Source organism: Felis catus, chromosome D1 (genome assembly GCF_018350175.1).
Source record: "Felis catus isolate Fca126 chromosome D1, F.catus_Fca126_mat1.0, whole genome shotgun sequence".
Taxonomy (NCBI): Eukaryota; Metazoa; Chordata; class Mammalia; order Carnivora; family Felidae; genus Felis; species Felis catus.
The window spans coordinates 101,169,115-101,313,293 of record NC_058377.1 but is presented as its reverse complement, the minus strand read 5'-3'; the positions used below and the strand labels follow the sequence as shown (position 1 = coordinate 101,313,293).

The 144,179-nt window shown below is 36.7% G+C and overlaps 12 protein-coding genes and 1 pseudogene across 13 annotated transcripts in view; 3 read left to right on the top strand and 10 right to left on the bottom strand.

The window, feature by feature from the left end:
* The window catches only part of LOC101084480 (olfactory receptor 5M9), an 8,489-nt gene extending 7,666 nt beyond the window's left edge, over positions 1-823 (top strand). Inside the window, exon 2 of the mRNA XM_003993347.3 lies at positions 1-823. This exon is cut by the window's left edge and continues 113 nt beyond it. Within this exon, the coding sequence (XP_003993396.3) occupies positions 1-823 (823 nt within the window).
* Positions 824-7,842: 7,019 nt separating this feature from the next.
* LOC101084226 (olfactory receptor 1038-like) lies at positions 7,843-8,799 on the bottom strand. Its single transcript, XM_003993346.2, has one exon. The coding sequence runs from the start codon at positions 8,797-8,799 to the stop codon at positions 7,843-7,845; it is 957 nt and encodes a 318-aa protein (XP_003993395.2).
* Positions 8,800-27,543: 18,744 nt separating this feature from the next.
* LOC101083543 (olfactory receptor 1038) lies at positions 27,544-28,503 on the top strand. Its single transcript, XM_003993278.2, has one exon. The coding sequence runs from the start codon at positions 27,544-27,546 to the stop codon at positions 28,501-28,503; it is 960 nt and encodes a 319-aa protein (XP_003993327.2).
* A 2,441-nt stretch (positions 28,504-30,944) lies between these two features.
* Positions 30,945-31,925, bottom strand: LOC111556662 (olfactory receptor 5AL1-like). Its single transcript, XM_023239739.2, has one exon. The coding sequence runs from the start codon at positions 31,884-31,886 to the stop codon at positions 30,945-30,947; it is 942 nt and encodes a 313-aa protein (XP_023095507.2). The 5' UTR covers positions 31,887-31,925.
* Positions 31,926-38,092: 6,167 nt separating this feature from the next.
* Positions 38,093-39,048, bottom strand: LOC101083707 (annotated as a pseudogene).
* Positions 39,049-44,216: 5,168 nt separating this feature from the next.
* On the bottom strand, positions 44,217-45,176 carry LOC101083292 (olfactory receptor 1044). Its single transcript, XM_003993277.2, has one exon. The coding sequence runs from the start codon at positions 45,174-45,176 to the stop codon at positions 44,217-44,219; it is 960 nt and encodes a 319-aa protein (XP_003993326.2).
* A 10,382-nt stretch (positions 45,177-55,558) lies between these two features.
* Positions 55,559-56,506, bottom strand: LOC101083031 (olfactory receptor 8J3). Its single transcript, XM_003993276.2, has one exon. The coding sequence runs from the start codon at positions 56,504-56,506 to the stop codon at positions 55,559-55,561; it is 948 nt and encodes a 315-aa protein (XP_003993325.1).
* Positions 56,507-71,421: 14,915 nt separating this feature from the next.
* Positions 71,422-123,940, bottom strand: LOC101083451 (olfactory receptor 8K1). 2 transcript variants are annotated; one of them, XM_023239839.2, is made up of 2 exons: positions 123,823-123,940; positions 71,422-73,149 (listed from the first exon to the last, which is right to left on the bottom strand). In XM_023239839.2, the coding sequence occupies exon 2, from the start codon at positions 73,138-73,140 to the stop codon at positions 72,181-72,183; it is 960 nt and encodes a 319-aa protein (XP_023095607.2). In that variant the 5' UTR covers positions 73,141-73,149; positions 123,823-123,940; the 3' UTR covers positions 71,422-72,180. The 2 variants fall into 2 exon arrangements, with proteins under 2 accessions (XP_023095607.2, XP_023095608.2); XM_023239840.2 differs by lacking the exon at positions 123,823-123,940 and adding an exon at positions 88,156-88,260.
* LOC111556222 (olfactory receptor 8K5) lies at positions 77,174-78,355 on the bottom strand. The gene has a single exon (XM_023239841.2). It carries the CDS (start codon positions 78,350-78,352, stop codon positions 77,411-77,413), a length of 942 nt encoding a protein of 313 aa, XP_023095609.1. The 5' UTR covers positions 78,353-78,355; the 3' UTR covers positions 77,174-77,410.
* LOC101083205 (olfactory receptor 1052) lies at positions 93,185-94,129 on the top strand. Its single transcript, XM_003993344.2, has one exon. The coding sequence runs from the start codon at positions 93,191-93,193 to the stop codon at positions 94,127-94,129; it is 939 nt and encodes a 312-aa protein (XP_003993393.1). The 5' UTR covers positions 93,185-93,190.
* Positions 104,436-123,954, bottom strand: LOC101082516 (olfactory receptor 8K3-like). The gene is made up of 3 exons (XM_023239738.2): positions 123,823-123,954; positions 108,111-108,246; positions 104,436-105,403 (listed from the first exon to the last, which is right to left on the bottom strand). The coding sequence occupies exon 3, from the start codon at positions 105,378-105,380 to the stop codon at positions 104,439-104,441; it is 942 nt and encodes a 313-aa protein (XP_023095506.2). The 5' UTR covers positions 105,381-105,403; positions 108,111-108,246; positions 123,823-123,954; the 3' UTR covers positions 104,436-104,438.
* Positions 118,494-121,837, bottom strand: LOC101082945 (olfactory receptor 8K3-like). Its single transcript, XM_045039296.1, has one exon. It carries the CDS (start codon positions 121,399-121,401, stop codon positions 120,460-120,462), a length of 942 nt encoding a protein of 313 aa, XP_044895231.1. The 5' UTR covers positions 121,402-121,837; the 3' UTR covers positions 118,494-120,459.
* A 4,510-nt stretch (positions 123,955-128,464) lies between the features above and the next one.
* On the bottom strand, positions 128,465-129,391 carry LOC101082692 (olfactory receptor 8K3-like). The gene has a single exon (XM_011286831.2). It carries the CDS (start codon positions 129,389-129,391, stop codon positions 128,465-128,467), a length of 927 nt encoding a protein of 308 aa, XP_011285133.2.
* Positions 129,392-144,179: the final 14,788 nt, after the last annotated feature.

Below are 144,179 nucleotides of genomic sequence, written 5' to 3'. Positions count from 1 at the left end.
TTTAGGGAACGTTGGTATGATCATTCTGATCAGCATCAGTCCTCAGCTTCAGAGCCCTATGTACTTTTTCTTGAGCCATTTGTCTTTTGTCGATGTGTGGTTCTCTTCCAATGTCACCCCCAAAATGCTGGAAAATTTATTGTCAGAGACAAAAACTATTTCCTATGTGGGGTGTTTGGTGCAGTGCTACTTTTTCATTGCCCTTGTCCACGTGGAGGTCTATATCTTGGCAGTGATGGCCTTTGATCGCTACATGGCCATCTGCAAGCCGTTGCTTTATGGCAGTAGAATGTCCAGGATTGTCTGTGTTCGACTTATCTCTGTGCCTTACGTCTATGGATTCTCTGTTAGCTTAATATGTACCCTCTGGACATATGGATTGTACTTCTGTGGAAACTTTGAAATCAACCACTTCTATTGTGCAGACCCTCCTCTCATCAAGATTGCCTGTGGGGGGGTCCACATCAAAGAATACACGATGATTGTTATTGCTGGAATAAACTTCACATATTCTCTCTCTGTGGTCCTCACATCCTACACCCTCATTGTAGTCACCGTGCTACGGATGCGCTCTGCTGAGGGCAGGAAGAAGGCGTTCTCCACCTGTGGGTCCCACTTGACAGCTGTGACCCTGTTTTATGGGACTCTCATATTCATGTACCTCAGGCGTCCCACTGAAGAGTCCGTGGAGCAGGGGAAAATGGTGGCCGTGTTCTATACCACAGTGATCCCCATGCTGAATCCCATGATCTACAGTCTGAGGAACAAGGATGTGAGAGAGGCAGTCAACAAAGCAATTGCCAAGGCAAATGTGGGGCAGTGAAACTGGCAAAAAATATTTGTTGTGGTATGTTGCTACCTGTTATAAATGTCCAGGCATAAAAGTCCCAATGCAACAAGGATTTTCTAAAGGTGACTCTTATATACAAGAAAAGGTCCAATCTAACATGGTGATGTTTTACTCCATGAATGGACTCTAACTGCTAAACCTGCTTTATTTTGTGTTTACAACCATCTGACAAAGTGACATATTGGTGTAATTCATTCACAGTGTATATAAAATTGGGATAAGTGTAGTCATTCGAGGAACTTGTAAATAAGTTGATAAGTTAATTATAAGTTAATTTGTATGTGCCTTTATTAGAGTCAAACGATTTCCTAGGGTTTTTTCTCCATACACATGCTTCTCTACCTACGTTTCATATGAAATTTATAATTTCATAAGAAAAAGAGTAAGAATTCATGTCTTTTTCATGACCTTCAGGATGTTAGTGGTCCCTGATTTACCAAAAAAAAAAAAAAAGTGTTCTACAATGTTTATGGATACATGGGCTTTTTTTTTTTTTTTTGAGACAGAGAGAGACAGAGCATGAACAGGGGAGGGTCAGAGAGAGAGGGAGACACAGAATCTGAAAAAGGCTCCAGGCTCTGAGCTGTCAGCACAGAGCCCGACATGGGGCTCAAACTCATGGACCACGAGCTCATGACCTGAGCTGAAGTCGGCCGCTTAACCGACTGAGCCACCCAGGCACCCCATACATGGACTTTTGCAAATGGAGTTGCATTCACGATCTTCAACCCGTGTCTCAGTACAATCATAAGGTCTGTCCTCAGGTATGGGTTGTTTGATAGCTAACAATGTTCCTGCTTCCATAAGCTGTTTCAATTACTCTAACTCTACTCCTTAGTTTGGGATCTGATATAAATATCCTGATATGAAAAGGGGGAATACTTATAACAAAGGAGTTTTGTGTCCCTAATCATAATGGAAAAAAGAGACAGTGTGAATATTCTGACATATACAATCTGACTTTTGGCCTCCAGACTTTGTCCTATTAAATCTTTGGTTGCTATGATTTGGAATTATTGTTGGATCCTAGTTTCTTGCCACTAATATTACACTCTTTGGCTCTGTATTTAGCAGCTTAAGTCAAGGTTTCAGTGCCTAGATGGATCAGTCATACCAAAGCACTGTTTAACCAAATGCTATTGCACGAAGCGTGCATTCAAACTTGATCAATAGCATTCAAAATGGTACCCCATTGGACCTGGTTAAACATCCTCAAAAGCTCACTATTCAATTTATCTTGATTGATGCACCTATATAGCCTACTTAGTCTATATTCCATTCTGGCTGCAGGTAGAATAGATTCTGTCTACCTTTGACAACTTTGCTGATTTACCAGCGTAGAGGAAAATGGGAAATATAAACGATTCCTGGTGAGTGAGATTCTTCTTGTGTAAGTGCTAATCCAATTAAAAGGTGTGCACAATTGAACGTGCACAGGTGGACTCGCAGAATGAGCAATAACGTATAGCTGTGGTAATACCACCACCAACATGGACTAATTCAAGCACAGAAGAGAGTATTATTACTTGGGCTAACTTACTAATCAACCATGGGCCACTGTCCTTCAGAATGGATTGGAGGAAAGGGAGATGGCAGGGGTCGTGGAGTTCTCTTTGGTAACATTAGATTCTGAACAGGAGGAAAGAGTTCCATTGGTTGGCACCAGAAACCATGTCAATAAAGGGTTTTTGTTTCTTTGTTTTTGGCTTTATATTTTAGACCACCCGGTTTTGCTTCTAAAAGGAATTTGTGTCAAGTATAAAAATGAGGGCTGCTCAAGGAACAACTTTCACAGATGTTGACAATATTCTAAGACCATATTTTCTGTGATCTTTATGACAGACATATCCCTACTGTTTTATTCTGTGTTGTAGGAATAAAACTCTTGGCATCTAGAAAATTCTTGACCACAGTTTCCATCTTTCCTTATTAGCCAGGTATGCCACCGTGTTATCAATTTTACCAATGAGCCGTCAGTAGAAATTTATGTGCAAAACCTAAGGGTCATCTTTTCAAGGTCAAAGCCACCAGACCTGAATTTTTTCCTCTCCCTTCGCACTCAAAAACGTTGCCACTGAAATGGTTGCTCCACAGCCAGACATAGAAGCCCTATATTCAGGGAATAATTGCCTTACTCAAACCCCTGATTCACACAATTGCCAGAGAAAAGACTAAAATCCTCTTGTTATTTTGAGGGTTCACTAGTTATACGACTTAGTCAGTATCCTAAGCCTCTCTCCAAGTGTTCCAAAAATACTTTCCAGAAACATGATCTTTAGTGTCTCATCTCTGCCTATTACTACTTCCTAGGGAAATTTTTCCTTTGAAGATAGTTGAGTCTCCTAAGATTCTTGCATATTCTGGTATTGGGTGAAGCGCATCTGGTCCTCTATCCTAACCAGAAAAAAGCAAAAACTTAACCCCGCTGTCTTAGATATTAGGTTGTATCCTCTTCCCCTCACTGCTTGATGAGTCCTTGGACTTGTCACGGCCTCCAATGGTCACATTAGTTGATTATAAATCCATTTTGTTCCAACTTCTAGGCCACTTTTCTCCCCTGGCATTTTCATATACAAGTTTCTTTCTTGGGCCCAGGAATTCTCAGCTGTTTCATCTGCTCTGTGTTTGTAGATATAGACTGAGTGATCTTCCATCAGTCATTTTAGCCAACACATACTGTTACTTACTGTGGATTGAATTGTGTTCCCCCAAAATATATGTTGCTGTCCTAATCCTAGGTACCTCAGAATAACATTTGCAGATAGGGTCACTGCATATATAATTAGCTAAGATACAGTCACCTTGGAGTAGGGTGGACCCTTAATCCGGTATGACTGGTATCCTTATAAGAAGGAAATACGGACACAGGCATAGACAGAAGATGGCCATATGAAGAGAGGCAGAGATTGGAGTGATGCAGCCACAAGTCAAGAAACACTGGGTCTACTAGAAGAAGCAAGAGGCAAGAACAGATCCTCCCTCAGAACTTCCTGGGAGCAAGGCCCTGCCGATTCCTTGATTTCAGACTTTAGACTCCAGAACGGTAAGAAATAAATTTTTATTGTTTTAAGCCACGTAGGTTGTGGTACTTTGTTACGGCGGACTGAAAAAACTCTATGTTTTGTTGCTGCCGTGTTGGAACTCTGGTTTTTCTATGAGGCTTTTTTTAGTCTCCCAGGCTCTACCCTGGGAAGGTAAGCTATCATACTTTCTGCTCTGGGAGCGCTTCAAACTCACTGAACTTAGCCTCAGTAGCTGTGTGTTTTTGTAGCAACCTCACCCGAATCTGGTATGCTACCCAGAGGATGGGGCAGCTTCTTTGCAATGATTCACTCACCTTTAAATTCTCCTCATATTGCCAGTCTCAGGTTGAGCTCTTACTGCTTGTGGAAAAAAAAAAAAAAAGACTCTTTAGTTGTTACAAGTTCTCTCCCACTCTCCAGTTCACTGTACAAGATTTTAGCTATTTAATATTATAACAACCAAAACGAAACCAACAACAAAGATATCTCCCTCCGTTGAGTTCTTGCCCTTGACAATTGAGAGTCATAATTCCCAAGATTAATTTCTCGGCTGTCGCATCCTCCCTCCAAAAGTTTAAGAGTTTGAAAGTCATAATTCTAATTTATTGCTTTCTCTCCAGAATCTGTACCATTTACAGTCACTTAGAACACATTATGGCCATTTTAATAATGGTGTTGGGTTGTATGAGGCAAATATAAAAATAATTTTAAAAACATGTACCTTAATATGACAGTATTGATATTTTCACATAAATCTCAAGTCTAAACTTAACTATGAAATCTGTACTAAGATAACTTGGGATAACTTAAGTTAATCTTGTTATCACCAATTTCTTTTTTTTTTAAGTTGTTCAAATAAGACAAAATCCAGTAAATCTGTAGTTATACCATTCTTTAATTTTAGTCATCTAATATCCAAACAGCACTGGAAAGAACTCGGGTATCCAGTACGCTTCCCACATTGTTCAATGAACAATGCCTTAGGACATCTGCCTTAGGACAAAACCAGCTCTGAGTTTCTGAGTTTCATAAGCACCGTGAAGTCAGAACTTAAAAATGTTAAAGCAACTTTTCATCTTAAGGTTCTGAGAAGCCCGTTTGATAGAAGTCAGAGATATTATCTAATGTCACTTAGTTACAAATGGTAAAACAGGTTTGAAGCCCATAATATTCCAGGAAGTAACTATTGTTTTACTAAGATTCTATAGCTTGAAGGCTGACAGATTTTGATTTCTGGTCATGCCTTGGTTTGAATCGCAAGGCTCTTGAGATGAAAACAGAGATGACAGAGAATAAAAAGGGGAATCAGCTCATGGAAGGTAAGCACTTATATGTTACCTTGGCTTTATTTTGTTCATTTGATAACGAACTTCATTTTGTTTGTTGTTTGTTCACTTTATTCACCGTTAATTGTTCCTAACTTCATTATTGAATGAACAAAATATATTGCCTGGGCCATTAGATCCATTCTAACACATGCTACAGTACATAGGTCAGAAAGGTACAGTCTTATAATTCAGCAGACTGATTTATTTAGAATAAATGGGGGAGGTCATTGAGAGGACACGACTGCCAGTTGATCATTGAGCTGGACCTGGGCAATGGGAGGCTCCTCACTCCTTCTCCTGTCCTTGGAATGTTCTCCCACAGTAGGAATCATTTTCAACAATACAGACTGGAAAGAGCAAGTTGTTGTTGAAGACCATCTCAACATATACATGACTGAAACCCATTAAGGCCTCCACATAAACTTTTAAGATTCTGGCAGGTGACAGTGGACATTTACTTGTCTTATGGCCACCCAAGACAAGCCTCACATGTAAGTTTCTTTGTATAAAACTGACACTTACCAATCTGAGGTGCTCTGCCTCTTTCTTTGGTCTCTTTTTGCCCTTGTGTAATGGGGCCAGTTCCAGGTTTCACCAAGGAAACTCCCAAGGTTAGGAATTAACATTTATAAAAAAAAATTGTTTCAGTTTAAAGCCACAGAAACCACCCAAAGTATCTTAATAAAAATAAATAACAAGGAAGTGTGTTTTGTTTTTAAGTAAAATCACCATGGTATTTTATGAAACTCAAGAGCAGAGAATGTAACCAGGTTTCACAAAAAACAAGTACTTGGGCCTTGAAAGATAAGAACAAAGATTTGTCTTGTTTGGATTTCTTATTTTTCTTTCTCTACAGACCAGTTTTCTGTTTCTCAGTGCATGGGGAAGTCACACTGGCAACCCCAGCTCCAGAATTCACTTAACCTAAGATTAAGTGATCAGTTGACTCTCACTGGAATTACAGAATTATGTCAAAGTCCCTTGAAAGACATCTGATTGGCTTATTCTCAGTCATGTGATCACTCCCAGGTACTGTGCTTATGGGGTAGGTCTACTAGTGCAACGACCGTTGTCACATTCCACCTCTGTGAAGGAGATTTTCAGAGGGGACAGGGCTTTTGTAGGTAGGAAAGCAGTCTATACTGCGCTTCTTTTGTTTATTCATTCATTCATTCACTCCACTCCCCCCCCACCCCCTGCCGCCACCACCATTCAGAGTAGTTATGGGGGTTGTATCGGACGAGAGCGATACATTGTAGAAGATAAATTCATCCCACCAAATCCTGGGTATCGAGCATGCCAGAATGAAAGCCTAAACTATATGTCTGAGCCAGACCCAAACATGTCATAACATACTGGCAGACGAGCAAAGTGGAAGGGATTTTTGTATTGGAGTCTGGTGGGCTTCACCAAAAACAATCAGGACTGATCATTTGTCCTTTATTTCTTTTTAACAGGCTTAGAATACTTGTTTTCCCTACTGGGACCTTCTTATCCTACATGTGCCCTTATTTTCCAAGGAGAACATGAATACAATGCTCCCACACTCAACAGACCTCTCAAGGCACTTATGGCTAGTTGCTCATGCTGCTGGAATTTTGCCTTGGTTGCCCATTAATGGACTTAATCACCTTTTTTTTCTGATCCTTTGACTCCCTCTGAGCCGAACTCATATCAAAAGTAAACATTTGTTTTTGTAGTTATTTGATTGACGTTTGTCTTCTGTACCAGACTGTTCAGCCCTATCAGGCAGGGAATGTGTTTGTTTTAGCTCACAATATGAAGCAGACAGTAGACATTATACATTTGAATTTTTGAGTGAAAAAAAAAACACAAATCTATGACATTACAGTTGACAGTTTAAGTGGTTTTGGATTATTTTGCTTTATACATAATTAACCCAACATAGAGCTATATTCTTGAAATGTGACAACAACCATAATTATCATGTTGTTTTAAGCTACCCCTGCCTGTCCCCCAGCACTTTGTAAAGTCCCCATATCCCCACAACTTCAGAGAAACTTTGGAAAGTACAGCTTTGCTTAGGGAATTTTGGGATAGATCTACATTTTTGCTTTGATAGGGTTACCAAGGGGAGTATAGCTTTCTAAAGGGTACTCTTGATCCACAGATTTACATAGCCAAAAATGGCATCTTTTCAAAGGGCAAGATAATTGGGTCATACCAGAGAATGGCCAGTAGTGAACCAGTGGTAGTCAGAGGCAGAGTGAGGAGTGATGGTTAGCAGACCAGATACAGTTGGGGACAGGCTTTTGCACAAAATGACATGGGGATGGACAAAAAATTTACTTCACCCCCTTCCTTGCCCCTTTCTCGGTCCTCCACCAGCATACAAAGCAGAAACACTTTTGAAAGAAACTGTTGATTCTTACTATCAGTGGAACAGGAAGGGCTCTCAGTGTCCTACACCTAAACAGTTGGAATTTACTAGAAGTCTAAATCCTACTCCTTTAAATATTTCAACTTAGTGAAGACGGTATTAAAAACGGAATTCATGTACAAAATAATTTCACTCCCATAAAGGATGATAAAACTGAACTTACTCCATCAAAAGACTGAAAAGATTATAAAAACAATATATCTACATGTGGCAGTACCCCAAGTCAGACACTGCCCCGACTCATTTTTTAAAGTTTGTTAGAAGCAGGATATAACATTTGTCAATTGATTTCCTCAAGGCATTTTTCACCTCTTTGTTCCTCAAGCTATAGATCATTGGGTTCAGCATAGGAATTACAATTGTGTAGAACACAGAGGCCATTTTGTCTGTGTCAAGGGAATGGTTTGATTTGGGCTGCAGATACATGAAGATCAGAGTCCCATAGAATATAGTCACAGCAGTCAGATGAGACGCGCAGGTTGAGAAAGCTCTGAACCTTCCTTCTGTAGATTGGATTTTCAAGATGGCAGCCACGAAGTATAAGTAAGAAATAAGAACAGTGCTCAAAGAGCTGATCATGTTGAAACCCGCAAAGATGAAAATCAAGATTTCTTTGAGACTGGTGTCTGAGCAGGCGAGGGCCATCAAAGGGACATCATCGCAATAAAAGTGATTGATGATATTTGGGCCACAATAAATCAGTTGGAAAGTAACGGCTGTGTGGAGCAAAGCAACAGAAAAGCTGTATAAGTAGGGGCCTGTTACTAGTTGCATACACACTTTTGGGGACATGCTCACCATGTAGAGAAGAGGATTGCAGATGGCCACATAGCGGTCATAAGCCATCACTGCAAGAAGGAGCATCTCTGAAATCAAGAAGTTCAGGAAAAAGCCCAACTGTGTTGCACATGCATAGAAAGATAGAGACTTGTGCTTGGTCAGGAGGGTCTGCAGGAACTTGGGGGCTATTGATGAAGAGTAACAGAGGTCTACAAAGGCCAGATTGCTGAGAAAAAAGTACATGGGTGTGTGAAGTCGAGAATCCAATCGTATTAATGAAATCATCCCAAGGTTCCCTACCAAAGTTAGAGTATATACTACTGAAATGAGAAAAAAGAGAGTGATTTCAATCTCTCTATGGACAGAAAAGCCCAAAAGAATGAATTCTGTCACCCTGGTGTTATTCCTTCCAACCATTTATTCCAGTCTCTTGGCTGCTGAAAAAAGACAAAATAGAGTCAGAGACAAGTTATTAGGTCAAGGAATTGTCACCAGATGCCAACTCTTATGTTTTAGCTTCAGAAATTACAGTTCATTGAGGTGGAATATGAGAACAAGTAAACACATCCCATTTCAAACTCTCCTTTCTAGCTATCATAATTTTATGAAGCCAAAGAATGAAGGCCAATAAAAAAAATCAATTGATGGCTATGTAGTAAAAATAACAAAGAAAAAATTATATGTATGTATGTATGTATGTATGTAGGTAGGTAGGGATGTATTTAATATGGTGAGAATTTTTTATCTTTCATTTTCCTCCCAAAATTAAAGTTAGCATTCACAGTCTCAGAGGTGGAAAGAGGCATATAACTCCCAATAGCCACACCACATAGGTTATGATAACCATAGATGAGTCACATACAAAGAAATAAGATTAATTCTTTAATTCTAATGGGCCTTCAATTTTTGTTCTCATAAAATTATGAGAGCTAGAAAGGAGATTTGAAATGGGATGTGTTTATTTCTTCTCATATTTCACCTCAATGAACTGTACATTCTGAAGCTAAACACACAAAAGTGTGGGAAATAGAATAATCTCCTTTCCTCCCCAAACACATTAACCCAAGAGAAGCTTTTTTTTTTTTAACAGTTTTGTATGAGTGGTCAGAAAAATAGCCTTTCAAATTTTATCTTCTTCATTTATTAATTCAACTTAATACTGTTAATGATACCTAATACATTCTCCAAATTAAATGTATATGTATGCATACACGCATATATATACACACAAATACATATATGCATTCATACAGACATATATGTAATGTGTACAGATGTAGATAAACACATATATACGTATGCCTACAAACACACACAACACATACATGCCTGCATACATAAAATCTGACATGAAAACAGTTTTCTGTCTCATCCATTTACTTTCTCCTCCATAGAAGCAAAACTCACCTTGTGAGAGGTGTTTTTGGATAGAATTTTTGAATTGGCTTGCCTTTCTGAGCTGGCGTCTTACCACAGCTGTTAGTGCTAGAGTTCCCTGTTCTAGATGTGGAACAAAAGGAAAAGTGGAAAGGGCACCTGGGTGGCTCAGTCGATTAGTGTCCAACTCTTGATTTTGGCTCAGGACATGATCTCATGGCTCATGAGATTGAGCCCGCATTGCGGGGCCTGCTTGGGATTCTCTCTCTCCCTTTCTCCTTGCACATCCCCTCCCTCTCCATAAACAAACAAGCAAACAAACAAACAAATTTTAAAAAAAGGAAAAGAGAAAGTACAGATGTGGACAGATATGGTCAGCATTCCCCACTTGGAGACATGGGATGCCTTTGATGTTTGAGAGGTGTAAGTTTTGGTATTGGGTTACTTTTCTTTGCACACACATACTGGAATCAGGCTGATTTTCTTTCCTTGTACATCCATTAAAAAAAAAGGGGGGGCCTTCAAAACCCACGCTTCCATCAATTTCAAATTTTGAAAAGGTCCACTCCCGTTTTTATGTATTACCTTCACTTATGAATTTCTTTTTGATACACATTTTTTTTTTCTCCTAAGAGAAAGGCAACTCTCACTCACAAATGCTTGTCTTCTACAGGCACTGGCTTCTGACATTTTATCAGCAGATAAAACATGTTTTCTTTTAAAGGAAGCCTGAGTCTCAGGGAGCTATTGAGGGGAATAAGTAAATAAATAAATTTATTTTGGGAGTGGTAGGAGGGTTATTTCACTCATTCTTGTGTATAAATGCCAGCTTCATCCAGTTGGAGCAGAAGTAGATAGGGTCATCCACTTTCTTTTTAGTGGGGAAAACTGGATGACTTGGGGAAGGAAGTCTGTGCAAATGACCAACTGTACCTATTTAACCTACCTAGTTGTAGAAAAAAATCTTCCCCTGAAGGTTTTCGCAGAAGCCTCCTTTCAATGATGCTCAGATAGGAAGGGTATGTGAATGTGTGATATAGGCCTTTAGACAACAGTCTTTATTCCCTAGAGAGTTAATTCCCAGTTTTCCCCAGACATGACTGCCCTAGGGTCACTGACCCTCCAGGGGACAACTACGATTAGAAAGTTCTAATTAGAAAAAGATTAGTCCATAAAAACAAAGTTAGCATTAGTTGATATTCAAACTAGAATGATCTCACCATGAAATCACTAGTCTTTGGTTACCTATGTCCAATCTAATTTGTATAAACAAAACAAAGAAAATCAAAACCAAATGGCAAGCAGTTGAAAGCTCACCACCATTTCCGAAATGTTTTCATCATTTATTTATAATTGTCCTTTCCTGTCCGTGTGACCTTAGAGGGATTCTGATTTAATCATTTGTCTTATCTAACTGAATGTGTTTTACACCCAGATGTTTTAAGTGTTTAAGCAAACAATTCTGTTTATTTTTTCTTTGCTGAGCATAGGCATTGAAATAATAACAAACCCTCTTTATTTATATTTTGGGGAGTTGACATTTAATTTTTTAAGGTCATGTAGCATTAATTAGTTGATGACCTGAGGCAAGAACTTGAGCTAATAGGTTGTCCAAATAGCTAATTGCCCTGATGTTATTTAATTGAATAATCCATGTCTTTCTTATTAATTTACAATTTGAAAATATCATTTTATTTACTAAAACAATGAAATAAAATCAACCAGCTTCTGATTATAGTAAAGACCTTAGAGTTTTAGAAACCTATCAAAAATATTTCATATATACTTTCTTTGAAAAAAAAAAGAAAAAAGAAAATCTTTTGCATAATATAAAGTACATGCGTATATATGCTGATTGTGAAATTTTATATGTAGGAAGATATACATACAAATACAAAAAAAAAACACATGTCGGGTGTCTGGGTGGCTCAGTTGGTTAAGGGGCTGACTTTGGCTCAGGTCATGATCTAATGGTTCGTGGGTTCAAGCTCCGCATGGGGTTCTGCACCAACAGCTCAGAGCCTGGAGACTGCTTCGGATTCTGTCTCCCTCTCTCTCTGCTCCTCCCCCACTCATGCTCGCTCTCTCTCTCTCTTTCTCTCTCAAAAATAAATAAGCATTAAAAATGTTTTTTAGTAAAAGAAAATGTCACATATAAATATATATCATCTACCAGAGGTAACTGTTCTTCAAGTTTAGGGAGACTTTTGCTTTACTTTTTTCTTTATATTTTTATGTATTTTACTAAATTGGACTCATAGAGTGCATGACAATTTACTACATATAATTACCATTTTTTACCAGCAGTGCATCAGGATTTTACATACTTTCAAATTTCTTCCCAAAGCATGTTTTCTGCTATACATATATAACACTTCCTATTTATACAGTTTATGATTTTTAATTAGTAAAATAATAATTCTTTTATTCAAAATTTGTTTAGAAAGATCCAGTATTTTAGGGTAGAATGATAAAAAATAGAAATGCTGAATAACAGGATATGTCTAGTTTACAACTTTTTGCTTATTGCTGTTTTTTTTTTTCTTTTTCCTGGCAGTGTTCCTTAGAAAGCGGTTTGTGTTTACACATTGCCTGCAATTTATATCCTCCCACTTCTCTCCAAATCATTCCAGTAGACTTTAACCCCGTTATTCTTTCCAAAATCCCCTTAACAAGAGTATATTATGTAGTTAACAACTTTTATCAACAATATTTGCCAAATTGATGATTCCTGGATTAGCTTTCTTCACTTGGTTTCCCATATCCTCTGATATTCCTCCTGGATGTTCTTTCTCTGGCTGGCTGGTTCCTCCTTGTCACCTTCACCTCTCTGTGTTGGCAAGTCACAAGTTCAGTTCTTTGCCATTTTGTCTGTTTATATCTATACATTTTCCTTTACTTGCCAATTTCACTCAGCCTTATTCCATCTAAGAGTGTCCGTATGTCAGTGACTCCCAGTGTGAGTCTTCACCCCAGTACACTCCTCTGATTTCTAGATTCAAACATTCAGCAGCCTACTTGACATCTTTACTTGGATGTGTACAAGCATCTTGGGTTTATTGTCCAAAACTGAGTTCCACCACAAGACTTCTCCTCTATAGCTCTTCTTATTTCAACTCTCTCTCTCTCTCTCTCAATCTCTCTCTCTCTCTCTCTCTCGCTGCTCCAGGCAAAAATCCTTGGAGTGACCCTTGACTCCTCTTGCTCCTATCCTACTCCAATCTGATAGGAATTCTGGTTGCTGTTACATTCACTGTATCCAGCATCTTTTTACCAACCACTGTGTTACTCTGCCCTTCCATCATCTCATCCATCTCCCTTTCCCTCTACAGTTGTATTTCAACACAGTAATTATTCTAAATAGTATCCCAAGCGCTTTCACTCCCTGGCACATAATCCCGCAATGGTTGCCCATTTCACCTGGAGTAAAACCCAAAATTCTTACACGGGTGTGCAAGACTAGGAATGATCTGGCCGTTGTTGGCTTTCTGAACCTCAGCTATGTTAATCCCTATATCCCCTTTCCATCTTTCTGTCCACACTGGCTTGGAATACCCCAGGTCACACCAGCCTTAGGAATTTGTTTTTATTCCAGTATTACAGTGCTTTTAGATGCCTTACTCCTCCACTCCTTCACAGCGGTAAAGTGTGAGAACACTGGAACCAGATTATCTGGGTCTTAAACTCTTCAATCTGTCATTATAGTACTTGGTCATGTAACATTCTGGGTCTTGTTTTCATCATCTTCAAAACAAAAACAGTGGGATGCCTGGGTAATTCAGTTGGTTAAGCGTCTGACTCTTAATTTTGGCTCGGATCATGGTCTTATGGTTCCTGAGTTTGAGCCCTGTGTAGGGCTCTGAACTGACAGTGTGGAGCCTGCTTGGGATTCTCTCTCTCCCCAAACAAATAAATAAATGTAATGGTAATAGTAGTTGCCTCAACTGCTGCTTGAGAATTAAATGAATAAAAGTGTGAAAAGACTTAGAATCGTGTTTGGATTAGCATATGTGCTTTATAAACATTGACACGACTACTGCTGCCTTTCCTCAATTTACTTTATTTTTCTCAATATCATGTACAATATTTTTGCTTGGTTAGTTTGTCATCTCTTTGTTATTTATTGTGTGGGCAGATTCGGGTCTCTTTATCTGTAGTTCCTGATACTAAGTAGAGACTCAACAAATTTGATTCACAACACTGCTGTATTGTTTCTGCACTAACATTAATAATTACATATATATAGATATATATATAGATAGATATCTATCGCTCTCTCTCTCTCTCTATATATATATCACTTTGCCTGATTCACTCCTTAAAAATGGTGTTTCTCTTTTATGATTAAATAAATATGGATTAAAACCTTGAATTGCACCTGCAAGTATTCTGCAGGACAAGCAAACGTTTCTAATAAATTTTAATTTGATAAATAAGCGATGTCATGTGATACAAGTAGTACGTGATGCCGAAGGTCACATGATCACAACTGAGCCAATGGTTCTCGAAATTCTCTTTGATATACAAGTGCTTTGGATTATAAGCTCATTTCTGGAACAAATTGTGCTCACAAATCGAGGTTTTACTCTATATTTATTTATTTATTTATTTATTTAATCATTGGTAAAATGTAAATTAGTCATTTATATTTTAAATATTTAATAATATTTAAATATTAGAAATTTATATCTTACCAGAGTAAAATCCAATTACTTACCAATAAGATCCATTATTTAATCTAATGATTAAATAAATATAATAAAAGAGGAAACACCATTTTAAAATTATAAGCTTGCCACTTCTGGAGTCAAGTTGCCAAAAACTTTCCAAGAGATTTATTTATATTGTTCAATAATACTTTATTAGGTCCCCATTTTTGTCAGGAACTACAGAAAAGAAAAAACAGCTAAAACAAGACTTCTGTTTTGTTCTTTTTTTCCTTGTATTTTTAATCACTAACTCAATTTACATAAGGCTTTTTTTTTTCTTTACCCAGTTTGGCACTTAATAAATAATCTTCCACATGTCTTTCATTTTTTTTTTTTCAGTTTTTATTTAAATACACACACTTATGCTGTTTTTCCCCTGATACTTGTATTTTTTATTATTTTTTTTATTTTTTAGAGAGAGAGAGCATGCGTGCGTGCAAGAGGGGAGAGAGGAGCAAAGAGATTGAGAGAGAGAGAGAGAGAGAGAGGGTCTTAAGCAGCCTCCACCCTCAGTGCCCTCGGGCTCAATCCCATGACCCTGGGATCATGACCTGAGCCAAATTCAAGAGTCAGATACTTAACCAACTGAACCACCCAGGTCAGGTGCCCCTTGCCCGATACTTTTAAAGCTCAAATTTGATTTATTCCTGCAAGCACATTTATTTGTTTTTCATGGAGTGACTGTTTGATACCTTTTAATATAATGTTTGCATTGTGATGAGGTTTTTGCGTCCTGTTCTGTTTCTAGAAAATGATCAGACATAGCCCTGAGTATCTTCTCATAGCTCAGCCTATAATGCACATTCAGAAGGTTTGCAGAAACCAAGGCTTCACCTAATTATTGCAGCTCAGAGACGGTCACTTGCATCCCAAGTGTGCACGTGTCTCATATCCCACACTTCACCGCTAGTATGCATGTTTTCTATTTCATATTTCTATCTTCTCTTCTTTTGAGTAGGCTTTTGCCTCGCGGACTCTTTTGGCTTTCTTCGTTCACTGAAGGATTTAATAGCCATTATTTTCCTTCAGTGCATTCTAGCAGGACTCTCTGGTCACAGCACATGTCAAAATGGGAATTGTGAAAAAAGTAATAGCTTGACACGGAACTTGAACGCTTTCCATTACTGATCATGTTTCCAAGTTATGTGTTCCTGGTGACTATGCAGTATCTTGACAGGATCGAGAAGTTCCAGAGGGCCTATTGCCCTCCCTACTACAGAATATGAAAGCGATTAGTTAGCATTTCCATTTTTACTCAGGCCACAAAGGTTCTGCATATCTGAGAAGTCAAGAAAAATGTCAGCTTCTGTCACCACCATTGTTCATCTGGTGATTTTAATTCAATAATTGGTGGTCATTAAGAAAAAAAACCAAGTCAGAGTTTGCTTCAGCGTTGATGATGAAACTGTCTCTCTGTGTCTTATTATAAAACTCTTCGTTGCAATCAATTCCCTACGGGCATTGCTTCAAGTAGACTACTTGCTAATCAGTTTCAAGGGGCCTTATTAAAATGACTAGGTTTTCAGCTTTTTCATGAGGACGTTTTAATTGAAACCCACCTCAGCAAACTTAAAGTTTCAGCTTAGGATGAATGAATCTACAGTTTAGTGTGAGTGTGTGAAGTTAATCATCTGATTCCTCAGGGATGGCCATTTCCTCTATCTTAAACCACCCTCCTCTGGGAGACGAAGTAGTGTAGGGGGAAGAAAAGGGGATGTGAAGCCAGATCTAGGTTTGCACACAGGCCCTTCTACTACCTACTTGTGTGCTCTTGGGAAGGAAATAAATTCTCAGCCTAAATTAAGAAATGAAAATACTAACTTGTCGCACAGGGCTACTTTGGGGCGTTAACTCATAATGGCTATTAAATTGCTTTGCAAACTGCAAGTTGGTGATGTTGCAATGGTTATGAGTAGCATGATAATGATCATAATAATAACAGTGACGAGAATTTGTTGGTGCTTATTATGTGCCTGGCAAGGTACTAAAAAGGTCCACATACATAGTGATCAAAAAGAAATTCTTATTCTCCCCCAAGCAAGAATCTCACTCAAACAATGGATTTTGCATCACTCCCAGGGAATAGTAAACTATCAATCACACTCCTAAATTCTCTCATTTTTCAAGGTATACACATCAGCTGCAACATGTCATTTTCTTTTTTATTTATTTCAAATTCCACAAGCTTTAATGTTTCTACATATCAGTCTCTTTCAAATTCATTGCATGTAATTCCATAATGTTAAGCCATTATGTTTTTTTTTTTTTGAGGGAGCTTTTGAAATGCATCTGATATATCAATCTTGTATAGAAGGCATTTCTATCGTTTCTATTATGAGGTTTAGGCAAAACTGTTTAGTATGATCTACATTGTTCTGTGTTCATGGCCCTGGCTGTCTTTTCTAATTTCTCCTGCTTTTTCTCTCTCACTGTCCACTATAAAATGCCTCTCCTTCGACTGTGGCTGCACATCTCGTCTCTGCATATCCTGCGTCACTGAAATACTTTCCCACGGCTTTTCCTGTCTGTAATGGCTAATGCCTTCTCACCTTCCTAGTACAACGTCACAGTTAACGTCTCGGTAAAATTTTCAGGCAATTCACAATTTTCTCTTTACCTGATTCTCCCCAAAGGGGGAAGAATGTTGAATGATCATTTTGCAGGATACTCCGTTTCTTCTTTATGTCACTATTGTATTTTTCATGCTACATTATAATATAGATTTTCCATGTCTGTCTCTCTCATTGGACTCTAAGCTACTTGGAAAATAATATAAAAAATAAATAATTTTAATAATTTTTAGTAAATAATGGAACTATTAGAATAAGTGATCTAAGAGAAAAGAAACATTGGAGATTATTATTATTTCTAAGGCAAAAATTGTATTTCCTTAGTGATTTTTTATTTGAATATTTTTAATGTATGTATTAGTCTAATACACACATATATAATACACCTCACAATATTGTTCATAAATCTTTTCCCATTGTGTTTTTCACATTTCTAGTATATAAAGGTGCTATTTCTGGTGAAATTTTATTATTCCGATTCACTGATTTCCTTGGGTTTTGCTGATCACATTATTTGTGAAACATATTTTTATTTCTTTCTTTAAAAAAAATCTATGTCTGCTATCTTTCCATTCTACAGATTTTTTGGCCTCTGTGATAATACTTCAAAGAGACAGAGAGAGTGTGAGTGGGGGAGGGGTAGACAGAGGGATGGAGAGAATCTCAAGCTGGTTAGATGCTCTCAGTGCAGAGCCCCATAAGGGGCTCAAGCCCATGAACTTGAGATCATGACCTGAGCTGAAATCAAGAGTTGGAAGCTTAACCAATTGAGCCACCCAGGCACCCCTATGATCATATTTTTAGTAGATGTGTACTGATATTTTAACCCTCCCAACTAATATGACTACTTACAATTTTTAAAACATTTTTCTCCTTTCAGTAAATAGACTAATTATTATTAATAACCATTTTTATTGTGGACATTTTCAAACATATACAGAATTAGAAGATTTGATACAATAATCCTTACCCCAATAACAATTGTCCAGCTTCAGTGTCTCCATTCATGATAAGGTATATATATATATATATATATATATATATATATATATATATGAAATGTTTATTTTTGAGAGAGAGAGAGTGGGGGTGGGCAGAGAGAGAGGGGACAGAGGATCTGAAGTGGGCTTTGTGAGGCCAATATGGGGCTTGAACTCACCAACCATGAGATCATTACCTGAGTCAAAGTCAGCTGCTTAACTGACTGAGCCACCCAGGTGCCCAATGGTCAGGTATATGTTATCCATACTTCTTACTTACCTCATACATTAGCCCCCAAAGTTATTTGGAAATAAATACATCTTTATTTCCAAATAAATAAATCTTTATTTCCAAATAAATAAATCCCAGAATTCACTCCATTTCATCTGTCAGTGTGCTCCAGGCAAAGATCACCAGGAACAATCTCTGGTCAAAGTTGTGTTACTTTTGTGTGTTTTAACAATGGATGTTGTACACCACGGGAATCAAGCTTGCTGTGGGATTGCACCCTGTGAGGTTATTTAGAGTAGGGTTCAAGAAAGCATGGTGGCACTCTGGATTGGGTATTGTCATGGAGTGACACGTTTTTATGATTTGATACGTTAATGGTTCCTATACAGAACACGGACAAATTGGAGTAGGGATAAAGCTTTAATTGGTAATGAAGCAACAGTCCCTTACAGTAGCCAGAGGAAAAGAATGTTGGACATTTTTGTGGTCTAAACAGTGTTCTTGATTTTGTCTAGATCTCTGACACTATTACTGAGTGACCCTGTTTTTGTCTTGCTTCATTACTGTTACCAAGTAAACTTTTCTCATGTTGGTGTTCTGTGAAATTATTGGTATTATTGATATTAATTTATTAGCAATATTATTATCAATAATATTGTTGATATGATAGTACAGCTTAACTTTTAGTACTAGACCAGGGCCCACCTAGCAGTTGTCAAGAGATGTTTTTTCTTCCTCATATCTACACTGATCTCACTTAAGATAAATAATTTTGATTACATGGATAAAATGTAAACAGTTCATATCTTAAGCAGATGGTAAAGATCCATGCACCTCACAGATCATTTCCCTATTTCTAGGAATGGTAATCGTGTCTGTTCTTTAAGTCCTGGCCGAAGTGTTTGATTTTTCCAAAGGTCTTAGAATGTACGCACTCTCACTTAAATAAATAGACGTGATCTTGCTTCCTAACAAATTCCCAAAGCATTTAGTTTTCAAAAACAACAACCACAAAATGAGCCTGATTGCAATGCAGTTAGAGAATTGTTGATCAGAATCTTGAGAACCAACCCATATAATTCAAATGAAGAGACGTCAATAAGGAAAGATTACTGAGGCGCCTAGAGCCTAACAACGGTGCCACCTCATCACCACCGAAAGGTCAAAGGTCTGAAGGGACGTAGGGAGATGTAGGAGCTCGATGGGATCAAGGTTGTGGATGTGGGGCTCCTGGAGGGAGCCGGACAGAGGGTTGATCTGCTGTCTGAGACATGGTGCCAAAGCCAGGAGAGAGCAGGGGCAGGGGACAAGTGCCCTGCCCTTCCTCTCCTGGTGCAGTCTCACCTCTTGTCACAACTCCCTTTTGGCTGCATCCAGTTAGAGCCAGCCCTCACCCATGACTGGGAGATGCAGTCAATCTGGTTGTGTTTAGAGCAGAGAAGTGAAGGAAGAGGAGTGTCAGTTAGTGGTTACGACTCTATAGCCAGTCAAAACACGGCTTTTCCACTTACTCAGCGGGTGACCTTGAGCAAGGTGCCCAATCTCTGTAGTTTGGTTTCCTCATTCTAAAATGGGAGTAATAACAGCACTTATGTCGCAGGATTATTGTGAAAAGTAAATGTACTGCTGTATATAATTATATATAATACATAAAAATATATTTATAAAATATGTCACACACACACACACACACACATACACAGAGTGGAGTCTGGAGCAATAAAAGTGACCTTAAATAGGAGTTTGTGGATATTATTGTTAATGACGACTGTGACGCTCTTTTATTTGCTCTTAGGGGGAAACTGAGAGACAGAATTACTCAAGGTCGAGGAGCCTTAGTTTCTTCATCTGTTTAAATGATCATGTCAAATTAGATGACCTCAAATATTTGTATCAAGGATGATACAAATAATTCGTTGTAAAGCCTTGAGAAATTGCAAGCAAGGGTTGGTGCTGGTAAGGATGCGGAGAAATTGCCTTGTATATGATTGGTAGGAATATAAAATGGTATCGCTGCTCTTGACCACATTATAGAGGTTCCTCAACAAGTGGGAACAGAACTACTGTATCATTCATCAGTCTCACTTCTGGATATGTATCCCCCCAAAATTGAAATCAATATCTGCAAGAGATATCTGAGTCCTCATGTTCCTTGCATCATTATTCACAGTAGTCACACAGTGGCAACAACTTGAATGCCCACTGATGGGTGATGAATAAAGAAAATGTGGCACGGATCTACCATGGGATATCATACAGCCTTAATAAAGAAGGGAACTCGGCATATGTGCCAACATGAATGAGCCTGGAGGACATTATGCTAAGCGTAATAAGCCAGTTACAGAAGGACGAGTACTGCGTTATTCTATTCTTCATATGTTAGATATGAAGTATCTGACATAATCAGACTCATAGAAAGAGTAGAATGGTGGTTTCCAAGGAGGGGGGTGGGGGAGATAAGAGTTGATTGCTAAAGGATAGAAAAGGTCAATTATGTAAGATGAATAAGTTCTAGAGTTCTGCTGTACAACATTTTATCTATAGCTGACAGTGCTGTATTGTGCAGTTACAACGTTGTTATGGGGTTTGATCTTATATAAAAGTGCTTTTCCCATGATTAAAAAAAGAAACAAAACTGAAAAAAAAGTGGCTTAACAAATGGCAAGGAGTGAGACCATATACAACGTTTTCAGATTTCAGAGGAAATCCGACAAAGAGTTGAAAAGCGTCCGTTGTATTTACCAGTGAGATGATAGGCAGACAAGCTACAAAGAACGGGCTTCAGTGGTGGGGGGCAAAGCTGGATTGGAAGGGGCAAATGATCAGGGCAAATTGGAAGCAGCAGGCAGATTTTCCAGTGGTTTTGGCTTCTGCTATGAGTTTTGTATTACACACACATGTATCTAGTAACATATGATGTATATTAGACTTGAAAATGGCTTTCTAGTTTGCAATTTGGTGAGAAACTGAATTTCACCATTCATAAAAACGCATTTCCCTTCTTGTATAGATTCACAAAGACAAAATCTGAAACTATGGTGAAAGCAGTTCTAGTTTTTAGGTAGGTTTTTGGGTTATTTTGGTGTCATTTATTTTTTTGTCTCCTCTTACTTTTCAAAGGAAATATCTTTTGAACACTTAATATTTACCATAGAGTTTACTGAGTCCTTCCCATACATTAATTTATTCAATACTCACAAAATCATAAAATATGGACCATTTTTACTGAATGTTACAATTAAGGAAATTGAGGCTTAGAAAGAATTTGGACATTGTCCAAGGTCTCATAAGTGAGTTACTCAGTATTTAAGGGTTGATGTTTTCCTCTCAAAAAACTTGAATTTTTATTCAAATGAACCAGGTTTACAGTCTTTTTGTGTTGTTTCTAGTAGTATAGTCTACCTTTACCTTCATGGAAATTGTTCCTTCAGGAATACAGATAATTAAACATTTTTTAACTCCCCAATATAATTTGTCCAGCTTATCTTAATTTGAGAAAAATAGGAAAATAAATACTGCAGCTTTCTGATATCTCCAGAGGATCAAATTTAAACCCGAAGGGATCCAGGAACTAGTAAATCACCCAAACACCTTCAGAATGAGCTCACTAAGAGCCAGGATCATGGCTAAGCAGGTGAGTCATGGAATTTGTACATGGAGCGAATTGCCAACCTTCCACCCATAACCTAGCTTCCCGTTAGGAACCTCTCCCCTTTGCAAGCTGTGGTATCTGATGGAATCCATCTGCTTTCAATATATTTTTTTAAGTTTATTTATTTATTTTGAGAGAGAGAGAGAGAGAGGCAGAAAGAGAGAGAGAGAGAGAGAAAGAATCCCAAGCAGGCTCCTCACTGTCAATGCAGAGCCAGACATGCAGCTGGAACTCATGAACAACAAGACCATGACCTGAGCCCAAGTCAAGAGTAGGATGCTTAACCGACCCTGAGCCACGCAGGTGCCCCAGAATCAGTATGCTTTTAGAGATGACACCTATAACATCCTAACTACATTTCTTAGTTCCATACTCTGTTTGCCAGTACTTTCTAAAGGATGTCTACTGGTACTTAAAATACTACTTTGTCTCTAATTCCCTGCCCTTCCCTCCTGCCCCCTCTCTGTCTCCCTTCTCTCTCTCTCTCTGTCTCTCTCTGTCTCTCTCTCTCTCTCACACACACTCCTTAAATGACCTCATATTGAGTTATCCAGGTCATCTAGAACCACCTTCTCCTCGACAGCAGTACTCGTAAAAGCTAGTTGTTATATGGCCAACCGAGGAGAGATACAAAGGCAGGTGGCTCTCCTGTCTAAAATTCTCTTATAAGAGTGGGTGACCAGGAATGTTTCTAAACTGAAGTAATGGTAACAGTGTTTTTCTATTCTTGGAAAACACCAGATATATGGTAAACATTTCTCTTTTAAATAAAGAATGGATACTCACTGTAATTTTTGAAACCTGAAATAAAATAGAAATCCACTAGTATTTCATTTGACTTTAAATTTTTTTTAATGTTTATTTGTTTTTGAGAAAGACAGGACGTTAGTGGGGGAAGGGCAGAGAGAGAGAGGGAGACAGAATCTGAAGCAGGCTCCGGGCTCTGAGCTGTCAGCACAGAGACTGACTCTGGGCTGGAACCCAGGAACTGTGAGATCGTGACCTGAACCAAAGTCAGACCCTTAACCTGGCTTAACCAGGTGCCCCTGGTATTTCATTTTTCTAATATTCCTTCTCAGAAGAGGTGTTTGGCCTCAAGCAGGGCTTTAAGGCAGGCAGACTCACACCAAGTGCTTCCTCACCCTTTTTCATGTCGTGTCATGTCACATCACGTCATGTCACATCTTGTCATGTCATGTCATGTCAGTTGTACGTGTTTTGGGATACACAGAGGGAGCATCTTATGGCTAAAGAAGTGACAATGTCTCCAATCTGTACATCTGTATGCCCAGTACACTGATGGTGTGCAGTGTGCCTTTGCAAGATGGTCACCTCTGGGGAGGAAACCAAGCTTGGTGAAGGATGAAGGATGCTTGGCTTGGAAAAGCTATACAGACCCTTATAAAGCAGGGAGCAGGACCTGGATAAGATGAGACACCAAGTAAATCAAGTCAATTTATTGACTAATAGAGCTGTGGATAGGAAAGAAGATGTTTCCCAATAACCAATTCCTTCTTCTTTTCACACTTTCTCTGTGCAAAGCTTGCCATTGTGTTAATTGCCAAAGCCCGTAGAACGTCAGAGATACATCCCTAATCCTTAATAAGCAAGGCAAAGCCTTTAAGAATTAGTATAAAGGAAATATTTAATTTGTTTTGCACCGGTGTTTTGAGAAACCGGATGGGCAAAATAGAATCTACAAAGACAGATGATGGAGAACCAAATAAATGAAGTTGCTAGTTGTTAACAAAGTAGTCAACTACCAGAAAGAAATAAAAATGATTATTACTGATTAATCTTCGTACTCAAATAACTAAAAAAATAAGTATTTGCCTCATTATATATAGTTAAGTAAACACCTAAAATGTTTCACCAATAGTTTAAATAAGTACAAAAGATAATTTTATATTATAAATATTGGCATTATATATTTATATATATGAATTTTTACATACATACATATGTATGTCTATATAAAGTTAAATTCATTAAAAATAGTGTTATATTATTGTAATCAATAATTGTCATCATCCATTGAAAACACAGAGACTCCATTGTACAATTAGAGAGAATATAGCATTTCTTTTTTTTTCTCTTTCAATTCATTTGTCCATTCAATTTTCACCATAATAATGTATTTTATTATATTTTATAATGTAACTATTTCCCTGGTTACTTCACTTTGCTTCTCTGAAATTCAAATATACACACACTGATTAGAATTTAATTTTTGTAATAATAGATTCTATAGCTTGTATATGTTATTGTAGTAAAATATTTCTATGTGAGTTATTGTCACAATTAAATGATTAAAATCATCTATATAAGTCCATTGTTGGTGGATAATTATTCAATATATATTTAATTTTCATTTGAAATTGAATTTATTAATGAACCAGGGGTATATTTATAGGTTGATCTGAAAAGAATCATCTAAATGACCAAATGTTGGAGCCAGGAAACATAATAGGATTCCAGATGGGTGAGAGATATGCCTTTCATTTGTCAAGTGTGAGAAGTGTGGGTTTTGAAAAGGGACGATACAAACAAAAACCAAGAGTACAAGTGCCTTCTCAGGCAAATGATATTTGGAAAGGAACAGATAAAAAAAAATGGAGGAACTGTAAATTAATTTTCTTCAAAGTATTCTTGTCCACATAACCCTTGGTGAGTCTTTTCATGTCAGTAGAAACAGCCATACTCCAATTTGAATTCCACTGCATTGGTGGAGTCATTAGTATTCAAACTAATTCAGCCATAGGCCAGGCAAACAGAACCAAAAGAGAAGTAAAAGTAAGTTTCAAAGAATGGTTGATCTCTGCTGGCCATTCTAACAAATTCGTTCTTCAGGCTACTTATTCCCAAACATGTCTGTACATTGGAACCACCTAGGGGGCTTTGCAAATGCTGATGCCTGGGTACGGCCCAAATGTTCTGGTTAAATTGGTGGGGGGAACCGGGACATTGAGTTAAAAACTTCATAGGCATTTCCAATGTGCCGTAAAGTTCCAGGAAAAAACCACTTCAGGAAGGATGCAATGAAACAAGAAACAACAATGCTTCTTAAATAAATCTTTAGGTGAAATACGTCAATGATTTTGAGGACTTCCCTATTCCAGAGATGTGGAAATGACAGAAATATTAGCAATACTTTGAAATAGTGGTCGCTTCAGAACAACCTACTGAGAGTAATTGGAAGCTATGAGAAAAATAATTAGTTTTGAAAAATTAGGGGGATTGATAAAATAACCCATAGAGTTCTAAGGTAGATACAAAATCATAAATGCTGGATTTTATGAGAACTTTAACAGACGCTTATAAGTAATTTTATTTCTAGGTGATTTAAGTTTCTTGAGTTAGGAATCCAAAACTCCTTCTTAATAGGCACCTCCACTGTAAACTTTGTTCTTCTAGCAGTAATGTGGTGCATAAATATTCTGATTAATAGTAAATAACCACCATATTTAATGCTTTAATTGATGCATTTTTCTTCTCAAAAGGTTCCCTCTGATTTTGTTTGACAAGCACCTTGTAACCACCACAAATCCTCAAGTTAATAAAAGCAATGATATAAGAACTTCTAATGCACAGATGGACTTTGCTGTTTTATGTAAAATATTATCAAATTATAAATGGATGTTTTCCTCTGACACCATTTTTTCAGTGAAGGTCTCCTTTACTTATACATTTCATGGCAGTCTTATAATTATTTTCAATTAAGTTTGACATTATAACTTCACATATGGAATTGAAATAAAAGACTTTGTGAAAAAAAGGTTCAATGCGTTCAAGCCCTATAAGCAAGTAAGAGAGGCCTTAATTCTGAATATTCTTGAATGAAACAGTTATTTAGCAGAATGGACAGCATTACTTGATAACTTTTTCAAAGCTCAGATGCCTGCAATTTTACTTTGGCAAACTATATAGAAAGCCCAGGACTCTTCAAAAAAAATACCACTTTCATATTTGTCTTCTCCAAGTTTGAAACATTTTGTTTGATATTACAGAAAAATGAATACGTCTTCCAGATTTAAAATTTGATCCTAGTGATTAAAGCTAAAAGAGCAAGCCATGCACTTTGGGCAGCGTAGCATGATAATTAGGAATATGAGCTCTGCTTTTTTTTAAGTTTATATTTATTTTGAAAGAGAGAGAGAGGAAGAGAGCACATGCATGCATGTGAATGAGAAGTGGGGCAGAGAAGGGGGGGGTGGAGAGAATCCCAAGCAGACTCCACGCTGTCAGCACAGAGCCCAACACGGGGCTTGATCTCTCCAACCATGAGATCATGACCTGAGTCGACATCAAGAGTCCTCTGCTTAATCTACTGAGCCACCCAGGCACCCCCTGGGCTCTGCTTTCAAACAAACCCAGCCACACTCACATTATACCACCTACTCTGACCACAGCCATAAGCCTGGGTTTTTGCAAATGTCAATCAGGGATGTTGGGATAGAACCTTCGTCATAGCATTAGCAAGAGACTGGCATAAGTTAATTCATGTATGACAAAAAATAGAGTATCTGATAAGAACAGCCTTCAGTGGCAGCAGGTACATAATAACAGTAGAAAAAAATAAAATTTGAAATATGAAGGCAGTAGACATGATGAATTTCTCAAGGTGCCTTTCTTTATTAATATTTTGTAGTTATATTCTGTAGAATATAAAGCAAAGGACAAAACTAAACTCAAATAGGCTAATATTGAGCTTAATGAGATTAGTCCTCTTTTTAAGGCTGGTAGAACTAGAAAGAGTTGCAATTATTCTGAAGCATGCATTAAGAACTCCACCTAGCTATACGTGTTTCTATTAAACTCTGCTTGCCGCTGATTATTTCCTTAGGCTATGTTGTTGATATGTCTAGAACCTACTAGAGTAAGTGCTTTGATATTTTAAGCCCTTGGAGTATACAGACACATGTTTATGGGGAAAGATGGCTATCTCCCTGTAGTTTAACAAGTTATATGATAGACTAAATTAATGTTAATTCTTTGGACAAGAAACATTAGAATGTTGTGAATTTTGAATTGGAAAAAAATAATGAGTCCCTAATTGCTATACAAATAAAATTGCATGTTTCTTCTATATTTCTGATTAATATTCTTCTAGTTTCTACAGCCTCAAGTACTTAGTCTATGTAAGTGAAGGAGGGGATATAGGAAAGCAAGTAAGTCATAGTAGATTATTTTGATGTTGTTTTAAGCCTGTGGAAACATGCAAAGATGTTGAAAAAAGTTAAAATAGCTTCATTTATGAGTTACTCATTTTTGTGCTGCCATATTTATAAATACAGAGAAAAGATAGTGGCAGCAAAAATGCTGAAATGTTAGTGTTTATTGTCTCAAGTGTTTTCTTTCAGGTAGCATTACAATTTTAACCAGCACCTTTCCATATTTTCTAAAATTACAAGGCAAAACAACATTTAAGAAGGCTATTGTGACAGTAAAGGACTCCTCTCCCTGAGGCAAGAGTCCTCTGCATGTTATCCAAGATATAAGGTGTACTTTTTGCCCACAAGACAACACGATTCAAGGCAAAACGACACCAGCGATCACCTTTTGCCAACATTGGCAGGGGCCATGAGAAGTGCCATTTTTATTCTTCAACTTGGAGTGAAATCAGTAAAATTCACTTAAATAAATGGCTGAGACCAATATCACCCATGTCACTGAATTCATTCTCCAGGGAATCACAGACCAACCAGAGCTTCAGGCCCCATGCTTTGTGGTGTTTTTCATCATCTATCTGGTCACAGTGCTGGGCAACCTGGGGTTGATAACTTTAATCAGGATTGATGTTCGACTCCACTCGCCTATGTACTATTTCCTCAGTCACTTGGCCTTTGTTGACCTTTGCTACTCCTCTGCTATCACACCAAAGATGATGGTGAATTTTGTTGTGGAAATCAACGCTATTCCTTTCTATGCTTGTGCAACACAACTGGGCTGCTTTCTCACCTTCATGATCACCGAGTGTTTCCTGTTGGCTTCTATGGCCTATGATCGCTACGTGGCCATCTGTAGTCCCCTGCACTATTCAACCCTGATGTCAAAAAGACTCTGCATTCAATTAGTGGCAGTTCCATATATATACAGCTTTCTGGTTGCCCTATTCCATACCATTATCACCTTCCATCTAACTTACTGTGGCCCCAATGTAATTAACCATTTCTACTGTGATGACCTTCCTCTCTTGGCTCTGTCCTGCTCAGACACACACGTGAAGGAAATTCTGATCTTTGCCTTTGCTGGTTTTGATATGATCTGCTCCTCTTCCATTGTTCTCACCTCCTACATCTTTATCATTGCTGCCATCTTAAGGATCCGCTCTACTCAGGGGCGACGCAAGGCCATTTCCACCTGTGGCTCCCATATGGTGACTGTCACTATTTTCTACGGCACCTTGATCTTTATGTACCTACAGCCCAAATCAAATCACTCCCTGGACACGGACAAAATGGCGTCTGTATTCTACACGGTGGTGATCCCGATGTTGAACCCCCTGATCTATAGTCTAAGGAACAAAGAGGTTAAAGATGCTTCAAGGAAAGCCTTGGATAAAGGTTGTGAAAACTTAAAGCTGTTAAAGTTAAGAAAATAAGCATAATGAATGCTTAATTTAATACAAGAGGGTAAATAAATCAAACTTCCTCCTCCTGATATTTCTTTTAATTCTTTCCCAATCAACTAAAAATGTGACTGTAGTTCAGCTAAACTTGACTTTTTCTACAAGAACCCAGGCCAATTCTGGGAAGTCAGCATGATCCAAAGAGTCTGGTTCAGGCCACTGCAGCCTTGACAGACCACTGAAATTATGTTCAAATACACCCTCAAACACACCTTTGTGTAGCTCAAGCAAAGGTAGCAGCGTGTCTTTGGTAGAACTTACTATTCTGGAAGGAAGGCTGCCTGAGCTTGAATGCCAAGCCTTTCCTTTATTAACTATGACCCCTTGGACAATCGGCTTAAACTGTGTGACTCTGTTTCTAATTCTAGAAAATAAGAGGACCCTACTAATTGGTTTGTTTTAAAGATGAAACTAGTTAATATTTATGAAGTGCTTACAAAAATATCCTGTGATAACAAGTGGTATGTATATGTTTGTTATATAAATGTTTGTTGTATATAATTAAAGATTAATTCACCGAGCCCTCAAAAGCTTATCAGTCTTGAAGAAAGAAGGACAAAGCCTGGTCAGGTTTCTACTAGCTTCCAGGCACTGAATCAAGCACTCCTACCTAATACAATAAAATAAACCTAAGAAATGTCTGAGGGTTTACTTCTGGGTCTCAGTTATATGTAAAGTGCCTAAGTTCACATCACTAGTAATATGATAATTCTAAATGCAAATGTAAGTTTATTTGCATTTTTCTTTCTTAACATTGTAGATGTTAAGAAAGATACTGCAATACAGATGATCTAATCTTAAATGGTCATTATCTGATTTTTAATTTTTTTTTAACATTTATTTATTTTTGAGACAGAGAGAGAGAGAGAGAGAGCATGAACAGGGAGGGTCAGAGAAAGAGGGAGACACAGAATCCGAAACAGGCTCCAGGCTCTGAGCTATCAGCACAGAGCCCGACGCAAGGCTCGAACCCACAGACCGCGAGATCATGACATGAGCCGAAGTCGGACACTTAACCAACTGAGCCACCCAGGCGCCCCCTCTGATTTTTAAATATAATGGGAGGTATTTGCTTATAAGAAATTATGTAATTAAATGAATTAATAAGTTCAGTGTACCTGCACATTTGTTCAGATAGAAATAATCTTAAGTTATAAGGTTATTTATGTGTGCCTGTAATTTATTCAATGAATGTTATAGGATCATGCCATAAAATTTAATGAAAACAGTAATTTGTAAGATTTTATCATTTTAATATTCACAAAAAGCAATTAAATTAGTTTCTTTTTTCTAAATCTTTATTTACTTTTGAGAGAGAGAGACAGAGAGACAGAGACAGACAGACAGAGTCATGAACAGGGGAGGGAAAGAGAGAGGGAGACACAGAATCCAAAGTAGGCTCCAGGCTCTGAGCTGTCAGCACAGAGCCCGACACGGGGTTCAAACTCACAGAGATCATGAGCTGAGCTGAAGTCAGATGCCTAACCGACTAAACCACCCAGGAGCCCCTGGTTTCTTAATATTATCTTCTTATTTTTCCACTTTAGAAGGAAATTGTGATAGTTGCAGTAATTATGTAGAATGCAACCTCTCATGCAGATGATTATTTCCTCTTCTGCACTTAATGTGAACATAGTGCAGACATGCTCTTTGAGGTGCTGGAGAACTTTGTGCGTTGCATGAAATCTTATATTTTTAAAGTAGGTTTGACAGAGAAGTGTGGTGTTTCTATTCACCACACTTTTCCTGGTGGGTGTATCTATACGGATGGATACATTCTCACATGTCACGTACAAAACACATAAAAACATCAAAACCATCCTTCTTTTGTAGGTAAGGAAATTCAGACCTATAGTTTGTGGTAAAACTAAAACTGCTCTAAAAAAATGAGCAACCGTATGAAAAATGTTCAACCGTATCAAGAGGGACATTTAAAGTAAAGAGCAAGGTCACTTTTCAGGCATTTTCAAACCCAAACCCTTCAACCGAACACCTTGTTATTTTTTCACTTCGGTTCAACTATGGAGGAATATCTTACCTGGTATTTTCAATCATATGTGCATGGTTGATGTCTGTGAAGACAACCTAAAATTCCCCATATCATAGTGAAATAAGATCAAGTTATGATTTTAAGGTGCTTTATTCTTCACCTCTATTGTTGAAGCATCTCATGGAAAAACAGAATGGGCTGTTTTCATCTCTTTTTTTAGAATTCAACAGTTAAACAAATAAACATTTATAAAATGTCTACTATGTGTAAGCAGAAACAAGAAAGGCCTATTTTCAAGGAAATAGAGTCAGGGAACTGAGCTTCAGAAGACAAAGCTTTCTACACTTCCTGGCACCGTACCGTGCACAAGCCTTCGTTTAGAAGTTCCTAATTTCCAGCGTTTCTTTAGGAACAGCACAACTGATTATCTATTATCAGAACGTGCTTTGTCAAAGATTTTCTTGAGAGCCTTTTTTACATCCTGATTCCTCAAGCTGTAGATCAATGGGTTTAACATGGGAATCACCACTGCATAGAACACTGAGGCAAATTTGTCTTTATCCAGTGAGTGGCTTGACTTGGGGCGCAGGTACATAAAACTGAGGGTCCCATAATACATGGTAATAGAAAACAGGTGAGAAGCGCAGGTGGAAAAGGCTTTATGTCTTCCTGCAGCAGAATGGATCTTCAAGATGGTGAAGACAACGAACACATAGGATATGAGAACAATGATAAGAGAAAAGAACACATTGAACCCAGCAATGATCCACAGCATCAACTCTTTGACTTGGGTATCAGAGCAAGCCAGAGCAATCAAGGGGACATCATCACAGTAGAACTGGTTGACCACATTAGAGTCACAGAAAGACATGTGGAATGTAGCCACTGCTTGTACGAGTCCTACAGTGAGTCCATAAATATAAGAGCTAGTGACCATTTGGAGGCAGAGTTTCCTGGGCATGAGAATGACGTAGAGTAAAGGGTTGCAGATGGCCACATAGCGATCATAGGCCATGACAGACAGCATTAATAATTCCCAAACTGAAAATGTGATAAAGCAACACACTTGAGTGGCACATGCATAAAATGGCATACTTTTAATTTCACGTAACGAGTTTGCAAGGGTGTTTGGAGTGATGGTGGAGGCACCATAAAAATCAACAAAAGCCAGATGACAGAGGAAAAAATACATGGGTGTGTGAAGCTGGGGACTTATTTGGATTAACACAATCAAGCCAAGATTACCCAGGACAGTAACTGAGTAAATCAATAGGAATACACAAAAGAGGATGGCCTGAAACTCTGGATTATCTGTGAGGCCCAAGAGAATAAACTCAGTGACTGCTGACTGATTGCCTTTTGCCATGAAAGAGATGAACAATAAACAATAAACAACAAATCTACAATAAACTCATCTAGAGCACAGGCTCTGAATAATCTTTACTTTTAAGGAATAATCAATTCAATTGTGAGAAGAGAGTCCTGGCTCATCAAGGTGTTATGTTAAATTCGGCCAAAGAAGAATATTGATAAGCACTCAGAATTATGTGTGGATTTCTCTTATGCTTTCAGTGTGAAGGATTTGGTCCAGGAAAAATTCTGTGATACAAAAATCCACCAGGGAGCTGTATAAGTAGAAAGAGAGCATTTCAATTAAAATGTTATAACCAAGAAAATGGCACAATTTTTGTTCTACTTTTCTTTAAATATAAAGAAATAAAAAGGGACATTAAGAATGTAAGTGACTTGGGGCACCTGGGTGGCTCAGTTGGTTGAGCATCCGACCTCGGCTCAGGTCATGATCTCCTGGTTTGTGGGTTTGAGCCCCGTGTTGGGCTCTGCTGACAGCTCACAGCCTGGAGCCTGCTACAGATTCTGTGTCTCCCTCTCTCTACCTCTCTCCCATGCATGTTCTGTCTTTCTCTCTCTCAAAAATAAATAAACATTAAAAAAAAAGAATGTAAGTGGCTTTGGCAGCATATATAAAAATGATTTAAGTTGTAAGTTTATCTCATGAAATTATTAAAAATTCATTATTTTATAAGAATATTAAAAATTACCAAAATCGGGGCGCCTGGGTGGCGCCGTCGGTTAAGCGTCCGACTTCAGCCAGGTCACGATCTCGCGGTCCGTGAGTTCGAGCCCCGCGTCAGGCTCTGAGCTGATGGCTCGGAGCCTGGAGCCTGTTTCCGATTCTGTGTCTCCCTCTCTCTCTGCCCCTCCCCCGTTCATGCTCTGTCTCTCTCTGTCCCAAAAATAAAATAAAAACGTTGAAAAAAAATTACCAAAATCAAGTGCAGAACATATAAAATGAAAGAAACAAAATATGAATACTATTATTTATAGGCATCCTGTTTGGTATAATCTTTAAATTTTCTTCTTTTTACTTATATCCATTGTCTTTTTTTTTCAATACACCCATAATATTGATTTCAAGGAAAAACAGGACTGTGATTTTTCTGGCTTTGTCTTTTGGCAAAATGCACACCAGAGAATAATTGGCCAAATTTCAAGAGAATAGTTTTCCAAATTTCAAACAGCTTTCAATGATTCGGAGACATTATTTTACCTTCCTTCTTCAGGTATCTAAATGGCCCAAGGTGAATAGAAGTGAAGCAACTTTTAGAACAACTAAGTGTTACAGAACACTTCCATAAACCCAGGCTGGTCTCTGAATGCATGCTAGCTAGCAGAATTGAAATCATCCCCCCTCCTTTCTCAAGCATAGCAGAGGATAAGTTAATTTGATTTTCCTTTATCACCACATTGTCTCAGGTTACTTCGCATGCACATGATGGTCAAGACAAGTAAAAGATAGTAAAATATAAAAAGCACTTCGTCCCCTTAAATTCTGATTAATATCCCCTTGGAAACTTTATGTTGGTTACTATTTTATTTTTTCTCTCCTCTTTAGCACTTTTCAACCATATACCTTAGGAAAAGCATCTACCCCTGATTTCTCAATCGTATTTATGACTTAACCAAATATAACCTACCTTCCTTTTCCATTAAACCGAGGAATCCCCTCATCAAGTTTACTATTAGCTTCCCTATTCCCAAATCCAATAAAGCTCTTTTTACCTTGGCAGCTTTGTAGCACTGACCCCTATTGAATACACCTTTGGTTTCCCGAACAGAGCAGTCTCTGTGTTTATTATTTGTCCATTCTGGTTTTCTACCTTGGAGTCTCTGCTTCTATTTAGACAACATATTATTCAAGCTTTCATCAAAGCCTTCAGCCTTTCCCTTTTATACCTTCTTGTTTGGTGATTTTATCCAATCCTATGTCTTCAGTAGACACCTACACATTGCTTAAGCACAAACATGTATTTCTATCCCTCATATATTTTCTATGTTCTATATACACCTAAATGCCTCCCAGAAATTCCCACTTATATATTCTAGACGGTCATCAAGAGTATCACATGTAGAAAATAACTTGGTATCTCTGCGCATTGAACCTAATACTCAGACCTGAAGTATATATTTTACATCTTCAACTAACAGTGCCATTATCCATTCAGTTTTCCAAATCAGACCAGTTATCTTTTACTTTGCTTTCCTATTTCCCATGCCAATATTCAATTTGTCCCTGATACCTATTTCATACTTTACACACTTTACATATCTTTTCACTGATATCGGTTCCTTGATCCAACCACAATGACTTGTTATTTGGTTACAACTGACCCTGAATTTTTATTCTTGCCTCCAATCTTTCCTGTGTCTCTCTGTTCCTCACAGTTTGGCGTATGTAAACTTTTATAGACACGAACTTCATTTTTATGTTCTCCTGGTGTACTTCTTCAATGTCTTCCTATTCTTCTCAAGGTAAAAGCCTTTCTTCCACATGGCTGACATAACTCTTGAAAATCTGGTTCCTACATCTCAGATCAGGCTCATCTTTTGTGGTTCTCTTTGTATAGTGTTTATGTCACAGGTATTCCAAGCCACCATTGCTATTCAAATGTAACCCAGAATTTTATACACTTTAAAAAAAATGTATATCTATTTTTGAGAGAGAGACAGAAAGAGAGAAGTGGGGGGCAGAGAGAGACAGAGGCACAGAATCCGAAGCAGGCTCCAGGTTCTTAACTGTCAGCACAGAGTCCGCCACGGGGCTCGAACCCAAGAGCCATGAGATCATGACCTGAGTGGAAGCCGGACCCTTGACTGAGTGAGCCACCCAGGTGCCCCAATTTTATACACGTTTCTAATCTCTGCACAGAACACTTTCCCTTTGTCATCATTCCCTTTGACTGACTTTCCTCCCATTAAACTTCCAGTACCCTGTTGTGCTGCTTCTTCTAGGAGGCTTTCCTGACTTTTCAGGGTAGAATAAGTGTTTCCCATATATAGGTTTTTCATCCATTGATTTCTTCTTTGTAGCACTTGCCACACTATATGGTAACCAACTGTTAACATGTCTGTAACACATCGTAAACTTGAAACTGATATTGTTAAGCAGTAATATTTGTATTTTGTGCCCAAGTGAATCACCTACCTTTTATAGTATCTAATACAAAGAAGATGATCAGTAACTCTCTGTTTGATGATTAAGTGAATAAAAGCTATAGATATATAAGTCCAAAGGCTTTCTCCCTAAGATAGAACATATTTTTCCTATGATCTGATATTTTTCAATATTCAATACACTGTCATTCAGTTCAACCGCAAACCCTCAAGTAGTCCAGTCTAGTGCACCCGAAAGAAATCTTTGTGAAGCCAGTAAAATTTAAAATTACCTGGATATTATGACATAACTTTCTATTATGTGTGTGTGGTCCCCCAGGAAGCTTTTTTTGGGTATTAAATTATTTTTAGCAAACATTGAAAAACAATATAATTATATATATTCAAGAGCAGACAATTATTTTATATTTAGGGTTTAGGGACAAAGTTATTTCCCTTGAAATGGTAGATCACTTTCTAGGTTATTAGTTAATGAAAGAATCTAGGGTAGAAGAACATTTTAATTATCTCTTTTGGGAAAACAGTTTGATTAATTGCTATCTCTGCTTTAATTTGTGTCACATTGGTTTCATAGTAAAATTATGATTTTTTAAAAAATAAACATTCAGTTCATGGTCTTCTATTTAGTAGCAGCTTTTGAAAGCCACCAGACAAAAATGAATTTCCCAATTAGTCACATTGAAACCTTTCTTCTGAGATTAGTGTCTCAAATTGTGGTTATGATTGATATTTCAGTACAACTGCAAAGATTAATTTAAAAGAATGTGCATCTTCCTCTCTAGTCTCTAGGAGACCAAAGGCACACCAATCATAGGTCAGTTGATACTTTGTTGTAGTCACGCCAGGGAAACTGATGAACCTCTCTAACTAAATGTGCTTTAGTTGAAAACCGGTTGTGTCCACAGGGCTGCGGTGGCCGTTTAGCCTCAGCAGCACCTAAGCAGAACAGAAAACAGAGGAGGTTACTGTACTCAGTAAGCAGAGCTCAAGATACTAATTCTGGGTAATACTTCCCTTGATGAACCTTGGTATATATGTTATGTGTCTGGTTCTTGGGCTATTGGCGATGGCCTAGCTGTTTAAATGGTAAATTAGACCGCCTTCTGGTAAATTCAAGACATCCTTCTTTGTGGCCGTAAATAGTGGAAGCAAATAGCAATTGCTGATAAATTTGTCTTAGGCTTTATCCAAATGGGTTAAGATGGAGTCCGTGCAATTACTAATACATCCTGCTGTACCTGAATTAATGTGTTGGGATAAGGGGACAAGTCATTGAAGAAGCGTCAGGAGAAAGACACCTACTTTTCTCAAAATACTGTGATTTACGGGGTTCGTTCACCTGCCTGTGTCTGGGATTCTGATAAGTCTGGTTGCGACTAATACCATAGGTTGACCTTATCCTGCTTCTTGGAGTCCTGTTGAGAGTTACCTTAATTAAACTGTATTGGGAAATTTGAACATATTTGGTTTCAACCCCTGTCAGATTGGCTACGAAACGGCATATTCTTGGGTAAATTGTCCAGAAGCCAAGCCCATGTAGAAATGAAGGGTGGATGTAGACAGACAATTCTTCATGCGTTTCTTATGTTTCTGTCTTTTATTTATTTTTGCTTTTTAATGTTTATTTATTTTTGAGAGAGAAAGATGGACTGTAAGTGGGGGAGGGTAGAGAGAGAGGGAGACAGAATCCAAAGCATCCAGGCTCTGAGCTGTCAGCATAGAGCCTGATACAGGACTCGAACTCATGAAGCATGAGATCATGACCTGAGCCAAAGTTGGACGCTTAACTGACCAAGTCACCCAGGCGCCCCTGTTTCTGTCTTTTAAGCAGATGCCCTTTATTCCAGAATATTGTGTAAGCATGTTCATGTATGAAATAACTTTGGAAAATAGAAATGATGTCTTTCTTTGAGGGGAGGAAAGTTTTGTTTTACTGTGCAACTTATTAAAGATAGTTTCTCCCTTCGGGGAATATTTTTTTTTTCAACGTTTATTTATTTTTGGGACAGAGAGAGACAGAGCATGAACGGGGGAGGGGCAGAGAGAGAGGGAGACACAGAATCGGAAACAGGCTCCAGGCTCTGAGCCATCAGCCCAGAGCCTGACGCGGGGCTCGAACTCACGGACCGCGAGATCGTGACCTGGCTGAAGTCGGACGCTTAACCAACTGCGCCACCCAGGCGCCCCAAAGCAAGGGTATTCTTAAATGACGACAGTCCTATTATAAAAATAGGCAAGTTAACATTGGCACAGCATTACTATTTAAACCACAGACCTTATTCTGCTCTAAAGGACTTGTCTCATTTGCAAAAATTTGAGTTTGCTCTTTTAGTCTTTTTTTTAAATTATTTTTTATGCTTTTATTTTATTTTTGAGAGACAGAGTGTGAGTGGTGGGGGGGGCAGAGAGAGAGGGAGATACAGAATCTGAAGCAGGCTCCAGGCTCTAAGTTGTCAGCACAGAGCCTGACTCAGGGATCGAACTCAGGAATGGTGAGATCATGATCTTAGCTGAAGTCAGACTTAACTAACTTAGCTGCCCAGGCCTCCCCTCTCTTTTAGTCTCTTTGTTAGGCGTTCCGCCAGCATTGATGTCATTGTCCCTGTAAGGTCATCAGAACCAACAATTTTTTTCAGATTCATCTTACTGGGAGTACGTGTGTGTGTGCATGCATGTGCATGTACGTGTGTGTGTGTGTGCGCGTGTGTATTTTTTAGGCAATGTTAATAACTTTAATTGCTTTAGTGATCTGAAATAGATGTGGTTTTTACCAATGCCATGAGTTGGAGTGTTCCTCTATGGAAAAATTCCTCTATGGAAAAGAAATTTATTTTCAATGATCTATGGAACAAAATTTAACCCACTATTTGCAATTGAATTTATTTTATTTTCTTATCTTTAAATAATTTCGGGAGTCATAATTTTCATAATAATAGAAAATAAAATCAGAAAATTACCGTACACTCTATATCTATAGGAAAGCATGTTACTAATAGTATGCTAATGCAGAACACCCGAGAATTTTTTTTTTTAACGTTGTTTCTTTTGTTTTTGTTTCGCATCCTGACTCTGAGGGCTTTCAGTTAGACCATAGGTCTTTTATTTTATAGTAAAGCACACCTTTTCTATAATTCTCTTCAAAGCATTTTGACTTCCTGGTTCCTCAGGCTGTATATTAAAGGATTCATCGTAGGGATCACCACAATATAGAAAACAGAAGCTATTTTGTCAGTATCCAGAGAATGGCTTGTTTCGGCTGCATATACATGAAGATGACGGTACCATAAAACATGGTGATGAAGTCAGGTGGGAGGCACAAGTAGAAAATGCCTTTTGTCGGCCTTCTGCTGGATGAATCCTCAGAATGGCAAATAGAATGACTATGCAGGAGATGAGGATGATAAAGAGAGAGAAAAGGGTATTGAAAGCAGCAAGTGTGAACCATATCAGTTCTTTGATATCTTTATAATGGGTTTTACGGCAGGCCAGACCAACCAGGGAACATCATCACAGTAGAAGTGATTTATTATGTTTGCATTACAGAAAGGTAAGTGGAATGTTAGAATTGCCTGGAGGAGTCCCACAGAAAAGCCATACACATGTGTAGTGACCACCATTTGAATACAGACCCTTCTGTTCATGATAACGGTATAGAGTAAAGGTTTAGAAATGGCTACATACCTATCATACGCCATGATTGAGAGCATATACACTTCACAGACCACAAACATGATAAAGCAACACAACTGAGTGGCACAAGCAGGTAAGGATATTCTCTTAATTTCTTGGAGGAAGTTCACCAGGGTGTTAGGGGTGACAGAGGAGGTGTAGCAAAAAGCAACAAAAGCTAGATTGCTGACAAAAGAATACATGGGTGTGTGAAGCTGAGAACGGGTATAAATTAGCATAATTAACCCAAGATTACCTATGACACTAATTAAGTAGATCACTAGCAACATCCCGAAAAGAAGGGCTCGAAGCTCTGGACTTTGTGTGAGTCCCAAGAGGATGAATTCAGTCACTTCCGAATTATTGCTTTCAGCCATGGAATACATGTAGAAGCATTTCATATTCTTATCTGTGTAACATTCATGCTGGATAATCTTCCACTTCTGGCATTAAGAACTTAACTCATACTTATTTTATGGTGACCGGATTGGAAAGATAATCCTCACTGGTCCTGTGGGCCATTCTCAGGTTTCAATACCACCTGTTTTTAACTTCAACAGAGTTGCTCCAGCCAGAAATTCTAACATGTTCAGTGATGTAGGGAATTGTTGAAGATGAATGTCTTGAATTAAAATGTGGAATCTCATATACAATGAAAACCCAGTATTATAGGCATATCATTTTATCAACGATAAAAGAAATGGGGGCACATTTCAGAGTAATATATTAAGATTAAATACTAAACATTTCAACTCCACTGAGAAAACAATTATAAATCTGACTAGACATTATTCTTAGTGTACTAGCCAATGCAATAAAGGAAGGGGTAAAAATATTACTTATAAAGTACATGATATTGTATCTGTACCAGTTCAGTGGAAATATATATTTATTATGATTGTGGAAAAGTCTTCTGTTATAAATATAATGAAAATGATGCTATAATAAAAAATGTAACTTTCAATAAATGTGAAAATATACTTTTTAAGATTTCATTTTAAATAATAAATTTAAAGCCTAGTGTTTAATTTAATATTTAACTTCGCACAGTGTTGGCCCTATATGTTCCTGTTGTTTACGTTTGAGCTCAATAAATTCATAGTTTCACATATTTATTAGTTGAATGGTATTTGGGAAAGGAGAAAAGCCTTACAAGTTAATTCAGATATGTAATGCGTGGTGGGTAACCCATAAATCTACTAAATAAAGTTATAAGAACAGTCTGGAGTTTTCTTTCTTCCTTTCTTCCTTTCTTTCGTTTTCTTTCTTTCTTTCTTTCTTTCTTTCTTTCTTTCTTTCTTTCTTCCTTTGATAGAGTGTGAGCAGGGGACAGACACACACACACACACACACACACACACACACACACACACACACAGAAAGAGAGAGAAAGAATCCCAAGTAGGCTCTGTACCACCAATGTAGAGCCCAACTGTGGGGCTCAAGCTCACAAACCATGAGATCGTGACCTGAGCTAAAATTGGTCATATGCTTAACCAAGAGAGCCGCTCAGGTGCCCCTGGACATTTCTCTAAAATGTAATGAAGACTTATTTATCCCTACAAATAGTAAACTGTGTTATAAGCTATAGAATGTAAAATAGAGTGGGACTCTGCCAGACCAGTGAATGTTTGTCAACTGGCGTTCAAAAAGTATTGATTTATAGCATCTGTTGTTTTTCTGATTTCTGTGGTATAAATATTCCGACTATTGCTGACTTCAGGCTACAAAGTTAAAGTCACGGAACCTGGAGTTGGGAAATAAATTCAGATTACAGCTTTTGCAAGCTGTTAAGAGAGAGTGGTAGTTATACAAAAATAAGTTGGTATTATAAGCAAAATCATAGAAAATATCATTTAATAAAACACATGCATATTATACCATATGCTAAAGAAATACTCAAATCAATGATGAGTCTCTTTTCATAATGCATTTCTATCTATAATTATAAGTGTCACTTACACTCATATGCTTATATTGATTAATTTCAAAGAGAAAAAGTTCATTTTACCAAATATGAAAGAATCAGCCAGCAATAAATTATTCGTTTGGTTGACCAAATTAAAAGATGATACTATCCGCGCTTGGTAAAGATGTGAGCAAACAAATATAGCCTTGCACAACCAAGGGAGGTGAAATTTGTGTTCATCTTTCTAGAAGGTAGTGTAATAGTAAGCATCAAAATTGTTTAAATTAGTCCTGCCGTTGATTGATACAATGGTTTTAGTGCTAGGCAATTAGTGGAATAATAAAAGTATGCAAGTATATGAATGGTTTCATTTTTACTTCCCAAAACATGAAAGTTGTCAATACTCTGATAGTTACTCAGTTATTGCACATCTCAGTAAAATATTAGGTAGCCATTCAAAAGTTGAAACAAGCCTGGATTTATTATTTTTTTAAATTTTTTTAACATTTATTCATTTTTGAGAGACAGAGGGTCAGTGTGGGAGGGGCAGAGAGAGGGAGACACAGAATCCAAAACAGGCTCCAGGCTCTGAGCTGTCAGCACAGAGCCCGATGCGGGCTCAAACCCACCAACTGTGAGTGAGATCAGGACCTGAGCCGAAGTCAGACGTTCAACGGACTGAGCCACTCGGGCGCCCCCTGTGATATTGACAAATGTTCACAATACAGGATGTTAAAAAAGGGCAGCGGGCTAAACAGGTTATTTGGTCATAAGTGATTTCTGTAGACACACATCACATTATGACCTACAGATCCTTCACACACGGAGGAAAACCATGCAAACCATAGATATCACAATGTTAACAGTAGTTATATCTGTGAGATGGTTATTGTGGCCTTTTCTTCCTTCCTATTCATTTTGACCATCCTTTACATTTCGCACTATACACTACTTCATTAATCTTGATTTCAATTTCAAATGTACGTTTCTGTTTTACCATGCATTCCATGTTTCTAAGGACTGACAACTTAATTTTTCATATTAGTTATTCCTGTAATTTGTGTTTATCTGGTGCCCATTTGGATGTGTGAAGTGTTTCTAATCATTTACCACTATAAATACCTTCATAATCCCACATTTTGGGGGGAAATATTTCATTATAATACGTTGCCACGGTGGAATAATTTGTTAACAAATTAAAAACACTTCTCAAAGAGGACAAAACTAATTTACAAAATCATCAAATTCTAAGTGAAAATCATGGTAACTATTTTTCCTCGTATTAAAATTATATGACAAACCTTCACTTTTAATCTGAAGTTCTTAAATTTCACTTTATATAGTTTTCTGAATGTTTAACATTTTAAAAAGAAGAGTAGGAAATCTAAATATTGTCAGTTTAAAAAAGGTTTTTATTCTGAATTTTTTTTTATCCTTTGCCTGTTAAAATCCTATGGTAATAGATTGATTCATCAATACTTTTTTCATCTTCTTAACTGCTGAGGAAACTGAGGCATATGTAAGCATACTAAATTGTCTAAGATCTTTTCATTCAGCAAATGTTAGACCCACTATTCACATTCGGGCTTGTAGACTCCAAAGAATCCATGTTTGTTTTGTTTTGTTTTTTGTTTGGTTTTGTTTTAGTATACTCTACACCCAACATGGGGATCTGAACTCACAACCATGAGATTAAGAGTCACATGCTCTACTGACTGAGCTAGTTAGCTCCCTCAATCCATGCTTTTTAATAGCATAGTGGTGGCACAGTGAACCCACAGCCTGACAAGGCAGGAGATTGTGAAGTCAAAGATGTTAATGATAGGCTTTTGGTATATAGAATACAGACTCACAACCTGCTGCAGGAGTTTTGTAAAAAAAAAAACAGGGAGCACTGAAATGTTCAAATAGTAGATAAATGTGTTTCATGAAAAGACAAGGAATAAACTTTTGAGAACCTTGGATCAGAGTAGCCCTGTGTCTCTATGATCCATCAAAATGTATAGTAAGATCAAAAGTGAACCTTGACCTAAGGCAAGTTTAAACATGATCTTCTCTCTCTAGCGCTTAATAACATCCTAGTTTTTTGTCATTAAGCATTTCTATGACCCCTAGACTGAAAAAAATAATTAAATGATATGCATGAGTGGCAAACTAAAAATCATTCTCTATGTCATTAAACATAAAATTATTGTTGCATTTATTTGAAACAGATGCATGCATATCTATATCTATTGTATATTATATGTAATATCTGTATATAGATATTATATAATCTATACATCTGTATCTATATCTATGTATCTATATCACAGTTATCAGTTGTGTGTGGTAATCCTTATTTATATATTGCCCCCTCAAGTTCATCAGTACAGCTGGAACTAGGACTCAGGTCTTTAGGTTCGTAGAAAGAAGATATACAAGTACCCATTATTGACAGTTACCCTTTCCATGTTGTTTAATCCTTAAGAAGACTCCAAAATGAGTATCATTGTCCTCATTTAATTGATAAGCTAGTGAAAGCCCACACACAGGCTACATTGTCCAATGGGTTCCTTTTGTTTTAAGCTATACCTTGATTAATAAAGACCAACTTACTGAAGGTTTGCCCACTATGAATCATATGATCCTTGCTACTGGCCAAATGTTTATGATTTTCCATTATTTTAAGTATATTTATATGGAATGGATGATGCCCTTGGGATGCTATCCCTGAACTGCCTACTTATTATTATTTTTTAATTTAGATAATTGGAAAAAATATAGTGAGCTCTCATAGGCTTAAAAAAAAACAGTTTACTGCTCTTTACAAAAAGAGTCTTTTGGGGGTGCCTGGGTGGCGCAGTTGGTTAAGCTTCCGACTTCAGCCAGGTCACGATCTCGCGGTCCGTGAGTTCGAGCCGCGGGTCAGGCTCTGGGCTGATGGCTCAGAGCCTGAAGCCTGTTTCCGATTCTGTCTCCCTCTCTCTCTGCCCCTCCCCCGTTCATGCTCTGTCTCTCTCTGTCCCAAAAATAAATAAACATTGAAAAAAAAAATTTTTTTTTAAATAAAAAAAAGAGTCTTTTGGGACCAATCCAGGCTTACAAGTCAGTAGAAAGTTGTGTTAAATCAGTCACAAAGTAAAGTTAGGAGGTAGTACTATTCTTTTTAATAAATGCAGTATGCTAAATTATAATATGGAACAGCTTTATATTGTCATATTTTTTCTAAGAAATTAGCAAGTCAGAAAAAGAATATTTATACCATGTATCATTGCTTTTTATGTGGGATACTGGTAATGTAGCCAGAGATTTCTGAACTTGGAATTTCCGAGAGGTGAAAAGTCTGAACTTTTGTCCATGTGTTGCCTGCAACTAGTTATGTAGATAATTAGAGGCTTTTTTCATTTATTTGAGAATTGAGAAAATCAGTACTTCTCTATGGACCAAAAATTAATTATTCTTAATACATTTTCCATTACAAAATGAGAATGGATATAAATTCTTACAGTTGTTTTCACATCTAAAATCTCATTTTAAGTGAAAATATTTTGAAAATTTCATTCTACGGTGAACAAATGTGCAGAAGTTGCATATTAAAAACAGACATTCTGATAGTTTTTAAAGAGCAGACCATGAAGAAAAGCCTGTTTAGATTTACTCAAGTTACTTCCTTAATTTAATGAACACAAAAGCCTGGTTTCTATTGACAATGACTTTCTTCAGAGCATCTTTCACCTCCTTGTTCCTAAGGCTGTAGATCAAAGGGTTCAACATAGGAATGATCACTGTATAGAAGACTGAGGCCATCTTATCCGTGTCTAGGGAATGGTTTGAGCTTGGCTGTAAGTACATAAAGATAAGGGTCCCATAGAATATGGTGACCGCCAGCATGTGAGAGCCACACGTGGAGAAAGCCTTGCGCCTGCCCTCAGCTGAGCGCATCCTCAGGATGGCAGAAATAATGTACGTGTAGGAGACAAAGACGACCAGAAGGGAAGAAATGAACATGATCCCAGCACAGACAAAGATCCATAGCTGTTTGGAGTGAGTGTCTGAGCAGGTTAGCCTGAGGAGAGGCATGTCATCACAATAGAAATGATTGATGACGTTGGAGTGGCAATAGGAGAGGCGAAAGGTGAGGATAGTATGAAATAGTGCAACCAGGAAGCTATAGCTGTAGGGGACAACCACAAGCTGAATGCAGATTCCTGGGGACATGACAACCAGGTAGAGGAGAGGGTTACAAATGGCCACGTATCTGTCATAGGCCATGGAAGCCAGTAGCAAGCATTCAGCGGTCATGAAGGCCAGGAAACAGCCTAATTGAGCAGCACATGCATTGAAAGAGATAACATTTTGTTTGTACAAGAAATTCCCAAGCATTTTGGGTGTAATGACAGAAGAGTAGCAAAAGTCAACAAACACCAGGTTGCTAAGAAAGAAGTACATCGGTGTGTTGAGTCTTGAGTCTGTTCTAATGACTAGGATCAAGCCGAGGTTACCAACTACTGTGAAGAGGTAGATAGATAAGAAAACCACAAAGAAGGGCGTCTTTAATTCCTTTCGATCTGTGAGGCCCGTGAGAATAAAATCCTTTACGTGGGTGCAATTTATCTGAGCCATATCTTTCCAAGGCTTCTGCATAGGAAAGCAGAGAAAAGAGTTAAATTCAAATTGCTGCTCCCATGAGTAGTAATTTTATACTTTACTGTCTTGTGAAGAGGTTTAGTTGCCAAAATAGTGATTGTTAGCATATTGTGATTCTGGGAATGAGATGGAGAACAGAAAGAAATATATGCGGGAAAGGCATATTTCCCTTCTCTCAAATCCATTGTCTATAGAAAGATGGGACCCATGGAATAGTCCACATTGTTGTCCCAAAGCTGACAGAAAAATAGTTTGTATTTTTTATCTTACTTTAATAATTTGGCACTTAAAGTCCCTTCTAGGTTGCAGAATAATCTTCATAGTTATATTAACAATTCAAATACTAAAAATGGGTAGAGAAGGTACAATGAGATAGATGTTTATTGGTCTCATTTGATCTTGCTAGACCTTTATGTAAAAACCATATTGTAATGCCCACTTTACACACGAGGAAGAGGAAACTGAAGTAGTAACACCTGAAACAAAAGCAGATAACTGGTCTGAGTATAGGTAGTTTGGTTTCACACTGGTATGTTTTTAACTCAGGAGACCTTATCTCATCATTTTCAAATTTTGCTTTCTATCACACTGCCCACACATCGTTATCTCTGAAACATGAACCTACATGATCCAAGGGAATGAACCCTCACAAATTTTACAATATATTACGAATGAAAATAAACTGATATTTTCTTCCCAAGAGATTTGAAAATGTATGTCTCTTTATAAATCAATTTATGTTTCTTTCAATTCTTTTTACCTTTTATTAAGGAAATATAAATTTAAATTATGTTTTTGTATTCATCCTCATTTTCTTACTTTAGGTTGGATATTTATTTTTCTTATTCATTTTGACTGACTTTCCTAATTGAACTATTGAACATCTAAATATAATTTATGGAAATCTATTTTAGGAAAGCATAAGAATTATAGAACTGTGTTCATACTGTTAATGTTAAATGTCATCTCTCTTCTTTTCTTCTCCCTCTCTCTTTCTCTCCCTCTCTCTCTGACTGTCTCTCACTCTCCCTGTCTCCCTCTTTCTCTCTCCCTCCTTCTATCTCTCTGTCTCATCTTCATACCTGAGAAATGAAAACAAATCTTTCTTAGATAAACTCATGCAAACTGCTTTATACACTCTGGAAATTGAACAGGGAATAAATATACAAATCTAATAAAAACTTATGTTTCTTCAAATTTTATCCAGAGTTTACTAATAGCTCTTTTGTAGCTCTAACAACTACTATTCAACTTATCCAAAAATGCATTTTAGTTATTTTTTGTTTGTTTCAATCAGTATGTATATTGGGAAACACTGTGTGGTAAGTAAAAACTTTTAAGAAATACTTATTTACTTTAATTTTATCATAAATAAATTGTATGTTCCTTTCTAAAACATTAATATTCATGGAGTTTTAATGTCTAATTACAGCAAGATGGAAATTGAGATAAATAAGAATTAGCAACCCATCTATTCCAGATATCTAATTTTCATATTAAAAATGAAAGTCAATCTAAGCAAAATGTTTTTTTAAAAGGAGAAAGGAATGAGAAAGGGAAAATAATGGGGTGCCTGGAGGCTCAGTTGATTGAGTTTCCAACTCTTGATTTTGGCTCAGGTCATGATCCCAGCATTGTGGATTGAGCTCTGAGTTGGGCTCCATGCTCAGGGCTTAAGATTCATTCTCTCTCTCTCTTCCTCTGCCCCTCTCCCACCACACTCTAAAAAGGGGGGTGGCAATAAAATAACATTTTTATTTATTGGTCTGCTCATAAAAGATCTTTCTGTAGACTATTAGCTTTCAGACTCAACATTTTTGTGTCACAAACCACAGAAATAAATAGTTATTACATGATGGCAATGAAATTAATAAATATATCCAGAATGATACTCTCATTACCCGGCATGCACTTACCTTGCATGTTCTTTTGTGTTCGAATAGAAACTGTTCTACATATCAGATGAAGAGTTAAGACCCAAAATCTATAAAGAACTTCTCAAATTCAACACCCGAAAAACAAAGAATCTGGTGAAGAAATGGGCAAAAGACATGAATAGACACTTCACCAAAGAAGACATCCAGATGGCCAACTGACACATGAGAAAATGCTCCACATCACTCATCATCAGGGAAATACAAATCAAAACCACAATGGGATACCACCTCACACCTGTCAGAATGGATAACATTAACAACTCAGGCAACAATAGATGTTGGTGGGGATGTGGAGAAAGAGGATCTCTTTTGAATTGCTGGTGGGAATGCAAGCTGGTGCAGCCACTCTGGAAAACAGTATGGAGGTTCCTCAAGAAACTAAAAATAGAACTACCCTATGACCCCGCAATTGCACTATTAGGCATTTATCCACTGGATACAGGTGTGCTATTTCGAAGGGGCACATGCACCCAATGTTTATTGCAGCACTATCAATAATAACCAAAGTATGGAAAAGCCCAAATGTCTATTGATGGATGAATGGATAAAGAAGATGTGGTATATGTATACAATGGAGTATTCCTCAGCAATCAAAAAGAATGAAATCTTGCCATTTGAAACTATGTGGATGGAACTAGAGGGTATTATGTTAAGTGAAATTAGAGAAAGACAAATATCATACGACTACACTCATATGAGTACTTTAAGACACAGAACACATGAACATAAGGGAAGGGAAGCAAAAATAATGTAAAAACAGGGAGGAGGACAAAACATAAGAGACTCTTAAATATGGAGAACAAACAGAGGGTTACTGGAGGGGTTGTGGGAAGGGGGATGGGCTAAATGGGTAAGGGACATTAACGAATATACTCCTGAAATCATTGCTGCACTATATGCTAACTAATTTGGATGTAAATTTTAAAAAAAATAGAAAAATATATAAATACAAAAAATATTTTAAACAAAGAATCTGTTCTATTCTAATTAATTGAAATATTACAGTTAAGATTCTAAAAATGGAATCATGATCTACTTACTAGTAGTTACAACACAGTTCCAAAAGCTACACTCTAGCATAACACACACCATCACCAATCTCACTAATCTGAGTAGATGAGCAACTTACCTATAAACAGATCTAAGCAACACCTCCCACCCTGATCAATAAGCAAGACTGTGCACATTCCACCCTTTTCTTGGTTATGTCCAACTGCTACTCCCTTAGGAGCCTATCTCAATTAACTCATTCACTCTTCCAATAATATATATTGAGAACCATTCATTTCCAAGCAATACTGTCTGAAAACAGAGCAGCCAAAGAATAGGCAGTAGACTAGACTGGAAAGAAAACTTTACCTCAATTTCCTTTATTTTCTGGTCTCTTTTCTTCTCAATTGTTTTGCTTCACTACAACACACAAAATTCTGACATTTGTACAGACAAACCATTTTACTTTGTATTAAAAGTAAAGCATGAATTATATTTAAAAGTGTATGTAAATTTTTATAATCTCATCCCTTAATATTTTTATAATCACAATTCCATTCAATTCTCTCTACCAGCAGTGGACATCCATTGGTTCAGTTAATCAAACTGGTCTCCACTTGTCAATAACAGCATGCCCTTCCTTGCTTCTCTACTTTGTTCTTGCCATTCCTAGTGCAGTAAAACCTTCGTTTGCAAGCATAATTCATTCCAGAAATAAGCCTGTAATTTAAAGCACTTGTTTATCAAAGTGAATTTCCCTGTAAGAAATAATGGAAACTCAGATCATTCGTTGTAAAACTCCAAAATATTCATATAAAAATGAATTACAATACTGTAATATAATACAGAATAATAAAGAAAATACAAAATATAAAGACAAATAAACAATTAACCTGCATTTACCTTTGAAAACCTTCTTGGTTGATGTGAGGGAGATGAATGCCAGGAGGGTTATTGTCTGGGACAACTTTCACTATAACTAATGGAACCACTGCTATCTATTGGCTCAATGGAATCTTTTTATTTTCCTGCAACTTTAACAAAGAACTTATCCAATGATCTAGAATGAAGCAAAACATTCCCAAGCTTAGTCTTGTATGGAAAAGCAAAGGACTGTCCGTAGGTGCTTGGAAGTGACAAAAAATACACTAGCGCCAGTTGTGGGCTCCATCCAACGTTCTGAAAAATCACTGATTTCTGCCAGGCACAAGAGCCTGAGACTGAGCATCCAAGCATGGGAGACAATCACCCACAATCCCGCAGTGAGAGAGAGAGAGAGAAAGATTGAAGACCCTTTGGCTTATTCGTGATCATGTTACTTTCAGCATCATGTACTGCTTGCATTGCAAGACATCACTCATTTATCAAATTAAATTATTATAAATGTTTGCTCATCTTGTGGAACACTCACAGAACAAGTTACTTGCAATCCAAGGTTTTACTGTACTCTTCTTTACATGAAAAATGGATGATGAAAGGAACATTCTTTTATCCTTAATGCCTGTTGAAACATCATCTATTCTGTGAAGAGCTACTTCCCATGTTAACATATTTCATATGTTTTTTCTAGAATCACTTGAGACATAATTCATTTATAGTTCTCGCCACGTGTATAACGACCATCTGTATCCATACATCTTCCCTTTCTAGAGGTTAGTTAGACATTTTAAAATTGAGAGCCATGATGGTTTTTTGTCATTTCCTAGTGCAGTCTCTTCTACGTGTTAGATAATAAAGGAATAAATAGTAACATTCGTAACTATTTTGAGATTAATATCATAATAATTATATTTGAATATTTCTTCCTCTTATTCTTATGTTACAGTCATTGCTTTGGAATATTTCTAAAGACACACTGGTGATCTTTGTCCAATATACTCCCCACTAATCCTGCGTGAATTCTCTAGCTATAATAAATGCAGAGACACAGTTTTGGCATAGATTATAATCTGATAAATCACGGGCCTGATTTTTCCAAATTTCTTCAGAGATTCTGAACTGAAATTTTTATTTTCTTTAATCTGAAAAGAAATTATATATGAAATAAAATACATATAAAATATATAATCTAAAAATAAAAATATGTATAAATAAATATATATTTAAATCCAAAAAGAAACACATATAAATATAAATATATCTAATGCAAAATCAGAGAAAACAGTTTACTTTTATTTTACAAAATGCACTAGTCCATCATGTTATACTCTATTTAATTAAAAAAAATTCACATTTATTTATTTGAGAGAGACAGAGCGTGAGTGGGGGAGGGGCAGAGAGAGAGAGGGAGACAGAATCCAAAGCAGGCTCAGGGCTCTCAGCTGTCGTCAGCACAGAGCCCAATGTGGGGCATGAACTCACAGACCATGAAATCATGACCTGAGCTGAGGTCAGATGCTTAACTGACTGAGCCACCCAGGCACCCTCTACTCTATTTAATTTTTAAAATTCTTATCTTGAGCTGCTACAGGATTGTTAATAAGTCAATAAGTCAAAGCCTACCATTTTGAAATATTTTCTTCTTATCTACCCAGGTAGAAGGCGCTCCTCTTTCTTCACACAATGGGTCTGAATAGCAGGTGACTGCACGTATTTATTAGTGTCTCTGTCCCAAAAGATCTTGCCTCACAGCATGATGCAAGCAAGATTATTAGAAAAATTACAGTCCCTGTTCAATTGATACCTCGAGAAAGCTTTGAAGGTTTATTGATGTGATTCCCTGTTTGTAAAGAACTGCATATCTATATCTCTGCCATTAGTATAGTATTATTGCTCTAAGGTTCTCCTAACTCTTAAAATATTATGATTAGTTAATTTTTAAACATTATTTTTGTGGTAGTAGATGATTAGTGTCAATCTTTGAGATTTGCTTTAAAGGGCAAGTGTGAATTACATTTTTAAAACTCTCATAACTTCCTGTGAGATGAGTATCTATTTCCTTTAAGGACCTCCCCCTTAATACTGTATGCGCAGGGCATTTGGTAAAAGCTCTGGGCATTAGTTTCCATCCTAGTCACTTTGACCTAGATGATGAATAAGAAATATGTTGCCAATGGTGCATGGGGAATGAAGTGTGGATACGTGAATTTTATATACTGGCTATGAATTTAAAATTTTCTCCTATCCTTTGAGCAAAAAGTTAACTATAACACTGGGCTGCGATATAATGAAGAAGGGGATGGAGTCTTACATTTCTTTTCCATGATGTATTAAAAAGACACTGTGAAGGAGAAAATATAGCAAAGGCTTAAAAATCACATGCTGCTTACATTGTGTAAATGATGATCAAGCTAGGGAAAGATCAAGATAGGGAATTGTATATGTTTGAACTACATGCTCCAGATATTAAATAATACTTTGAATGTATACTGCCTTTTTCTTCCTTGTCCCTGTTTGGGGAACACATCTGGTACAATTGGCTAAATATCCCATCTCTACTTGTGTCTTGTTATAAAATGCCGCGACTTGAGGTTTGGCATTGAGATGCTTGTCCATTATGTACAGTACAACACTTAAACTAACAAAATCCTGAGGAGCAGTGATTCTGAACAAGGCATTCAATGCTGAATGTAATTAAAAGGACACTCTTACTAATGAATCAGAAATATTTGTTTATTTTTTAAATGTTTATTTATTTTTGAGAGAGAGAGAGAGAGAGAGATGGAGTATGAGCAGGGAAGGGGCAGAGAGACGGGGAGACACAGAATCTGAAGAATGCTCCAGGCTCTGAGCTGTCAGCACAGAGCCGGATGCAGGGCTCGAACTCGGGAACCATGAGATCATGACCCGAACCAAAGTCAGACACTTAACTGACTGAGCCACCCAGGCACCTCTGAATCAGAAATATTTAAAGAGTATGGGGCACCTCGGTTAAGTGTCTGACTACAGCTCAGGTCATGATCTCATGGTTCCTGAATTCGAACCCCGCATCTGGCTCTGTACTGATAGCTCAGACCCTGGAGCCTGCTTTGGATTCTGCGTCTCCCTCTCTCTCTGCTCCTCCCCCATTCATGCGCTCTCTCTCTCTGTCTCTCAAAAATAAATAAACATTAAAAAATAAAAAGAAATATGTAAAGAGTTCAGAAATTACATTCGATTCCTCAATTCTTTTTTTTTTAATCTTAAAATATTGTATCAGGTAAAACAATTAAATAAAATACAACTGATAGAAGACATTTTATAAACGGTCATGGAAAACCATACCTACATTTTATCTGGGAGTCCAGAAACTTTATTCCATGAATCCTGCATGTATATTTACCCGATGGTCCTGTTTAATGTCAATCCATACCTTCCTATTCAGACTTATAGCAATCACTGTCAGTATCCATAAGTATTTCATGGCTTAGCTCCTCCTAAGCATCCATTTCCTCACTCATGTCTCATCACAAACAAGATTTATAAGGCATAGTGTCTGTGAATAAATGTATAATAAAACCATGCTCAGTGAACAGAGCTTGGCTGATCAGACAAGTGTAGTAAATTAAGGATTTCCATCTTGTAACATTAGACTAGATCAATAATATTTTAACATCAACAGTGGGTGCATACTAAAAGACTCTACATGGGATGCCTGGGTGGCTCAGTCAGTTAAGCATCTGACTCTTGATTTCAGCTCAGGTCATGATCTCATGGTTCAAGAGTTGAAGCTACATGTCAGGCTCTATGATGACAGTGCAGAGACTGCTTGGGATTCTCTCTCTCTCTCTCTCTCTGCCTCTCCCCTGCTCATGTTCTCTCTCTCTTTCTCTCTCTCTCTCTCAAAATAAATAAATAAACTTAAAAAAATAAAGACTACATAATTTTATTCTTTCCTATTATTTAGTGGATCTATACATTCCCATACCTAAGTTCAGGGTAATAAGAAGATTCCAAAGGACTTTGTGGTCTCCTTGCTTACTAAAGCATCTGCTCTAGCTGTCCATTCTAAAACTAGGACCATTCATCAATAATTTTACAACAAATTAAAGGAAACAAGGGACAATGCAAAGTATCCACTAAAGGCTTTGTCACGATGTTAGTATAACTGATAAAAGAAAACATTTTCGGGGAGCCTGGGTGTCTCAATTGACTAAGCATCTGCCTCTTAACCTTGGCTTGGGATTCTCTCTCTGCCTCTCTCCCCCCTACCCCACTCCCTCTCTGTCTCTCTCTCTCTCAAAATAAATAAACTTAAAAAAATACCCAATATTTCTCTGGGATGCCTCATATTTCTTCTCCCCAAATTGGGTAGTTTAGAAAGAATTTAACTTAATTAAGAAGGAAATTAGTAGGGAAGAGTTTAAAAAGGATTTGGGGGGCAGGTAATCTAAGGATACCTCAATTACAATTCTTTCATGTCTATGAGTCTAATTTTGTTTTGTAGGATTGCATTTCTTTTCTTATATCATAATTCTTATGCCTAAATATTTAGTGCCTATACTTGAAGATCTTCAACACTGGAATTCATTTATAAGTAAAGTGAACATACCCATAGCAGGTTAACATGATTTTCCATATACAGGCATACCTCAAAGATTTTGAAGGTTAGGTTGCACACCACTGTTTATAAATAAAGTATCACAATAAAGCAAATCAAATGAATTTTTTTTGTTTTCCTAGGGCATATAAAAATTATGTTTACACTATAGTCTATTAAGTGTGCAATAGCAGTATGTCTAAAAAACAATGTACATAACTTAATTAAAAAAACTGTCTTGCTAAAATATGCTAACCATCAACGGAACTTTCAGTAATTCATAACCGCTGGCCACAGATTACCATAACAAACGTTTGGAATATCACAAGAATTACCAAAATGTGCCAGAGACACAAAGTAAGCAAATGATTTTGGAAAAATCATGCTGCTAGACTTGCTCAAAACAGGGTTGCCACAAACATTTTTAAAAACAGGAATGTCTGTGAGGTGCAATAAAGCAAAATGCAATGAAATGACAGATGCCCATATCTCTTCCAGTTTAGTTCTTTGACTATTTGTCAAGACTCATTCCTAAGGGTAAGTGTCGAAATCAGCCATAGAGCTGATTAAAATATGGATTTATTGACCTTTTTCTGGTGATGCTGGTTTAATAGGTCCATAATACCATCTGGTTACCTCTATTCAAAATTGTACAATAGAGATTGGTGTATACTCACTGATCAAAAACTCTCAAAAAACAGCAAAAAAGTCTATTACAACAACAAAAATTTCCCTCTAATGATACAAGGATTTCTCACAAACATGATCCCTGGAATGTCTAATGATATCACAGTACAGGACATATATTATACACAGTAAAGAAGACTGAGAGAGTAAGGAAAAAAGAAAATCCTCCAGTAAATTTATGAATCAACACGAAAATATCAATCACTGTCCTCTGGGTCTTTCACTGAAAAGTTATATAAATTATATTAATTTCATTAAAATAATTTCAATCAGGGGCATGGGGGGTGCTCAGCTGGTTAAGTGTCCGACTTCAGCTCAGGTCATGATCTCACAGTTGAGGAGTTCGAGCCCTGTGTTGGGTTCTGTGCTGACAGCTCAGAGCCTGGAGCCTGTTTCAGATTCTGTGTCTCCCTCTCTCTTTATCCCTCCCTGCTCAAGCTCTGTCTCTCTCTTTCAAAAATAGATAAACATTAAAAAAATTAAAAGTTAAAAAATTTTTTAAAATTAAAAATAAAATAAAATAATGTCAATCATATTTAGTGTTCAGAATGTAAATTCATCAGTATTATATGTTTTTTTTAAATCAGACAGTAGTAAGGAGTTTTAATTTAAATATATTTTTCAGTTCAATTTTATTCACTTGGCTTTGAAGAGGATTTTAACTATCTGGATTATAGTTCTTCAAAATGCAGTGATCCACTATACCCCAACATACCCAGGCACAAAGCAAAAACAGAAACCAAAGGATAAGAAGGATCAATTTACTTCTCTCAGCTGTATTTTATTACTTTGTTCAAGTTTATTTACTTTTTTTAAACATATGTCTCTCCCAATTCCTGGAAATATTTCTTTAAAATTTTTTTTTAACATTTATTTATTATTGAGAGACAGAGAGACACAGAGCGTGAACAGGGGAGGGGAGACACAGAATCCGAAGCAGGACCCAGCTTCTGAGCTGTCATCACAGAGACCGACTCGGGGCTTGAGCTCACAAACTGTGAGATCATGACTGGAGCCGAAGTCAGTCGCCCAACTGACTGAGCCACTCAAGTGCCCCAAAATATTTCTTTTAAAATTGGGCATGAAGTTAGTGAGCAATGTTTGTTTCTGTAACAACCTCACATTTCAAAGAACTTGAGTTGACTTTTTAATTCAATGCTTCCCAAATCCTAGCTCCTTTTAATTCCTGGGATTAATTGTAAACCTATGTCAGCCACCTGTTTGCTTTCTCCGACATACGGTAACCTATCTTAACCATCTCATCATTGACCTATAGAGCTCTAAAATTACACTGATTTTAAAGAATAGCATGAAATTGTTAGAAATCTCTGTAAGGCAGCCTTCACATCCTTATTCCGCAGGCTGTAGATCATGGGATTCAACATGGGGATCACCAGTGTATAAAACACGGAAGCAATTTTATCGGTATCCAATGAGTAGTTAGTTTGAGGCTGCAAATACATGAAGAGAAGGGTCCCATAGAACACAGTGACAGCCATCATATGTGAAGCACATGTGGAAAAGGCTTTTTTCCTTCCTTCTGATGAACGCATCCTTAGAATGGACAAAACAATGTTGAAATAAGATACTACAACTATTATCAACGATAAGACCAAATTTGTAGCTGCGGATATAAATACTATTGTCTCTGGAAGGTAAGTATCAGAGCAGGACAATGTTAACAGTGGGACAATATCACAGAAGAAATGATTGATTACATTGGAAGAGCAATAAGACAGAGAAAATATACAATATGAAACCACAATACCTGTGGAAAAGCCATAGAGATATGTGAGGGATACCAGAAGAAGGCAGATCTGTGGAGATACCACCACCATGTAAAGCAGGGGGTTACAAATGGCCACATAGCGGTCATAAGCCATCACAGCTAACGTGAGCACCTCGGCTACAATGAAAAATAAGAACCCTCCCAGTTGGGTGGCGCATTCATAGTATGAGGTGGTTTTCTTCTGTACTAAAAAATTGATCAGCATTTTAGGGGCAATGACAGTAGAATCGCCAAGATTGATGATAGCCAAATGGCGCAGGAAGAAGTACATGGGGGTTTGAAGTTGAGAGTCAACACTGGTGAGGGTGATGATGCCCAGATTCCCTGCCATGGTCAGCCCATAGATCACCAGGAAAACAAAGAAGAGTGGAATCTGGAGCTCTGGGCGGTCTGAGACTCCCATGAGAATGAACTCAGTCACCAGGGTGAGGTTCCCTGGAGCCATGTAAGGGTTTGGAAACTCATCTGTTTGGAGAAGAAAAGGAGAAGTGGTTACAAACTCTAAAGATGTATTTTTTAGGACTTTCATTAGGCAGTAAGGGTAATTCCTTAGGTGAGATTTCCTGGAATGATGTATGAATCTAACTCGGTTATTGAAATCAAGGTGCTAGGACTAGTAAATAAACTACAGTCATTTGGAAGAGAGAAAAAGCAAGTGCAGCAAATTAAATAGATGACCCAGCTTCATTCATTATTGGAGGATTTCCTTCCTCACATTCTTATTCAGTTTTGAATATCTTATTAGCTTGCCAGGCATTTGAAGCCATGATTTCTATCTTATATGTCTCTTGAGTGTGAAAAGCCTTGAGGAATTGTATGCCTTCAAAAAATCCAATTTCTCCTTGTGATTTCTCAATCTGGGACTTGTTACTTTATTGTAAGATTGGATGATTGTAGTCACTATCCTGCCCCATTTTCTTTATCCTATCTTTCTATAACTTCTAGCTGATGGACATTGAATTTGCAATTTCTACCATCCATATCTGTTAACTGTTTTTTTTTTCTCATTTTCCATTTTATTAACCCAGACAAAAATACTTGGAAATATGTCTTTTTTTTACGTTTATTCATTTATTTATTTATTTATTTGATAAACACAGAGAGAGAGCATACACAAGCAGGGGAAGGACAAAGGGAGAGGGAGAGAGAGACTCCCAAGCAGGTTCCACTCTGTCCTTCCAGAGCCCAATGCAGAGCTCTACTCACAAACTGTGAGATCATGACCTGAGCCAAAATCAGGAGTTGGGTGCTTTACTGACTAAGCCACCCAGGTGCCCTGGAAATATGTCTTTTATTTTTTAGATGACTTATTTTCTCTTTAGCTTTCAGAAAATAAGACCTGTAAAAATTACAAATATTTGTAAAACAACCCATTATGCTTTATTGGATACTATTTCTTTTTCCTTTTTTTTCTCATAACTTTTCCTTCTTGCCTCACAAGTTATAAAGTTCCATCATGGTTATTTTTAATCAGTATTTTTAATTTATAGAATATTATAACATTATTTTAAAAACATAATATATCTGGCCTTTGTTTTTAGTTGAACTTTATCTTGACATATTTTCTTACTTTTGACATATTTCACTACTGCAATGATAATAAACATCCTTACATTATAAAACCTCTATGATAATTTCATTGCATATATTTCCCAACGGATCAGCATGCTATTATAATATGACTGAATATTTTCCTAGAGTTGCTTGTTTCGAGAATGGTCATCTGTTCCTAACTAAGCCAATTAGAATCCCTTCGCAATTACAACTGATAGTTCCAGTGGTGGGCACCTGTCCAAAAGAGTACCATGATTGCCTCTTATATGAAGATCTTGTGTTACATTCTAGAGAATCAAGACTATATCATCATAAAACATAACATCCACCATTTAGCAGAAGTTTAAGTATTCTTGCACATAAACACACAAAATTAATAGTAATAATAATAATAATAAAAGTGAGTAGGAGGAAATGTTTGGACATGATGGATATGGTTATGATATGTTGTGGTGATGGATTCACTGATGTAACTCCAGACTCATCAAATTGTACCCATCAAACATGTATAAGCTTTTTGTATGTCAACCATACCTCAATAAAGTGGTCTAAAAAAAAGACTACAGGTCATAAATGCCTGAACTGTTAAATCTCAAGTTGTTGACATTTTCTCTCTTACAATAGGATGGAATGGAGAACCATTCTGCAGTGAGAAAAAATGAATGAAGCAACAATATAGAAAGAATCAGAAAAAACAAGACCAAAATAACTTCTAACATTGTAGAGTATTTACTACATCATCATTCTTTTCTTGGTTTCTTTGAGCCATTTTCTTATTCAAGGGAGAGAGAGAGAGAGAGAAAGACAGACTGTGAGTGGGGAAGAGGTGGACAGAGAGGGAGACAGAATATGAAGCAGTCTCCAGGCTCTTAGCTGACAGCACAGAGCCTGACACGGACGTCAAATTCATGGACCACAAGATCATGATCTGAGCCAAAGTTGGATGCTCAACTGACCAAGCCACCCAGGAACCCCGAGCCATCTCCTTACTTATTTATTTACCAAGTATTTGTTTATTTCCTACTTGTGCAAGAGAATGTTCAATCTCCAGATAAATTACTTGTCCCTCAGTTCATGAGACTTCTATTCCAATAATAAAGAAGAGACAAAGGCTGGTAATGGAACTTATAAATGAGATAATTGAAAGTTGTAATAAACACAATAAATAAATTGAATGAAAACATACATTAGTATAACCTGGGATGATGATATCACATAGGATGTTAGCAGAAGGCCTTTCTGAGAGAGTGACATTTGAACTGAAACCTAAAGTGTTGGAAGGAACCAACTATTTCATAGATCACAGGAAGAACATTCCAGGATTTCAGGCAGACATGTATTTCTTGAAGATACTGCACAGGAGTAGAAAAGAACTTGTCTTCTCTGTTTACAACTTATACTACAACTTGTTCCTGTTTATTTATTTTTTATTGATTTAGGAGACAGGTTGAGAGAGAACAAGTCAGGGAGAGGGACAGAGGGAGAGAGAGAGAGAGAAAATCCCATGTGGGGCTTGAACCCACGTCCCTGGGATCATGACCTGAGCTAAAATCCAGAGTCATATGCTCAACAGACTGAGCCACCCAGGTGCCCCAGTGTTTTGTTCATTTTTAAAATGGAACTTGAGGGCACCTGGGTGGCTCTGTTGGTAATGTGTCTAACTTTGGCTCAGGTCATGATTTTGTGGTTTGTGAGTATAAGCCCCCCATCAGGCTTTGTGCTGACAGATAAGACCCTCTCTCTCTGCCCCTCCCCTGCTCATGCTATCTCTCTCTCTCTCAAAAATAAATGAACATTTAAAAAATAAAAATAAAAAATAAAAGGGAACTTGGGGCACCAGGGTGCCTTAGTAGGTCAAGCTTCCAACTCTTGACTTCAGCTCAGGTCATGATCTCACATTTCACGCACTGTATGGAGCTCTGAGCTGACAGCGCAGAGCCTGCTTGGGATTCTCTCTCCCTCCCTCCTTTCCCCTCCCCTCTCAATAAATAAATACACATTTAAAAAAATGAAAAAAACAAGAAGTTTTAAGGTAGGTAAATAACATGATCAACTTTAAATTTAAAATGAGAACTCCTACTGACATGAATATAATAAGTTATAGGTTTGGAAAGAGGTACACATGAATAGAAATTTAGAAAGAGAGTCAAGCATTTGTTATAAGGCTCCTGGGGATGATAATGTTGACTTGGGTTCAAGTGGAGAAGCTGGAGGTAGAGGGAAGGAGATACATTTAACGGTTGGTAGCAGAAAGAAAATGGTATCTTCAACATAATTCATATTATGTGAGACAGATATGAGGGAATAACAGATGGGGCCAGATCAGGAAAGACTTTGTGACTTTTTCTTTTAAGTTTTTGCTACTGGATCAATAGCCATGACGTTTTTGAATATTAGAGAATGTGGTTTAAGATGGAGTGATTACAGTGGCATTTTGAACATGGTAAGCGTTAGAGGCTTATGAGACATTTAAACAATAATTTACACAAACTAATATTTAAGTCTGGAGCACATTAGTGTCGTTGGTCTTATAGATACTTAAGATAGCATTTTTTTCATCTAATTCAAGAATTTTTTAAAAAATTGTAAAAAACAAACAAACAAAAAACCCTAACTTCTAATATGTTCCTCAATCTTCATCCTTTTCCACACAGGGACAACCCTCTGTTTCGAGATTCTAGCTTTTCTTTTATCCTCAAACATTACACTACAGAATATTGCTTCTGTGTCCCCACCTCCATGCCTCTTTATGACCTTATCTTCTTTGTTTACGACTTTTAATATTTTGTTCACAACTTTCTGGCTCTGCATTGTCTCCCTTGGCAAACACATCAACTCTAAGCAAAAAAAAAAAAATCTAAATTATATCAGCTCTTCCATTTCTGCTGGAATCTGATGTGTTTCTCATTATATCCTTCATACTAAAGAGCAAAAATACATTTTAAAAAGCAACCATTTTAAAAGACAAACATCCTATTCATCCTCTAATTTGCTCTTTCAAAACTCCATATGCATTGTTGGCCAATTTCTCTAAATGCTTCCCCATCCTAAGAGTCTTCCTCTTCTACTTGCTTAGGTCAAGCTTTCTTTATCACTGGACTTGACTATTGCATCTGCCTTGCTTTCCCTATCATAATTCTCTCAGGTTAGCTGGTAGAAAAATGGCAGTCGTTAAAGCATTTTGCGTAATTAAGGTATATAGTCTGAGCCTTTTTAAAAAAATAATAATTGAAAGATGCTTCAGCTTCATTTTCAGTGCATTCCACAATCAGGGCTATACCAATTTTCTGGCCATACTATCCTAGCGGATACACAGTGAACATAATTTTCATCTCTGGCTGTCTGTGTCCTCATGTTGATTCTCCTGAGATGACTCCATTCTTTGTGTGTGAGAGGTGACATGTTATCTGAAGGAAGTTTGCTCATCCTTTGTAGCAGGGAGCCCCATGTGATCAGAAAATAGAAATAAAAGTAGTGTCAAATGAAGCTAACAAACGTGAATTTTGGAGTATTTAATAATGTCATCTCTGATCATACTCTAGGCATTTTCAATCTTCTTATGAATACTAATGAGTAACGTGGAGGGTAAAAAGTTGAGCTTTCATTAACACCAATGTTTCATGGCTAATAATAATAACCTTAAAAAGTATATATGGAAATAGTTTCCATGTACTTAGAGCCTTCTTTTACTATAAAATTATGAGGCAGAATTTTTTAAAAAGTAAATTTATTTTTGAACGTCTTATTTTGGGTCATGTGAGGTAAGGGCAACCCAGCAAGTGAACATTTTCTTCCTTGTTATAGAGGTTTTGTCCTATAAAACCAGGGATCTTGGAGTTTGCAGTTTGTTAAAGTCTCACTTCTACTTATGCAGCGTCTCTCCTCAAAGACAAGTTTTTCTTTATGAGTGAGATCTTCTCAACTATAATATTGGCACATTAGTTTTACTATGAGATAGTATATCTGTATGTTATCATATTCAATGGGAATTTTCTCAAGATAATTTGTGATTTTATATTCTCAAAAAGGAACGCCATTTGGAATTCTTTTTCTCACAGATTGTCAGGGGAAATATGCAGTTTTCTTTTAGCTAATATGGAAGAAATAAAACTATGATATACATAAACTCAGTGAGCAAAAGTTATGGTTTCAGGAGGGATATAATTTATTTGGGTACATAAGACATAACAATACCAGCCCTGATTTGGAAACATAATAGCCAGATCATATTTAACAACATGTATTCGCCCAAAGGCTACAAATCTTGGAAACAGATGAACGTATTATCTTATTGGATTATTCATAGTGTCGAGTGCCTTCCAAAATGGAAGTGAAGAAGCTCAGTTTGAGGTTGAGTTTTGGATCTTTCAAAAGCCATTATACAAAAACAAGACAATTATTTTCTACCCACCTCTAATGGAGAATCTGCTTCAGGCTCTTAGTGACAGTCTCTAAATGTGGTTCAATAAAATACCTAACTCTGAAGCACGGGTGATTCTAGAATCCACAAATTGCCTTTTATATCCTTGGGGAAGATGCCACTTGGAAATAGCTCCTTAACAAGATCTCCCTGCAGGGATTCAACCAGACATCCCTTGAGTGTTGTTTGTGGCACTATGAACCTCCATTAATGAAGTGAGTTCAGTTCCCTGATATCTCAGGGACACAGTGATTAAAGTGTGTGTGTCAAAGTAACTCATGTGCATTCAGAGATTCATTATTGCAAAAATGCAATATTAAAGAGGTAGAAACCAATGGCCTAGCAGTAAAGTTAGAACAATCTCTATCCATAAATAGTATTTTATTATGCCAACTTTTGGGGAACCTGGGTGGCTCAGTCAGTTGGGCATCTGACTTTGGTTCAGGTCATGATCACTCCCAGTCTATGGGTTTGCACACTGTGTCGGGCTCTGTGCTGACAGCTCAGAGCCTGGAGCCTGCTTCGGATTCTATGTCTCCCTCTCTCTCTGCCTCTTCCCTGCTTGTGCTCTGTCTCTCTCTCAAAAATAAATAAACATTTAAAAAATTTTTATTATACCACCTTTTCTTTTTTTCCTTCACTTTTGCTTCAAATAATACAATTAACCATTATTTAATGGGGTGAAGTAGATATTAAAAGGAGAATGTGTCCTCTAAAAACATTCCTCAGGTAGTAAGATTATCATTTTATCTTTTCTTAATGATTATATTTCAGGTGAGGAAAGGTAGAACGTAACTACTAGGGAAGGATCAAACACAGTATTTAAAAAGTCAGCCTTGGGGCACCTGGGTGGCTCAGTCGGTTAAATGTCTGACTTTGGCTCAGGTCATGATCTCGCAGTTCGTGGGTTCGAGCCCCACTTCCGGCTCTGTGCTGACAGCTCAGAGCCTGGAACCTGCTTCAGATTCTGGTCTCCTTCTCTCTCTGTTCCTCCCCTGCTCACACTGTCTCTCTCTGTCTCAAAAATAAATAAAGATTAATTTTTTTATTTTTTATTTATGTTTTACTTTTTTTAACGTTTATTTATTTTTGAGACAGAGAGAGACAGAGCATGAACAGGGGAGGCGCAGAGAGAGAGGGAGACACAGAATCGGAAGCAGGCTCCAGGCTCTGAGCCATCAGCCCAGAGCCCGACGCGGGGCTCGAACTCACAGACCGCGAGATCGTGACCTGAGCTGAAGTCGGACGCTTAACCGACTGAGCCACCCAGGTGCCCCAAAGATTAATTTTTTTAAAAGAGGAAGCCTCTTGGTTATATCCATAAATTTCCTGTCACCTACATATATATTTTAACCAGTAAATCTTATATACATATAATATCATAGGTGTAATAATTATACATACATATTTATGCATGCAATGAATAATAGGATTATGTAGAAAGGAAACTGTCCTGTAAGAACACACATAAAAAAACCAGATAGACACTAAATACATCAGGAAGGTTACCTGCTGGTAGTGGGAGAGGGAACTGAATAAAGAAATAAGGTGAAAGATGTAGAGTTTGCTGAGGCTGCATAACAAAAAAACACAGACTGGGTGGCTTGAACAACAGAAATGTATCTTTTCAATTGTGGAATCTAGAAGTCCAAGATCACAGGCTTGACAGGTTTGGTTTTTTCTGAGGAGTCTCTTAGCTTGTAAATGGCCACCTTCTTGCTATGTCTTCACATGGTCATTGTTGGTTCCAGGTACATGTCTAGTTTCTCTCTGGGTGTCCTAGTTTGCTCTTCTTATAAGGACACCAGTCACAGTGGATAGGGTCCCTATCCAAATGACTTTAACAAGCCATTTTATTTTTATTTTTTTTTAATTTTTTTTCAACGTTTATTTATTTTTTGGGACAGAGAGAGACAGAGCATGAACGGCGGAGAGGCAGAGAGAGAGGGAGACACAGAATCAGAAACAGGCTCCAGGCTCTGAGCCATCAGCCCAGAGCCCGACGCGGGGCTCGAACTCCCGGACCACGAGATCGTGACCTGGCTGAAGTCGGACGCTTAACCGACTGCGCCACCCAGGCGCCCCATTAACAAGCCATTTTAATCAAATTACCTCTTTAAAGATTCTACCTCCAAATACAGTCACATTGTGAAATACTGAGGGTTAAGGCTTCAACATATGATTTTGGTGCGACACAATTTAGCGCATAACAAATTGGAATGAAAAATAAACTAAGGAAAGAGAGGGCCTTTGCCTGGCCCAATGATGGTACAATGTCATGAACTGAGGAATATAATTTTTCTAAACATCTTGCCTTAGGTCCAAAAACAGTTGAAAACATACATATGTTCAGTAGTTAGAAAACTTGCTTCTGGAAATCTGCTTTGCAAAATAATACAAGTTATTAAATTATATAAAAATCTTCATGAGTATATTATTAGTATGGCAAAATAGTAGAAACTAAGTAGTTTGGAAACTTATTAAGTAAATTATAAACATACATAATTAATATAATTTTATATATTCTTTAAAACTTTGTATTTATTATATAGAAATTGAAAAGCTTCTTTATCCATTCATATCCTTGTCAGTGCCTGTTGCTTCTTGTGTTGTTAATATTAGCTATTCTGACAGGTGTGAGGTGATATTTCATTATGGTTTTGATTTGTATTTCCCTGATAATAAGTAATATGGAGCATCTTTTCATGTGTCTGTTAACCATCTGTATGTTTTCTTTGGTAAAATATCTATTCATGTCTTCTGACCATGTCTTAACTATACTATTTATTTTTGGGGTGTTGAGTTTGACAAGTTCTTTATAGATTTTGGATACTAATCCTTTATCACATACATCATTTGCAAATATCTTCTCCCATTCTGTAAGCTTCCTTTTAGTTTTGTTGATTGTTTTGTTCATTCTGCAGAAACTTTTAATCTTGGCGAAGTCTCAATCATTCATTTTTGCCTTGGTTTCCCTTACCTCTGAATACATGTCTAGTAAAAAGTTGCTATAACCAATTTCAAGGAGATTGCTGCCTGTGTTTTTCTCTCTAGGATTTTTATGGTTTCTTCTTGCACATTTAGGTCTTTCATCCATTTTGAATTTGTGTGTGTGTGTGTGTGTGTGTGTGTGCGTGTGCTATAAAAAACCTTTATTCTTTTGCATGTTGCTGTCCAGTTTTCCCAACACTATTTGTTGAAGAAACTGTATTTTTTCCAATGGATATTCTTTCCTCTTTTGTTGAAGATTAATTGACCATATAGTTGTGGGTCCATTTCTTGGCTTTCTATTCTGTTCCATTGATCTATGTGTCTGTTTTTGTGCCAGTACCATACTGTCTTGATGTCTATAGACTTGTAATATAGCTTGAAGTCTGGAAGTCTGGAATTATCATGTTCCATCTTTGTTTTGCTTTTTTAAGGTTGCTTTTCCTATTTGGGATCTTTTGTGGTTCTATACACATTCTAAGATTGTTCTCGCTCTGTGAAAAATGCTGGTGGTTTTTGATAGGGATTGCATTAATTGTGTAGATTTCTCTGGGTAGCATAGACATTTTAACAAGAAAGAAGTCGTCATGTATATACACAATGGAATATTACTCAGCCATCCATAAGGATGAAATTTTGCCATTTGCAATGATGTGGATGGACCTAGAGTGTCTTATACTAAGCAAAATAAATTAGTCAGAGAAAGACAAATACCATACGATTCCATTCATATGTGGGATTTAAGACGTGAAAGAGATGAACATAGGGGGAAAAGAGAAAGAGTAGCCATAAAACAGACTCTTCACTATGGAGAACAAACAGCATTGCTGGAGGGGGAGGTGGGCAGGGAGAATGGATTAAAAGAGTATTTAGGTTGAGTATTAAGGAGGGCACTTGTGGTGAGCACTGGGTGTTGTATGTAAGTGATGAATCACTAAACTCTACTCCTGAAACTAATATTACACTATATGTCAACTACCTGTAATTGAAATAAAAACTTGAAAGAAATGTATAAAAACAACTTTTGTTTTCCACTTTTCTCCTTCTGTTTTTTATTCCTGTTTTTATTTTGCTGTCTAATTTTGGACTATAGAAATGTTTCTAGAGTTTTAAAAATTCCATTTATATATATTTAATGGTGACTCTAGGGAACACAATGTACACACTAATTTTTTACATTTTAATTAGTGTTAATATTGTATTACTTTAAAATGTAGAAACTTTGCCACTGTATAGTCCTATTTAGTACTTCCCACTATATATACACAAAATGTATGTATTGTTTTTGCCTTATAGTGCTCAATTGCTAAAGCAGGAAATATTCAATGCAAGATCCTTTTTGAAAATTCTTAATTTTGTTAAAGGAAGAAAGTAGAAACTAAGAAGAAATTGTGAACGGAATAATATACGTAAAATAAGAATTAAAACTGAAAAACAAACAAACAAACCAAAAGCTTCTGAGAAACAAACTGAAAATAGTATTAAAAAGGCAATATTAAAGCAGTATAGAGGTTCCTCAAAATGTTAAAAATAGAAATATTCTACGATCCAGCAGTTGCACAATTAGGTATTTACATTATATAAAGGATACAGAAATACTAATTCAAAGGGACACATTCACACTGATGTTTATAGCAGCATGATCAACAATAGTCAAATTATGGAAAGAACCCAAATGTCCATCAACTGATGAATGGCTAAAGAAGCTATAGTGTATATATACTTATACACACACACACACACACACACACATATATATACACACATATATATACACACATATATATACACACATAATACTCTGACTCTATCCACATCACTGCAAATGGCAAGATTTTATTATTTTTGATGGCTAAGTAATATTCCATTATATATATATATATATGTGTGTGTGTGTGTGTGTGTATGTGTGTGTGTGTATACACACACATACATATATATATAATGGAATATTACTTAGCCATCAAAAATAATAAAATCTTGCCATTTGCAGTGATGTGGATAGAGTCAGAGAGTATTATGCGAAGCAAAGTAAGTCAGAGAAAGACAAGTATCATATGATTTCACTCATATGTGGAATTTAAGAAATAAATCAAATGAATACTGGGGAGGGCAGAGAGAGGCAATCCAAGAAACAGACTTCTAACTCTACAGAACAAACTGATGGTTCCTGGAGGGGAGGTGGGTGAGGCAGTGGTTGGAATAGGGTGGTGGGGATGACAGAGGACACTTGTGACGAGCCCCAAGGGTTGTATGGAAGGGTTGAGTCACTATATGGCACATCTGAAACTAACATTACACAGTACGTTAACTCACTGGAATTTAAATAAAAACTTGGAAAGAAAAAGGAAAAAATGACCATATTATACTGGTTTCTTTTAAAACGATGTATTTTTTAAAATTAAATAAAAATGTAAATAAGACAATATGTTTTTAAGGTGTAACTTAGGGAAAATAAAATGCCGATTGTGCGTGGACAGCACTTGAAAAATAACACTTCCAGTATTACTCTTGCTTCCAATTAGAGAGAGTTTCATCACCTTAAAATGTGTGTCTTTGCAGCTAATTATCCCACACTGTATCCTAAGCCACAATTACTGTGATTTCTATCACGATGGCTGAATTTTACCTGTTTCGGAACTTGATGTAAATGGAATAATGTTTATGTCTGGTTTCTTTTGCTCAACGTAATGCTATTGAAATTCATACACTCTGTTATACACATGGACATGTATTCCATGTGTATTCCATGTTACTGTTGAGTTGTACTTCAGTCGATGCATATGCTACGATTTATGTTTTATCTATTGATGGACAGTTGAAATATTTCCATTTTGTACTGCCGTGAGTAAAGTTACCAGTATCATTAACATACACCTGTTTTGCTGGAGATCTTTTTATTCCTCTCGTGTAAGCATCTAGGAAAAGAATTCCTGGGAGTAACATGTTTAACTTTACATAAAACTGCCAGTCCATTTTCCAAAGTGAAGTACCTTTGTACCTTCAAATCAGCAACGTATGATAATTTCAGGAGCTGAACGTAGCAGCTGGTATGATTCTTTGTATATGTGATTCTTTGGCAACCTACTATTTTAAATTTTATCCACCCTAGTGGGTGACAAGTGGTAGCTCATAGTTATTTAATTTCATTTCCCTGGCGACTAAGGATGTTCAACTTTTTATATGTGTGTATTGGCCTTTTATATTTCTTCTGTGAAATGTATTTTCTAAGTTTTTTCGCCAGTTTTTGCATAGTGTCTTTTGTTACTGATTTGTAGAATATATCTTGGATCCTATTAAGTCACGTTGGTTTCTTAGCTGATAATTGAACATATATGTATGTGTACATGTTTGGGGCACTCTATTCTCTCGATTACTCCAGGTTTATAGTTGGTCTTTAAATCAATATTGTAAGTTCTTCAACTTCATTCTTTTTTAAAAATTGTTTTAGCTATTCCGGATCTTTTGTGTACTGTATTAAAAGCAGACCTAAAGCCAGATACACGGGACCTAGCTTGCATACCATGAGGTTAGGTTTAGAACATTCTGCTCTGAAAAGGATCACATTTGGTAGCAGTTATTAAATTATTTTCATATCAAAATTTGATCCCAAACTTAACATTGAGTCTTGTTAAAAGTTGTACTTTTGTCTTGACCCTATGATGTCAAGTTAAGGGATGAACTACTTAGATACTTAGGATAACATAGTAAAACAGATCATTCTTTTTTGAGCCAACTCTCTCCAGTTTCTTGAAGCCAGAATGGCTTTCTGTTCTATATGGGAAATTTTAAGTGTTTGCAAAAGCCCCTTCAAGAAACAGTATATCTTGTTTTGTTTTGTTTTGTTTTGTTTTGTTTGTTTTTTTGTTTTTGTTTTTTAGACAGAGGTGATAGGAAAGGAATTCAAGAAATCAATGTACATTCCATGTAGGAAATCAGTCTCAAGGACTTTTAGAAATAATTGGAGCATGAGCTTTGCAATTGAGACATTAGGGGCTTGTAACTAATTCCATTTAATCATTGATACAAATATATTCCAATTTCCAAACTAAAAGCTTGTATGCATGAAGCCATTAATTAGATATGGGGTGAAAATACAAGAAAAACTAAAGGTCCTAACTTTGGGAAAAAGAGAGTGTACAAATACCAAAGGATTTTCATATAGGTTGGTAGCATTCTGTTTTTTTTTAATTAATTAATTAACTAATTTATTTATTTACAACATGAGCAGGGAGGGGGCAGAGGGAGTGGGAGAGGAAGGATGCCAAGCAGGCTCCACACTTTCAGAGCAAAGCTCAATGTGGGGCTCAAACTCATGAACCCTGAGATCATGATCTGAACTGAAATCAAGTCAGACGTTTAACCAGCTGAACCACCCAGGCGCCCTGGTTGCATTATTTCTAAACTATTTATCATTATCATTATGATGACAATCTGTACTTCGCGGCAATTAGGGACAATAGCCCTAACCAATGAAGTCAGGAATGTGATAAATTTCCTGGAGAAAAGAAGGTAATGTTTTAGAGCCATTCTTGATGTAGCTAGAATATCAAATAGCTCACAATATCAGCTAGTGATGATAATAATCACCTGATTATCATCTGAAAGTAATAATCACCTATTAGTCACATGTTGCAATTTTATCATCATGCAATCACACAATGAAAATGATAAGTCAGTAAATGTTCATATCTCTTAAAAAATAATAAAATAAAAATACTTTTGGTAAAATCACAATGCATAGGAATTTTCTTCTGTGTTTTTTTTATTTCAAGTTATTATGCATATTTATAAAATGTTTACCCAACATATCATTAGAATGTGAAAAAACCCTGGGCTCCTGGATGGCTCAGCTGGTTAAGCATCCCACTTTGGCTCAGGTCATGATCTCGCAGTTTGTGAGTTCGAGCCCCACATGGGGCTCTGTGCTGACAGCTCAGAGCCTGCAGCTTGCCTCAGATTCTGTGTCCCCATCCATCTCTGCCCCTTCTACTCGTGTTCTCTCTCAAAACTAAATAAGTATTTTTAAAAAATTTTTTAAAAGAATGTGAAAAACCCTAAATATTTACTCTGAAATAAGAAGCAATAGCAATATCAAGCCCTGAGTACAAGGCTATTTTTTTAGGGATTTTTTAAAAATAATGGTTAAATAAATAAAAAGCTGCAAATAATCAAATGTTCATCAATCAAGGAATGGCAAAGAGAAAGTGACTGATGAGTACTTCACAGTATGCTGATATTCAAAATGTTTTTGAACAGTTATTGACCAAGAAAGATGCTGATGATGAATTGTCAAGTAAGGAAAGTAAGTTGCAGAGGAATGGTGAATTATGATTTTTTAAAATATCTTTCTATAATGGATGGTATTGGAGAAAGCTATTAATATTATTTGACTTTTTGTTTTGTGGATACCAATGGAAATGAAAAGGACTGTGCAGTACAATATAAACTGTTAGGCTAGAAAACAAAATGCGCTCATAACAACAAATAAGCTGACGGATAAGATCCAAAGCCAACATGGTAAACAAAATCGATATGATCAGAGAACACAACTTTGTGTTCATTTTATTGTATTGAATTTATGTTTTATTTTAGTCAGTTCACTTTATTTAAAAAAATTAAAAAGTCTAGCTTTATTGAGATTACAATAGATAAAAACATTGTATAAAACTAAAGTATAAAACATAATGGTTTGATATTTGTAATGTATCATGGAATGATCGCTACCGTCAGGCTAATTATCATATCCATCACCTCACATATTTTTTCTATTTGTCGTGAGAAAATTTGAGATCAACTCTCTTAACAAAAGAAACTACAATACATTAAAGGAGGAAAAAATAAGCAAAATGCATGGATTTAGCACAAGGAGGGCAAGGTTCATATATTGATTTAATTTCCCACAATTTTAACTTTTAATACTAGGGCAGATGGAAACAAACACTAGCGGGTTGTGTACATATTTTAAAAGTCTAAAAAATATCCATGAAATAACAAAGATAATACGAAAATGTAAGGAGTCCATCCATTTGCTGAGTGAGTGCACAATGTGAATGAAGCATCTCGTTAGCATAGTCCGTGCAAAAGCGTCACTGTATATACAGGCTGAAGAAGGGGACTAGACAGGAATGTCTCAGAGGCACCTGGGTGGCTCAGTCAGTTAAGCATCCTACTCTTGATCTCGGCTCAGATCATAACCTCATGGTTTATGTTTGAACCCTACCTGCATCAGGAGCATGGAGCCTGATGGGCTCTTTCTCCCTCTTTCTCTGCCCCAACTTCACTCATGCGCTCTCTCGCTCTCTCTCTCTCTCTCTCTCTCTGTCTCTCTCTTTCTCTCTCTCTCTCTCAAATATAAAAAAATAAATACACTTAAAAAATAGCCTCATTATCTTTAATCTTTGCTATTACTGCTATAGATTTTTCAAAATCTTGATGTCATTTTGATAGACGACCAAATAACTTCTTGATCTTGAGTTTGTTGATTCTAAATCAGCTTATCAGGAGCCTATGGTAAATCAAAGTTACTTATACAGTGTGAGGACCTGTCAAGGGGGACCAAGAATCAGCCAATATTTTTCTCATGTTCTTAATGAAACAATCTTCCCAGATGACCACTGTACCCTTGAAGTAGAAAATATGAACTCAATCCAACTGGTAGTATCATTCTGAAGTGTTATGCTTTATTTCTTATTTAGCCTAGATTCTTGAAACTATTTGATCATGTTGTGTTATAATCACACATTTACTTACTTTCTTGCCTCCTGTCTAGCATACACAATCTTACCTATCATCAATACAAAATCACTACTATAAAAAACACATTAGTATTTTCTGGTAAGTTTTACTCCATTTTGACTAAGATTTTTTTTAGCCTCTACAAACCCAAGTTCAATATGATTTGCCTACAACCTCCAATATGACCTTGGACATAACTTGGGACTTAAATTATCTGGCTATAATATTAATTAATTAATTCATTCATTTATTCAATTGGGATGGAGAAGAATACAGGAAGATATAGGAGGAGTTTTGTCCAAAAAAGGAGGAACACGATCAATCAGGTAAAACATTTCTACTTTTTGATGCTATAATTGAACTGGAAGAGCATTAAACAAAGACTTTTGGACCCACCTTTGCAACTGAACTGTATGATATTAAGTGGGAATTTTGCATCGGTTGGTTAAAATTCTCTTCAGAGCATCTTTTACTTCTTTGTTCCTTAAGCTGTAGATCAATGGATTCAGCATAGGGATCACCAAAGTGTAAAACACAGAGGCCATCTTATCAATATCAAAAGTATGGCTGGATTTGGGCTGCAGGTAAATAAACAATAATGTCCCATAGAACACGACCACCACCGTCAAGTGGGAACTACAGGTTGAGAAGGCTTTGTATCTCCCCTCGGTTGAGTTCATTCTGAGGATGGCCACAAGAATAAACATGTAGGATATAAGAACAATCAAGAGGGAAGAGAGCAGATTACAGCCTGAAAAACTTAAAATGATCAATTCTAATTCACGTGTGTCTGAACAGAGCATGGATATGAGAGGAAGGCAGTCACAGTAAAAATACCTGATAATGTTAGAGCCACAGAAGGACAATTTAAATAATTTGATTGTGAGAAAGAGCGACACAAATGTGCTGTAGAAATAAGGAATAAGGACCAGCGCCCAACGCACCTTCTCTGCCATGATGACCACGTAGAGGAGAGGTTTGCAGATGGCTACGTAGCGATCATAGGCCATTGCTGAAAGAATGAACAGTTCGGTGATGATGAAAATCTCAAAGACTGCCAGCTGGGTGGCACACCAATGGTAGGAAATTGTATTTTTGTGCACCACAAAGTTTACCATCATTTTTGGGCCGATGACAGTGGAGTAACCAAGATCAGTAATTGACAGATGTCTAAGGAAAAAGTACATGGGGGTATTTAGCTTGGAGTCCAAATGGGTCAAGATAACTATGCCCAGATTGCCTGTCACTGTGATCAAATATATGATGAGGAAGATTGCGAGGAGAGGTGCTTGTAGCCCAGGATTGCTGGTGATCCCCAGGAGAATAAATTCAGTCACCTCAATCACTGCAGAATGATTCTGTTTCTCCATAGGATTCATCTTGGTAACCTGTGTAAGGTACAAAATCACTATGTATTATATTTGAGAGGCTATCTTTTAGAAGAATTTAAAATACTGTGCATGAGATAGAGATATACTCTCTTTACCTTGAAACATAAATGAAAACTCCTCTTCCCCTCAGGCCCAAACTACACACACCTACACTCACACTGTAGTGCAAATGCCTAACAATCAGCTTTTTTAATTGTAATGTATTATAACGTAAATCTCTGAGATTAAGCTTTTGATTGCCAAGGCATTGATTTCAAAAACATCCCTCTCAGATAAGCACGTTGCCAGGTACACAACTAGGGAAAGATCAGACCACCTCACTCATGAATTCCCCCTTTTGGAAGGCCCTGGGTGACCTAGAGGGCCGACTGCTGGAGGTACCCTGCATTTCCCTTCCCAAGCTTTAATTCCTGCCTCCTAGGTTTTAAATTCACCGATGACGAGCAAACCCATGAAACTGCAGACATCCCATCCTTGACCCCAATCAAGGCAGAACTCCAAGTCCTTTCCCCCACCTCTCTGAGACCAAGAATAGCATGGGTCCCCGGGCATTCCTAATTGATAGCTTCACTTTGATAGACTGAGACCCACACACAACACATAGTGATGGAAACTTAATTTTTTAATGTTTATTTAATTAATTTTACAAATATTTTTTAATGTTTTTAATGTTTTATTAAACGTAATGTTTAATGTTTTTATTTTGGGGAGAGAGACAGAGCGTGAGCAGGGGAGGGGCAGAAAGAGAGGGAGACACAGAATCTGAAGCAGGCTCCAGGCTCTGAGCTGTCAGCACAGAGTCTGACCTGGGGCTCAAACTCACAAACCCTGAGATCATGACCTGAGCCGAGGTCAGATGCTCAACTGACTGAGCCACCCAGGCACCCCAATGTTTACTTATTTTTGAAAGAGGCAGACAGAGCATGAGCGGGGGAGGGGCAGAGAGAGAGAGAGAGAGAGACCCAGAATCTGAACAGGCTGCAGGCTCTGAGGCTGTCAGCACAGAGCCTGACTTGGGGATCGAACTCAGGAAAGGTGAGCTCATGACCTGAGCTGAAGGCAGACACTTAACTGACTGAACCACTTGGCACCCCTGTATGTTTGCTTTTTAAAATTCTGAAGCCCAGAAAACAAACATATACACCTCAACCTTAAGCTTTACCTCATTGATAATGATCATATCTGTTTAAAATAACAAGACATTAAAAAAAACTTTTCAAATGTTTGATGGAGTGATGCAAAAGGTGATGTTCAGGAAACCTTTGACATTAAATATATATTTCAATATTCTCACATTACTGCTCAGTCTATTTACCCTCTACAAAATCTAATGCTGTACTATATTAATTTCAGAATATTGTTATTTGTATCACGTCCACGTTTGCCACATCTGGTATTTCTGCCTGGCGAATCACCTATACTAACGATCCTCCAATCATAGACTCCTTTTGCACTAAAAGGGATTTGGCCAATCTAATTATTTATGAATTCTTCATGGAGATACATCTAAAGAGGCCCAGTGGAAAGAAGAATACAAATGGATATCAAGCACTGATGGAGAACTCATTACGTGCCCGACACTTTTCTGAGCACTTTACATAGATTAACTCATATGATGCATACAGTAATTCTAGAAAATCGATGGTAGGACCGTATCCATGTAAATGTCAAGGAAATGACTTAACTAAGGTCACTCAGATAATAAGTGGTGGGGTCAAAATTAAAAAAAAAAAGTTATTCTGTCTTCAGAATATATTCTCATAAACACAATAGGAGTCTTTCTCTCTATTAAGGTCACCCTGAGTCAGTAGGAAATGAATAGTTGAACAAGGGGAACATGAGGTAAATAAGGATACAGGAAGATTCTTGTTAAAACAAACGACAAAAGCAGTTAAGTTATTTGACAACAAAGGTGATCTAATAGCACAGCTCAGAGTACCAGAGAGTATATAATAGATCTGTCCTACACATTAATCCTATTGATGGCAGAAAAGTATATTGCAAAGGAAAAAGCAATTTTGCAGAGCATAATGCTCTTCAAGACTTTGGTGATGACCCAGTTTAAGCTGTACGTCCTGACATTTTCCAAGACCAGTGTTTTCTACTTACCTTACTGGAGAATCAACTTCGACTTCCTATTGTTTTAATCTTCACTGGTTGCTGCAGAATGTATTTAAACATTTCCCTGCCCTCTTGAGACTCATTCTGTTAAAGTTTTAATCCGACTCCAGAGTTAAAAAAAAATGCGTGTAATTACTTGAGCGAGAGTACCATGGGTCTCTGAAATTATTCCTGGAGTATCCCATTGAGAAAGATCAGAAGTGTTTTGTATGGGTGTCTAACTGAATAAATTACACAATATCATTGAACACTGGGAATCATAAATATGCTCAGCATTTCAGTTCATGCACATATTAGTTATATTACACACATACTCTCTCTCTCTCTCTCTCTCTCATACACACACACACACACACACACACACACACACACACAACTATGCAAGGGTAAATGAAAGAATGACTTCCTAGAAAAAGATAATGCGATATTGGATAGTACAGCATCCATTATCCAAATATACTGTTCCTAGATATATAATTATGGGCTAACATAAGGCAATGTTTTGTGACTTATATTGTTTCTGCCAATGCATCAGTGGTAAATCTTTTCTTTCCCTGTTCATGAAGTATCTTTCGTCTCTGTTTTTAAGGATTTCTCATTATCATTGGGTTTTGGAAATTTGATTGTAATGTGGGTATACTTTCCTTTCTGTTTACCCTGCTTAGACTATTTTTAGCTTCTTAAATCTTTGGGATTGTAGTTAATGTTTTCTAATGAACTTGGAAAAAAAAACATTCTGGCCAACATCTCTTGCAATGGGTTTTCTGTTCCACATTCTCTCTTTTTTCTTCTTAGACCTACATTTAAATGTATAGTATACCGCTTGTTATTGTTCTGGAGATCACTTAGACAATTTTCAAAGTGTTTATTTAATTTTTGTTTTCCCTCTGGCTTCATTTTGGGTAGCCTCTATTGTGATATGCTTAAGTGAAGTTATTTCTTTTTCAGCTGTTGTTACTTTTGTATGTGTGTACTTTTATGTGTGTTTGCGTGTAATATTGTATTTTAATTTATAGAAGTTCCCTTTGGTCATCTTTAATCTTTCATTTGTGTCCTCAAAAGGTGAGTGTTTTTATTAAATTTTTCAATACATTGAGCATATGTTTTCATATGTTTAATATGTTATAAAGTCCTTGCCTGGTAATTCTATCATCACTGTCATTTTAGATCCTATTTTAATTATTTCCTGGGTAGGATCACATGTTTCTTTCTTCACATGCCTTCACTCATATCTAGTACTTGTGATTGGATGCTGAATATTGTGAATTGTCTGTTAATGAAGACTATGTATTTTTTATCTTCCTAAGATAATGCTAAGTTATAAACACTGTTAAACAATGTTCATAATGTTATAAACAAGTATTACTTGGCTTTTTTTGAGATTTGTTTTCAAACTATACGAACAGGATCTGAAGTAGTTTTTACCTCAGATCTCTACTGGATGCCTAGGTGTTAAACATGGATTCTACACTCTGGCTTTCAGAAATTTTCATGTCTTCCTGCCTTATGTGACCCTGGAATTGTTTAGCTCATAATTCCATGCTCATTCTTTTAATCACTTGTGTACTTTCACTATAAACATTTCTAAGTTAGTGTTGAGCCATAAACTCAAGAAGACCTTGTAATGTAATTAATTTAAATGTAAATAAATTCAATTCTCCAAAGGTAGGAATTGGGGGAATTGATTTTTAAGAAATCATGATCCAACTATACATTATCTGCAAAAGATTCACTTTGTTTATACTTTGTTGTGGGTTCAGAAAATACAGAGTAAATAAGATTGTGAAGATACCTACCCCCATCCCCTTTGCTCCCCCCCAAAAAAAAACTTGAAAGAAACAAACACACACTTATTTTACTGATGCAGCATTTAATAAGGTTTCCAGTGGGAATAATGTAAAGTTCTATGGGATAACTAAAATAAACTTTGAATCAAAAGCAAGGAATGTTTTGGGTGAGTGCATTTAATTAAGATCCAAAATATGAACTGAATATATATAAGTATATTGGTTAAATAGAAGAGATTGCTTTGTACATGATAATTAGTCTTTGTTCTGGAGTCAAAAAGAATTAGATACATTATCAAGTGACATTTGCCTTTATCATTGTTTATTAGAACATTATTCCATGTTGAATATTAGATACAAAGTTTGCGCTGATTCTTAAAGACCCTGCGGAAGGCATTTTTTACCTCTTTGTTTCTTAAGCTGTAGATCAAGGGGTTAAGCATGGGGATCACTAATGTGTAAAACACAGAAGCCATTTTATCAGTATCAAAGGAGTGGGCAGATTTGGGCTGCATGTACATAAATAGTAGAGACCCATAGAACACAATCACCACTGTCAAATGAGACCCACACGTGGAGAAAGCTTTTTTCCTACCCTCTGCAGAATGCATTTGAAATATGGATATCAGAATTAGTATATAAGACACAAGGACTACCATCAAGGAAGAGATCAAATTAAGTGCTGAAAATAGTATGATCAACAATTCTATGTCTTGTGCATTTGAGCAGAGCATAAGTAACAAGGCAACATCATCACAATAGAAATGACTGATGACATTAGAACCACAGAAGGTCAATGTAAAAATCTTAATAGTGAACATTAGAGCCTGAAAGGTACTGTAGAGGTATGGAATGCCCACTAGCATGTGACAAAGTCTCTGGGACATAGTAACATTGTAGAGCAGAGGGTTACAGATGGCCAAATAGCGGTCATAGGCCATGGCCGACAAGATGAAAAATTCACTAATGATGAACATAAGGAAGAAAGCCAACTGTGTGGCACATGCATAATAAGAAATGGCATTTTGATCCACAACAAAATTTACCAGCATCTTGGGACAAATGACAGTAGAATTACCAAGATCAATGAAAGCCAGATGTTTGATAAAAAAATACATAGGTGTATGTAGGCGGGAGTCCACCTGGGTCAAGATGATCATGCCCAGGTTGCCCACCACTGTGACTGTATAGATGATAAGGAAGACCCCAAAAAGGGGAACCTGTAGCTCAGGCTGCCTTGTGACTCCCATAAGAATGAACTCCGTCAGTGATGTTAGATTCTGTTGGCCCATGTACTCCAGTTAACTCTTCTGGGAAGACATAGAGAGGTTGCTATTAGCTTTCATGTAGTTCATTTAAATAAATTACAATATTTGTAGACACAGTGTAAATATTTCTTTGTAGTGGGGATAGAAGAAGAATTTCCACATCTTATTTTGAAACTAAAAGATAGAATTCTCTACTTCTCAGTGAGAGATCCACATGAAACAAATGTACTGGGATAGCCAATTAAACTTTAAATAGAGCCAACAATATTTGGAACATACCCATTGATTTTTAAAAAGCCATACAAGATTGGCAAAGATATTGGTATAGGAGGATGCTGGGCTCACTGCGTCTTGCTGATCACTTAGATTCCACCCACATTGGCCTAGATAACCCAGAAAACCGCCAGAAGACTAGCAGAATGGAATCTCTGGAGCCAAGCGTAGACAAGAGGCCTACTGAAGAAGGTAGGAAGGGCAGAAAGGTGGTGTTACACGGACTGGCGGGAGGGAGCTAGGGCAGTGGAGGGGCATCCCACTGGACAAGGCAGAGCCCCTGAAGTCTGGTTTGCAGAGAGAAGAGGCCGGATTCTGTGAGTTATGACAGCCAGCAGGACTTAACATCTGGAATGTTAAAAGTCAACGGCTCTGCTCTCAGAGAGTGGGGAGGGTGAGAGGACACTGGCAGGGAGAGTTGTTGAGCCCCAGAAGGACAGAGCTCAGCAGGGGAACAAAGGCACTGGCAAGTGCCATTTCCCTATCCCATCCCCCAACCGTAATTCTAAAGGGACCCAGTTCCCATCACTGAACTTGCTTGCACACTGCAAACGCCCAATGCTGTGCTTCTGTGGATCCATGCCTCCGATGGGCATGCCTCCCTCCCAGTGCTGCAGGGTCCCTCCCACAGAGGACCACAAAGGGCAAATCTAGCTAAGCCTGCCCCACCCTCCCCTGTGCAACTTGTGGATCCACCCAGTCTAATATGCCCTTGGCCAAATCCCATCTAAGCAGCACCACAAGCCTAGCAATGTGCAAGCAGCCAGACAGGGGCCACGCCACTCCACAGTGAGTCCTGCCCCTGGGATAGGGGAAAATAAGGTACACACCAGTCTGACAGTGGCCCCAGTGGTGGGCTAGGGGCAGACATCAGGTCTGACTGCGGCCCCACTCACCAACTCAAGTTACTCCAGACAGCACAGGGGAAGTTCCCTTCAAGTTGGAGCTACCACAGGGACTATCCAAAGGACAAAATGGAAGAATTATCCTCAAAAGAAACTCCAGGAAGTAGCAACAGCTAAAAAATTGATCAAAACTGATTTAAGAAATATAACAGAACAAGAACTTAGAATAATACTCATAAAATTAATAGCTGGGCTTGAAAAAAAGTATAGAGAACAGCAGAGAATCTATTGCTACAGAGATCAAGGGACTAAAAAATAGTCATGAGGAATTAAAAAATGCTATAAATGAGGTGCAAAATAAAATGGAGGTGGCCATAGCACGGATTGAAGAGGCAGAGGAGAGAATAGGTGAATTAGAAGATAAAATTATGGAAAAAGGGGAAGCTGAGAAAAAGAGAGATAAAAAAAATCCAGGAGTATGAGGGGAGAATTAGAGAACTAAGTGATGCAATCAAACAGAATAATATCCCTATCATAGGAATTCCAGAAGAAGAAGAAGAGAGGGAAAGGGGTTGAAGGTGTACTTGAACAAATCATAGCTGAGAAGTTCCTGATCTGGGGAAAGAAACAGGCATTGATATCAAAGAGGGAACAGAGAACTCCCTTCAGACGTAACTTGAATTGATCTTCTGCATGACATATCAGGGTGAAACTGGCAAAATACAATGATAAAGAGAGAATTCTGAAAGCAGCTAGGGATAAACAGGCCCTAACATACAAAGGTAGACACATAAGAGGAGTGGCAGACCTATCTACTGAAACTTGGCAGGCCAGAAAGGAATGGCAGGAAATCTTCAATGTGATGAACAGGAAAAATATGCAGCCAAGAATCTTTTACCCAGCAAGTCTGTCATTCAGAATAGAAGTAGAGATAAAGGTTCTCCCAAACAAGCAAAAACTGAAGGAATTCATCACCAGTAAACCAGCCCTACAAGAGATCCTAAAGGGGACTCTGTGAGTGAATTGTTGCAAGGACTATAAAGTACCAGAGACATCACTACAATCATGAAACCTACAGACATCACAATGACTCTAAACCCACATCTTTCAATAATAACACTGAATGTAAATGGACTAAATGCTCCAACCACAAGACATAGGGTATCAGAATGGATTAAAAAAAAAAAAAAAGACCAATCTACTTGCTGTCTACAAGAGTCTCATTTTAGGCCTGAGGACACCTTCAGATTGAAAGTGAGGGGATGGAGAACTATCTATCATGCTACTGGAAGTCAAAAGAAAGCTGGAGTAGACATACTTATATCAGACAAACTAGACTTTAAATTAAAGGCTGTAACAAGAGATGAAGAAGGGCATTATATAATAATTACAGTGTCTATCCATCAGGAAGAGCTAACAATTATAAATGTCTATGCGCCGAATACGGGAGTCCCCAAATATATAAAACAATTACTCACAAACATAAGCAACCTTGTTGATAAGAATGTGGTAACTGCAGGGGACTTTAATACCCCACTTACAACAATGGATAGATCATCTAGACACAGGATCAATAAAGAAACTAGGGCCCTGAATGATACATTGGATCAGATGGACTTGACAGATATATTTAGAACTCTGCATCCCAAAGCAACAGAATATACTTTCTTCTCGAGTGCACATGAAACATCCTCCAAGATAGATCACATACTGGGTCACAAAACAGCCCTTCATAAGTATAAAAGAATTGAGATCATACCATGCACACTTTCAGACCACAATGCTATGAAACTTGAAATCAACCACAGGAAAAAGTCTGGAAAACCTCCAAAAACATGGAGATTAAGGAATGCCCTACTAAAAAATGAATGGGTCAACCAGGTAATTAGAGAAGAAATTAAACAATATATGGAAAACATGAAAATGAAAATACAACAATCCAAATGCTTTGGGATGCAGAAAAGGCAGTCCTGAGTGGAAAATACATCGCAATGCAGGCCTTTCTCAAGAAACAAGAAAAATCCCAAATACAAAATCTAACAGCACACCTAAAGCAAATAGAAGCAGAACAGCAAAGACACCCCAAACCCAGCAGAAGAAGAGAAATAATAAAGATCAGAGCAGAAATAAACAATATAGAATCTAAAAAAACTGTAGAGCAGATCAACGAAACCAAGAGTTGGTTTTTTGAAAAAATAGACAAAATAGATAAACCTCTAGCCAGGCTTCTCAAAAAGAAAAGGGAGATGACCCAAATAGATAAAATCATGAATGATAATGGAATTATTGCAACCAATCTCTCAGAAATACAAGCAATTATCAGGGAATACTATGAAAGATTATATGCCAACAAACTGGACAACCTGGAAGAAATAGACAAATTCCTAAGCACCCACACACTTACAAAACTCAAATAGAAAGAAATAGAAAATTTGAACAGACCCATAACCAGTGAAGAAATTGAATCAGTTACCAAAAATCTCCCAACAAATAAGAGGCCAGGACCAGATGGCTTCCCTGCAGAATTCTAGCAGACATTTAAAGCAGAGATAATACCTATCCTTCTCAAGCTTTTCCAAAAAATAGAAAGGGAAGGAAAACTTCCAGACTCATTCTATGATGCAAACATACTTTGATTCCCAAACCAGAGACCCAGCAAAAAGAGAGAACTAAAGGCCAATATCTCTGATGAACATGGATGCAAAAATTCTCAACAAGATACTAACAAATCAAATTCAACAGCATATAAAAAGAATTATTCACCATGATCAAGTGGGATTCATCCCTGGCTGCAGAGCTGGTTCAATATTTGCAAATCAATCAATGTGATATATCACCTTAACAAAAGAAAAGATAAGAACCATATGATCCTGTCAATCGATGCAGAAAAAGCATTTGACAAAATTCAGCATCACTTCTTAATAAAACTCTCAAGAAAGTTGGGATAGAAGGAACATACTTAAACATCATAAAAGCCATTTATGAGAAGCCCATAGGTAATATCATCCTCAATGGGGAAAAACTGAGAGCTTTCCTCCTGAGATCTGGAACACGACAGGGATGTCCACTCTCACCGCTGTTGTTTACCATAGTGTTGGAGGTTCTAGCATCAGCAATAAGAAAACAAAAGGAAATCAAAGGCATTAAAGTTGGCAAAGATGAAATCAGGCTTTCACTTTTTGCAGATAACATGATATTATACATGGAAAACCAAATAGACTCCGCCAATAGTTTCCTAGAACTGATACATAAATTCAGCAAAGTTGCAGGATACAAAATCAATGTACAGAAATCAGTTGCATTCTTATACACTAATAATGAAGCAACAGAAAGACAAATAAAGAAACTGATCCCATTCACAGTTGCACCAAGAATCATAAAATACCTAGGAATAAACCTAACCAAAGATGTAAAAGATCTGTATGCTGAAAACTATAGAAAGCTTATGAAGGAAATTGAAGAAGATAGAAAGAAATGGGAAAACATTCTGTGCTCATGGATTGGAAGAATAAATATTGTTAAAATGTCAATACTACCCAAAGCTATTTACACATTCAATGCAATCCTAGTCAAAATTGCACCAGCATTCTTCTCGAACCTAGAACAAGCAATCCTAAAATTTGTATGGAACCACAAAAGTCCCTGAATAGCCAAAGTAATATTGAAGAAGACCAAAGCAGGAGGCGTCACAATCCCAGACTTTAGCCTCTACTACAAAGCTGTAATCATCAAGACAGCATGGTATTGGCACAAAAACAGACACATAGACCAATGGAATAGAATAGACTCCAGAATTGGACCCACAAAGGTATGGCCAACTAATCTTTGACAAAGCAGGAAAGAACATCCGATGGAAAAAAGACAGTCTCTTTAACAAATGGTGCTAGGAGAACTGGACAGCAACATGCAGAAGAATGAAACTAGACCACTTTCTTACACCATTCACAAAAATAAACTCAAAATGGATGAAGGACCTGAATGTGAGACAGGAAACCATCAAAACCCTAGAGGAGAAAGTGGGAAAAATCCTCTCTGACCTTAGCTGCAGCAATTTCTTACTTGACACGTCTTCAAAGACAAGGGAATTAAAAGCAAAAATGAACTATTGGGACCTCATGAAGATAAAAAGTTTCTGCACAGCAAAGGAAACAATCAACAAAACAAAAAGGCAACCAACGGAATGGGAAAAGATATTTGCAAATAACATATCAGACAGAGGGCTAGTATCCAAAACCTATAAAGAACTCAGCAAACTCCACACCCAAAAACCAATTAATCCAGTGAAGAAATGGGCAGAAAATATGAATAGACACTTCTTTAATGAAGACATCCAGATGGCCAACAGGCACATGAAAAGATGCTCAACGTCACTCCTCATCAGGGAAATACAAATTAAAACCACACTCAGATATCACCTCACACCGGTCAGAGTGGCTAAAATGAACAAATCAGGAGACTATAGGTGCTGGCGAGGATGTGGAGAAACGGGAACCCTCTTGCACTGTTGGTGGGAATGCAAACTGGTGCAGTTGCTCTGGAAAACAGTGTGGAGGTTCCTCAAAAAGTTAAAAATAGACCTACCCTATGACCCAGCAATAGCCCTGCTAGGAATCTACCCAAGGGATACAGGAGTGCTGATGCATAGGGGCACTTGTTCCCCAATGTTTATAGCAGCACTTTCAACAATAGCCAAATTGTGGAAAGAGCCTAAATGTCCATCAACTGACAAATGGATAAAGAAGATGTGGTTTATATATACAAGGGAATACTACTTGGCAATGAGAAAGAATGAAATCTGGACTTTTGTAGCAACGTGGATGGAACTGGAGAGTGTGATGCTAAGTGAAATAAGCCATACAGAGAAAGACAGATACCATATGTTTTCACTCTTATGTGGATCCTGAGAAACTTAATAGAAACCCATGGGGGAGGGGAAGGAAAGAAAAAGAGGTTAGAGTGGGAGAGAGCCAAAGCATAAGAGACTCTTAAAAACTGAGAACAAACTGAGGGTTGATGGGGGGTGGGAGGGAGCGGCGAGTGGGTGATGGGCATTGAGGAGGGCACCTTTTGGGATGAGCACTGGGTGTTGTATGGAAACCAATTTGACAATAAATTTTATATTTAAAAAATGAAATAAAATAAAAGTCTATTCATAAAAAAAGTAAAAAGCCATATAAGCATTAATACAGATTTATTAGACTTTATTTCATCTACACAATGGTATCAATTTTCCTTTTGTACACTTCCATTTTTGTATGATAATTCCAGTGAAATTTTGATATTCTTAATGAAAGAAGCAGAAATAATCTGGAGGCAATGCAGTTTAAGATTTAGGTTCCTCATTTGCATTTTCAAGGCCATGAATGAGGCTTATGCATGAACTAACAAAGTAATATATCTTTGTAAATGTTGCAAATGTAAAATATTTTAACCTTGATCAATTAAGCTCATTTTCTGTCTCCATTCCAACTTCTCCATCATCCTTCAGCTAATGTCAAGATAGTTTGTCATGTCTGAGGAATTTGTGGGATCCAGTTAAAAAGAGGTTGAGTAAACAATACTTTATTTGATGGTTACTGAATATATCTATATGGTTCAAAATCAATGATATTTATCACTGAAAAGTGCCATCCATTTGGTGTAAGAACAGCTGTTAAGAACACTCCTACCACCCAATATGCTGAGATGTATGTCATTAATAAGAACATATTTATGGATATTATGATGCTTTTTTTTGAAAAACAGAGAGAGACAGAGACAGAGACAGCATGAGTGAGGGAGGTGGAGGGACAGAGAGAGAGAGGGAGAGAGAGAATCCTAAGCAGGCTCTGCATTGTCAGTACAGAGCCCCACGTGGGACTCAAACTCACAAACCCTGACATCATGATCTGAGCCAAAATCAGGCTTACCTGACTGAGCCACCCAGGCACCCCAAGATTTTATGATGCTTTTGATTATTAGTTTTAGAGCTGAACTTTAAGATTATGTTTCCATCGTAAATAAATATTCAAATTTACATTGCAACTTACATGCATAGTTTTATTTCTTCTCTTTTAATTTTTTTTAACATTCATTTATTTTTGAGAGAGAGAGAGAGAGGGAGTACAAGCAGGGAAAGGTCAGAGAGAGGGAGACAGAGGATTGGGAGCAGGCTCCAAGCTGTCAGCACAGAGCCCATTGTGGTATTTGAACTCACAAATCATGGCATCATGACCTGAGCTGAAATCAAGAGTCTGCCGCTTAACTGACTGAGCGACCCAGCCTCCCCTATTTCTTCTTCTTCTTCTTTTTTTTTAAAGAATGATCTCAAATTAGGATAAGCCTCAAAATGCACAAGGTTTGGATCCACTCCTGCTAAAATATACAGTTTATATCAATATTCAGGAATATTGAATTTTACATACTATATTTCCTCTGCTTTGCTTATTTATATGTATAGATTGATTCTTCCATTGTGGATATGATAAGGTCTATAAAACATTTAACATATTTATTTGAGTGTTTATTATGTCAGTTTATTTCTCAAATTCTACAATGGGATGTACGTAGGGCACAATACTGTGATTTGCAAATATCTCTCTGATAAGTGTCGCCTTCATTTCATAAAATTTACATCGGAAGTCAGTGAAACAAAGTGATTGAAGACAGTGAAACTGCTTTAGCTCAATCCACCTGGATTCCTTCCTTTCCCCCTGTTTTTCAGTGAACATTCGGAACTCTGTTAGCATGATTTTCAAGTGGAGAAGGAATTGGAATTGAACATATTCAGTCAGATAAAATACAGAATAGAATTACTTTCACGTAACGAGATGTGTAGCTTTAGTCAGTACAACTAGCAGTCCAAGGGGGTTAAGGTAGACGCTTCTACCTATCAGATGAAACTCACGGGAGCCTACCACAGGCCAGCTGGAGTCTGAAGCTACCCGGTGGTAGCTGGCAGATTTCTAAGAATCTGATAATTTTTAGTGTTGAGTCAGCCAGTTTGATCCCCGGAGTGGGCATGGACGAGAGAGGCAGTACGGGAAATACCATCCCATTTTCCTGGATGATATTGTCTATTGTTTCTCCATTGAGTTCCTCCCTGCTTTCAGGGCCCTTCCTCTTGCACGAATAAGCTCCAAGGGTCGCCGGACCTGCTGTCATGGGTTTTCCCACAGAATGGAAAATGCACCAGCTTAACAAAGGGATTCAGAGTTCTGGTACCAATCCCACCACTTTGAAGTCGTCAATGTATTGCTAAGTACTAGTCTAGTGTTTATTGAGTTTCTCTCCATTTTCAGTGTCAGTTTTTACCTCTCTCTGAAGATATCTGGATTCTTTGGCCCTGTTTTTTTCTCTTTTAATTTTTATTTTATTATAAAAATAATTGACATGAGATCTACATAGTTAAAAGATTTTTAACTCTACAACACAGCATTGTTAACTAGGCACGATGTTCTATGACACATCTCTAGATCTTACTCATCTCACATAACTGAAACTTTATACCTGTTGATTAGCAATTCCCCATATGATCTAGGAACACTGCTTCTGAGTATTTATCAAAAAGAATGGCTATTAAGGTCTTAAAGAGATATTAACACCCTATCCATTCTTATTTTGAAAAGGATATCTGATCAGTTTTGAACATCTTTTTTTTAAATTTTTTTAACGTTTATTTATTATTGAGAGACAGAGAGACACGGAGCATGAGCAGGGGAGGGGCTGAGAGATGGAGAGACACAGAATCTGAAGCAGGCTCCAGGCTCTGAGCTGTCAGCACAGAGCCCAATGCGGGGCTCGAACCCACAAACTGCAAGATGGTGACCTGAGCTGAAGTCAGATGCTTAGCCGACTGAGCCACGCAGGCGCCCCAGTTTTGAACATCTTGATGCATACATTTTAAATACTTCCATTTAGGGCTAACCATTAAAACAGGATATAAAAAACGACATATTGAAAATGACTTTTCAATCTTCAGACATGGTAATATTAGGTAGGAATTATTTGGGGTTCAGGGCTTTCTCCATAATTCTTAAAAGTCATTCTATTTATTTTCCAGGCTACTCAATCAGTTTATAAATCCCATTCTGAGTAAAGAAATCAAGTAGCAAGCAACTCAGTCGGGAAAAAAAAACAAAAAAAAACAAAACCAAAACCAAAAAACAAAAAACTAACAACTAAAATTTTTACAAGCTCATGCCTGGGAGTCCTTATATTAAAATTATTTGTAGTTTATAAAATATTGCATGGGTAATAATATATTTTAAAATATTCTTTTTCAAATATTTCATTGAATATATTCATATTAAAGAATATTATTAAACATTACATAGGACACATACTACAAATTATTTGTTGTTAATATGAAACCCATATGTAACTGTAGTTTATGCAGAAATCCTAACCTTAACAGTTTCTAGTTGATGAGACCAATATTGATGTTTTCAGATACTTTTGACTTCCTCTTCACTTGTCCAAATTCCACTATCAACTCTCACAGATCAAATGGATCTATGACATATAGTCAATTCATAGGATTTAGTGCCCTAAAAAGACAATTCTACTCCAGGGAACCCCGGTTAACAAAAAGTATAATGAATTTTTGTGGTGTGTTAGAAAGAATCTGCTGTCAGTGACCATGGGAGTGTCCATGATCAGAAGCCAGGAACCATGAGAAATTACCAGCATCCAAGTGATAATCAAAATTAACAAGTCCTATCTACTCACCTTTAATAGACTGGATTTTCTTCTCCTAAATTACTCTTGCTTTTCCTTTGGGCAGGGAGAATTTATGTTTCTCCTCTTCTTTGCAATGCTCCCTGAGGAAGTTACATGTAATTCATTCAGATGATGTGCCCAAATCATCTGAGAGATATTTTTAAGTTGCTTTGTGATACCTACTAATTATCGAGGATATCCTACATATTCCCTAGTGAAAACATGTAAGGGACAATTCAAGGAAAGGAACAAAACAACGTAAGTGATAATGTACAGCTCCATGGAGACCTACATGATATAAATACACTCATTCAGACTCAGTGATGAAAGTAACAATGGAAAATAGTTTGACATCAGCTTTATCCCAGTAAAACTGGAATAGCTCCAAAAATCATGGATACATTTGACAATAACATCGTAATTGGACAAGAATTTTTCTTGGAATTTATTATTAGAATACAAGCATATCAGTAGGCACTGGGTTAAAATACATCATTTAACCTCAGTAAGACAGATATTACTATTTCCATATTCAAAGGACACCAAACTCAGATAACTTGCCGAAAGTCACATGGCTGACAAGTAGAAGATTTGAAATTAAAGCCTCATCTTTAAATGACTGATATACATGCCTTGACCTTTCATATGGCAAACCTGTAACCATGATTGTAATACAATGTGTTGCCATAATGATTGCCTCAAGTATAATGTTTCCTGAGCTGAGATCCTACCAATCTTTGATTCCCACGAACTGTACTCATTAAGAGTAAAATCTATTGTCTTGTTTTCAAATTCACTAATTGTTTTTTATGCAGTATCTAGTTTGCTGTTAAAAAAAATAATGAATAAGAGATGCCTGAGTGGCTCAGTCAGTTAAGCGCCCGAAGCTTGATTTCAGCTCAGGTCATGATCTCAAAGTTTATGAGATTGAGCCCTGTGTCGGGCTCTGTACTGAGAGCCTGGTTGGGGTTCTTTCTCTCCTGCTTGAGATTCTCTCTCTCCCTCTCTCTGCCCCTCCCCTGCTTGTGGTCTCTCTCTCTCTCTTTCTCTCTCTCTCTCTCTCTCTCTCTCTCTCTCAAAATAAATAAATAAACTTAAAAAAAAAGAACAATAAAATGCTTATGACTGATATTTCCTCCTGCCCCTAGTAACTCATTTAGATTCTCTATCATAATTCCTGTTTCTCTTTTTAATATCCATGTTTTCCTCTAAATTCTTGCAAATATTTGCAATTGTTTTAAAGTCCTAATCTGCTATTTCTATTATCTCTGTTATTTCTAGGTCTAATACCGATGATTTATTTTTCCTGAGGTTATGGATAACATTTTCCTGTTTTTTCAACCTGCAGAGAAATACAACTTTAGATGCTAAACCTTGCAAACATTCTGCAGTTGAGTAGAGAATTTTTACATCTTTCTTTAAACAGTGTTGAGTTTTCTTTACTTTTATTTACTTGACATTCTTCTTAATCCTGTTGAAAGTTAATATTGAGCTGTGTTAAAATGGAGTATAGTGAATCTTTTCCTCTGGGGTGAGTTATTTTGTCTTTTGCTATCTCCACTGGAAGCCCTATATAGTCAATAAATTTCCTCACTAAGTGTTGACAGAATTTAAATATATCTGATATATCTTGTGTGAATCAGTAGCTTTCATCATACGGATTCCTGATGATTTCTTTCTCCCTGGTAGTTGTTCCTGATCTGGACTTATGGGGTCTTCTCTTAATATGTGCACTTCGGAAGTCATCCAAAGTCTCAAACGTCATGTCAACATCTTAATCACTTTGCTTAGGTCTTTCTACTCCAGGACTAAGCTCCCACATTTCAGGCACCCCAGCCCTTCCTGATCTGATTTTGTCTTTTCGTTTCAATGTGACTATTGTGTTCTCCATGTGTTCCCAACCACCACCCCGTGTCAGGAACCAGTAAACGTGCCCCTTACAGATCACAGTAGTGTGCTGCCAATCATCAAATATCTGAAAACATCTGTCACATGTGTGTTCTCCAATTTTCAGTGGTTTTCCGCAGCAGGCTTATTAAAATCCAGATTCCAGTTACAGAGATTGACAAAAGCGTTCAGATAAGACATGCTACCAATTTTCCCTTATCAGTCTGATTTTTAGCATCCTCTTATTTCCCTCCATGATTATCTACTTTTTTTGAACATATATCTAGATATTCTGATGTAAGTGTCTTTGGGAGGATGTTTATTCTCCAATCTTTCTTAAAATGAATATTCCATTATTTTTGATAACCCCTCATCTCTAGTTTGTACCATAATGCCTAGAGTGTATCATCCATCAGTAAACATTAGTTTGGTGAGTGTAAGCACTGACTCTAAGCCGGATTTCAAGCAGGATTTCTTCCAAGTCATTCTGCATGTTAAACCAAGAATAGAGATAGGTGTCCTAACCATCAGAAATTTGCTTGTTTACTGTGTGTGCGTACATTGCTTTTAAAGTAGTAACATTTGCCAGTGTCCTTATCTTGAACATCTGCATAAAGACAAAGTTTGGGGGAACCTGGGTGGCTCAGTTGGTTGAGCAACCAACTCTTGATTTCTGTCCAGGTCATGATCTCATAGGCCATGGGATGGAGAGCCCTGGGCTCTGCACTGACAGTGGAGAACCTGCTTGGGATTTTTTCTCTCTCTCTCTCTCTCTCTTTCTCTTCCTCTCCCCCCTCAAAATAAATAAATAAACTTCAAAAAAGAAAAAAGACAAAGTTTGTAACAAGCCTAGAAACCTCTAACTATTTATCATTTAGGTAATTCACTTTTTTTGTGAACAGATTTATCTTCAGTTATTGTTCCTATTATATGCTACTGAATTTCAAAAATCTCCCCATCTTTTTTTGATGTTTTCTTAAATTATTAATAGCATTTTAGTTAATTATACACTTTAGGGAGATAGAGAAATCATGGGAAAGTGTAAATTCCCTTGAGAGACAGTGTCCTAAGTTACTGTAAAACATTCAAGCTGTCATAAATCTCCTTAGAGGCCAATGCCAAGTGTGTGCATATATACAGATGTCCCTTCTGCACAAACTTGTCCTCTTAGAGGAAAAGTATTAAATATGTTAAAACTGTTCATTAGTTTGTTATTTTGCTCCTTGTACATTAATAGATAAAATTTGCCTTCAATTATTTTACCTGGAGTTATCTTTAGATACATACTATTAATATAATAACTCTGTATATCACATAATTATTAACGGAAACTCTTTTTCACCAATCAAAAACATGGAAAAGTACACAGAGTTTCTAAAGCTGAAAGATTAAAATATTTTTGGTAAGTTCAATTAGTTTTGTAAGCTTTTTTTTCTTTTTCTTTGAATTTCCTCATAATTAGATTAGGTAGAAAATTTGTTTTAAGTCTTGTAGAATCATATGAGTGCTAAGAATATTAGAGATTATGTCATCTAACTCAACACCTTATCATTCAATTCTGCATCAGTATCATCTTAAATTTTGCAGAGGATGGGGATCTCTGAATAAGCACTATAATTGAATTTCTAAATTCCATTTGGAAGTGCCGTGTTTTTAAGTATGCTCACGATGAACACTGTTTGCAATAGACAATCTTTCCTTGAGAAAATGTTTTTTAGTTGGTGTTCTGAAAAGAAGAAGCAGACAGTTCCATGAGAATTCTAACCAATGCAACTTTCTGCAGTGATGGAAATGTCTATAATTTCTGTTGTTCAGCATATTGACTACCAGTCACATATGGGTCTTGAGCACTTGAATGAGGACTAGTTCACATAATTTAAATTTAATTCAGTTTCACTTTATGTGTAAATATTTTCATGAAATCACACTGCATAGGATACTTGGGACGTGATACACTAATGTTATATTCAGTAATGAAAAGTCTGGGCTTAACATCATTGGTTGAAAGCACTCATGCACTGTGGCAAATATACTGATAGTTTCTGAGCAACATATGAGAAATTGTGAAAATTTATGGGCCAGTAATTTATCAAAGGAAATGTTAAACCATCCATTTACATTTACATTTAAATGCCATTTTAAATAAAATGAGCCAGATATTAAAAATTGGGGAAAGGTAAATTGGTTGACTAAAATATTTTTTTCATGATCTATATTTGTCCACATCTTCCCTTAAAGAAACTCACATAGCAATTGCCTATCAATATATTGCTTATCTACCTACATATATATCATCTATTACCTATCATCTATCTATCTATCTATCTATCTATCTATCTATCTATCTATCATCTATCTATCCATCTATCTATCATCTATCATCTGTCTATCTTTTGTCTAATCTACATCTATCATTTTTCTGTTATATATATCTTACTATCTTTTCTATAATTTGAGTACTTATTGTACACTCAAAGCAATATTTAGCATCTTGCTTGCAATATCTCCTATTTTCTTTTCAATAATAATGTGACGTAGATGTAATTATATGCAGTCTGAGAAAAGATAAATGAGTTTGCCAAAGTCAGTAAGTCAGTAGTGATAAGTGATTTCCTGGGTCTCAGAGTAGGTGATTTCACTGGGGGTGTCCTTCCAAGGGCTCATCAGAAGCCATCACAAGAAGCCAGGGATCCATGTACTTTGAAGAGTATCATGGCACCAGCTTGAAGGTCAACCCCTGCCTTAGATCTTCTTGTAATTTATTTCTTTCAAGTCTAAATAAGAAGAGTTGAGACCATAGCTTAAATTTAACTTTGCAAATTCTTTTCACTTGCCATCAGTGTCCCTCATTCTGGTATCACCTTTCTTTCTATTGAGGTGAGCACCATAGAAACAGACTAAAATTTTTGAGAGTCTAAATGCTTTTTCAATATTTCCTTATGGGATAGAATCATAAGTAGCCTTGAAAAAAATTAAGAAGCAATTTAATAAAGCTCCAGCTATTATAAATGAGTAGACTTAGATTCAGCAAAATGATTTATTTAAAGACACAACTATAAACATGTTTCTGTTTGTTTTTACTAAATGCCAGACTGTCCTGTTTATTCTAATTCCTTTATTTTTTTTCATATCAGACTTCAAGATAAGGAATTAACAAATGGCCGAAGAAAATTTCACAGCTGTTACTGAATTTATTCTTTTGGGATTGACAGATAATGCTGACCTGAAAATCATGCTTTTTGTGTTGTTCTTGGTGATTTATGCAATTACCTTGGCAGGGAATCTGGGCATGATTTTCTTAATCCAAATCACTCCCAAGCTCCACACACCCATGTACTTTTTCCTAAGCTGCCTTTCATTTATAGATGCCTGCTATTCATCTGTTATTGCACCGAAAATGCTGATCAACTTCTTGGTTGTGAGGGAAACCATCTCATTATCTGCCTGCATAGTGCAGCATTTGTTTTTTGGGGTGTTTATCACCACAGAAGGCTTCTTGCTGTCATTGATGGCCTATGACCGCTATGTGGCCATTGCCAACCCTTTGCTTTACAGTGTAGTCATGTCTAAAAGGAAGTGTGTAGGGCTGGTCACTGGGTCATTCGTCGGTGGAATGCTCAACTCATTGATACACACAATAAGCTTGGGAAGACTGTCCTTTTGTGGGTCCAATGTTGTTAGCCACTTCTTCTGTGATGTTCCCCCACTGCTAAAGCTGTCGTGTTCTGATACATCCAAGAATGAGTTGCTGCTCTTAACTTTTTCTGGAGTCATTGCCATGGCTACTTTTTTGATTGTGGTCATTTCCTACATTTTCATTTTTATCACTATCCTGAGGATCAGTTCAGCAGCAGGTAGACAGAAAGCCTTCTCCACCTGTGCCTCTCACCTGACTTCTGTGACCATATTCTATGGTACCTTAAGCTTTAGTTACATTCAGCCAAGTTCCCAGTATTCTGTGGAGCAGGAGAAGGTGGTTTCTGTGTTCTATACACTAGTGATTCCCATGTTAAACCCACTTATTTACAGTCTGAGGAACAAAGAGGTAAAGGATGCTGTGAAAAGGGCCATAGAGATGAAACATTTCCCCTGTTAATTTCAAGTCCCTGTGAATTGTACAACAGTCCACCAGTCCCTTCTTTACTTAACTAACATTTGCATGAATTTAATTAACTGTAGTTTCTTAGTACAAACCATATATTCTACATACTCATTTTCACACGAGAAAACAAAAGTATTTCTACTTTTGTAGAAAGTGATTGAATTCATAACTGCATTTTAGAACAGATAACAAAGCTTAGCTCATGTGAGATATGTATCTGCATCAATTTTAATAAAATTAATTCAACAAAATTTATTTCATCACTTCCTAGAATTGTGTATTTTCTGATGTTTGGAAAACGGAAAGAAAAAAAATAGGCATATACTGTTGGAGATATAAAGAATTAGAGGTTCTTCTAAGATACCTAAAAATTATTTGCCCAGAAAGGTAACAGCATACATTTTTCTTTTATTTGTAAAAATTGCATTAAATGTATGTATGTATGTATGTATGTATTAATTTTTTTTCATTTAGAGCGAGACAGCATGAGTAAGGGAGGAACAGAGAAAGAGGGGGGCAGAAGATCTGAAGTGGGTTCTCTGTTGACAGCAGTGAGCCCAAGGCTAGGCTTGAACTCACAAACCATGACATCATAACCCGGGTGGAAGCCAAGAGGTTCAGCCGACTGAGCCACCCAGGCACCCCAAAACTTGCATTAAATTTTAAACATGGGAAAATCTCCCTGGTGACTAAAAAGACAGGTATTATTTCAAGGGATATTTTCCAAACAGCAGCTACTTGTCTACTGTTCTTCTTAGATATGAGTGACCTCATTTTGAGAAAATGATAGTTACAATCGTCAACACGCAATAATGTGCTTTCCCTAAATAATTAATAAATTAATTTTAGTTTTTGTGTTTATTCATGTATATTTTGTCCTATATATATATGCTTATTCAAATATCTGAAACTGTTATTGACCTAAATCCATATATATTATATATTTTCTTTCTTTATACTCATGAAGGCTTGCTTCTATGCCTTAACTTTCTCTGGAGTGAATAAACCGGTTTCCTGAGTTCCCTGAGCTGCCCTAACAAATGTATCAAGCGTGAGGAATGGGGTCATTGGAACCTCTGATTTGGACTCAGTTGGTCAGAGTCACAATAAACAAACTGGTCATGGAGTTGGCATCTGAAGGGGGGGACGGGAGGGGGGCGGGCAGTCTGTGGGACTGAACCCTTAACCCGGAGGATCTGACACTATCTCTGGGTAGAGGGAGTCAATATTGAGTTGAATTGCAGGACTCTCTCTGCTGTTAGAAATTTCTTGCCACTAACATCAACAGAGTTAGGCTGGCCATTGCTGCTGCGTGGACTGCAGCATAAAGAGAACAGTAGGAGGGCTAAAAGGAAAAGAGAGGAAAACTGGCGGCCAAGACTTGTTTGCGCAATGCCAGGGGCTGTTAGTTCTCACCAACACTATGTGGTGTTCTGGCTGGAAATAACATAAAGATTTAACTGAGAAAAAAAAATGTGGGAAAACCACACGCACACACACACACACGTGCACATGTACACATACACACACATACACACACTGGAATTTGGGTACAGAATGATTAGTGGTACCTCCATACAAATGTAATGAGAACTTTCCACTCCAAAGCTTGTTATTTGGTCCATGTTTCTTTCTTTTCTATGTCTTAATCTCTGAAGAGGGAAGCTGGCTGCCCAATGACTACTTTTGAGATGATAACAGGAGCCTCAAGATTTCTGCTTCAGGTGTTTCAGTTCTAGTCCCCAGTGGAGGATCATTTAAAGACTAATTTAGTAGGGGTGCCTGGGTGGCTCAGGTGGTTAAGCGTTTGACTTCAGCCTAGGTCATGATCTTGTTGTTCCCGAGTTCAAGCTCCGCGTCGGGCTCTGTACTGACAGCTCTGAGCCTGGAGCTTGTTTCAGATTCTCTCTCTCTCTCTCTCTCTGTCTCCACCCTGCCCCCACTCATGCTCTATCTCTCTCAAAAATAAATAAAACATTAAAAAATTTAAACAAGAGTAATTTAGTAAATTCAAAACCTTCTCTCTTTTTAAGTTTCCTCTTTCTCTTCATTCAAGATTTAAAACAAAACAAAAATGCCAAGAAAATACTTCACATGCTGGAATCTTACAATTTAGAAAAATTCCATTGAATACATTTAAAAATCAGGCTCTGTAATCTGACACGCACTTACTGGCTTAGTTCGGTAAGTACTCAGTGATTCGTTAGTTTTCCTTCATTTAATAATACCAACATTTACCATTAACAAACAAAAATAAATCTGAGGGAAATATATTTGCATTCACATTAAATTAAATTAAGTACAATTTTGTGTATTTTTGAGTTCTTTAAACATTTCTTTTTAATGTTTATTTTTTTATTTAAAATTTGTTTTACATTTATTTATTTTTTGAGAGACAGAGAGACAGAGTACAAGTTGGGGAGGGGCAGAGAGAGAGAAGGAGACACAGAATCTGAAGCAGGCTCCAGGCTCTGAGCTGTCAGCACAGAACCCAATGCAGGGCTTGAACTCACAAACCATGAGATCATGACCTGAGCCAAAGTGGGATGCTTAACTGACTGAGCCACCCAGGCACCCCAATGTGTATTTATTTTTGAGAAAAAAAGTGCAAGTGATGGAGGGAAAGGGAGAAAGAGGGACAGGGGATCCAAGACATGTTCTGTGCTGACAGCAGAGAGCCCAGTGCCATGTTCAAACTCATAAATTTTGAGATCATGATCTAAGACAAAGTCGGATGCTTAACCAACTAAGCCACCCAGGTTCTTCAATGTATTTTTGAGTTCTACGACTGTGAAGGTCAGTAGATGCAATCTGGGATTCTCAAAGCCCATGAGTCAGTTGAAAATATATTCCAATGATTTTATTTTTGGTAGTTCATAACTGACAAGCCAGGCATATTCAACTAGTTAACAAAAATCTCTCTACATAAACAGGGAAAAACCCCAGACATTCCTGTTGTAAAAAATACAACTGTAAAATGATCATATTTATAAACAGATTTTGGAATGTATATGATATGGATATGAATTTAAAATATATACTACAATCATTCAGAGGGATAGAAGCCATTTCTATAAAGTTATTTCCAACAATATAATAATTATCATAGTTGTAATATTATTAATAATGCATAATGTCAACGTCTATACAGAACATGCATAACTCATTGCGTTTCACTTTATTGCACTTTGCAAATCCTACTTTTTTTTTTTACAACTCAAAGGTTTGTGGCAACCCTGCATCGAGCAAGTGTATTGGCACTATGTTTCCAACAGCCTCTGCTCATTTTATGTCTGTGTTGCATTTTGGTAATCTCACAATATTTCAGACTTTTTCATTATCATTATATTTGAACTGCTGCAATCTCATAAAAAAAAGTTAATGGAGGTGAGGTGGTTTGAATAGAGAAATGTTGGCTAACTGCAGAAGGAAGAAGGACAAGGAACTGTATCCGGTCAGCATTTCCTTTTGGATTGCCTCATCCTACTACAACTCCTCCCATCCTCAGTGTTGGATGAAGAGTTGCTTCTTCTGGATGAACAAAGAAAGTGGTTTCTTGAGATGGCATCTATTCCTGGTAAAGATGTTGTGAAGATTATTGAAAGGGCAACAATGGATTTAGAATATTAGATAAATGTAGTTGATAAAGTCGGGTCAGGGTTTGAGAGGATCTACTCCAATTTTAAAGTAGTTCTACTGTGGGTAAAATGCTACCAAAAAGAATTGCATGCTACAGAGAAATTCATCTGAGAAAGAAAGAATCAATTGAGGCAGTGAATTTCATTGTCATCTTGCTTTAAAAAAATTGCCTCAGCCACCCCAGCCTTCAGCAACACCACCCCATCAGTCAGCAGCGACCAACATGGAGGCAACACTCTCCATTACCAAAAAGATTACAACTTTCTGGAAGCTCAGATGATGATGGTTAGTGCATTTTTTGAAATTGAGATATGTACATTGTCTTTTAGACATAATGCTATTGCATACTTAATAGACAATAGTATAGTGTAAACACAACTTATATAGGCCCTGGGGAATCAAAACATTCGTTTCTCTCGGTTTAGTGTGATACAGCTTTATTGTGATACTGGCTTTAATGTGGCAGTAATCTGCATTATCTCCAAGGTATGCCCGTACAATATATTGAGTATTGTCCCGATTCATGTAAACAGCCAAAGGCTGCTGACCACAGTGATTAGACAAATAAAAGGAACAAGGTACAACTCAGGAATATCTATCAACCCCATGAAAAGAACCTTCACGGATCAACCTATACAGTTTGTCATTGAAAGAGCTGCTGAAAACCAGAGACGTCAACAGAGACCGAGTGGGGAATCTGGGCTTCTTTTTTCCCTCTGGCAGTCATGAGGCAGTTCCTCCTTCCTCTGCTAAGCACTATCAGAGAAAGGTTATTAAACAGACAAGATAAAAGATGATTCGTTGACTTGTAATATAAAACTGTTCAAGTTTCAGATCTGTGAAAGACATCAGACCCAAAGGTACACATATTGTATAAGTACACTTACAGGAAATGCCCCAATGGATGAAATCATGGAGGCAGGAAAGAGATTGTTGGTTGCTTGAGGCTGGGGTTTGGAGGTGTTGATGAAGAATGAGGAGTAACTACTAAGTACTAATAGGCACGAGGTCTCTTTCCGGGGTAATGAAAATGTCCTAAAATTGATTGTGGTGTTGGTTGTACAACTCTGTGAATATCCTATAATCATTGAATTGTACATTTAGAATGGGTGAATTGTATGGCTTGTAAATTATATCTCAATGAGACCGCTATAAAAATAAAAATAGCGACAAGGGGAAAAAAGTCCATTTACGTGACTATTACTAGATCTGAAATCAGGAGGTTAATCTATGTATAATCCACCTTGCAAGAGACAGAAATCACATTTATCTAATAGGTATTAAATTCTTTATGGTAGACAAAACATGTGAAAGTTTAATGACTTTGTAAAAAATTAAAACTTGAAAGAAATCTTTATAATGTTCTATTTCTAAATCAATTTTTTGAAAATAAGTCTCTAATTTCTATGGAATCAAGGTGCACTGTGATGACCAAGGAAAAATTTTATGAAGACGTAAGTTTTAAAAACACCAACATTTTCAGGGGTGCTTGGGTGGCTCTGTTGGTTAAACATCTGAATCTTGATTTTGGATCAGGTCATGATCTCATGGTTCATGGTTTTGTGTCTCACGTTGTGCTCTGCACTGACAGTGTGGAGCTTGCTGGGGATTATCTCTCTCCCTCTCTCTCTGTCTCTCCCCTGCTCATGGTCTCTCTCTCTCTCTCTCTCTCTCAAAATAAATAAATAAACTTTAAATAATACTACTACTACTAATAAGCTCTCTCAAAATAAATAAAAAACTTTAAAAAATAATAATTAATAACAACAATAATAATAATGCCATTTTCTATGACAGAATAAAATCTGAATTTTTACTTTGTCTACTCTATGGTTGACTGATTTCTATTATTTTGAGCTGTGCATTAGATAAATAGGCAGATACCTCTGACCATATATTTTGTTATTATTTCATTTCATGTGCTATTTGATGAAAGTTTGTTGAGATTTAAAGAATATCATCCAAAGTATTTTAATCCTTATCATGAAGGAAACAATCAAGGTAAGACAGTGTAAATATAATATGAATTTCTGCTGAAATATAACACAGGAAGGAATAGGAAGGCACACCCTTTGTGCCTTCCAGGGAGTCACTCACACATACTAGAAATTAGAATAGAGTTTCTCCTGTAATATGACTTCTGAGATTTCTCTACCTCATAGCATTCCTGTTCAGCTCTCCAAGTGGAATTCTGAGATACGTGTGGCACCAGTTGTCAATTCCCACATCCTTCTTCTTTCCCAGTGGTGCCTTTCTCTAATTAAGGAATCATATTCAGATACAATTTGACATCTGGGAATATTATGATTATTGTAGGTCATTAGATATTTAATGAATCATAGATCGTTCCTTATTCCAAATATAATATCATTTAACTTTCATACGCAAGATTCTCAGTTATCTCTCTCTCTCTCCCTCTCTTTCTTTCTCATATTTTCAGGAGCTCTTTTGATGACAAACTGTGTAGGTTGACTGATAAGGTTTTTGTTTTTTTTTTTCATGAGGTGGATAAAGTTATAGCTTGTTCTTTTTATCTGCGTCACCACTGTGCTGAACAGCCGTTGGGTGTTAACATGAATCAGGGCAATATTCAATGTATTCTACTTCATTGGGGAGGTGTTTTTCACATCTTAGTCTATATGAATGGCACACCCGAAAATAACATGGTGCCCAACCTTCACAACTGCAGGTAATGCTCTACCTTTCTCCATTATATCATTTAGGAATGTTTTTCCCATGCATTTAATGGGTCACTCAACAGATCATGGCTCAAGAAAGAGGGCCATGTTTTTCATTAAAAAAAAAAGTGATGGACTGTTGAACTTCATGGCTTTTCACTAGCTCTGTTGCACAACATCAGAGTCAATATATTCTCTTGTCCTTATGTTAATTTTCCAAATGGGTGAAGCTTGGATGAAATTTCAGCAAAGCCTAAGGAGTAGAAGATGATTGAGAATAAATAGTTCCCTTACAGGCCTCCCCCACCCCCCCCAACTTTTTTTTTTTTGGAAAGAGTATCTACCTCTTATAGTGTCCCTGGCAGAATTCCTACTACAAATCACTAACAATGACGTTTTTGTTTTTTTTTTGTTTTTTTTTTTTTGTAATTCTGCTTCTCCTTACCTTTTATTTCTCAAAAGGAGTCAAACTTTGAACATAAATATAAAAATATAAACCTCCTTGTTTATTTCTTTTCAGGATGTTTCTGATAACTTAATGCTAATTCTTGCCCTCCTCCAATTTATTAGAGATTTGCTCAGGCTTTGTTCTGCATTCACTTTGTTATGGCTGTCTATTTGAGCAAAATCACCCTTACAAGATGCCTGATTAGGAGCAACTGTGTGGCTCAATCAGTTAAACATCCAACTCTTGATTTTGGCTCAGGTCATAATCGCACGGTTTTGTGACATTGACTCCTGCATTGGGGTCTGGGCCTGACAGTGGAGCCTGATTGGGATTCTTTTACTTCCCCTCTCTCTGCCCCTCCCCCCTCTTTCTCTCTCTCTCTCTCACTCTCTCTCTCTCAAAATGAACAAACATTTAAAAAACCCCAAATGCCTGATTAATTAATTAATTAATTAATTACTGTGAGTTCATTTATTTGTAATTAACTGATTTTATCGTTCTTGAATTCTTTTTCTGTGCAGACGTGGCTTCCATTATTTTATGAATCTCTCTGCTATTTCTCCTTTTCTAGTCTGACATCAGCTTACGGGAAATTTTACTCTCTGTCATCTCTGGGATGACATCAGTGAAGCATAAAGATGACATTAAGAGACAATAAAGGTTACGTCTTAAGGGCATGAAGCCTTAGTAATGAACTAGACCACCCAGCTTTGAAGCCTGGTTCTAACACCTAATGAGTGTGTACTCTGACAGCTTACTTAACCCCTCTGAATCACCATTTTATAAATTAAAAAATAAAAATTCTAATACAGTCTATCTCACAGAGCTGTTGTGAGGACAAAATTCAAGACGCGAAGAATGCCTGTCATACAGTACCCAAAGATGAGATAATATTACCTACTAGTCTTTATGACCATCACAAAGATTCCTTTTTTTTTTTTTTTTTCAACGTTTATTTACTTTTTGGGACAGAGAGAGACAGAGCATGAACGGGGAGCGGCAGAGAGAGAGAGGGAGACACAGAATCGGAAACAGGCTCCAGGCTCTGAGCCATCAGCCCAGAGCCTGACGCGGGGCTCGAACTCACAGACCGCGAGATCGTGACCTGGCTGAAGTCTGACGCTTAACCGACTGCACCACCCAGGCGCCCCACAAAGATTCCTATTAAGGACATCAACAGTTTGATAAAATTGATTCTTACATGATACTGTATTATGCAATATAGTTTTTTTTTTCTATTTTGAGACTTTATTTTTTACGAGAAGTTTTAGGTTTAGTGTAAACTTAAGAGGGTACAGAGATTTCTCATATATTCCCTGTCCCAACAAATGCATAGCCTCCCCATGTCCCATTATCCACATTCCCCAGTAGAGAGGTACAGTTGTTACATTTGATGAACCTACACTGATACGTCATTTTCACTGAAACTCTATCATTTATATTACAAATCATCCTTGGTGTTGTACTTTTCTATTGCTTCAGACAAATATATAACATCTCGTATCCGCCATTATACTTTCATACAAAATAGTTTTACTGCCCTAAAGTTTTTCTCTCTTCCTCTATTCATCCCTTCTTCTTCCCTAACTCCTGGCAACCACTGATCTTTGTACTGTCTCCATAGTTATGCCTTTTTTCAGAGTGTCATAGAGCTGGAATCATACTGTAAGTAGTGTTTTCAGATTGGCTTCTTTTACTTAGCAACAGTCATTTATGGTGGCACCATATCTTTCTGTGACTTGCTGGATCATTTCTTTTTAGTGCTGAATAATATTCCATTGTCTGCATATGTCATGGTTTACTTACCCATATACTTACAGAAGGGCATCTTGATTGCTTTGCATTATGTACTTTTCCTTTTTTTTTTTTTTACTTTTTAAAAATTTTGGTTCAAGTTTTTATTAAAATCCTAGCTACTTAATATATAGGGTAATATTGGTTGCAGGAGTAGAATTTAGTGATTCATCACTTACATATAACACCCAACGCTTATCACAACAAGTGCCATGATCATGCACTTCTTAAATTTTATTCCAATGAATTATTTTATTCAATGTCCATTGGCTAAACAGAGACTTTATTGCATCATGGTGACCAAAGCAACTATCATTAACTCCTAACTTCAGTAAAATCCCAGAAATACTAAGAAGAATAAAAGTAAGCAAAGGGGAAATTAAAAATAAGCACATGGGAAAGTGTGGAGTGACATAGATTACCTATGCATGAGAGGCAAGATCTGTGTGTCCTTGCCATGTATCCATCCTCATTCACCTTAGAAGTATGACAGAGTTTGGGGCTCCTGGGTGGCTCAGTAGGTTAAGCAGCCGACTTCGGCTCAGGTCATGATCTCACAGTCTGTGAGTTCGAGCCCTGCGTCGTCGAGCTCTGTGCTGACAGCTCAGAGCCTGGAGCCTGCTTCCGATTCTGTGTCTCCCTCTCTCTCTGACCCTCCCCTGCTCATGCTCTGTCTCTCTCTGTCAAAAATAAATAAACATTAAAAAAAAAGAAGTACGACAGAGTGCAAAAACAGGATTGTTCATTTCCCTTTGCTTCCCACATGTAAGAGAATCAATCAATGCAGGTAAATGGTGATAGTCCATTAACATATGGTGCATAAAAAGTATTGATAAATTTTGGGAAACATCAATCCAAGAAAAGAGAAGCAATACAATTAATTCATTGTAGAATAGTCTTCTTACTCAAGGATACAAAAACAAATGGAATATATTTTTTATACATGGATAATTACTTTTCTTAAAAAAGATAAGGCAATATTATAATATACTAAACCAACAAGCCAGATTACTAAGAACAACCAGTTGAGGGAAAAAGCACAAACCAGGGAGCCCTCAAAACTTTATCTTAATTTGAATATCCTCAGATATCAACCAAAGGGGCTTTGTGAGACAAACCACGGGCCACTCAGATTGCTGGATTACCAAGTATGTTCAGTCTATTGGCATAGACTCATAAATTGAGGAGAAGAAAGGGGAATCTCAATGCTTGTAATAAAGGTGTTTGAGCACACTACTGTGACCCAATACTTCAAATCATCAGATATCACAGAAACAACCAGTATTAAAATAATTCCAAGACATACCAGGGAAGAGTTTGAAGGCTAACACAGAAGGAAAGGACTTACACACACACACACACACACACACACACACACACACACATATACATAGGCACTGCATTTTTACAATATATAGGTGAGAAAGACACAGAAATACTTGACAGTTTTGTGTTTATGTGTCTCTCTTTGTGTATATCCATCTAACACATTCTACTGTACTATAATATTTACTTGATTTACATACACAATCCACCTTTCTCTTGGAAGGAAGGCGATATTTTTTACTATTTTGTTCACAAGTCAATTTACAACAGTTAGACGTGCCTAGCATACAGAAGACAATCTATAAACTGTCTTCAAATATGTTGAATGCATTTGTGTTTCCTCTTTTCTTCAGAGGCACAGAGAGAAAAATTTAAAGTCCATAAGCTAGTTTATAGGAATCATGTTAGACAGTGCATTTTAAAAAAAAGAATTACATATTTTTTTCCACATCCTTTGTCCTGCATATTTTACATCCTTGTTCCTCAAGCTATAGATCAAGGGATTCAACATGGGGATAACAAGGGTGTAAAATATGGACGCCACTTTATCAGTGTCAAAGGAATGACTGGACTCAGGTTGCACATACATAAATATCAGAGTCCCATAGAACACTGTGGCCACTGTCAGGTGGGACCCGCAGGTAGAAAAAGCCTTGTGTCTACCCTCAGCTGAGTTCATCCTGACAATGGCTACAAGGATCAGGAGGTAAGACACAATAACTATCAAAAGGGATGAAATCAAATCAAAACCGGCTAAAATCAGAATAATCATTTCAGTTTCATGTGTATTTGAGCAAAGCAAAGATATCAAGGGGAGACTGTCACAGTAGAAATGACTAATGACATTGTAGCCACAGAAGGACGAACTAAAAATCTTTATGGTGACTATAAGAGACACAAATGTGCTGTAGAGATAGAGGATGGCCACCAGCACCTGACACACCCTTTGTGACATGATGACTGGATAGCGCAGAGGGTGACAGATGGCCACATAGCGGTCGTAGGACATTGCTGTTAGAATAAAAAGTTCACTAACAATGAACACAAGAAAGAAAGCGAGCTGTATAGCACAAAAATAACAGGAGATTGTATTTTGATCCACAACAAAATTGACTAGCATTTTGGGTCCTACAGTTGTTGAATAACCCAGATCGGTGAGAGCCAGGTGTCTGAGGAAGAAGTACATGGGTGTTTGCAGCCTGGAGTCCATCTGGGTGAGGATGATCATGCCCAGGTTGCCCACCACTGAGATCATATAGATGATGAGGAAGAGCCCAAATAATGGAGCCTGCAGCTCAGGACGGTCTGTGATTCCCATGAGAATGAATTCATTGAGCATTGTTAGATTATGTGTTTCCATGCAGACTTATCAGGAAACCTATTCTGGATAGAGATATCAGCATGGTCAGTGGATTTCATGTACTATCACTTGGGTGAATTTTAGTATGCAAAACTCATGTAAATAAAATACATCCAAACTTTCCAATTTCAGATATTTTAAAATGCAGCCATCTCCCTCAAGGCTAGTATAACATAAACATAGACAGTCAGTGGTCCTCAACTGGAGGCAATTTTATTGTAACCGAATGTCGTTTTATCGATATCTAGAAGACATTTTGGTTGTCACAACTGGAAGGTGGGGCTCTACGGGCTTGTGATGATTAGAGGTCAGTTTTGTTTCTAAACAGCCTGCAATATTCAATATTCAGTTAGAAATAGCAATAATGCCAAGTTTGAGAGACCAGGATGGTATAGACAGATAAGTAGATAAATAAGAGAGAGAAAAAATAGATACATAGGTAGATACAAAAACATATACGTATATAAATATAGATATAGATATAGACATAGGTACACACAGGAAACATTTTTTAAATCAAAACTATGTTAAAAATTTGACTGTAATACATAGAAACCATACGGTACAATGTTTTAAAGTTTTCAATTAGTCGTTGATATAATTGCAATTACACAGCAGCATTTATAAATTGTAGTTAATACTATAACTTAATATATACGTCAATATATAACCAATTATATTATACAATTATATAATAAATACAATAAAAATTTAAAATCCCCAATTCTCAAAAATATACAGAACCCACTGCTTCGATACATATTCCCATAAAATCCTTTACACCTACAGGTGATACAGGCTGACACAGTTGTCACAATTGGTACTGTGTGTGTGGGCACATGTATAAATTAAAAAAAAACTATAATGGATTACAGCTGAGAATTATTTGTCTTTATGGCATAAATATATGAGGTAGATTTATATAGATAAGGTCTGTTATACCTCCACTTATGGCATATATGAGGGTTACTCTGGGCCAGTAATCTAACTTAGCTAAAACTTTATTCTCATATACAAAACAATACTTCCTTGCGTAGGGCTCTTGAGAGGGATAAATGAAAATTGAATGATTCAATGTGCCGATGCTACTTGAAAATCATGTACGTCGTGTTTGTTTGTTTGTATTATTTTTTTTAAGTTTATTTATTTATTTTGAGACAGGAAGAGATAGAGGAGGGACAGGGAGAAGAAGAGACAGAATGCCAAGGAAGCTTCATGTCATCGGACTAGAACTCTGTGTGGGGCTCGAACTCATGAACTATGAGATCATGACCTGAGCCAAGATCAACAGTTGGACACTTAACCGACTGAGCCACCCAGATGCCCCAGTTTTTCTTTCTTTCTTCTTTTTTTTTAATGGTAGCACTAACTTAGCTCAAAGCAGGTCTCATCACATATTTGTATGTAAACTCTTCTGGACTATGAAATATCTTCTTTGTCCATGCTATGAGGATGAACAGGTGCAGAATAGGTCAAGTACAATCAAATGCAGCTTAATGCAGGCCCTACCCTGAGCCCCTTCTCCATAACTATATTGGGCAGTCAAGGTGCTATTCTTTTAATTACTTGTCTTCTAATTTCCTTAACTGTTTTGACAAAATATAAAAATAAGTTTCTTTTGATATAAATTTTCTTAAAAAAAGTAATCTTCCCCAAGGAACATTTTCATGTCAATTATAGTCATGTACTAACATGCACGTGACAAATCAAATACACTTCATCATGCGAGAACCCAAAGAGATGAGGAAATCTGGGCCCATTGGGAGAATGAGCAGCCGTGGGCATTGTTTTCATATAATAAAGATTCATAAAAAAAACTCCCTTTGGATAAAGAGACACTGTACTTTAAAAAACTGTTTAAAGTTCCCATGGAGGTGAATTAAATGCACTAAAGATGAGATATACATGGATTCTTTGATATTCCTTTAAGTTCTTCTAGACCTTAAGGCCACAGGAACTTCTCCAAACTATAATATAACACAAAACACAGATATACGTTTTAACCAAATAAAAATGTAACTAAATATCCCTAACAATATACAGATTAGGAATATAACAGTAAGAAGGGGATGGCAGATTAAGACAAGAGAAGTATTAAATTTAAAATATTGCCAGTATGAATACTTCCTTAAGAAAAAAAAAATAGAAATGATACTAGATATAATGAAACATACATTGCGACATAATCGATACATTATAATGTAGTTACATTACATACTTACAGCAGTCTCTGATCTATACGAAAATAAAAACATACAAGTGTAAATAAAACATTAGATAAAAAATGGGTACATAAAATTTGCGCTTAACTCATTTAAAATATTGCTGCTAATATTGTGACATCCTGATAACCTGCCTTGCCTTGATGCACACACCTTTCTTCCATCATAAAGACGGAAGCATGTATCAGTCGATAGTAATTTTAGAAAAATATCTTCTGCAAATTCAATAAGGCGTGGTATCAATCTTAACTTTTGTTTGTTTTGTTTCGTTTTAAAAATATGAAAGACTAAGAAAAAGCATACTTGGTATGTTCCAAGTTTTCTCTAAGGTAAGGAAAGATCAATACGTTTCGTTTTATTTTGTTTTGTTTTTCTCTAAGTTTTAGAGTTCTAGGGAAAGGACCAAATTGTTCACAGTGTAACATTTTTGTTGAATACCAATTGTTATTTTTTTTTAAACTGTATTCTTTGAGATAATTATATCTGCTTCCCATTAAATTCCACTCACATTGAAGCACATGCTGAACACCGTATCGTTGCCATAAAACGGGGTACCTGAAAGTCTGCAAGTCTCCAAATAATGCTTTTCACATGTCAGCGTGAGGTAGAATACCCTCTCTCCCTTTCCTGTCTCATCAAGAGATCTGGAAAGAATCATATTTATATTTTTATTTAAATAATCACTAAATCTTAAGTTATATGGAAAGGGTCACTAAATAACTAAGAGTTTGCAAGGACCTCAAAATGAAAGACGGAGCACCTGCGGCCTCTTAATTTGGCCAAGTTTTAAAAACGAGTATCTCTTTAGTTACACTTCACTTGATCTCTGTTTCGGTCTGCATTGGAGATATAATTAATTCTGTAAAATGAATATTTTGTAAGCAATAGCGTGATGTTTCCATGAATAGTTTGTCGATCCAGGTAAAAATACTCGCACAGTAGGAAGAGAAAAGGGTAGGCATCCTATTCCTGCTTAGGCATTATGGAGTAATAAAAGCAAAAACGAAAACAGAACAGAACAAAATCCCCCCAGCCAAACAAAAGATACTAAAACATAAATGGCAACTTGTTGCTACAGCTTTGCTATTGAATTAAAGCCGAACTTTTCCTATGTCACTTGATCATTGTTGGTGTTGGTAACATAAGATACCCCATGAAATCTTCTATCATTTTACCTGGAATGAAGCCTCTGTCTTGACTCCCTCCTGTGTTTCTTACATGGCATATTGAGAGCAATTTATGGCTTTTTTTTTTCAGCTTTTGAGACTCTCCCTGAGGAGATTATCCCAAAAGTATTTGTGAGCATAACAAAATGTCTGGAGGTTGTCCTTTAATTATCAGAGAAAATGTGTATTTATTGTCTTTTCTCTCTCTCTTTCTTTTCTTTCTTTTTGACTTCCTTTCTGAATTCCTTCCTTCCTCTCTCCCTCCTTCCTTCCTTCCTTCCTTCCTTCCTTCCTTCCTTCCTCCCTTCCTTCCTTCCATTTTTTTACTCTTGGTTACCTTTCCATTTGTATGCATGGGACTCTTGATTAAAATATCATATCTATAGGGCATCCCAAAAGGAATCTGCATTTTCACAATGGTCTCTTGAAATGAATAGTGCAGCGGAGAAGTGTTTACACACTGTCCTATGACCTTATTTTTAAGTTTTTAGGGAATCAAAAGAATACATTATGCAAATATAAGATGCTGCTTCTTTGATTGGTGGCTCTTATTGTTTTTACTTTTCCCAAAGGGACAGAAATTAGTTACTGTTATTCCTCACTTTATTGCAAATTTCCAACTGTCTGTTCATTGTTCTCTTGTATTTTTGCTTTTTTTCCTTTTACTGCATATTGCACCATTTCAGTGATTCCATTCTGTTAACCCTCAACCCTAAATAGATCTATTCCCATGCCACAAAATTCCATTTAGCTGTCCCCTTATAGTGACACCTCCCACCTCCACTTCTGCCACTGTTACTAATTCCTGGTAATCAATGATCTCTTTTCCATCATTATATTTTTATCTTCTATAAAAATGTTTTATAAATAATATACCATTTGTGGGGTACCTGAGAGTCTCAATCTGTTAAGGGTTCCATTCTTGATTCTGGCTCAGGTCATGATCTTTGGGTCATGGGAGGGAGCCCTGAGTGGGGCTCTGCCCTGGGCATGAAGTCTGCTTTAAGATTCTCTCTCTCCCTCTGCCCCTCTCCCACTCATGCACACTCTCATGCTCCTTCTCTAAAATAAAAAAAAATCCATTTGTAATTTTGTAAAAAAATGTTCATTCATTTTTGAGAGAGAGAGAGAGAGAGAGAGAGAATATGTGAGGGGGGCAGAAAAAGAGGGGGCAGAGGATCCAAGGCAGGCTCTGAGCTGACAGCAGCAAGCTGGAGGCAGTGCTCGAACCCACCAACCGTGAGATCATGACCTGAGGCAAAGTTGGATGCTCAACAAACTGAGACCCCCAGGTGCCCCTACCATTTTTAATCTTTTTAGATTGAATTTTTTAACTCACCAGAATTCTCTTGAGATTCACTTGTATTTTGTGTATATAAATCATTTGTTCCTTTCTTGTTACTGAGCAGTATTGCACAGTATTGATTAATTTAATCATTCATTCACTGAAAGGCATTTGAGTTCTTTCCAGTTTTCAACTATTAAGAGTAAAACATCTGTAAATGTTCACTTAAACATGATTATGTGAACACAGATTTTCATTCCCTTGGGATGGGTATCCAAGAGTGAGATTTATAGGTTGTTTTAATTTGGATCAAGTCCAGTTTACCAGTACAGTAAAACCTTGGATTTCAAGTAACCTGTTCTGCGAGTGTTCTCCAAGAAGAGCAAACATTTTAAATAAATTTTAACTTGATAAATGAGTGATGTCTTGCATAACAAGTAGTACGTGATGCCACATATCACATGATCACAATTGAGCCAATGGTTCCTCTCTCTCTCTCTCTCTCTCTCTGTCTCTGTCTCTATCTCTATCTTTATCTCTTGCTGTAGGATTGTGGGTGATCATCTTCCATGCTTGGATGTTCAATCTCAGGACGTGGTGTTTGGCAGAACATTGGTGATTTTTCAGAACATTGGAAGGTGCCCACAACTGGCTCTAGTGCATTTATTCTCACTTCAAAGAACCTATGGGAAGTTATTTGCTTTTCCATACAAGGGTAAGCTTAGGAATGCTTTGCCTCCTTCTAGGTCAGGCTGACTGCAGACCCTTTCCTCTGCTGCCTTACTGACAGTTATATTAGATACAGTATATGACAAGAGTTTATAAATACCGTACTGTAGTCAATAATTGTGCAAGAGTATACAATAGTCCCCATGCAGAAAAAGTTGAAAAGAAAGGTGGTGAGAAGAAGGAGAAGATCAAGGTGGAAGTTAAGAAGAAAATCACGGAGAAGTACAAATGAGGTATGTGAGTGGCTGAAATTACAAGATTTTATAAGAAGTCTATGTTGACCACTTGCACAATATTAAAGAAGAAAGAAGAAACAAGGGGGCTAGATGCCACAAAAGGAGTCATGAGAATATTAAAGCAATATCGATGTGTTCTGGAAGATGTAGAAAAGTCGCTCCTGGTTTGGATGAACAAGAAGCAACTGGCAAGTGATACTATGACTGAGAACTTTATCTGCAGGAAGGCAAAGGCCTTGTACACCAACCTCATGAGTAAACTGCCACGCACATCAACAGAAAACAAAGAAGACTTCAAGGCAAGCAGGGGATGATTTGGTAATTTTAGAGAGGTGGCATCCATATTGTTGTGAAGCATGGACAGGCTGTCAGTTCAGATGCTGAGGAAGCTGAGGTGTTTGCTACTGAATTCCACAGGTTCATAGTTTCTGAGTGTTACCTGCCGGGGCAAGTTTTTAACTGCAATGAGATGGGGCTTTTTTTGGAAAACGATGCCAAAGAGGACTGACCTTACAGAAGAAGAAAATACAGTGCCTGGTCACAAGCCCATGGAAGACCATCTCACCCTCTTGCTCTGTGCTAAGGCAAGCAGGGATTTCAAAGTCAACCCCCGACTCATGTATCATTCTGAGAATCCATGAAGCTTCAAGAAATGCAAGGTGCAGAAGAGCCAGTTAAACGTGATGTAGAGGTCCAACAGCAAGGCTTGGGTCATTGCCATCTTGTTTGCTGAGTGGATCAATGAGGTCTTCAGTCCTTCAGGGAAGAAATACCTTTTAGAAAAGAATTTGTTACTCAAAGCCTTGCTGGTTATGGATACTGCTCCTGCTCATTCTCCAGACTTGGATGATGTCTTCCTGGAGGAATTCGATTCATTAATGTCAAGTTCCTTCCTCCCAACCCCATTCCAATCCTCCATCCCATGGATCAGCAGGTCATTTTGAACTTTAAAAAGCTTTATACCAAAGCACTATTTCAGCAGTGCTTTGAGGCAACCCAAGGAACAAACCTCACCCTCTGAGAGTTTTGGAAAAATCATTTCCACATTGCAAACTGCCTCAAGATCATTGAAAAAGCCTGGGATGGGGCCACCAAGAACTCTCAGTTCTACTTGGAGAAAACTGGCCTGATTGTGTTCACGGACATGTCTTAGAGGGGTCTTGCTCATGAATAAGAGCCACCTGTTGTCAGTGAAATTGTGTCCTTGGAGAAGACCAGGGGACTGGAGGTGAATGAGGACGATATTCAGGAGCTGGTGGAGGAATATGGCCAGGAGCTGACCACCGGCGAACTGATGGATCTGCATTGGGAGCAACCAGAAGAGGTTACGGAGGAGATCTCGTCTGCAGAGGAGGAGGAGAAAAAGGCGGAGGAATCCCTTGCTTCTAATGAGATTAGGGAGACTTGTAAAATGTGGGAAAGGCTTCAAAATTTTGTAGAAAAGCACCACCTGAATGAGGCTGTAGCAGTGCAAGCGATGGATGTGTTTAATGACAGGACAATGCCATATTTCCGTGAAATCCTCAAAAGGAGGCAAAAGCAAGTGTCACTGCATAGGTTCATTGTTAAAGTTGCACAAAAAGAAAAAGATTCCATTGAGCCAATAGACAGCAGGGATTCCATCAGTGATAGGAAATGTCATCCTGCACAATAACCTTCCCCTCCCTTGTCTCCCTCACACCAGCCACAAAGGTTTTCAAAAGTAAGTACAGGTTAATTTGTTTATTTTTCTTTACATTTTGTATTTTATTATTTTGTATTATGTTACAGTATGGTAATCATTTTTATATGAATATTTTTGGGTTCTGGAATGAGTCATCTGAGTTTCCATGATTTCTTATGGGGAAATTCACTTTGATATACAAGTGCTTTGGAATACAAGCATGTTTCCAGAAAGAATTACGCTTGCAAACCAAGGCTTTACTGTCTTTATAGTTTATGCTTTTGATGTCATGTCTATAAGCTCTTCACTGGCCTGAGGTCCCGAATACAGGTTTTCCCCTACATTTTTATCTAAACGTTTTATAGTTTGCCATTTTCCATTTAACTTGCTATTCACTTTGTTGTTAAATTTTTGTATAAGGTTTAAGTTAACATTATTTGTTTATTTTTTGCCTCTGTATTCCCAAATACAGCACCACTATTTTTTTAAGGCTATTCACTTCTTTTGAACAACCTTTATATCTTTATAAAATTTTAGCTGAACTTTTGCATCTTTATAAAATTTTAGTTGAACTGTTTAGTTGACAGAATAGAGGTCTAGTTCTGTCCATTTATGTGAGATTCATTTATGTGGTGGTATCTCCACCAAAGTCACACAGACTTGATTATTGTGGCTGCGTAGTAAATCTCTACATGGAGTGGATTGTTTTCTTCCTCATTATGCTGCATTTTATTTTATTTTATTGTTATTTTTTAAATGTTTACTTATTTTCAGAAAAAGCGAGAGGGGGGAGAAGGAGGGAGAGAGAATCCTAAGCAGGCTCCATGCTGCCAGGGCAAAGCTCATCGCAGGGCTCTATCTCACAAACCATGAGATCATGACCTGAGCCAAAATCAAGAGTTAGTTTCTTAACTGACTAAGCCATGCAGAAGACCCTCATTATTCTCCATTTTAAAATGTGTTTCATCTCCGCTAGGTCCTTGAAGTGTCATGTACATTTCAGTATAAGTTGCTACCACAAAAATCTTGCTAAGTTTACATTTAATCTATAGATTGGTTTGTAAAGAATTGATATTTTTACTGTATTGAGTCTTCTAATCTCTGAACTCAATGTGCCTTCTAATTTATTCAGATCTTTTTTTGATTTCTTTAATTACTACTTTGTACTTTTCTGCATATAGATCTTGTACATGATTTGCTTGTTTCTAATTACATATTTCAGTATACGTGATGAATTTTGAATGTTTTATTTTTTATTTAGTTTGGAATATATGTAAATTATAATACTTATTGTATATAATATATAGTATTATATAATATATAATATATAATATATATAATATTATATATAATATTTGTTCATTAATCATATATCATGTTACCTTACTGAACTCACAATTGTTTTAAACTTTTGTTTTTCAGATTCGTGGAGATTTTTTTCATTAGATAACATATCTTTTGCATGTAAGGATCATTTCATTTTTTTTTTGTTTTGATTTCCAAGTTGTAAATATTCTATGTGTTTTTCTTGCACTTTCTGGGAATTGTTTGATCTGCTTTATGTAAATATAGGTGATTTCGCATTTTTAGATTTTTTTTGTAAACGTAATTGTAAATTATTTAGCTTTTTTGTTTTGCCATCTTTTACTCAGCAGAAGTATTCTGAGATCATCCACATTTTTGGATGTACCAATAATTTATTACTTTTTTTTAAAAAAATTAAATGTTAGCTAGCATACAGTGCAATATTGGTTTCAGGAGTTGAATTCAGTGATTCATCTCTTACACACAATACCCAGTACTCATCACAAGTGCTCTCCTTAATTCCCATCCCCCATCTAGCCCATCCCCCCCCCCCCCCGCCCCCATCAACTCTCAGTTTGTTCTCTATTTTTAAGAGTCTCTTGTGGTTTGTTTCCCTCCTTCTCTTCACTGAGAGTAGCATTCACTTGCTTGGATATCCTACAGTCCATTCTCAAGCGTATGAACATTTGGCTTGTTTCCAGTTTGAGGCCATTACAAATGAAAGTTAATAAAACTGAAGGGGGAGAAAAATTCCTCCTTTACCACCTTAACGTTTCCACCTTGGCCTGAGATCTGACACAAGAGATAATGGGACAAAAGCATACAGATTTTATTTAGTAAATTTTTACATGTATGTGGGAGTCTTCACAAGAAGTATGAAAACCCAGCGAACTGGCAGGATCAAGTATTTATCTACTAAGTTGAACAAAGAGTGGCATTTGTAGGGGCGGGTGCCTGGGTGACTCAGTTGGTCTGACTCTTGGTTTCAGGTCGGTCATGATCAATGGTTTGTGGATTTGAGCCCGGCATGAGGCTGCACACTGACAGTGCGGAGTCTGCTTGGGATTTTCTCTCTCTCTCTTTCTCTCTCTCTCAAAATAAATAAACATTAAAAAAACATAGTGGCAAGGTGCCTGGGTGGCTCGGTTGGCTGAGTGTCTGACTTCAGCTCAGGTCATGATCTCACGCCCTGTGAGTTAGAGCCCCACATCAGGCTCTTTGCTGACAGCTCAGAGCTTGAAGCCTGCTTCGGATTCTGTGTCTCCACCTTTCTCTGCCTCTCCCTGCTCATGTCTCTCTCTGTGTGTCTTGCCCTCTCAAAAGTAAATAAATACCAAAAATTAAAAAGATAATAAAATAAATGGAAAAAATAGTGGCTATTGTAGAAGATTAAAATATTTAGGGGGACCAAAAACAGGTAGGAATTATTTTATCAAGCTCTGCACAGGTTTCTTCTGGCTTCAAGCCTCCATCTCTGGTGATGAGAATGGTTTTCCTTCTGGTATAAGGTGGTCATCGTTGACATGGGAATTTCATTTTCTGCTTTCAGAGGGAAAAAGGAAGTTCAGAGTGCCCTTCTTGCACTACCTGTGTTTTCTGCATCTTTAGATCAAAGTAATCAATACGCCAAAGCAACACATTTGGAAGTGACATGTTCTGAATCTTCCAGTTGCTATAGACATTTGGATACAAGTCTTATAAGATGTGTTGCCATTTCTCTTGTAGAAAAAGCAAGAGTGGAAAGTCTCAATAATGTGTTAAATTTATGTTTAAGTTTTAAGACACTGATGCTTATAACAAACTCTTTTCAAATATTGATACTATTTTACTTTTCCATCAAAAAGAGTCTAGTTTTCTGTATACTCACTAACATCTTGGTATTCTAATAGATCTAGACTGTTATTTCATTGAGGTTTTAAATTTTTTGTTGATGTTTATTTATTTTTGAGAGGGAGAGAGAAGAGACTGAGAGGGGTAGAGGCAGAGAGAGAGGGAGACAGAATCTGAAGTAGGCTCCAGTCTCTGAGTTGTCAGCACACAGCCTGTTGCATGGCTCGAACTCACAAACTGCAAGATCACGACCTGAGCCGATGCTTAACCGACTGAGCCACCCAGGTGCTATTTGGTGAAGTATTTTTCAAATGTTTTGCCCATTCAGGAGGTCTATTATTATTACCATTGAGTTTTGAGATCTCTGTGTATGTTGTGGAATGAGTCTTTTACGAAATACATTACTTGAAACTCTTATCTTCCAGAACATAAATTGGTTTTACACCCTCTTAAGAGTATCTTTTGAAGAGTAGAAGATTTCATTTTTATGCTGTACAATGTATCAAAATTCTATTTTGTTGGTTTTACTTTGGGTGTTGTATCTAAGAAGTCTTCACGCAACCCAAAATCATGAATATTTTCTACTATGTTTTCTCCTGAAATTTTTAGATTTTAGGTATTATATTTATATCTGTGATCCATATTAGGTGAATCTTTATATGAATTATGGGTCAACATTCAATATTTTGTGTATATATAGTTTATATATATATGCATGTATATATATGATGTATATATATACATATATTATATATATATATTTAAAATATATTTTATATGTCTCTCTATATATAGTAGATATGTACATAATACAGTTATACACATGTATATATATGTATATATAAAATTAGTCCATTATCATTTGTTGAAAGATCTGTTCTTTCTTCAACAAATGGCCTTTTTCTTTGACCTTGTGGAAAATTTGTTGTTCACATATGCATGGGTCCTTTTCTGGTCTATCAGTTTTGTTTCATTGATCTAATCATCAATTTTCATACCAGTGCCGAACCCTTTTGACAACTGTAGCTTTGGAATGAGGCTTGCAATCAGTTAGTGTTTTTCATAATGTTTATATTACAACTCTGTTTCTTTCTTCAAGTTAATTCAGCTATTCTAGGTCTTTGCATTTCTTTCTGTATTTTAGTTTCAGCTTCCCAGTGCTTACCAAAAAATAATGCCTGCCTGGGTTTTTGTTGGAGTTGCCTTGAATCTATAGATACATTTGAGAAATTTTTTCAACAACATTGAATATTCCAGAAAATAAACATAGCTTCTCTCTCACTTACTTACATATTCTTTAGTGTCTTATAAGGATGATTCTTAATTATGTGTACAAATATTTTTTCATGTTTATCTTTAAGTATTTTGTAGTTTTGATATGTTCGTAACAGGTATTTGAAATTCCATTTCTACTTTTTCCTGGGTAGTCTATAGAAATTAACCATTATTTTGCATACTGATCCTCTTTTTTGAAACCACAATAAATTCACTTTGCAGTTCCATTACTTTTTTTCTGTAGGCTCCCTTAGATTTCTACCTGCACAATCCTGTCATTTGCTAATAAACAAAGGCAGTTTTGCGTCCTCCTTTCCAATCTGTAGACTTTCTATTATGTATTTATTTTTTCCTTGCCACGTTGTGTTGAACATGAAGTCCGACACAATGTTGAACAGAATCAGAAAGAAGAGTCCTCCTTGTCTTGTTTGTGCTCTTATGGAAATGTATTTCATTCTTTTAATATGGGATATACTGGTTTATGTATATGTAGGTCTATGTAGGTTTTTCATCAGTGCTCCTTATCAGTTTTAAGAAGTCCCATTTAACACTAGCATGGCCAAAGTTTTTATTTTTAACAGACGTTAAAACCTCATTTAATACTAGTATGGTCAAAGTTTGTATTTTTAATGGATATTGAAATTTTAAAATGTTTTGCTGCATTTATTGAGATGCCAACTTTTTTTCCCCTTCTCATTTTTAATATGGTGATTTTATTTTTGACTGTCAAATCATCTGTACATTTCTGGGGTAAGCCTAATTCTGCGCATGATTGTTTTTACCTACTGCTAGATTCCATTTGCTGGAACTCTTGGAACCATTGCGTAAGCAATCATAACTTATATTGTTCTGTTGTTTTCTTTCCTTATGATGTTTTTTGCTTTTAATATTAAGGGAAAGCACTCCTCAAAGAAAATTGACTTTTCACTTTAGTTTTCTAGAAGAAAATGTATGGTAATTGGTTATTTGTTTTACCTAACATTTAGTAGAGTTTCCCAGTCGACTCCGGGGCTTGATTTTGGACTGGTGACAGTTATTTTTCATAAATATTTCCATATTGAGATTCCTTTCATCCTGAACTTTTTAATACAGTATTTCTTAGGGTCCATAAATATGAAAATATATAACACACCTATTCTTAATATCGTAAAGACACCCGTAGTGTCTCTAAATTTTTTGTACCTTTTATATTCTAAATTTTGTCAATCTTTCTGAATCATCTTTGATTAATATGTAAATTTGTAACATTCTTCATAATATCATATGCAAATTTCAGTTATGTACCAAGCATTGATTTTTTAATTTTTCCATTTTATGGAAAATATTAAACTTCCTGAAATAATTTATAGGTGTACTTAATAGTAAAATATAGACTAACTTCTAAAATAAAATATGTTATTAAAATTGGTAAATCTCAATGTATTTTGTTCTGTTTCTGGTTTATCATTTGAGGGAATTGAAAGGTACAAGATTTGTTTTAGATGTGGGATAGCAGGTTATGTAGAGTTAGCTTATAGTTTTCAAATTCAGGTATTGGAGACTTTTACCTTCTTCTATTTCAAAAGTTATAATCATTTACTAAGGATAATATGGGGAAATATATAACCAAAAATATCAGTGTAAGCATTTTCATAATCTTGGCAGCCACCAATAATGAGTTTTTGCCTCTAGGAAACAAATTATTTCCATGTATTTATATTCCAAAATTCATCAGTGCATATTTCTTCTTAATAATTGAAAAAAATAATGACATAAATTCTATAGAGTATCCTCAGATAAAGATATACATATAGTGGAGTTTTTTGTTCCAAAGAGTTATTTTGATTCAAATTTGACTGACTATATAGAACATTTTATTCCATGATGGAGGACAGAGAAAACAGCCCAATCTCTCTGTGATGTAAGTAAATTTCCATGAGTGACAAAAAAGCTAGAAGTAAACAAAAAGGTGGAAAATCAGAATGGTTAGGAGGAAGTTTTCCAGAAGATGTAACCTATACTATATAACTTGTTTCATACCTTACTAAACTTTCACTAGAAATATAGTATAGGCCAAATTATGGGATTATCTCTTTGTGCTTCTTAGCTAGGGATCATCAAATCAATGCAGTGAAACAATGGATCCCAATAAAAATATATTACAAGCTTATAAGAACCAATACCAAAGAAAGTTATCCCATGAAAAAGGCAACAAACCTAATTCAACATAGAATAGACTTCTTATGCAAAGACACAAAACCAATTAGAAAATGAATTTTAAGCCATAAGTATTTTTATTTTTCAGAGATAAGAAAGTGTAACAACCTCATTAGACAAACACAGCACTTAGAGATCAAGACCCCAATAAACCATAAAACAAAAAAATTGGAAGCTTCTCTGGGAGACCTCAAGAAATTTATCTTTCTTTTCTCCAGCTTTATTGAGGTATAAAGGACATATAACATTGTGTAAGTTTAAGATGTACAGTGTGTTGATTTGATACACTTATGTACTGAAATATGACTAAAATTTAACATTGGCTGAAGTCTCCAGCATATCACATGAGTACCATTTGTTTTTTGCATGGATAATATTTAAGATTTACTCTCTTAGCATCTTTAAAGTATATAATGGAGTGTTTTTAACTATAATCAAGAAAATTGATCTTAATTTGTATATCTACTGGTATAGAGAAATGGACTGATTAAGATGAAATGCGGCACTGATGTTGTGAGTTACTACATATCTAAGTATGTTGAGTCAATAGACTTACTAGGGCTTATCTATAGAAACAACTGCAACTGATGAGAAGAGCAGGACCTCGAAATCCCCCACATGGTACTGGGGCGTTTGAGTGAATTCACATGACTGTTGACTTCCAATCATAGTGCTACTTTGAGCCTCCTTGAAGCCTTGAAGTTTGATTTCAACACATGCCATAAGAAGAGTATAAAGGCTAAGGGAGAAGAATATGCTTACACAAACACATAAGCACAAACACAAACACACACACTGAGAGATTCATTCTATTGGTTGAGAACAACACAAGAATCATTTGAACTCTCTTTTTGTGCCTTCTTTTCTTCCTCACTCCTGCATGGCATACCCACTATCTTACCTGCATGGAATACCATATCCTATGGTATATGGTGTCTTGACAAATTCCACTATACCATAAATTGTACCTAATTATTATATTTATAATATAATATTTTTTCTATTTGTATGCTAACGTATTTACAACACATAGAAGTGTGATTGGCACTTAGAATACAACTTCCAAATGTATGTTGAACACATTTGTGCTTCCTATGATTCCTTCCAGTGACATACAGAACAAAGTTTGAAGCCCATATCCTAACTTACGGGGATAATATTGTATCCAAACTTTAAGAAAAAAGATTACACAGCTTTTTCCACATTGTTTGTACGGCACATTTTACATCCTTGTTCCTCAAGCCATAGATCAAGGGATTCAACATGGGGATAACAAGGGTGTAAAATATAGACGCCACTTTATCAGTGTCAAAGGAATGACTGGACTCAGGTTGCACATACATAAATATCAGAGTCCCATAAAACACTGTGGCCACTGTCAGGTGGGACCCGCAGGTGGAGAAGGCCTTGTGCCTACCTTCAGCTGAGTTCATCCTGACGATGGCTGTAAGGATCAGGAGGTAAGACACAATAACTATCAAAAGGGAAAAAATCAAATTAAAGCCTGCTAAGATCAGAATAATCAGTTCAATTTCATGTGTATTTGAGCAAAGCAAAGATATCAAGGGGAGACTGTCACAGTAGAAATGACTAATGACATTGTAGCCACAGAAGGATGAACTAAAAATCTTCATGGTGACTAGAAGAGACACAAATGCACTGTAGAGATAGGGGATTGCCACTAGCACCTGACACACACTTTGTGACATGACGACTGGGTAGAGCAGAGGGTTACAGATGGCCACATAGCGATCATAAGACATCGCTGACAGAATGAAAAGTTCACTAATGATGAACACAAGAAAGGAAGCGAGCTGTATAGCACAAAAATAATAGGATATTGTATTTTGATCCACAACAAAATTGACTAGCATTTTGGGTCCTACAGTTGTTGAATAACCCAGATCGGTGAGAGCCAGGTGTTTGAGGAAGAAGTACATGGGTGTTTGTAGCCTGGAGTCCATCTTGGTGAGGATGATCATGCCCAGGTTGCCCACCACTGAGATCATATAGATGATGAGGAAGAGCCCAAATAATGGAGCCTGCAGCTCAGGACGGTCTGTGATTCCCATGAGAATGAATTCATTCAGCCCTGTTAGATTATCTTTTTCCATGCAGGTTTAGTAGAAAATCTATTCTGGATGGATACATCATAAGAGTCAATAGATTTCATGTATTATCTCCTTGGCATAATTTAGTATGCCAAATTAGTATAAATAAGATACATCCAAACTATCCAATTTAGGATATTTGAAAATAAACTCATCTGTCACAAAGACTACTATGCATACTTAGAGAAAGAAAGGGAAATGGAAATAGATGAACGGTTCTCATTCCATGCACATTTTATTCCACAATGAATACTTTCCATTGTCTAGAGACATTTTGGTTGTCACATCTGGGAGTTAGGATTCTACCAGCTTCTAATGGCTAGACACAAGTTAAGCTGCTAAATATCTTAATATATCCAATACCTAGGCCATAAATATATTCAGCCAGGAATAACAACAGTAACAAAATTAAGAAACTCTGATGATATAATTAAATAGATAGATGAGAGAGAGAGAGAACGAGAGAGAGAAATGATAAATAGGTAGATGATAGATGATAGATAATAGATAATAGATAGATGGATAGATAGATAGATTGATAGATAGAAGTACATAGATATGAATACTAAGGCAAAAATAAAAATCAAGTTAAAATTTTAGGGATCAAAGATATAGGTGATTATTTTACTATTCCTTAAAGTATCATTATTTCTATGATTTATGGGATACAATCACAAGATGACATTTATAAAATACATCAATGATACGGCCTAATACGTATGTCAATGATATAATAAAATTTTTAAACCACAAATTTCCCAAATGCATAAAACCCACTACTCAAAACATGGTTTTATGAAAGGTATTATTATGAAACTGGCTGGAACGTTAACACACTTGACAGATATTTGACAAGCGTATGAATAAGAAAAGTTTGACAGATCACAGTGGGAATTATTTTTTATGTGGTGAAACATGCCAGGAGATATACGAGAATAAAAGTCTATATGACAATAAAACTCTCATATATAAAATTGACATTTCCTTGAAGAGCTTTTGTGTAGACAATGGAAATAGTTGGAAATAATTCTCAAATATCAAGTACACTGTGGGTTTCTGTTTGTTTGCTTGTGTTTTTTTAAAAAAATTTAAGTTTATTTTTATTTATTTTGAGAGACACAGCATGTCAGGGAAGGGGCAGAAAGAGAGGGAGACAGAGAATCCCAAGGAAGCTCTGCAGTCACAGCACAGAGCCCCAGATGGGGCTTGAACTCTCAAAACCAGGATATCATGACATGAGCCAAGCTGAGAGTTGGACACTTAATCGATTGAGCTACCCAGGTACCCCAGCTGGTGTTTTTAAGAGTGATAGCAACTTACCTGAAATGTTTCTACTTTCCTGACTTATATACCTATGCATTCTCTGGCCTGGGACTGAAGTTCTTTGTCAAGGCTATCGTAGGAAGAGGTGAGGAACTGTTTAAGCAAGACATACCTCACCACTCTTCCATGACAACATTTGAATAATCGTGTTGTGACTCCTTGGGTTACTTATCTTTTAATTTATGTATCAATTTTAGTAGTGTCTTAATATAAGTTATTTGGGTATGAATTTGCTTAAAATATTATTCTTCCTCTGGGGCACCAGGATAGCCCAGTCGGTTGAGTGTTGAACTCTTGATCTCAGTTCAGGTCACTATCCCAGGGTCTTGGAATGAAGCCCCATGTCCAGCTCCCCACTAGGTGTGGAGCCTGTTTGGAGTCTCTCTCTCTCCCTCTTTCTCCCCCTCCAACCCCCAGCTCATGCTGTCTCTCTCTCACTCTCTGTCTAAAAACCAAACAACTATTTTCTTTATGGCGTTCCCATTAAAATATAGATATACTAACTTGTATGTAATAAATCATATATACTTTACCAAGCAAGAAAGTTAGGGAACATGGTGGAATTGGGAGGAGAAAAAAAGTTCATGGCAGAAGGTTCGCATAAAGAAGTTTTATGAAAAATCCCTTTGAATTAAAGGGTAGAATGCTTTAAAGAAAAAATGTTGAAAGTCACTGTGATACACAATACCGTAGAAACAAAATACAATACACTAAAGGTGAGATATACGTGGATCCTTGGATGTGATTTGAAATCCTTCTCTACATTAAGTCCACAGAAAACCCTTCGAACTATCATAGAGCACACGATGCAGATACACCGGTATATAATCACATAAAATGTATCTAAATATCCTAAACACCCACAGATAAGAAGTTATGCCAGAGTGGGAAGCAGATGGCATGTTAAGGTAAGAGAATGAGGTTTGGTTAAAAAAATTGTGGGCATCAGTGCTCCTGTTTGAAGAAAAAAAAAAGGAAACTATATTGTTTGCAATAAAATTGCAAGGCAGAAGTCCCTGAGTGACCTAGAAGCAGACAAAAACATTCAATTTCACAACATAAAATACAAAGGTAATTATATGTAATTTCCCCTTAACTTACCTGAGTCTTCCTTATACCTTTGTGACCTCTTGACACTCTCCACTACACTGATTCACACACCGTTTTTCTGACGGGAATATGATAATGGGTATCAGTAGATGACCATATTAGAGATATATTCAGTAAATGCAGTCCAAATGCAGTATACATCTTGGGTTTTGCTTGTTAGTGTTTTTCTGCTTTGTTTTGTTTCCTTTGCAATCATGGAAGCCTAAAAAAAAATAATTAGCACTTTTTAAGTACCAATTTTTCTATGAGGTGGCGGAAGTTAAAAGCGTTTCCTCTCACCAGCTTTAGAATTCTATAAAAAGAATCAAATAGGAGTAGCAGTGTGGCTCAGTCAGTTAAGTACCCCACTGTCGATATCACCTCAGGTCATGACCTACAGGTGGAGAATCAAGCTCTGAGTTGGGTTCTGTGCTGAGCAGGGAGCCTGCTTGGGATTCTCTCTCTCTCTCTCTCTCTCTCTCTCTCTCTCTCTCTCTCTCTCTCTCTCTCTCCGTCTATCATTCACATACACACACTCTCTCTCAAAATAAACATTTTTCGGGCGCCTGGGTGGCGCAGTCGGTTAAGCGTCCGACTTCAGCCAGGTCACGATCTCACGGTCCGTGAGTTCCAGCCCCGCGTCGGGCTCTGGGCTGATGGCTGGGAGCCTGGAGCCTGTTTCTGATTCTGTGTCTCCCTCTCTCTCTGCCCCTCCCCCGTTCATGCTCTGGCTTTCTCTGTCCCAAAAATAAATAAACGTTGAAAAAAAAATTAAAAACAATAAATAAACATTTTCAAAAAAGAATCAAGTTGCTCTTTCATAGTTTATGATCTCTGCTGAATATTTATTATTTATTTATTTATTTATTTATCATTTTTATTTTAGATAGAAGGAGAGAGAGTGTGAGCTGGGGAGAGAGGAGAGAGACAGACAGAATCCTAAACAGGCTCTGCAGGGAGCTTGATATGGTGTTGGATCTCATGATCCCAGGATCTTGACCTGAGCTGAAATCAAGCATTAGATGCCCAACCAACTGAACCATCCGGGTGCCTGATATTTATTTTTTTACAGTTATATTATTTGAGATAATTATACCCAAAGAAAATCAGACAAAGCAAACAAAATCAGACATAGTTACATTTTGTTAGGGCTTTACCAAGGAGTTAAAATGGAACTTACCAAACATCACTGAAACATTGCGGATATCTGGCAGTAGGAGATGGCACACAGTTTTCTGTCATTTTTACCTGTAGAGAAGCCTCTGTCTTGACTCTCATATGTATTTCTTACCATAGCATATTGAGAACAATTTATGGGTTCTCTTCACCTTTTGAGACTCTCCCTCAGGAGATGATGAGCAATTTGTTTATGATGGCTAAAGCATATGAAGGCATTAAAAACTTCCTGGAGCTTGTCCATTAATAGGCAGGGACAATTCATACTCACCACTGAGTAAAATTATTTATCTATCTATCTATCATCTATCTATCTATCTATCTATCTATCATCTATCTATCTATCATCTATCTAATCTATCTATGCATCCATTATCTATCTATCCATTATTTGTCTATGTAACTATCATCTATCTATCTATCTATCTATCATCTATCTTCTATCTATCATCTACCTAAAATATATCATCTATCTATTTATTTATCCATCTATCACCTAACTATTTATTTACTTATTTATTTATTACTTCACTCTTATTTTTCACTAATACTTAACTTTTCATTTCACTGCATAGGACTCTTGATTAAAATGTCATATATTTAAGGCTGGCTCACCAGGAGTCCCCATTTCCACAGAGGTCTCCTCAGATTGGTGACATGGTAGATAATTGATAACTTCTGTTGTATTACATTATTTTAAAATTGTACATGGATAAGTATCCTGCATTAAGCAACTGTGACATGCTATTTCCTTGATTTTCATTTTTGTTTTCAGTTATCCTTCTTTTCAAGGCAGACGTTTGCTATGTATCCATCCTTCTCATTGCATAGTCAGTTGCTGTTACTGACCAGTAACCACTTGTTTTGATTTTGTTTTTCTCTTTAATTTCACAGTGCCGTATTTTATTTATTTATTCTGTCCAAATCATTTCAATGTTTCTTTCCCACCTTGAAACATGCTCTTTTGTACTTGATATATGCCTAATTTATCAAGTTATCCTTGAAAAAATATAATATTTTACATATGCACAACTATGTATATGTGTTATATTTCTATAAATGTCATTGTTACATTTGTCACTTTATAGATGCTATGCATAGATGATATCACACTTTTTTCTTCTTTCTGTATTATAATCCATGATACAAATTAAACAAATTTCACTTATTTTTTATTGATGTATGTGTGTCTAACCCTCAGCTATCATTAACAACATCATTACAGTATCCAGCCTCAATGAACACCCCTGAGTTTGTTCCCTTAAAAGTTATATATATGGAAAGCCTAGGTGGCTCAGGAGGCTAAGACTCTGACTCGATCTCAGCTCAGGTCATGATCTAACCATTCATGACATCCAGCCCCATGTCAGCCTCGCTAACAGTGCAAAGCCTGCTTGGGATTCTCTCTCTCCCTCTGCCCCTTTTCTCCCCTTGTTTGTGTGTGTGTGTGTGTATGTGTGTGTGTATACCTACATATATGTGTGTATATATATTCCTGATAAGGAATAGAATAGACTCATTGCTTTTCCCAAATATTTCAGATATATTATCCCAACATATTCTTTTATTAATAAATGTAAGACAGATCTTGGATCTTCCCTTTCATGTCAGGTGCATAAATTATACCTTCTTCTTAATTGTACATACATAGCATTATAAGCATCTTTTATATAATTTATTATACTGCTTCTTCCCTTTTCTTTACAAGTTTGACTTCATCCTCACTGATGTGGATGTCTTTTATTTCTTTTTTGATGTCTGATTGCTGAGGCTAAGACTCTCAGTACTATGTTAAATATTAGTGGTGAGAGTGGACATCTCTGTCTTTTTCCTGACCTTAGAGGGAAATCTCAGTTTTTCTCCATTGGACCTCTACATCTCCAGTCTTTGAACCCTTCTGGTTACAAAAACTCATGGAAATCAGCCCCTCTCATTTTTCCCAGCCTATGACTTTGGGGAAATATTCTCCTTGTGTGTATACATAGTGTTCTCAGCTCTCACTCACCTCGCTGGGACCAGGGATTCCTCCCTTCTTCAGCACCTATGATCTGTTTATTCCCCAAACCATGCCTCAGCACCGCATACCTCCCATGATATGGCCTCCTTTTTCCTCTAGCTGTGCAATTTGTTCTGTCAGTCCTCAGGTCAATCTCTTGGATATTCAGAAAGATTTGATAGTCATCTAGTTGTGTTTAAGGGACAAAAAAAGCCTAAGGTCTTCCTACTACTCCACCATCGTCCAAAATGAATATTTTTAAAATGTTATCCTTTTCCTACTGAATTAAATTTTGTACCTTCATGAAAAATTAGTTGCACTTTTTGTAAGTCTATTTTTGAGTTCTGTATTCTGTTCCTTTTCTTTACATGTCTTTTCTTCCCCCAAAGCTACACAGTTTTGATTGTTATAGTTATATGACAAAACTTAACATGAAATGGAATGTTTTCTTCTATGTTATTCTACATTTTTACATGTATTTTAGCTAGGTTAAGTCCTTCATCTTTTATACACGTTTTAGTGTAAAGACAACTATATCTATAAAATACCTTGGTGGGATTTTGTTTGGGCTGTATTACCTATAGATCTGTTTGGGAAGGATTGATACATTTAGTAGGTTGAGTTTTCTAATCTATGAACTCAGTGTGTCCTGAAATTTATTCAGATATTATTTGATTTCCTTAATCAGCATTTTTTTCAGCATTCAGATCCTGCACATATTTCCTGGGTTTTGTTCTAGGTATATTTCATTATACTTGTGTGATTGCAAATGATAATTATAATTAGGTGTTGTGCTGATCTTCTGGATTGTTGAAATGCCAAGTGTGTGTAGTCAATAGACTTTTTGAGGCTCCTAAGTGAAAGTAATGGCACTCATGAGGAAAGACCAGGACATAGACCCCCCTCATGGAATGGAGAGATTGGAGCACATTCAGATGACTGATGACTTCAGGTTAAGGCAATACACTGAACCTGCCTAAAACTATAATCAACTGTGTTTTAGACACCCCATAGAAACCTGTGTAGGCTACATAGAAAGAACATACTTACAGAGAAACTCACCTATATACACGATACATAGACACGGGAAAGTTTATTCTGATAGTTGAGAATGACACAGGAGTTATTTTAACTCTTCCTGTTCCAGGTATTCTTCTTCACTCCCACACAGCATTCCCACACTCCTTGCTGGGTGTTAGAATTATAGGCCCATAACCATTCTATTGTACTAACATATTACCTAATTATGATGCTTATAACTCTTGTCTTTACCTCAAGAATGGAATGTATATGTATTATTTATTCACAGTGTATTTAGAACACTTCAGAGTATGACTGGTACATAGAAGTCAATGTCTAGATACGTATCTTGAACTCTTTTATCCTTGATTTTCCCTCTGAAGGAAGGAAAAGAAATGTTTAACATTGGTAATCTAATTCATAGGAACCACGCAGTATGTAATAAACTTAAGAAAAGGTACCTCATAACTTTTTCCATATCCTATGGAAAGCACATTTTACGTCTTTGTTCCTCAGACTATAGATCATGGGATTCAACATGGGGATAACAAGGGTGTAAAATATGGACGCCATTTTATCAGTGTCAAAGGAATGACTGGACTCAGGTTGTGCATACATAAATATCATAGTCCCATAAAACACTGTGGCCACTGTCAGGTGGGACCCACATGTAGAAAAGGCTTTGTGCCTACCCTCAGCTGAGTTCATCCTGACTATGGCTAGTAGGATCAGCAGGTAAGACACAACAACCATCAGAAGGGAGGACATCAAATTGAAAACTGAGAAAGCCAAAATCATCAATTCAATTTCATGCGTGTTTGAGCAGAGCAAGGATAACAAGGGAAGACAGTCACAGTAGAAATGGCTGATGACATTGTAACCACAGAAGGATGAACTAAAAATCCTTATGGTGACTAGTAGAGCCATAAATGTGCTGTAGAGATAGAGGATTGTCATCAGCACCTGACACACCCTTTGTGACATGATGACTGGATAGAGCAGAGGATTACAGATGGCCACGTAGCGGTCATAGGACATAGCCGACAGAATGAAAAGCTCGCTAACGATGAACATAATGTAGAATGCTCCCTGTGTGGCACACAAATGATAGGAAATTGTGTTTTCTTCCACAACAAAACTTGCTAACATTTTGGGTCCCACAGTTGTTGAATAACCCAGATCAGTGAGAGCCAGGTGTTTGAGGAAGAAGTACATGGGTGTTTGTAGCCTGGAGTCCACCTTGGCGAGGATGATCAGGCCCAGGTTGCCCACCACTGAGATCACATAGATGATGAGGAAGAGCCCAAATAATGGAGCCTGCAGCTCAGGACGTTGTGTGATTCCCATGAGAATAAATTCATTAAACACTGTCAGATTGTGTTTTTCCATCCAAGTTTACTAGAAAATCTATTATGGATAGATACATCATCATAGTCAATATATATTATGTACTGTCTCCTGACAGAGGGCTTGGTATGGCCAACTAGTATAAATAAGATACATCCAAACTGTCCAATTTAGGATATTTGAAAACAAACCCAAATCCCACATAGACCACTATATATGCATAAAGAAATCGAAATAGGTGGTTCTCAACTGGAGGCATTTTACTCCATAAAGAATATATTTCGATGTCTAGAGACATTTTGAATGTCATATCCAAGAGTCGGGATGCTACTGATTTCCAATTGTTAGACACAAGTTAAGCTGCTAAATATCTTAATATATCTAATATCTAGGCCATGACAATATTCAGTCAGGAATAACAGCAGTAACAATGTTAAAAAAACCCTGGTGATATAATTAGGTGGATAGATAATAGACTTATTTATTGATAGATGGAAAATAAATACATAAAGGTAAGTAGGTATGGATGCTAAAGTGGAAACAAAAAAATGAAAACTTCAGGGATTAGATATATGGGTGTTTATTTTACCATTCTTTAAAGTATTCTTTCTACCATATATGATACAATCACAAAATGACATTTATAAGATGCGTAAATCATATGACCTAATACATATGTCTATTATATATTATAAGTTTTTTAATGTTTACTTATTTATTTTGAGACAGAGAGGGTCAGAGAGAGCGGGAGAGAGAGAATGTCAAGCAGGCTCCGCCCTGTCAGTGCAGAGCTCACTGAAGGGCTCCATGCCACAAACCATGAGATCGTGACCTGAGTCGAAATCAGGAGTTGGACACTTAACCACCTGAAGCATAGGTGCCCCTATAATAAAAATGTTAAACCAGAAGTTCCCCAATTGCATAAAGCCCACTACTCAAGCATGGTCCTACGAAAGGTATGCCTACGTGTGAAACTGACTGGAAAGTTAGCATACTTGACAGATATTTGACAGGTGTATGAATAAGAAAAGTGTAACACATCAGAATGGGAATTATTTTGGGGGACATGGTGAAACATACCAGGAGATACGTGTATGGAGATATACTTTCAGCTGTATTTCAGTTTATAGTATATCCAAAGATTTGATTTGGGCAAAAAAATGTGAGTTATCTAAAAGTCTTTATTCTCATATATAAAGCTGATGTTTCCTTGATGAGTTTTAGATAGGATAAATGAAGTTTCGATACTTTAATGTGTCTATGTTACCTGGAAATAGTTCTCAAATATTAAGTACATTATGGGTTTTTATTTGCTTGTTTGTTTGCTTGTTTGTGTGTTTTTGAAAGAGTGATAGGAACTTACCTGAAATGTTTCTACTTTCCTGACTTATATACCTGTGCATTCTCTGGACTGGGACTGAAGTTCTTTGTCAAGGCTATCGTAGGAAGAGGTGAGGAACTGTTCAAGCAAGACATACCTCACCGCTCTTCCATGACAACATTTGAATAATCGTGTTGTGACTCCTTGGGTTACTTATCTTCTAATTTTCTTATCAGTTTTAGTATCATTTTAGATAAGTTATTCTTATATAAACTTGCTTAAAACGTTATTCTTCCCCTTGTGGCATTTATTAAAATAGAGATATACTAACTCAAATGTAGCAAATCAGATGCACTTTCTCGAGCAAGAAAATAAGGGAACATGGTAAATTTGGAGGAAGAATAGGTTACTGGCAGAGGTTTGACATAATGAAGTTTCACAAGAATTCCCTTTGGATTAGCGGAAATCACACTTTAAGGAAAAATAAAAGTTGAAAGCCACTGTGATACACAATAGCTCAAAGACAAAATACAATACACTGAAGACGAGATATATGTGGGTCCCTGGATGGGATTTGAAATCCTTCTCTACACTAAATCCACAAAAACACCTTCAAACTATGATGTAGCACATAATGCAGACAAACATGTATATAATCACATGACGTGTATCTAAATATCCTAAACACTCACAGATAAAAAATTATTCCAGAGTGGAAGGTGGATGGCAGGTTAATGTAAGAGAAGTATTTTTGGTTTAAAAAGTCGTGGGCATCAATGCTTCTATTTAAAAAAGGAAAAGGGAAATAATACTGTCTGCAATGAAATTACAGGTCAAGTCAGAAGGCGCTGAGTGAGCTCTAAGCAAAAACATACAACTCCACAACATTCTATATAAAGGTAATTATGTGTAACTTCCCTTTAACTTACCTGAGTCTTAGGTTTGTCACCTCTTGATATGCTCCTCTGCTCTGATGCACACACCTTTCTTATAAACAGAAATATGATAATGTGTATCAGTAGGAGACAATATTAGAGAAATATTCCGTAAATGCAATACAAACAGTATAAATTTTGAGTTTTGCTTGTTTTGCTTGTTTCTTTCCACTTTGTTTTGTTTTCCTTTGCAATCATGGAAAGCTAAAAAAATAAATAGTACTTTTTGAGTATCGAGTTTTCTGTGAGGTGAAGAAAGATAAACGCATTTCCTCTCACTAGGTTTGGAGTTCTATAAAAAGAATCACATTGCTTTTTCATAGTTTACTGTCTCTGTTGGATGTTTGATATGTAATTGTTTAAAGCTATATCCTTTGAGATAATTCTTCCCGCTTTCTGTCAGATCCTACTGGAAAATGAAGAACACTCTACATCATTCCATTTCTATAAAACTTGCTACTTAAAGGTCTCCAAATGTCCAAATGAGGCTTTGCACACCTCATTGTGAGGTGACCACCCCTTTTTTTCCTTATCAAGACCTCAGAGGATAATTGTATTGATATGTTTATTTAAACAATCATTAGATACTAAATAACTTTTGAGAGAATCACAAAAAGTGTCCAGAGTCACTAAATAAACATTTGGAAAGACATCAAAATGACAGATACTACCTGAAGTTTCTTAATTTTGCTAACTCAAAAAATTTCATGTCTCTTCGGCTGTGTACCATTTGCTTTTATATTGCTCTCCGTTTGAGGTAAAACTATTCATATTAAATGGAAGTATTGCATAACTATATAAAAATGAAGTTTCAAAGAGTCACAGAAGCATTAGCCTCTCCACCATGTGAAATTATTCAAAAAATTAATAAGAAGGAAAAAAACGAGGTAATTCCTACTCTTGCTCAGGCATTATGGTTATGGGAAAGCAAAGCAAATAAAATCAGAAATGGTCACATTTTGCTAGAGCTTTGCCACGAAGTTAAAGTGGAACTTACCAAACATCACCGAAACATCGTGGATATTTGATAATATGAGATACCACACAAATTTTCTGTCATTTTTACCTGTAATGGACCCTCTGTCTTGACTCCCATATGTGTTTCTTAACATGGCATATGGAGAACAATTTATGGGTTCTCTTCACCTTTTGAGACTCTCCCTCAGGAGATGCTGAGCAATTTGTTTAATGATGGCTCAAGCATATGAGGGCATTAAAAAATGTCTGGAAGTTGTCCATTAACAGGCAAGGGCAATTTGTATTCACCAGAGAATAAATTATCTATCGGTTGATCTATCACCTATTATCTATCTATCTATCTATCTATCATCTATCATCATCATCATCATTTACATTCAATCGCCCATCTCTCTATCATCAACATCTATATTCAAACATCTATTATCTCTATCATTATCTATCATCTATCATCATCATCTATATTCAATCACTTATTTATCCATCTATCATCTATTTAGCTTTTTCTTTCTTTCTTTCTTTCTTTCTTTCTTTCTTTCTTTCTTTCTTTCTTTCTTTCTTTCTTTCTTTCTTTCTCTCCTATTTTCGCCCTTACTTAACTTTTCATTTACACCACATAGGACCCTTTTTAAAAATTTTTTAAACGTTCATTTATTTTCGAGAGAGAGAGTGCAAGCGAGAGAGAGGCAGAGAGACAGGGAGACACAGAACCGGAAGCAGTCTCCAGGCTCTGAGCTGTCAGCACAGAGGCCAACAGGGGCTCAAAGTCACAAGCCACAAGATCACAACCTGAGCCGAAGTCGTATGCTTAACGGACTGAGCCACCCAGGCGCCCCAGCACTACATAGGACTCTTGATAAAAATGCCGTATATTTAGGGCAGGTTCATCAGGGCTTCCATTTCCATAGAGGTCTCCTCAAATTGGTGACACAGTGGAGAGTTGATAAATTCTGTTCTATTAAATTATTTTAAAATTATATATGGAATAGGGCACCTGATGGCTCAGTCGGTTAAGCGTCCGACTTCGGCTCAAGTCATGATCTCACAGCTTCTGCATCTGAGTCCCACATGGGCTTCTGTGCTGACAGCTAGGAGCCTGGAACCTGCTTCGGATTCTGTGTCTCTCTCTCTCCCCCTCTGCCCCTCCGCTGCATGCTCTGCCTCACTCAGTCTCTCAAAAATAAACAAACATTAAAAACTTAATAAAAAGATTGTGCATGGAATAAAATTAATACGTTAAGCAAATGTGGCGTGTTGTTTCCTTGAATTTCGTTTTGTTTTTATTGTTATCCTTTCCAAGGCAGAAGTTTGCTATGCGTCCTTCTCATTGCATAGCGAGTTGCCGTCACTGACTGGTTACCACTTCTGCTTTGATTTTGTTTTTCTCTTTAATTTCACAGTGCAGTATTTTATTCTTTTGTGCCCAGATCATCTCAATTTTTCTTTCCTACCTTGAACCATGCTCTGTTGTATTTAATATATACCTAGATTATCAAGTTATCCTTGCAAAACTCTCATATGTTACATTTGCGCAACTATGTATATGTGTTATATTTCTATAAATTTCATTGCTGCATTTGTCACTTTAATTGCTTGTTGTGCACAGATGATATGACACTTTGTGCTTCTTTCTGTATTAGAGTCTATGATACAAATTTCCCAATTTTCATTTATTGTTTTATTGATAGATGTCGTGTGTCCAACCCTCAGCTATCACCATTACATCATTATGGTATCCGGCCTCAGTGAACAGCCCTGAATTTGTCCCCTTAAAATTTGTGTGTATATATATATATATAATATATATATATATACATAATATATATATAATATATGTATACATAATATATATAATATATATATATACATAATATATATATAATATATGTATACATAATATATATAATATATATATATATAATGTATTCTTGATAAGAGGGAGTTGAATATACTCATTAATTTTCCTAAATATTTCAGATATATTATCTCTATATACTCTTCAATAAATGCAAGACAGATCCTCTTCCTTTTCATGTTACCTAATTATATCCTTCTTGTTAAATGTGCATTTATAGTATTATAAGTATCTTTCATGTAATTTATTAGACTGTGTCTTCCCTTTTATTTTCAAGTTACCCAATAGCAAACATTTCATTTAAGTAGTACTGGTCTACTACTTTCTATTGTCAATTGTCAATTTTCTATTGTCAATTTTCCTTTGTTTTTGGATATAGAATAAGCTTATATACACATACACGTACATGTATATATATGTGTATATATATATACACATATATATATACACATATATGTGCACATATATACAGCACAAAATTTGATAAGCTTTGCATATGTATATATCGATGGAGCTGTAAAAACTTTCAAGGCAACAAACATGTCCATCGCTTCAGAAGTCTTAGCGTTCGCACATGTTAAACCCGTTCTACTCTTCCTGCCTCTTAATCCACCAAGTCAACTTCAATTTGCCATCTTCAAAAACTTTTTGTGTTCAAATAATTATAAATTGACAGGAAGTTGTAAAAAAAAAAAAAAGCATGCAGAGACGTCTTGTGTAATCTACACCCAGTTCCCCGAAGAGTTCGTCTTGCTACACTGTAGTATGATTTCATGACTAGGAAATTGACATTGGTACAACACACATTGTTCAGATTTCACCAGTTTGGGGTTATTCTCTCATGTATTGGTAAACCTTACTGCTCTGCGTTTTATCCCATTTTTGCATCGTTTCAACCACCACCACAGTCAAATTGTAGAACTATTCTGTCCCCCCAAATTTTTCTTTTGCTATCCCTTTAAAGCTACACTGTCTTCCCACCTCTTGGGCAACTGTTCCTAACCATTGGTGACCACTAATCTTTTTTGCATCAGCATAATTTTGTCACTTGAACAAGGTTTTATAAATAGTCCACAATTTGTAATCTTTTGGGATAGCTTCACTCTCTTGAGGTCCATCCTCGTTTTTGTGTGTGGATACCCTTTTCTTTAAGGTGGCTGAATGGCATTCCATGGTATTTCTGGTACAACTTGTTCAACTCTTTCGTCATTGAAAGACATCTGGGATCTTCCCAGTTTTCAACACTTATGAATATAAATTCTGTAAACATTTTCTTAAGCTGATTGTGTGAACATACATTTTGATTCTTTAGGAATCATTTCTAAGACGTGATGAGTAGGTTGTTTCAAGTTTGATTTTTACTTTATCAAGAAAAATCTCAAATGCAGATTCATCTAAAGTTGCACAAAACAGATAATATGACAAATTCCAAACAGTGCAAGGAAATGGCATAAGAGGCATAGAGCTTGGAAAGGAAGAAACGAGACCCTCTGTAGTACAAATGGCATGTTGCCGAATAGAAAACCTCAAGGAATCCCCCCACCAAAATATGAGTTCAGCAAGATCACTGATTTTCCACTTTATCAATGTATACCTGTGCATATTATGCTCTTGATGTCCTGTCTCTAAATTCTTTGCCTGCTCTTAGGTCCTGTAGAGATTTGTCCCTACACTTTTGTCTAAGCATATCATAGTTTTACAATAAAGTTGTTATCCATTTGGGAGTATACTTTGTATAAGATTTAGGTCAACATTGTTTGTTTGTTTGTTTTTGTCTGCAGATATTCAATGATTCCAGAATGATTTTTTTTAAAAGTGTTACCCATCTTCTACGGAATTAACTTTGTACTTCCATGAAAAATTTGTTGTACCTTTTATAAAGGTTATAAGTTATAAGGTTGTAAGTCTATTCTGTTCCATTGCTTTATAAGTCTTTCTTTACACCAATGGTATACAGTTTTGAATATTATATGGTAAGCCTTAACATGGAGCAGAGAGTTTCTTCCATGTTATTCTACATGTTTTCAGGTATTTCAGCTATGCCAAGTCCCTGACCGTTCATTACATTTTAGTATAAACTCAACCATATCTATAAAATATCTTGCTGGGATTTTGTTTGCATTGTATTGCCTATAAATCTGTCTGGGAAGTATTGATATCTTTGGTTGAGTCTTCTAATCTATGAACTCAGTACATCCTGCCATTTATTCAGATATTCTGTGGTTTCCTTAATCAGCATACTTTTCAGCATACAGATCCTGCACATGTTTTCTGAGTTTCACTGTGAGTATATTTCATTATACTTGTGTGATTATAAATGGTATTTTAAAATTTTGGTTTCTACAATATATTTGTATGTTGATCTTTTATCTTTGTGCTTTCATGGAATCCTGTGATCTTGCTGAACTCATATTTTGGTGGGGGGATTCCTTGAGGTTTTCTATTGGACAACATGCCATTTGTACTACAGAGGGTCTCGTTTCTTCCTTTCCAAGCTTTATGCCTCTTATGCCATTTCCTTGCACTGTTTGGAATTTGTCATATTATCTGTTTTGTGCAACTTTAGATGAATCTGCATTTGAGATTTTTAAATTTTTAAAAATTTAATGTTATATTGTTTACACTTTTAAGTCTGATCTCCTTTACTCTGCATAATAATTTTGAGAGTCATCCATATTTTTGTGCATACCAATAATTTATTGCTTTTTATAGCTGAAAGGTATTCATTTGCTTGGATATTCCATAATTTGTTTATCCTTTCTCAAGTGGAAGAACATTTGAATTATTTCCAGTCTAACTATTATAAATAAGCTTTCTGTGGACATTCACATAGAATATTTGCAATGGAATGTGATGTCTTTTCTCTCTCACATGGCAGTGGAAGGCCTAAATATATTAGCTGCCTTTTTACTTTCTAAGATGGTGAATCTTAAACCAGATGTTTTTTAAATATTTATACCATTTTAATTTTCCACCAACAATGTATGAGTTTTCATTCCTCCATATACTCACCAACAACTAGATATTACCCTTGGTTTATGGTGTTATCCCATTGAAGTTTAAATTGAAATGCATAAATGAAACTAATGCTGAGCAACCTTTTCTGTTGGTAGCAGTACCTGATGTAAAATTAGGAGCCCGATGCATGGCTTGAACTCAGGAAGGTGAAATAATGACCTGACCCAAAGTTGGACGCTTAACCAACTGAGCCACCCAAGCACCCCAAGAATATAATACTTTCTGATATGTGTAATATATATATACCTAGTAATGAAATAAAGATTTTTTTGGGGGGAGAGAGGGCGCAAGGGAGTGAGGGGGCAGAGAGAGGAGAGCGAGAATTCCATGGTGGGCAGAGAGAGAAGGAGAAAAAGAGAGAAACGGGGCTCACTCAAAGTGGAGCTCACATTTTTACTCGAAGTGGGGCTCCTGTTCACCCAAAGGGGCTCGAGCTCACCTGATGTGGGACCCAAACCCACTAACCGTGATATCATGACCTGAGCCAAAGTCAGATTCTTAACCAACCGAGCCACCCAGGCACCAAATAGAGACTAATTTTTTAAACGAATGAAACATATTATTGAAATTTATAAGTCTTAATACTTTATTTTTCTCTTTTTGGCTTGTATTCTGAGGGCTAATCAAAACACTCCAATATTTATTTTAGGAGTGAGATATTGTGTTATATTTACTTATCATTTGTTTTCTCAAATCCCTGTGTTATTAACATTTCACAGTAATGCTGTCCTAACTACGTCACCTAAGAAACATGTATTTCTTTATATTTGTACAGGCATAACTCATACTTAGGTGTATAATTTTTTAATATAAAAAATAAGCCATAAAGGCCCTATTAATTATTTGCACATGACTCTCTCTCCCTCTGTGTATGTGTGTGTGTGTATAAAGGAATAAAATCCCAATATGGGAGCCCCAGAAGATGAATAAAGAACAAAAGAGGTAGAAGGTTTTTGTGAGCAAATCATAGTGGATAGCTTTCCTAATATGGGGAAGGACACAGACATCAAAATCCAAGAAGCCCAGAGAATTCCCATTAGATTTAACAAAAACCAACCATCACCAAGGCATATCACAAAATACACAGACCAGGAAAGGATGTTAAAAGCATCAAGGGAAAAAAAAAAAGTCCTTAACCAAACAGGGAAGACATATTAGGCTCCCAGCAGACCTATCCACAGAAACTTGCCAGGTGGGAAAGGCGTGGCAGGATGTATTCAACATGCTGAATTGGAAAAACATGCAGCCAAGAATTCCTTATCTAGCAAGCCTGTCATTCCAAATAGAAGGAGAGATAAAGAGTTTCCCAGACAAACCAAAATTAAAGGAGTTCATGACCACTAGACCAGCTCTGCAAGAAATTTTAAGGGGGATTCTTTGAGTGGAGAAAAAAACAAAACAAAACAAAAAAGACCAAAAGCAACCAAGACTGGAAAGAACCAGAGAACTTCACCAAAAAACCCAATTCTACAGGCAGCACAATAGCACTAAATTTATATCTTTCAGTACTCACTCTAAATGTAAATGTACTAAATGTTCCAATCAAAAGACACAGGGTAACAAAATGGATAAGAAAACAAGACCCATCTATATACTGATCACAAGAGACTCATTTTAGACTTAAACACACCTCCAGATTGAAAGTAGGGGGATGGAGAACCATCTATCATACTAATGGTCACCAAAAGAAAGCTGGACTAACCTTACTTATGTTAGACAAATTAGATTTAAAATAAAGACTGTAACAGGAGGTGAAGAAGGGCATTATATCATAATTAAGGTCTGTCCACAAAGAATATCTAACAATTGTAAAGATTTATGCCCCTAATGTGGTAGAATCCAAATATATAAGTCAATTAATCACAAACATAAAGAAACTCATTGATAATAATACCATAATAGTTGGGGATTTCAACCACCCACTCACAGCAATGGAGAGATTACCTAAGCAGAAAATCAATAAGGAAGCAATGGCTTTGAATGACACACTGGTTCAGATGGACTTAACAGATATATTCAGAACATTTCAGTCTAAAGCAGCAGAATACACATTCTTCTCAAATGCACATGGACATTTGCAGAATACATCAAATACTGGGTCAAAAATTCAGCTCCCAACAAGCACAAAAATGTCAAGATCATACCTTGCGTATTCAGACCACAACACTATGAAACTCAAAATCAACCACAAGAAAAAAATTGGTAAGACCATGAATACTTGGATTAAAGCACATCTTACTAAAGAATGAATTAACCAAGAAATTAAAGAAGAGATTGAAAAGCACATGGAAGCCAATGAAAATGAAAACACGGCATTCCAAAACCTCTGTGATGCAGCAAAGGTGGTCATAAGAAGGAAGTGTATAGCAAAACAGCCTTCATAAAGAAGGAAGAAAGTTCTCAAATACATAACCTAAACTTACACCTGAAAGAGCTGGAAAAAAGAACAGCAAATAAAGCCCAAAAGTAGCAGAAGCAGGGAAATTAATAAAGTTTAGAGTAGGAGTTAATGTTTGAATAAAACAAAACACAGAAAACAGTAGGATCAATCAATGAAAGCAGAAGCTGGTTCTTTGAAAGAATTAACAGAATTGATAAAACCCCTGTCCAGACTGATCAAAAAGGAAGAGCAAAGGATCCAAATAAATCAAATCACGAATGAAAGGAGATCACAACCAATGCCACAGAAATGCAAACAATAATAAGAGAATATTATGAGCAATTATATGCCAACAAATTGGGCAATCGAGAAGAAATGGACATATTCACAGAAACATATACACTACCAAAACTGAAACAGGAAGAAATAGAAAATATAAACAGGGGGCCTGGGTGGCTCAGTTGGTTAAGCATCCGGCTTCAGCTCAGGTCATGATCCCACGGTCCGTGGGTTTATGATCCCACTGTCCGTGGGATCCCACGGCCCATGCCGGGCTCTGTGCTGACAGCTCCAGAGCCTGGAACCTGCTTCGGATTCTGTGTCTCCCTCTCTCTGCCCCTCCCCGACTCATGCTCTGTCTCTGTCTCTCTCAAAAATAAATAAACATTAAAACATTTTTTAAAAAAGAAAATTTTAACAGATCCATAACCAGTAAAGAAATTGAATCAGTAATCAAAAATCAAGAGTCCAGGGATGAACTGCTTTCCAGGGGAATTCTACCAAACATTTAGAGAACAGTTAACAGCTATTCTTTTGAAGCTGTTCCAAAAAATAGAAATGGAAGGAAAACTTCCAAACTCATTTCATGAGGCCAGCGTTACCTTGATCCCTAAAGCAGACAAATATCCCACTGAAAAGGAGAACTACAAACCAACTTCCCCGATGAACATGGATGCAAAATTTCTCAATAAGATACTAGCAAACCAGATCCAAAAATACATTAAAAGAATTATTCACGAAGATCAAGTGGGATTTCTTCCTGTGATGCAAGGCTGGTCCAATATCTGCAAATTAATCAATGTGATACATTATATTAGTAAAAGAAAAGATAAGAATCACATGATTCTCTCAATAGATGCAGAAAAAGCATGTGACAAAATACAGCACTCGTTCTTGATGAAAATCCTCAAGAAAGTAAAGGATAGAAGGAACATACCTCAAGATCATAAAGGCCATATATGAAAGACCCACAGCTAATATCATCCTCAATGAGGAAAAACTGAGAGCTCTCCCCTTAAGGTTGGGAACAGGAAGGGATTTCCGGTCTCACCACTGTTATTCAACATAGTGTTGGAAGTCCTAACCTCAGCAATCAGACAGCAAAAAGAAAGAAAATCATCCAAATAAACAAGAAGGAAGTCAAGCATTCACTCTTATTTCACATCATTGTGAATTGAACTATTCTTAACATTAAATTATTTATCCGAACTTATACTTTTCATATATTTCCATAATGTGAAACTTCTCAAACATCTTCAACATCTTTTGTGACAACTTGTTTCAGTCTACACTCAGCCACTACTTTCTAGGACTGCATAATTCAAATATATTTTCTTTGTGAAAATTATCGCATAGACATTCGGCAAAATCACAGAACAATGACATATTTCTTTGTACTCAGAACACATTTTGTATAAGAGTGACTGTCACTCTGCCAAGCAATTTTTCTCATTTGGCATTTGTTCCAAGATCAGGCTTCTAAGTACAAGGTCTTTATATTAACTGTAAGTAGTTCTAAATAATTCTATTCATTTTTTCTGCTGAAAAAAAGATCCAGGAATATCTAAAAGCATGCTTCCCTTTTTCTTTGTATCATGTCTGTGCATCTGCACAATAGTTATTTGTTGTTGTCTGAAATGATGTACAAGGGGCAGCCTTTAATATCTTTATTCATTCCTACGGAGAGTTTGCCTTCTAATCTGAGCCATACGTAAAACAATAACAGATATTTTTCTCACGCTGCATGAATTCTTTTTAAAAATCACTTACATGTGTATTTCCAATGGAGCTTAGCACTTATAAAATTTCTGACTTTACCGAAAGTACGCTGGTCTTGAAGGGAAGGGACTTGGGAAGTAACTGCCTTTCCCAATTCATAGAACTTGAAAAGAGTAAAACCTTCAATTGAAGTATTTTGTTGAACTTTTTCTTATTGTCATAAAAGACATATAGCATAAAATGTACCATTTTAATGATTTTAGCTTTTAATTTGTAAGTATATATTTGTGTCATTAGATACATACCTACTGTTTTGCAAACATCATGGTTATCTACCTCCAGAACATTCTCATCATTCCAAACTGAAACTCTATACCCAGGAAACATCTATACCCATTCTCTTTTCTTCCATCATGTTGCAACTACTGTTTCTGCTTCTATGGATTTTACAGTTCTAGCTTCCTCACATAAAGGAAGTCATACGAAATAAATAAATACATAAACATTATCTCTTTTTCAATTTTTTCTAATTATTATGGGTGGGATATAGAAATAAAGTTGATTTTTTGTAATTTGTTTCATATTCAGCAAATTTTATAAATACATGTATTATTTTTTTCAACGTTTTATTTTTATTTTTGGGGGGACAGAGAGAGACAGAGCATGAACGGGGGAGGGGCAGAGAGAGAGGGAGACACAGAATCGGAAATGGGCTCCAGGCTCCGAGCCGTCAGCCCAGAGCCTGACGCGGGGCTCGAACTCACGGACCGCGAGATCGTGACCTGGCTGAAGTCGGATGCTTAACCGACTGCGCCACCCAGGCGCCCCTACATGTATTATTTTTAATAAATTATTTATAGTTTTATCTATGTAGTTAAGACATCAAAAAATTTTTTTTAATGGTAGTGTGTGCTTTCCCATCTATCTTTATACTTTTTATTTCTTAACGTGGTGAACCAGCTACAATGTCCAATATATACTGAATATAAATGGTGAGTCTGGATCTCCTTGTCTTAGGAGTGTTCAGAGGAAAATCTTTAATGTTTCAGTATTATATTACAAGTTTTCTGTAGGTTTTTAAAATGTAATAATATGTACCCATGATTATGATATCATACAAGTATTTTCACTACCTTCAATACCTCTGTGTTCAATCGATTTATTCCCCCACATGCAGGATTTTTTTAGATATTATTTATAACACCAGTTTCTACTATCCTGCTCAGCGAGGCAGTTTATTACAAATTAGCATTGAATTTCATCATAAACCTGTTAAGGATGTTGAATTATGTGATTTATGTAATGGGTTTTCGTGTGTGAAATCAGCCTTGCATTCTTGCCTACATGCAGTACTCCTCAACTGTATCAAACATTCTAAACCAAAATGGGTCACTTGTATAAAGTGCCAAGTGAGTACAGCTCAATCTCATTTATATTTTCATAAGCCAGTGTAATTTCGGGAGAGCCTGGTGTCTTTCATTTAATATTATATCCATTCATTCTTCACCTCCCTGGCCTTCTTCGCTTATTCCGAGTCATGAAGATATTTTCCTTTTGTTCAAGAAACGTTGCGGTTTTGGGGCACCTGGGTGGCTCAGTCTGTTAAACAGCTGACTCCTTATTTCAGCTCAGGTCATAATCTCATGGTTCTGCTGGTGAGAAGAAGCCCTGTGTCCATCTCTGCACTGACAACTGGGAGCTTGCTTGGGATTATTTCTCCCTCTCTCTCTGCCTCTCTCCCATTCACACATGTGATCTCTTTCTCTCAAAATAAGTAAATAAACATTTAAAAAATAATCTAGCTTTATTAAAGGAAGTTGTACCTGTCATTAGATTCATCTTGTGGGGCATTGCCTGGCTATTTTAAATCTCTTGGCTTGCCATATAAATTTTGATATCAACTGAAATATTTAAAAGTACTATTGGGATTTTACTGTTACTGTGTTAAATCTATAGGATATCTTAAGGAGAACTGACCTCATCACAGCATTTACTTCTTCCAAACAATGGACATGATGTACTCCTACGTCTATGTTTTCTTTAATAACTGAGCAAGTCTTTTGTAATTTCTAACCACAAAATCATGTAAATTGTTTATTAGATTTTCTCCTAACTATGAGACAAATTTTTTCAGGTGTAATTGATAGTTTAAAATTTTATTTTTAAGCAGCACTCTCAACAATAGCCAAATTATGGAAAGAGCCTAAATGTCCATCAACTGATGAATGGATAAAGAAATTGTGGTTTATATACACAATGGAGTACTACGTGGCAATGATAAAGAATGAAATATGACCCTTTGTAGCAACATGGATGGAACTGGAGAGTGTTATGCTAAGTGAAAT

Excerpts from the sequence above, each read along its gene's own strand:
- LOC111556662 (XM_023239739.2), bottom strand. The coding sequence starts at position 31,886 with ATGGCAAAAGGCAATCAGTCAGCAGTCACTGAGTTTATTCTCTTGGGC.
- LOC101084226 (XM_003993346.2), bottom strand. The coding sequence starts at position 8,799 with ATGGTTGGAAGGAATAACACCAGGGTGACAGAATTCATTCTTTTGGGC.
- LOC101082692 (XM_011286831.2), bottom strand. The coding sequence starts at position 129,391 with ATGGAAAAACACAATCTGACAGTGTTTAATGAATTTATTCTCATGGGA.
- LOC101082945 (XM_045039296.1), bottom strand. The coding sequence starts at position 121,401 with ATGGAAAAAGATAATCTAACAGGGCTGAATGAATTCATTCTCATGGGA.
- LOC101083205 (XM_003993344.2), top strand. The coding sequence starts at position 93,191 with ATGGCCGAAGAAAATTTCACAGCTGTTACTGAATTTATTCTTTTGGGA.
- LOC101083543 (XM_003993278.2), top strand. The coding sequence starts at position 27,544 with ATGGCTGAGACCAATATCACCCATGTCACTGAATTCATTCTCCAGGGA.
- LOC101083031 (XM_003993276.2), bottom strand. The coding sequence starts at position 56,506 with ATGGCTCCAGGGAACCTCACCCTGGTGACTGAGTTCATTCTCATGGGA.
- LOC101082516 (XM_023239738.2), bottom strand. The coding sequence starts at position 105,380 with ATGGAAACACATAATCTAACAATGCTCAATGAATTCATTCTCATGGGA.
- LOC111556222 (XM_023239841.2), bottom strand. The coding sequence starts at position 78,352 with ATGGGCCAACAGAATCTAACATCACTGACGGAGTTCATTCTTATGGGA.
- LOC101083292 (XM_003993277.2), bottom strand. The coding sequence starts at position 45,176 with ATGGCTCAGATAAATTGCACCCACGTAAAGGATTTTATTCTCACGGGC.
- LOC101083451 (XM_023239839.2), bottom strand. The coding sequence starts at position 73,140 with ATGAATCCTATGGAGAAACAGAATCATTCTGCAGTGATTGAGGTGACT.